This window comes from Mauremys mutica, chromosome 11, assembly GCF_020497125.1.
Source record: "Mauremys mutica isolate MM-2020 ecotype Southern chromosome 11, ASM2049712v1, whole genome shotgun sequence".
In the NCBI taxonomy this organism is placed as follows: Eukaryota; Metazoa; Chordata; order Testudines; family Geoemydidae; genus Mauremys; species Mauremys mutica.
In genome coordinates this window covers 23121219-23265397 of record NC_059082.1, presented here as the reverse complement: position 1 = coordinate 23265397, position 144179 = coordinate 23121219, and the positions used below count along the sequence as shown (strand labels likewise).

The 144179-nt window shown below is 42.4% G+C and overlaps 1 protein-coding gene and 1 long non-coding RNA gene across 4 annotated transcripts; both read left to right on the top strand.

The window, feature by feature from the left end:
• Positions 1–86283: 86283 nt before the first annotated feature.
• LOC123344484 lies at positions 86284–90181 on the top strand. The gene is made up of 3 exons (XR_006572566.1): positions 86284–86381; positions 87355–87429; positions 89343–90181. It is a non-coding gene; the product is annotated as an uncharacterized LOC123344484 (long non-coding RNA).
• A 13980-nt stretch (positions 90182–104161) lies between these two features.
• Positions 104162–139573, top strand: ONECUT1 (one cut homeobox 1). Of its 3 annotated transcripts, XR_006572504.1 has the most exons (3): positions 112039–112497; positions 128225–128316; positions 131018–131152. XR_006572504.1 is itself a non-coding variant. In XM_044980358.1 (2 exons), exons 1-2 carry the CDS (start codon positions 104820–104822, stop codon positions 131308–131310), a joined length of 1371 nt encoding a protein of 456 aa, XP_044836293.1. In that variant the 5' UTR covers positions 104162–104819; the 3' UTR covers positions 131311–139573. The 3 variants fall into 3 exon arrangements, 2 of the variants coding, with proteins under 2 accessions (XP_044836293.1, XP_044836294.1); XM_044980358.1 differs by lacking the exons at positions 112039–112497; positions 128225–128316 and adding an exon at positions 104162–105897 and having other exon boundaries at positions 131018–139573; XM_044980359.1 differs by lacking the exons at positions 112039–112497; positions 128225–128316; positions 131018–131152 and adding exons at positions 104162–105897; positions 106058–106946.
• The last annotated feature ends 4606 nt before the right edge of the window (positions 139574–144179 follow it).

Here is a 144179-nt window from a genome sequence, read left to right as displayed (position 1 = left end):
TCAGGTCCTGCAGGGAGCAGATGCAGCTGGACAGAGGCAGCCTGCTAGTGCAGGTTGATTGCATGACTGTCCAGAAGAGGCTCATGGGACCTGCCATATTCTGCAAATTAGTGTTGCCCTGGCCTGAAGGTCAACAGCCATCTCCCTGCAGTCACTCTGACTGTCCTATCCCACTGCCTTTGGGAAAGTCATTGTTGTGAAAAGGGGATTCTTTAGCTAATTAGACCAGAATATTTATTTTTCTGTTTATTTTCAGGCATGGAGAAAGTACTGATTCTTTCTAAAAGTTTTAATGGTTATCTTCATTTAAAAATTAAAATGTTTGATGTTGCAACTCATAGTGTTTACATAATTCTGTACCTTTGTGTCCCTCAATACTGCTGTGCTTCAGATAAAATATTCTTTCAGGCGGAGTGATTTTTCTTTTAATTTTATTTACTATATTTTGGAATCACCATTCTTGTTTATATTTAATATGAATAGCTGTAGTGTCCAAAAATCGTCCAAAATTCAACTGAAGCTATTTTTATCCATTATTTATTTTGATTTTATATAGGGCCTGGAAAATGCCTCTAGGTGTTTTACATAACAATAAAAAACAAACACTGCAGAAACTATTACAGTACTGGTATAAATCAGACATGGCTTAATTGGGGCTTCGCCAGGTGAGGGGCAGCACATTGTTGTGCTGCCACAGGAGCAGCTTGGGAAGCAGATCCTGATTGACTCACCGCCTGCGTCCCAGTTCCCCCGTGCTCTTGAGCGAGACGGGAAGTATCCTGTGATAGCTTTGTACCTGACACACCTTACATCCACCCCACCACTCCCAGCACAACTGTGCTGGCAGGCATGCTGGGGCGTGGGGCCATTCCCTGCCCCTTCCCATCCAAGTGTGTTGGGGGAAGAAGATGTAGAAGCCCCATGGAGAGTGGTCCCACCCCTGCACAGCTACCCATAGTATATGTAGCTGATGCAGGGGAGTAAGAGGACACTTTATACCCTGTTATTCCCTTGCATGAGCCCTGGGAATGGGTCATGTCCTGACCCATAGAATTATATTAAAAACAAAGATTTAGTCATGCGCGTTTAACCATCTGAGCTGGCCGTGCCTATCCAGTCAGCCCATTCATTAAGTGCCCACCACTGTTCACTTCAAAGAGAGGGCAGGCTACACTAAGCTGCAGGCTGAGCCCTGAGCCGCAGGTGTGTGCAGCTATATCACCCCAAGAAGCAGCTGCTCGTGCAGGCATAGAAGTTACTATCAGCCTAGCACAACTGCAATTTACTTCTCCTCTCACACCTTGGGAGAGACGGGGAACCAAGGCTCCATCTACTCTTCCCCCCTCCCTTCAGCCATCTTCCCCACAGAGGAGGAGTATCCGGGTCACGAGGGCTGAATTCTACACTAAACCCAGAACTGGGAGCCAGGTAGGCTGAGCAAAGAAGGTGGGATGGGGGCCTTACTCCTCCATTCAGCCAAGTAAGACAAGGGGACAGTCTAGTTCAGTGAGAACAGGGTGCTAAGCTTCTATTAGGAAGAATGCAAATTATCACACAAGTCAATTAATTTCTGCTTTCTTTCTACACTGGAAATTCAGCCCAGATCCATTGTAAGGTTTGCTAAGATTCATGCATCCGAATCCAGAGCAATTTGTGGCTTCATGTCCAAACCATGCAATGCTCACAGAGCCAGTTTCTGATGGATCCGCCTTTTGTAACAGGAGTTTTGAGGGCCTTTTACACTCCTGTCAGCAGCTGTCCCCTCCTCACATTACTATTCATTTTTTTCCTTCTCTCAGTCTCACTCCCTTCAACTCTGAAACTGATTCTCTTTCTAAAATGGGGGGAAAGTTGGTCTGAACTAGGATGAAGGAAAAAAGAGCAAATGGATCAATTCTGAGGTAAATTTTTTTAGTATTTCTTTTGACTTCCTCATCTCTTACCTGGAGCTATTCCCCTTTCCGAGCTCTCCTCGTTTGTTTCAGTGTGAGGGCTGCTAGCCACATGATTAAGATTCAGCTTGCAAAAATGTGTGTTCGCAGCAAGTGAGGTTTACTCTCTGACCTTTAGCAGCCCTTTCCTCTGGAAAGCACAACTGCACAAGTTTAATTTTCACTTAGGGTGAAAAATGTGTAGTGGGGAGATGGGGCAGGGCTCATCTTTTCGTAAAACCGTCAAAAGCTCCATTTCGTCCTTCGCATCAAACTTTTCACACAGTTTATGTTGCATTATGCAGTGCTCCCTTGGGAAAGAGTTCTGGCAGCAGAAGCAAATGCAAACACTCTTGTTAGTCTTTGCTGTATAAAACCTGTTCTTGAGCATTTGGGGGGTCAATCCCCTTCAACAGGTTCACTGTTCCTCATTGCAGTTTCATGAAATCAGCCATGAGCATAAAAGCTGGCATTTGTTTTAAATGAATACCTGGCTATTTGCTAAGCAAAACTGGATGTTTTGTGTGACACAGAGAAGTTGGAAGAAATCAGAACTTGAAATTCATGTCATTGCAACATGTTCTGAGTGTTCTCCAAAAATTTTGTGCCATCAGTGAAGAGATTAACATTTTGGGCCTGATTCTCAGCTGATGTAAATTGACATAGCTCGATTGCTGTCAATGGATTTGTGCCAATGTACACCATCTGAGAAACTGGCCCATTATATTGTGGATGATTTGTTGTTTTTTTTTTGCCAGCTCTCAAACAGCAAAAAAGGGACATTTTTGTGGCTTCATGTCCAAACCATGCAATGCTCACAAGCTTTCTCAAGTGTTTTGGGGAGGGAGAGTGTTGCTATGGAAAAGAGTAGATTTTTGCAGGTACTGAGATAATTTGGGAGATTGCTAATGGTATGCAGAACATTTTATCTATACTGCAAGTCATGGATTTGAATTCAACTCCCCTGTCATCTACACTTTATTACCAACAGAGAGCTGCTTGGTGGCATATATGAAATAAGCTGTCGATCTCAGTCTAGTTCCTAGGAAAGAGTTTAAGACTGAATACATCATGGCTATTGAACTACCTTCTCAGTCCTTGAAATGGTTCCTCCAGGCCAAGCATTATGCATATTGGCAGCGCAAACAGAGAGAGACTTTGCATTGCTGCTGTCTCTGGTCTAGCCCTTCTGTGATAAAGAGTGCTCTAATTTCTAGGGCTGTTGGTTGGGCAATCATCAAATCCATTAAAATAAAATGCTGCTTTTTGTCTTAGAAAATGTTCCACTTCCATTCACCCTGGCACAAAAATCTGTTTACGGAAGCACAGAATTTTTTATGATGCTTTCATGTTCCTTGATAGCATGAAGAGAGAAGGCTAAAGGAGAGCACAACTGTTAATGCATAAAAGGACAGAAATGACACATGTACCTTAATCAAAATATACTTTTTTCTGTTTCCTAGAAGCACTCTGCTGATGGGCTGGCCAAATCACTTGGATCTGGCAATAACCAGTAGATTCTAGACCAGAGACAGCATCAGACTGCAACAAAAACATTGATCAGTATGTGAAAGTGAACGTGCTGTTGAAATTGCAATCTTAAATCTCAAAATACTAATTTCAATTAGCACTTTAAAAATATCAGGGTGCCAGAGAGTATCCCTAGGACACAGTCCTTAGTACGGGGTGCTGCCTTGCTTTTTCTGAACTCTTGGACATATTGATCTTATCTTGCAGTGAGTTCCACAGGTTAGTTATGCATAGTGTAAATTAGTTTTAAGCACTTGAAATATCCTTGTACTAAGTAAATATTCTTGAACTAAGTAAGAGGGTAAAGGGGAGGGTCCAGTAATTTGCCTTTTCCATAATATTTATTATTTCTATATCTCCATTATGCCTCCTCCTCTTTGTCTACTCACTAAATTTAATAGTTCTAATCTTTTTAGTCCCTCCTTTGCCTCTAATCAGTTTCTCTATATGTCTCTGGAGCCCTTCAAAGAATTTCTTCCATATCTTTTTTAAAAATGGGTGACTAGGACTGAACATAATATTTCTGTTATTTCTCTCAGTGGTTATAATTGACTTAAAATCTAGAAAGGTGCATGAGTTCAAATTACTCCTAATGGGCATTATCTTTCATTTGTCAACACTGAATTAATCTGCTGTGCATTCACCTAGCTTGGGTAGGTCCCTCTGAAATTCTTCAGTCTTCTCTAGTGTTGATTTTCCTAAATAATTTTGTGTCACATCCATATTTGGCCACCTCATTATTCACCCCTTTTCCCCCATCATTAATAAATATATTAAATGAAACCTGTCCTAGCAAGGAGCCTTAGGGAACCCCCTGTTAACACTTAGCCATGCTGCAAATTGACCATTTATTTCTCCTCTTCGTCAGTTTCTTGTCCATGAAAGTCGTTTGCTTCTCACTGTGTAACTGATTCGGCCACCCTCATTGCATGGCACTGCTTGTACAATAAGGTTACTCCTCATGAGAAAGGGCTCCAAATGACTACTTCCAGGCCTCTCATATTTCACATGTTTGTGTTTTTTCTCTTGCCACCTCCCCAGTTATACTGCACAGGGAGAGAACCTTAGGATCCCAGAACCTACGGCCATCCCAGAGGGAGAGAATACTGCCTGCAAGCTCCTGCTGGGATACTGAAGCTCCATCTTGCCCCCAACCCAGAGCTATACATCAGACGTAGTACTCAGGAAATAGTGTTCTCTCAGGCTTCTGCATTCGTTCACCCAACTCCTTCCCCCCAGATACTTTCAAAACCCTCATTAGTTTGTAAAATAAGTTACAGGGAGCCCAGCCCCCTTTGAAGGTTTTTTTTTCCAGGTTTCACATCTAGCCCACAAAGTGAAATTCCATAATTTTTGTGGGAAATTTCATTTTCTTCACCAAAACTTTTTCTCTAAGTGAATATCAGCCTTCCTCATCCACTTCTGATGATGAGCTGAACTGCGCTACTTTAAACCATTCCAATCGCCCACCTCCTGTCAGGGCCGGCTCCAGGGGTTTTGCCAAAAAAAAAAAGTCGCGATTGCAAGCTGTGTCAATTCAGAGGGAGGTCCTTCGCTCCGAGCAGGAGTGAGGGACCCTCCGCCGAATTGCTGCCAAATACCTGAAAGTGCCGCCCCGCTCCGGAGTTGCCACCCCAAGCACCTGCTTGATAAGCTGGTGCCTGGAGTCGGCCCTGCCTCCCGCACACATTTTAGGAGCAGCAGTAGTTCTCTTATCCATTTGACCTTTCCCATCAGCCTCTAACCAGTACTACACTTTACTTTGCCTCTTGATGGTGTGAAAACAAGGACGCTTGCTCTGTCAACACAGGATGCTGAAAACAATGCATTTTCCATGCTTGAGCACCAGGTCAGCTATGGGCACCACAACATCAAAAGAAATCATGGGATAGCAAATGTTGACAGAAGGAGACTTGGTTAAGAATGCAACCTGCTTTATTCCTCTAGCATAATTCTTTTAAACAAGGAGATTGCCTGGATTTATAGAAAACTGAAAGACAAGTATTAACTCTGACAATGATTTCTGAAACACCGGGAGGGACGGAAATGGTTAATTCATGGAATGAGACAAACATAAATGATGCCATTGTATGGGATAAAGGTGTAAAAGAGGAAGTAGGATGCATTAGAACAGAGAGTGCATAATGTATTATCATCAGCTATGCAGCTCTGATGGGTGAAGGCTTTTATACGAACACTATATTGATAGGTATTTCAACCAGCAGTAAAAAACTGCACTTGACACTCCTCTGTAGGGAAAAATATCCATGTAGTCTTTGCTGTAGGACCAATTAGCCTGTGAAAGCAGTTGGAGAAGGGGGAGAAACAGAATATAAATGCAGGATGCATCCACACTTGATTACTCTAATGAAATGTCCATTGATTCCTATAGATTAATGTGAGAAGAACGGCAGCTGTGGAGTGGCTAACACCTCTAGGTCAGCAGCTGTGTGTGGGGGGGGGGGTCAAGAAAGACCAAGGTGGAAAAAGGAACTGGCAAGTCCAGCTCAAGAGGAAAAGGGTGGGCAAGGTGCTTGGATGTGGCAATAGACAATAGGGCTCTGTACTAGGCCACCACAAAGGACTGCAGGGAGCATGTGTTGGGTTTTTTTTCTCTGCTTGTCTCTCCTCTTCATCTCTGCCTCTCGCTCTTATTTGACTTTGCTGTAAGGCAGACAGAGCTCACAGGTCATCTGTTTTTGTTAGATTAATTTGATTCAGCATGTAGAAATAGGGGCTGGATGCTGAGCAGGCTAATGGCTCTCCACAGGTGACATTGCAGTTGGTCAGCATTCACCTCCCCCCTTCCCCCCCACTCCAATCCTTGTGCTTAAAAAAGAAAAAGTCATGGGAGAGAGATTCCCTTCTTCTGCCAGTCTTGTAAATACTGTTATGCTAACTAGAGATCCCTTGCGCAAGTTCCATCCCCACGTCAGTGTTTGCTTCCACACAGAACGCCGTGCCACTGTAACACTGTTCACTGAGCCCAATAACAGTACATACAATTCTATTGTCTCTTGTGCAGTATCCTATAAGGAGCAGGGATCTGACTTAATTTAGGACAATAGTGGTTTTCTTAATTGTGTAACAGTGGTAATTGCAATATGTCTTCTTCCCCAGGGAAATATCTGTTAGAGGGGACCCTATCAGTAGGTCCTGAGGAAAGACGCATTAAATTCTATCTGCTTATCCTGTCATTCTTTCATTATTCTCTTAGGGCCCTGATCCCACAACCTGGCACCCATCCAGAGCCCCTTGGACTCTTCACATGCATACGAGTCAAGCCACATTGAACAGGGCCATAAATTGCAGGATCAGGGCCATACATTGTACTGAGAAAATAGGTTATGGTACAAAACTTTAAATGGACAAAATATTAGTTAATTATTATTTAAAAGCAGGATTTTATTGAAAAAAACTCTGGGCCAGATCTTCACCAGTGTATTTAACAAGTAGTTATGTTGATTTGGATCGTGTGCTTTGTATAAAGACTGGGACCTTTGTGGTCTTGCTATATTTACCCAATTTCTTCATAAGAATGGTCCAGTATAGTTCTTTGAGCAATTAATACCATCTAGTAACATAGACACACCATTATTTCAATATTTTCAAACACATACATTCTTACAGGACAATAGTACTTTAATGATCAGACGTGTCATGCTATCATCTCTCTTACATAATAGACTAACAATAGATGCCTATTATGTAAAATCAGCATAATAATTTTAAAAGATCAGGATCCTCCGCATTAAAAAAATCAAAGAAACTGAACATTAAAATTCCTGTTGAACTTTACTCTAAATTTTGGGGAAAGATTGGAAAACATAATATTAAATGGTGTCTGTGGCGCAACCTTCTAAATAGTCAGTATCTGCTACTGCCCTGATTTACTTGATTCAGCATAAATGATGTAAAATGGGGCAAATTTATCAGAACAGTTGTTGGTGCTGAAATTCTGCTGTAGGCTCTTTCAAACATGTGTAATGTGATTGTGCATTTATACAAATGCTTGGGGCGAAGGGCCACAAAGCAAGCTAATATGAGTTGGGGTTTTCTCATATAGCTATCTATGCACACACGCCTTCTGGATGTTGATAATGAGGTTCCCACTAGAATAATTGATTCCTTCCTCCATTTTCTTTTGATAGCTGCAGGACTTTCTATTATTGGTCAATGGCATATTCTGTATGTTCCCCCTGTAAGCAGCAGGATCAATAAAGGGTGGGAACCTCCTTCCCACTTATTGCAGCAGGAGCTGATCCCACTCCCATGCAATTCAATGGCAAAACTCCCATTGACATTAGTGGATCGGGATCAAGCCCCTACAGATTAAAAAAAATTATGTTGCTACCTGGACACTGTTTATTATATTTACTGAGTCTACTCCAGAATCATTTACATCCAACAAAGAGGGCTAATTCCTGCTCTAACTGCAAAATTCAATTCAACCTTAACAGTGGAGTCATGGCCAGCACCCCCATAATGCTTTGAAACCAGAAAATATATTGTCCTTTGACCATTATTAAGAACTAACGGTTAGTTACAACTTTCATTTTTGTCTGTGCATGAATGGTTATTGGGTGCCATTTCCTTGCATTTCAGGGTTTCTAAATTTTAACTTTTTATTTTCTTCTGCATTATGTACTTTTTGCCATCCTCAATAGTCAAATAAGTTTCACCCCACAACTTCACTAAATTATGTTTTCCAGAATATGATATTTTGGGTTTGAGGAATCATAAAGCTGCGTGGCAATTTCAATGACCTTCTGTCTTCTAATCTCAACCTGACTACAATACCCAATGTAAGAACTTGCTACTTTCTTTTATATGTTAAAAAGAGGTCGTGAAGCATGACTGATTCTTGCAAATGTTTCAGAGGCTGTTTACTCCTTTTTCTGTGAAAGCCTATGCAACAGTTCTTCCCCTACAGACCAACAGGTAGAACTGTGAGTGTCTTCAAGACATTAGGTTCCTCCACACAATAGCTTATAAAAGAGAGAAGGGGGGGTCTGATGAAATCTCTTTACACCCTGAGGTGAAAGGCTTTATTTTACAGCACATTGCTTCAGCTAGTAATGAGTTCAGTACATGACAAACTTTAACACAGTGAAAACCAAAAGAGAGGGGGAAATGGCAGTCTTGGAAGTCCTTTTCCACCTTAAAATTGGATGGGAGTGCATTGATTGCCATCAATTCTGTTCCTTTCATTTCTTTTTACATTTTCATTAATGTTACTTATTACGCTTTAAAACATAGTTCAAAAGGGCTCTTTTAAATTAAGGATTATGACAAGGTATGAAACGCTTAAATATACTGTAAATGCATATGAGAGTGTCTGTAACATATGGACCAGAACTAGAATAGTGTAAACAGAACAGCACTAGAATACAGTAGACTGGTCTATTTCTCTGCACTTCTGTACTGAGTGTATGAGCGCAGAGATTTAAAAATGGAGCTTAGATATTGACAGCACCAAAACTGGCTTTCCCTTTAAGAGATCCTGGTGTATTTTTAGAAAGCATAAATAGGCTGCATTCTCCCACTCGCAGACTACCCAAGACATAAAAAAGGAAGGGCTTTCTGCTTTCTCCAAGTCTCCTTCACCTGCTAGCACCATATAAGTCTGTCTTTTAAGCAGTACAGGTCCACCGCTCTTTTTTTTTTTTTTTTTTATTGAGAAGCTGCAGAACTCTAACCAGTGGTTCAATAAATTGTATTACATCCCCTTCGTACTGAATGCCCTACAAGCTTTGGCTTTCCATGTGTAATTGCAAGCTGTTATTAGCCCAGAGCTGTGTCCGTTACTGTGCTACACTATTGCTGAGCGGTCAATTTTTTTCCCCTGCCATTTCCTTTGCTCACACCATGCTGACCACGTTGGCCAGAGGCTGCCCGAGGTTTATAGTGCAGCATTGATTTTTCTTTTCTCTCAATACTGACAGAATCATAGATCCAAGGCAAATAAAGAAATGCATTCGGTGGTGATGAAATGTCTTTCATTCAGCCTGGATTGAATCAAAGACCATCAGAGAAATGTTCTACTCTAAAATGCTAGTGAATCTCACATTGTTTTGAAAATGAATTTTCCATTTTCTTAGCTGTAACTTTGATTCTTAAATCACTCTGCTAAAAAAATAATCAGATAAAATTGAGGACAGAATACAAGCCTATGTAAAATGTTATTTGTTAGGTTTTGTAAGCTGCTGTTGCTGATGCAAAAGGAATCAAGTCATAGATCAGAAATTTGATCACTTATGTGTCTCTCTAGTAAGTATGCTGCATTTCCATGAATACAAAGGTATAACATGATTGCTGTATAATTCCTATAAGCCAGGATAATATTGGAAATTGAAAATATTATGCACATCTGTTGGACCTTTAGATTTGTTGTAAATAATATATACCTCGCCTCACATCTTAATAATAATTTGCACTTCCCATCTGAGGATGTCCAAGGACTTTGTAAAGGTGAGTGACTCTTATTATCACCATGTTACAGGTAGAGGAACTGAAGCACAGAGAGTTTAAGCCACTAGTCCAAGGTCATACAGTGAATTACTGGCAGTGCCAGGAATAGAACCTAGGTCTCCTGACTCCTATCCTTCTACTCTAAAGGCTAAGTAAAATTTACAAGGCAGAAATGAAAACTTCCTCATTGTTCATGGCCAATGGGATGCTTCTTAGTCATTATATACTGCCCCAGCTCTATATGCCATTCACCTATAGCCTGTAACTTTCTCCTATGTCAGAACATGTTCAAGTAATGCCGCTAAGGTTTTAGTATAGAACAGACATCTCTGTTTCTTATTTCATCCATGGGAATCTTGAACATGAAGCTTTCTTGTGTCCCTGGTCCATTCCTCACGTCAGCCACAGTTAGATGTATAGTCTGAACATTTACTTCTACTTTCTGTGATACTAGGGGTCTCTTCTAGTACACTTCCAGGTAAGCATCATTTGTGCAACAACAGAGGACAAATTTAGTAACCCAAAATTCCCATCATGAAAAGTGTAGCAGACAGTCAGACATGACAGATGGAACTTCCATTCTTTACCTTCTGCTTTCTGGTTTGTTTATCATGACCTGGTGGTGTTTGTTTAAAACATAACATGGGAGTTCTGTGCACATTACTTAGCCTGGCCAGACATGAAGGGCATCAGTATTTTCTTGCCCAAGAAAAACTTTCTTTAAATTTTAAACTTCTTCCGAAAGTGAATATAAAGTTTGTGATTACAGGACTCTTCCTCACCCTTACTCTTAATACGTGCCATGAGTCCATATTATACATCAAATTTTGCCCTTGATATTATTGTGTGCAGGGCTGCCACTAACATCAACTGGATCCCTGGGGCAAATTTTCACTTTAAACATCTTATTTAAAACAGCACATAACTGGAATCCTCCTGTCAATGAAATCCTGCATAACTTAGGGATATGTCAGACAAAGTGGGCTTGAGGTAGTACTGATCCCCTGTAATAAAGACCAGCAACAAGTAAGGATAAAATCTGCAGAAAAGAGTATTTTCTTTGGATTCTACTATGTTAAAACTTTGCAAATTTTAAAAATCAATTAATGTAATTTGTTGTGGACCCTCGGCAGCTTTGCATTTATGTGCCAGACTTGGACCTTCCTTTATTCTCTTTGTTTTATATGATCACACATCCAATAAGAAAAGGCTTAATCATTTTACATACATTCTTTCAATGGTACCATTCCTAGCTGTCATAAACAGATAGTTAAGGGTTAAAGTCTCTTTTACCTGTAAAGGGTTAACAAGCAGTACCTGATGACCACCTGACCAGAGGACCAATCAGGGACAGTATAATTTCAAATCTCTGTGGAGGGAAGGCTTTGTCTGTGTTCTTTTTTGAGTTGTGTTCTCTCTTTGGATCTAAGAGAGGCCAGACATGTCTCCAAGTTCTCCTGGAGTAGTTCCTACTATCCAATAGTGAGTATTAATTAGAAAGGTGGATTAGTCTTATAATTTGATTTCTACATTTGCAACTGTATGTTTGCTGAAGGAAATTCTTTATTTCTGTTGCTGTTACTGATTATGCTGAGAAGGAGGGAGGGGGAAGTCTCTCCAGTTTTTATAAGTTAGACCCTGTATTTTTGCATCCTGGTAATACAGAGAGAGTGTACTTTTTTTTCTTTCTTTAATAAAATCTTTTCTTTTTAGAACTTGATTGATTCTTCTCTTGTTTGCATTTTCAAGGGAAGGGGAGGGGGAGGGGAGTCCCTCTTTGTGTTGAGTCAAGGATTTGACTCGGTGTGTATCTCTCCGGAGCAGGCTGGAGAGAGGGAAGGGGGGGGAGGGGAACTGGCTGTTTCTCTCTCTCTGGTGAGATTCAAGGGGTTTGAATCTGTGTTCCCAGGGGAAGTTTTTGGGGGGACAGGCAGTGTGTTATCCACTTTAAACGTAACTGGTGGCAGCGAAAACCAGATCTAAACTAGGATTTTAGTTTAGAGGAGTCCATGCAGGTCCCCATCTTGGAACCCAACAGCTCCAAGTGGGAGAGAAGACCTATGACACTAGCAATGCACAATGTGTTACTTTCATTGTATAATTTAAGGAAGACTTTCCACACTGGGACAAGGGATGAGGCAAGCTCAGAGCTGACCAAAGCCCTAGCCTGTATCCCTAAACTGATTCTCTTTTGAGGCTCAGAAAGCTTTGGGAAGCTCTTTCATGTCCTTCTCCCCCTTCTTTCAGTTCTCTGGGCTCTGGCCTCAGCTGTGACCAAGTCAAGTTCAGCTTGAAGTGAGAATGTGTGGCAAAGGACACTCGAAGCCACCTTTTGGGCTTCTTGATCCTGACACCAGCAGCAGACCAGTTCAGCACTTTACAAAATTTAGACCTGCCTCAGGGCTGCTCTAAGTTGTATCACCTGCAATGACCTTCTAGGGGCCATTTCACCAGCTTGGGATCAGCGGAGTACAGCAGGTCTCCAGACATGCCCTCTCCCTAGCCACTTTTCCTATGCTGGGGAAATCCTTCGCTAGCTAGTTTAAACCAGGTTTACTGCTCTTTTGCGCCACCTGAGCAGCACAAAGAAACCATAGCCATGACCAGGGTTGGTGCCTCTCAGATATTGGACACGTTCAGATATTTATCCATATTATACCTTTTGAGGTTTGCCTATTGGTATTTTTTTACACTGACAAATCCAGGACCTGTACTCAGGAAATGAACTCTAAGTGGGAAGTTTGCCTGAGTCAGAACTTCAGGATTCAGACCCTTAATTAATAAGATGCATACTCAGAACAGGCAATGAGATTCTGAGCAAACATACTTCAGCCGCTGTTCGAAGGCATGAAGATGAAATCGGAATTTGTATGTAAAATTTAGAATTGCAGCTAGGCTTGTGTCTTCATCTAGCATTATAGAGGTATAATATCACCCACAGCTAAAATCCAACCAATTGTACCAAATGTGCTAAAGCCATTTCACTATACACATTATATTCCTGAGTCAACATTTAAATCCCAGGAAGTGGAAGGTGAGGAGAATATACAAACAGAATTGATATCATGGAATGCAAGTGTGATAAAAACTACAAAATATTGCCACATTGTATTTAATAACCTAAATATTTAGGAATTTGTTGTTAAAGAAAAACCTGTTAATTGGATCATATGTGAAATACGATGTTTTCTGAGTGTCACCAGTGGTGAATAAATGCTTGTGTAGTGGTGTACCACATCTGGTTTTCTATCACAAGATCCCACAGCAGCAGCAGGCTATGCTAATTAATTTTTAAGATGGATGAAAGAGCTCAGATGTTCTGGTAGTGGCAGTCCCATGTGGCTTCTCTATTGTCCGATGCAGTGGGTTCACAATTTTAAGTGTAACAAGCGAGAAATGTTGGGAAAGCAAAGAATAGAAAAACTGTAATGGCATCAAATCATAAAATATCTCATTTGTACTAGCCAGCTCCTTACTTAAATGTCATTATCCACACCTCTTTTCCCTTCCAAATAGAACAAAGAATGTACCTTTGGTTTCAAATAAAACCCCAGGGCTAAGTAATAATAATACATGAATATCAGTGAAAATGATGCTTGCGTCATTGTCCAAACAGGGAACATTTTATAGATGAAAGCATGTAAACAAAAGACCCCATCTTCAGCTCTGCGTATCCTTAATCCAAAATGTGTAACTGAATTCGGAAGTGAGATCCGCAGGAGGGGAAGAACCAGAACCATTGGACAAACATTTTTCATGGGACAGAGAAGCCAGTTTCAGTGACCTGATTGAGATTCTGATTCATATTCCAAATCAATGTGTGAATTAGGCCCTTCTTTTGAGAGCCCAAATGTCAGTATAGACACTGCTATTGAAGTGTGTACTAACACTGATACTTGTAGGTATTAGAATCTTTCAAATGGCCTTGCAGCCATCAGTGCCACAAAACTCTATGGAAGCATAGCTGCAAGCTCGTGGAATCTCGTTTCTCTCAGTATATTGCTTCCGTCATGGATGCTGTGCTCTGCACCATGGCATCTGTGCATCTAATGTGTGCAGTTGATGCTCTATTTGAAAATTAGGTACATGACATTTTTTCTAGCAGGCTGTTTTTTCTTTACATGGATGGTAAAATGAAAAGTTAGTTAAGTATTTCCACTGGGTGGGGGGAGAGAGCTTTTTTAGATCTCAGTTCACTTCTAAAGATCTATTAATCTTCCTCAAACTCCAAATGTCAATTTTCAATGAATGATCAATGAGGATTCCTTAGTAGCGTCACGTTATGTAATAAACTTCACCCTACAAACACTGAACCTGCCCACAGACCTGATCCTGCTAGATGCTGAGGTCCTCCTGAGAGATGCTCTGTGCCTTCAACTCCAATTTCCTGCTCTATACCTTTCAGGATCTTGCCCAGTACAAGAAGTGTCTACTTCTGAGTGGTCACAAATTAGCATCCATTCACAGAAAACGACTTGGATATTATGTTCATTGGGATGTTCTGTCTAAATTGAGACTTTTAGGCACTAATAATAATTAACTACTTTCTTAGTAACGAAAAAGTCTTAGATGCCTGTTTACTTAATGGTCCCCTAGGGTGTCTTTGTTCTGAATGGGCTAAAAAATCTTAGCTGCAAAATAAGCAGGCGATTCCAATCAATAGAGCCAGAGGACTATATTGATTACAAGAACTCTATTCTTTAGTCATTAACCCTGTGCATTCTTTACAAAAGCCGTACAGGACCATTCTTAACCACTATAGCAAGGAGGACTCATTCAGAGATTTGAATTTCATTAAACTTTCATAGCCTGTTTACAGTGGCTTCAATTTAACCTGAAGGATTTTGTTCTCGAGATCCAAAGCCAGAACAACTGCATTGTATTCTAACCAGGTGAACTCTCAGTGTGACAAACAGTATTAATCAAGCTTGGAAATTTTGTCTACAGATTTATTTCTTGTTGGCTATTGCTGTATATCAGGGACAGGTCACATGAGAAGCAGTGAAATAAAAATCTATATTATTAGCAGTGCCCAAAATCAGGCCATTTGAATGGTAAGAAACACACTTCTTATGGGAAAGCCTCACAGTAATTTAATTGGGCTTGAGATCAGATGCTTAGAGAGCCTGTTTCTTCTCACTGATACTGGTGTAAATCAGGAATAATTTCAATGAAATCAGTGGATTTACATGTGCTCCTGCTCAGGTACCTCTCTCTATTGGCAACATAGCTGGCTCAGTGACTATGCAGCCATTGGTGCCTCTGCTCTAGGCCCCCTCTCATAGGGCATATGGAGCAGAAGTTGATGCTCCAAGTAGCAATTACTAGTAGAAAATCAGAGTTGTTTGGGTGTTCCCTAGCCTCCCCTCTACCTCTGCAGAGCCCGAGCTGCATACTGTCTGCAGAGAGGGGAGCATGCTACATAGGCACACTCCCCAACATGCTGGTTGGCAGCATATGCAACTGGCATTATTGCATGTTTGCTCTCCAATTCACTTGACAGTATAGGGGCACCTCTTTAAGGGAAGAGTCTCACATTTCACATTAAGAAGGTTCCTGACACACAGTAATGGCTGTAAATGCACAACAATTGAATAGAAGCTGCACAAATAAGCCAAAAGCCAGCTATTTACAGAGATGCTGAAGGAACTCCTAATAATCATGGATCAGTTGCAAAGACAACCTGTCTCGTCACCAACTCAATAAAGTTCATTGTTCTAATGGAATAAATTATGCAACAAGTTTAGTCCTTTTTTTCTGTCTGGAAACACTTTATGAACTGACCTGAATTCTTGTGAATGTGTTCATTATTCCTACGTATTTGCTTAATGGTTTATTTAAAGAAATTTCAGCCATGGTTTGTTCCTGGACACCTATCTTTAGTCATTATGGGTCTAACCCAAAGCCCACTAAAATCAATTGCTGTCTTCAATGACAATACATCACAAATAGGGCCTAATCTGAAGCTCTTTGGTCACATAAATCACACTGTATTATTTCTGTTCTCTGATTGGATGATAAACTTTTTAAATAGAATGTTGATGATTAGTGAATAATTATTTGTGCTTAATTTAGAAATCCTGGGAGTTACATAAGCATTTCAAGAAACATGGAAGGAGATGTCAAAATATACAGTTAATGACTTCACAATTACTTCTGAGCAAACTCCCCTTATTTATTCACAAAAATATTCCCAAATCACATCTTATTAGTTGATCCACTCTGGTTTTAACTATTACAAAATTCTTCAAAAAGGCTTTAATGAACAGGGCCATTTTCATGACCATTCAGCTCTTTAAATTCAAATCCAGTCATTTTAACCCTTTGTCCCAATTCAGATTTAAAAAATTATTTCATTGGTAAATTTATGAAGTGAGGAAGTGTAAAAACTATAATCATAATAATGTTCTGTGTTTCACAAAAATTGCATCATTATTCCTATTTTATAGATGGGAAAACACTATGAATTGTTGCAGGCCCTGGGATAGATTTTTGGTCACCTAGCTCCTAGCAAATTGCCCTCTCCGTTGGCCTATACTGTCCTATATAAGAACTACTCAGAAGAGCTTACAAAGATGCTCATAATCAGCAAAGATCATTGTTTTGACGAGAATTCATCAAATGCTTGAACTTTGTATAAACCAGATCCAAATAAACATGCACTATATAACAACTTACGATTTTTTGAAACAACGTGTGTTTGAAAATGTTGCTAAATACATTGCAGCTACCTTCTATAGAAGGCTAGCTTTCCACAGAATGAACTGGTATTAATCAGTAGTGGGATCTAGTTAAATCCAGAGAGGTCATTAAAGTAGTTCCCCAACTACTGTAATAACCCCAAATATCATTCCAAGCAGTGATAGGTCTGAAGAGTATGGGCTGTGTCATGTGGCCAGGAAGACTTTTTTGAGGAGACTTCTTGACATTTTGGTACTTTTTGGGGGGTGGGAGACAACCTAGCCCACCATCCCCTCTTTCATGCCCAGAAAGATAAAGTCCTTGGCTTTCAGCAAAATTTTAGATTTCAGCAGAAGACTGCAAACCAGGAAGTACCAAGCAAGCAGAGCATACAGCAGGAGTTCAGCTAACTGTTTCATAATCCCAGAAACTACATGCAGTTGAAAATGCCAAAATTTGCCAGGTTTCTGTCCATGCAGATGAAACTATGATTTTGGGGGGTCAAAAATCAAGGGGCTCATTCAGGGGTCCAGGTTTATCAAAAGTTTTGCAAACATTTCCCATGTCTTCATATGCAAATACCTACACATTTATGGGGAATCCACAGATACTGTGTAACAAAACAGCCACATAGTGTTGATATGTAATCTTTGGAGAGGAAGGGGTGAAATTAAGTGTTAATGTTTATTTAGATTTAGCTCTCTGGGGCATATTTTTGTGCTCAGTGCCAAGCACCATGGGGCTCTGATTCTTGACTGGAGGCACACTGCAATAAAAGAATAAGTAATAATAAGTGATAAAGCTAAAAAAGGCACCAGCTGGTATTTTCTATGTTGTGTTTTTCATGTGCCAAGTAACAATTTGCAGGGGGGAAAAGAGAGAGAAATTCAAATTATGTATATACATTAAAAATTGTCTTCATTGAATAATACAGGATGTTCTAGATTTCCTATTTTGGCTTCCCCTGGAGTGAGTCTGGTTTTGAATTTACTTGAGCAATTTCTCCTGCCTCTCTCCCCACCCCATCCCCATCCCCATCCCCATCCTGCCTTCTATCATTGCCAGTTTGGAAGCTTGAAATAAATTAAATGGATATTTCTGCGTGTTTCTATGACAGCCATTGCACTGACACTACACAGATGAGTCTGAAGCCAAATGTGTACTGTGGATTTTTCCCAATGTAACGCAATTACCAAAACACCTGTGCTAAATAACTTTGTGCTGATCCACTGTGAAAATTTACAGGGTTCAATAGCCCTCGAAATTTCTCATTTATTACCTGTGGTGCAGTGGTCTAGTGGTTGAAGACTGAGCTACCGAACAACAATATAAAGGACCAGACACAGATTGACAACCTATTTAAAGCCTTTTCCTGGCATTCCATCTACGTTATACCTACAGTACTCTTTCTCTTTCCGTGACTACATCTTTAATTCTATGTTACTTCAACATGTCGAGGTCACAACAGGTTTTAATGATGCTACTGAGGTAACTGTAAGATCACTCATATACCATGTGAAAACTGGAAGTGACACTCAGAATGGAACACATACATGAAACTAGCAGTTTTTCACTTTAGAACTAAGGGCAAAATTTTCAAAAACAGCTAAGTCCCATGTTCAGAAATGACCTAGGAGTTGAAGGCTCATTAAAAATCAGTGGGATTTGTTCCTAAGTGCCTAAGTCATTTTGAAAATGGAACTTAGGCCCGTAAGTCATTTAAGCACTGTGAAAATGTTTCCCGAAGTTCCTAGCTAACATGTCATGGGTGCACACCTCTGCAATACCTAAGAAAGATGTGATTGGTTCAAAGTCCTGACCTTGGAGTGCATTTGTTAAACTGATACATTAGTTATTTGTTTCTGTATTTGCAACAAGTACTGAGATATTTAGGCAGATGAAGGTTTATCCCTAAAATGCTGTACCTGGGGCTGTACTATGAGGCAACTCCAAAAGGTGAGCAGTGCTGAGTAAAGGTGGTGGACATTGCCAGATGTATAACAGTGTAGACTGAAATCTATTTAAAAGTCCCTTTCTCTGTTTCATTAAAGTGGTGACTATGCTGCAGCCATCTGAAATCTCTCAAACTTTGAAATTTGTAATATGGGAAATAGAATTGATCAACAGATGCAGGCAGCACACATGCTTACAAGAAACATTTAGCGATGGTGGAGGTTCAGTATAACCTTCTCTCCCTGAAAGCTGGCAGGCAATTTTTGTTTAACACTCTCCAGATCTGTCTCGGTTACCTCAGCTCCTCTCTAGTGAAACTCCAGCTCTGTGCATGGAGCAGTGAACCACAGTGCAAGGAATGGCAAGTCACTGACGTTTTCTATCTGCAAGTATAAAAATCAAGGAGGGAAAATGTATGGAACATTCATAATAAGAAGTGAATTTGAACCTTTGACTCCAGGAGCTGCTGCTGCCAACGTGTCTGGAGCAGGTACATTCAGACATTCAAGATTACTTGAGCTGATTCATAGACCAAAAGTAACCAGCACCTTTATCCAACTGTGAACAATGCATTTCCTTCATTTGGGAGATCAGTGAATCTTATTTTTATCAACAACAAAAAATGTGTGGACTGCTCTTCCAACATCTCTGCAGAGCCAAGTGACAACCAACACCTGGAAAACTACATGTATTGTCTTCATGTTCCATCAAGACCCAGAAACACTTAAACTTTGAGGAAGTTCAGAGCAGGTTCTAGATGCAAATTTTGTAACTCAAGCCCAGCTCTAATCTTAAACATCTTCATCTATTAAAACTTCAATTTTACCACAATTTTTTCTAACCTCCTAGGCCCAAATTCAGACTTTAGGCTTTACTTAGTCACATAGCCAAGAAGCTGAGGCTCAGAGAATTGCAGATCATCATATCTGAACCTGGCTACTGACTCTTTGTAGTTCATACTCCTCAGATCCTTCTCAGATGGAGGCTTGGAAGGCAGCTTCCATTGCATTTCTTCAAATTTACTTTCCCTCTCTAATGCAGATTTAGTTCTGCCCTTGTCAAGGGGGCTCTTATAATTGTAGGACCATAATAATCCTGGTTCTGTTCCTTCTAAAAGTATTTCAAGTCTAAGGGCACGTCTACACTACGGGACTATTCCGAATTTGCATAAACCGGTTTTGTAAAACAGATTGTATAAAATCAAGTGCGCGCGGCCACACTAAACACATTAAATCGGTGGTGTGCGTCCACGGTCCGAGGCTAGCATCGACTTCTGGAGCGTTGCACTGTGGGTAGCTATTCCGTAGCTATCCCATAGTTCCCGCAGCCTCCCCCGCCCCTTGGAATTTCCGGGTTGAGATCCCAGTGCCTGATGGGGCAAAAATCATTGTCGCGGGTGGTTCTGGGTAAATGTCGTCAGTCACTCCTTCCTCTGGGAAAGCAACGGCAGACAAGCATTTCGCGGCTTTTTTCCCTGGATTGCCCTGGCAGATGCCATAGCATGGCAATCATGGAGCCTGTTTTGCCTTTTGTGACTGTCACCGTATGTGTACTAGATGCCGCTGACACAGGCAATTCAGCAGCGCTACACAGCAGCATGCTTTTGCTTTTGCATGACAGCAGAGATGGTTACCAACCATACTGTACCATCTACCAATCCATAAATTGGTAAAAAGATGATCATGGTTACCAGTCCTTTTGCACTGCACCATCTGTTGCTGTCATAAGTGCCCCTGGCTGCTCTTAGCCAGGGGCGCAAAAGCCAAAATTGGGAATGACTCCCTGAGTCAATCCCTCCTTTTTGGTATCTAAAAATAGAATCAGTCCTGTCTAGAATTTGGGCAAGTGTACTAGAGAACCACTGTATCATAGAACCAGAGAGCACAGCTGCTCTGTGTCAGATCCAGCAGAAATTATGAGCTGTATGCTATTCACAGGGGGTGCTCCTGCAACAACTCCACCTGTTGATTCCGTTCTTCCCCCAGCCTTCCTGGGCTACCGTAGCATTGTCCCCCCCACTTGTGTGATGAAGTAATAAAGAATGCAGGAATAAGACACAGTGACTTGTTAGTGAGAAATGAGTGGAAGGCAGCCTCCAGCTGCTATGATAGTCCAGACAGGACATTAAGAAGTGTGGAGGAGAGGAGCCCAGCATCGCGCTGCTAGTCCAGGGGCAATTGAATCTTTTCTTTACACATGAAGGGTGGGGGCTGATGGAGCTCAGCCCCCTGTTGCTATGATGAGGACGGTTACCAGCCATACTGCACCATCTACCAGGAAAAATTAGGGCCAGCCACCCTTGATAGACCTAACGGATGCTAGTCGGCATGGTTACCAGTCCTTTTGCACTGCCCCATGTGCCAATAGGCTGATGATGACAATGGATATCAGTCTTACTGCACCATCAGCCACCCATGGCGGGAGGGGGAGCAAGGATGTTGGTGTTGAGTGCTGCAGCATCGCGTCTATCTGCAGCATTCAGTAAAGATAGGGTGACATGTAAAAGAGTCAAGAGAGGATTGTTTTCCCTTTCACTTCTGGGGGGGGGGGGTGCGTAAATTGCCGAGCTATGCCCTGACCCACCGCGGACACTGTTTTTGACCCTAGAAGCATTTGGAGCTCAGCCAAGAATGCAAATGCTTTTCGGATACTGCAGGAACTGTGGGATAGCTTGAGTCCTCCAGTCCATGAGCGTCCATTTGATTCTTTGGCTTTCCGTTACGCTTGTCATGCAGCAGTGCGCTGAGTCCCTGCTATGGCGTCTGTCTGGAGATTTTTTTTAAATGATTTTGAATTTCGTCTTCTGTAACGGAGCGCTGATAGAACAGATTTGCCTGCCCTTACTGCAATCACATCCGCATGGTCCATGCTGGAGCTCTTTTTTTATTTTGATTTCAGACTGCATCGCCACCCGTGCTGATCGGAGCTCCATGCAGGGCAAACAGGAAATATTCAAAAGTTCGCGGGGCTTTTCCTGTCTACCTGGCCATTGCATCTGAGTTCAGATTGCTGTCCAGAGCGGTCAGTGGTGCACTGTGGGATACCACCCGGAGACCAATACTGTCGATTTGCGGCCACACTAAACCTAATCCGATATGGTAATACCAATACTAGCGCTACTCCTCTCTTTAGGGAGGAGTACAGAAACCGGTTTAAAAAGCCCTTTATATCGATATAAAGGGCCTCTCAGTGTGGATGGGTGTGGCGTTAAATCGGTTTTACGCTCCTAAAACCAGTTTAAACGCCTAGTGTAGACCAGGCTTCTATGAGGCCATTAGTGCAAGAGAATTGTTTTCTTTGGTGCTATATTTTTCTGCCTTATAAAAAAGTAGTGAAATGAATAGCTACTAAACCATATTAGATTAACATCTTGTGCAAATCTAGCAATTAGCTATGTGGCTAGTCTGGTTTGCACTCAACATATTATTGCGAGGGCCCAGCACTTCAAAAGAGCTTAGGCCCAGATTTTCAAGGGCTCAGCTTCCACAAAAGAGGCCAGATTTTCAAAAGAGCTCAGAACCCACTTAGGCACCTACATTTCAGATGAGTTCAATGAACATATAACATGCTGAGCTCTTCGAAAAATCTCACCAACTGTGGGAGCTGAGTCCTATTGGAAATTCCAGCCCTAGTGTACATACCAGTTGAAGATACTGGGTGCCAGATAGGGTGAAAACATTAATGCATGTGAAGCCTGACCCAATATAAAAAAATGTAGAATTAATGCAACATAGCCAGCCCTGATATGTTTTTCATCAATAAGGTTTCAAATTACAGCAAGAGTTTGGTGCCATTTTCTTTCCGTATTACAATCTTTTTCATTAACTGTTAAAGACTTTTAATGCTTCATATCTTTTCATCCTCAATATATTGTCACTCTCATTTCCATTCCTTTGATTACCGCCGCAAGGTGAATGCAGTCCTAGTTTCATGGGCACTGTTTAGAGTAAAAGGAAATATTGATGTTTGGAGCTGCACATCAAGATACAATACACAGACAATCATCATTTCTTACCCTGTTCATTTGTTCTTGAGATGTAAGCAGGCCAATAAGGAATCCATGCCCAATATTATAGACCCAGTGAAGTACTTTTACACCTCCTCAAACATTATGATCTTCACAGGGGAAAATTTCTATTGTCCTATTTTTCTTGCACTAATTATAACCCGTTGTTTCCTTTTATAATTCATACTTACTCTCTAAGGCAGGAAGTATGAAACAGAATAAATGTCAAATCTCCTTCACCTCATACACTAAGCCACTGTAGTTGTGTATGGAAAGCAAGCAAGATTTGGCCCAAATTCACTTGTTGCCCTAATACCTCTCATACTCTTGCCTTCATAGGAATTTTTACTATATATATATATTTTGTATACCCTCACTATAGCACACAGCTGAATTATAAGGGGAGTTGATAGCAATTTCTACATTTAAAATGCCTAACACTTTCCATTATAAAAGACCTTTCTTTGAGAAGATCTGATACTTCTTTTATTTTCAGCAGGCCTAGGAAATTTGGCAGAGGAAAAGCCCTTGAGTTAGAGAACTGTCTTTTCTTTATCCCATGAAATTCCATTCACATTTAGCTGAGTTACAAACTGTTAAAATCACCATTTCTCTTCTCTCACTTGTCTCTCAGGAAGGTGATGGCAGCCTGCCAAAATAACTGAACATGAACATTCTAAGACCAGGCCCACACGGCCACCAACGCAACAGCGGCGCATGCTGCACTGGGAATGCCTGGCAGCGGCCCTACTCCCATATCTGACCACAACCCCAGGCCCAGCATAAGGCCCCAGTGTCCCATCCTCTTATGCAGGGGCATTATATAGGGCAGGAACTCCCCCAGCTCAGGCCAGGCTCCCCTATAAATCCATCCCACGCGCAGCACATGGGCCCCAGGAGCCCATGCTGCCCTCTGGGGGTACCAAATGGGGCAGGAGACCCCAACCTCCCAGGCTGACAGAGGAAAGAGAACTTGGCCAAGCTGGGCTTCTTGTTAGCAGCCCCTGGATCTAGCGCATAGCCCCAAGTGTCCATACTGTAGGCAGGGCCGGCTCTAGACCCCAGCGCGCCAAGCAGGCGCGTGGGGCGGCCCTTTCCCTGGGGGGCGGCATTTGGCTCCGGTGGACCTGCCACAGGCATGTCTGCGGGAGGTCCACCAGAGCCCGGGACGAGCGGACCTGCCACAGGCATGACTGCGGCGGGTCCCCTCTTCCCGCGGCTCCAGTTGAGCTCCCGCAGGCATGCCTGCGGGAGCTCAGCCGGAGCCGCGCGAAGAGGGGACTGGCCGCGGGACCGGGGAAGGGGCGGCGCTGCGCACGGTTGCTTGGGGCAGCCTATTTTCTAGAGCCGCCCCTGACTGTAGGATAACAGCCTTCTCCAGCTGCTAGTTCTGTAGCTCAGGGGTTGCATGTGGTGCTGCAATGCTGACGGGTCATAGTTAGAGCCCTGATGATGATGCAAGGAGGAAGAGTTTTTTACAGTAGTGTATAATAGTCTTTTTTAAATCTTTTTTGGGGAAAAAACCCACGTAGGAAATTATATATTTTAAAAGGCATTAAAAAGTTTGTTACAAAGTCAAGTACTGGAAATTTAGGAAATGTCACATGTAAACCACCTTCATTTGCCCCTCTTGTGCATATGAATAGTGATACGGTCTTATCGCACACTATTTTTTCTGTAGCCCACTGCCTCATTCATTGCACTGGTTGGATACACCAGGGGCCAGAATTAAGGTTGCACAACGACCATAAACCTGGAATTTCCCTAATTTTGGATGCCTGACTTTGCAACCTAAATAACTTTGTTTTAACTTAGTATTTTTGTATGTAATACATACATACAGAGGGGAATGTAGACTGTACTGTAAAATGACAGGAATGTTCATGTTCCATTCAGGCACAAAAGGAATGGAACAAGAGCTGGCCTTTTATTTCAGTTTTGAAAGTCTACAATGTTGCAGCCTGCTGTGCCCTGCTTCTAAAAAGTCAGACACCAAAGTGTGCTACACTGCTCACGAGTCACATCACTAACCAGCCTGCTACATCCACCCTCTCCCAGGTTTTACATAATCAGTTTCCATTCTGTTATGCTGTCCTGCCTGGTGTTCTGAAACAGTTCTCCTATATCACTTATGTGTATTGCATCATCCTTAAATCATTAACAACTAGGCTGAGGCTCAGACAGTCAGTTCTTTCCCTGCTGCCCCTTGTTTCCCTGAGGGAAGTAATATACACCAAACAGCATCCTGGGGCAGATAACTTTCCACCTGCCAGTGCACTGGAGGGCAGAGTTCTCTGCCCTCTCTCTACCCCCTGCTTGCAGGAGGAGTAGCACCTCCCACCAGTGCCCAGGCAGGCTACACAAGGGTAGGAAGGTTTTACAGCCCAGTAGGTCTGCACACACCCATATTAGGATGGGCCACAAAGAATGACATTAGCTATATTATATCTAGCTCTGTGCAAAAGTAGTTATCCTTGTATTCATTTCCAGGTACTTATTCTATGACTGTCACAAATTTACATGATATCCCTGGGTACAGCAGTTAGACTTTGGAACTCTTGATTCAGCTGAAAGAGGTACAAAATCACCTGTCTTCACTGGCTCCCAATTGACTTCTCACCAAACAACGCCTGTGGGTATGACTGTCACTGGTCTTTGCATAGGTGTACATTGCCGGGTGGGGGAGGGGTGATGAGAGGAAAATACAAGGAGCCTCCCTGCATAAAATCCACTCATCATAATTCCTGCACTCAGGGAAGACGCACACTGCCCCAAAGGAGGCAGTACGAAAGTAAGGACTTCACCCTCCAGGATGGTCAGATGTTGCTACTTGGATCTCCTGGTAAAGTGGAGTCAGTTAAAGAGGGAGTTCTGTCCTCTCCCTTACCTGCCTCCCTAGTCCCCATGTATCATTTCCATGACAAGTCAAGTATTGGCTTAGGGCCAAATTCTGTCCTTGGATGCATTCAGGAAGTTCCCAGTGATTTGAATGTGATCCACACATGTGGAGAAATTGGCTCTTAGGATCTCATTCTGATCTCCCTGCTGCCCCTTGTTCCCCTGAGGGAAGTAATACACACCAGTCAGCATCCTGGGGCAGAGAACTTCCCACCTGCCAGTGCACTGGAGGGTAGAGTTGATGTAAATCTAGAGTAAGTTCAAGCCAATAGCTTTACACTGCTATAAAATTAGGTCAAGAAATATCAGACTTGGGCCTTTGATCTTCATGTTATTCCTAAACATTGGTTTCCTACATGGCAGCAGTGTCTAACCGTGGCCCAAATCCTGCCTGCCGTACTCACATTGGCTTCAACAGTAAGCAGGATTTGGCCCCATTGTAGGTTTCAATTATTTAGTTTCTGCATCATACATATAAGGGGCCCATTTCCCCTTATATAGGAGGTTTGGGTTGGACATTAGGAAAAACTTCCTAGCTGTCAGGGTGGTTAAGCACTGGAATAAATTGCCTTGGGAGGTTGTGGAGTCTCCATCATTGGAGATTTTTAAGAGCAGGTTAGACAAACACTTGTCAGGAATGGCCTAGATAATACTTAGTCCTGCCATGAGTTCAGGGGACTGGACTAGATGACCATTCGAGGTCCCTTCCAGTTCTGTGATTCTATTTCACTAACTTCAATGGGAGCGGGACTGGGTGCAAGCCAAATGCTAGCTGACAATTAAACTGTTAGCTTTACCTAGAAAGAAGCTGGTATGGGATAATTTACTACCCACTGATCTTTAATGTGTTCTATTTCATAACATCCTCTAGTTTAATAAACGTATTCTTAAAAACTCCCATCTGAAATGCATGGCCATGTCTACTCTGAATAAAATGAGAGCAAGAGTCAAATGAGTCTCCTAGAAATGGCTGCTCTGTAAGTCCGCTTTCTCTATCATTGTCACACACATCTCTGATAATATTTACTTACTGTTTGAAAGGAAAATGGCTTTCTGAAACCATTAGTTTTTTTCACCCAGTTGCTGTCATAAAGGTCTTTATGATGGAATGATGGAAGACATGTCCACAAAATTGGATAGAGTAGAAAAATATACCAAAATATAATTGTATTTCTATGTAGGACAATTTAAAGACACTGTATCTGTCAGTGATAGTAGCCCTGTTTTTGTACAGAAGGACAGAGAATATGAACTAAGACTAAATATTTAAGACAATACTGGTATCTGGAGGAGCTGAAACTGGATTTTAAGCTGAAAGGCTTTTTAAGGTCACATTTTATCCAGTATTTTCCTATATTCCTTTCCGTTCTGGCCTTTTGAACCTTGGACTAGGCATACTACAGTATGTTTATCATTATTAAGCTGTAGTGTATATTAAAGCAGCAATAACACTACGTCATTTAGCGTACATCATAAGCTATAGAGAAAACAGGGATCCTGTTTTATTATGCTGAAGCTGTAAAGCTTACACTAATACAAAATATGGCTGGCAGTCACCTTGTTTTATTCTTCTTTTAACAACTTACTAACAGTGTATAAATATAAAAGCAAACTTTGATTTTTTTTCATCAGGCACACTAGAAACACTTTCAATAAAAATACTAGGATGCATTTAACACTGTGACCGGAAATATTGAAATTTGACAGTTAAAAGGTTAAAGGTTTCAAATTTATACACAGAGGTGTTTTGCTCCTGTCATAGTCACAGTAGCTTGCTCAGGATAACCCCTTTTGCTTACTGAACCTTTGAAAAGCAGAGAACATTAAGCAATACATCTTGGCAGATGCCCTGGGATTTCATACCACCAGCAGAAGCAAACATCAACACAAAAGTGAACATCTTAGGTTAAAACGGGTCCAAGCCATTCTTTCTGCCAACTCCCATCCAGCATGTCGAAAAGCAGCTTTCTGTCACTGCTACCAAGACACTCGTTTCCATTGGAATTGAGACAGAATTTCTTTACATTTTCAACTCTAAGGTGCTATTGTTTTTAATTCCTACGGAGAGATTGATTGAAAGGGTGATATCAACAAAGCCTGTACAGAAGCAGAGACTGTGAAAAGTTGGCTTCAAATAGGATATTTTATGTTCCTGCCATGAAACACTTGCATAAAAGATAAAATAAAACAATCTATTTTACACCCAAAAATCTAAAGATTTTACATTCCTTTCCAGTTTTTATATTAGAGTTTCACTCCATGGTTTATATGTGTAGTGCGGTGTCCTGATCTTTATTGATGTCTGATAGAATAAGTGCAGTTGAGGGGGATGAAGAAGGGACCGTTATACCTCTACATTTTGCTTTAATTTTTTTTCCAAGCTCTCAGACAATCACCATGTACATGATTTGCTGGGAAGTCATCACTGCACATGACTACTTGTAAATATTACAACCTTGGTAAACCAGCCACTAAAATGATCAACTCTCCTTTGTTTGGTCTTAATATTGTAACATAGGACTTAGCCTTAAATAAGATTTTTTTTAAATCTTCATATTTCACTATAAAGTTGTTCTGACAAATACTAGTAATACGTAGCACCCTTTTTATCTGAGAATCTCCAAACAATTAAAACAAGACATACATTTTAAGCTGTAGCATCTCTGAAACATCAGTAAATATTATACCCGTCTTAGAGATGGGCAACTGAGGCACAGAGAAGTCAATATACGCTTTATTTGCAAGACATATTGACCAAATGTGAAAAGTTGAAAGCTAGTCTAAGTCTTTGCCCATTAAGCATGACGGCGGGAGTTCTAGATGTGCAAGGAATTTAGGACTAGGCCTAAAATCAAAATCTAAATCTTGAGTTAAATCAGCTAATGATGACTTGAGTCTGAGCTCTCTGCCTTTGCTAGTTCAGAAAGCCCATGTTAGTTGATCTACATGGCACAGAGTAAGGACTATCTGTTCGGTCAGGCCTTTGCCAGAGGTGGGATGATATGAAAGGAACATTGTACAAGGGTTGCCTGGGCAGCTGGTAGGAGATGCTGCTTTGAGTTTACTCTCTTTATGATGAAATGGCAGCAGCGGGGCTTGGGGGCTCATCTGACAGCCCATTGTTGACAAGATGTTAATTTATTGCTGCTAATTGTGTGCCTACCCTAGGCCGGTGCTTAAACGGATATAGCATGGTGGGGAGACTGCACAGCCTTTGTAAGGGGCAGGCACATTTGAGGAGTAGGAACTCCTTCCCCATACTGCCCAGACCCACAAAATGCCCCAAAGAGGCAGGGAGAAGGGGAGGCTATGCCCCGACGCTTTCTCTGCAGCAGGCCACAGAGCAAGAACATCACACAGGAGGCAATATGATGTCCCCCTAAAGGAGTGTATCAGCAGACATGTCCCCCACCACGTGCACCAGGAAGCTCACGATGGGCACAGTCCTTCCTAATACTCCCCCTGTGAAACTATGCAACTCTGAAACCTACGCAACTCTACTCTGCCCCCAACAAAGGGGAAGGCCTTAGGCTCAAAATGTGCCTTCATTTTTTTTATAGATGTAAATGCATCAGAGGCTGAGGCATAGGGGACTCTGTTTTTGTATACAAATTAAATAAATTAATTTCTTCTATGCGCACAGATCACCGCTGCCTGCAGGCCCCCATTTGCTATCATGACGGTGATAAGGCTGTAAAATTTCACACAGGATTACTTCCTTATTTATTTTTGTTTTCCTTTCAGGCACTAGTGAACTGCACAACCTAGAGTCTTTCTGGGATCCACTTTCACCTATGGTACAATCATGCAAAAGAAGCAATTTTTCATTATTGATAAAATGTAATGTCATAATGTCATGGCCTTTCAGGTCATCATCTTTGTACGTCAGCCATGACATTATCACAATTTATAATGATAACAAATGATCATAATGTTTGCATGCAATTTTCATTGGTTATTGCAGAACTCTAAAACGACCCTTTCTAAGGCTGGATTTCATTAACTAGTGATTGCTATTTCAATGTATTAACTGCTTATACTGGCTCAGTGCTAACAGTGAGGACTATTCTATTTAGTATACTAGAGTTGTGTGTTTTGTAAGAACTTAAATGAGGGGTTTTTTCATTTAATTAAATGCCTTTAACAAAAATAAATTTTCAGAATATATTAGGTTCTTTCATTTTTTTTATTTCAATGCTTTAAAACACACCTAAAGTACTATTAATTTCTGACCACTAATGTACTTACATAAACTCTACATATTTCCATTTCTTTACTCGTTAGATGTGTATGGCCAGTCTGTTAGATTTTCCTTTGACTGTTGTGCTGGCTTTACTTATTTAATATTTCATGAAAACCATACACAACCTAAAGCTTTGGGAGCTGAGGGGACTCACAGAGAATGGTAAAGATCCATTAGGTATTGTTTTCATGTGAATATTTACAGTTTTGGGGCCCAGTCCCGTAAACACCTAAGCATGTGCTTAGCTTTAAGCATGAGTAGTCTGAATGAAATAAACTACTCATGCACTTTGCAGGATCAGGGTCTTAGTGTTTAACTAGAGTAAGTGCACTGAGTTCAGTGGAGTTACACCTGGAGAATATTTGTGGGGGGAGGGGGACGACTTTCTATCAATCTAATAAATCTACAAATAAATATGGTGATCTCCTTCTGAAGCCCCTACACTTGATGCATAACAGGCCTTTCCAAATGCCATAATCCAAGACCTAAACAAACACTGTCAAAAAATATTCATGTTCATGTCACACTGCTTCAACATTATTAATCTTAGAGGTCTCCTTAGTACTGTCTTTGGAATCTCTACCATGAAGAGTCGTTTCATCCTTTATAAAACTACTGCTCTATATATGACCCAATAAGGCCACTCTTGACAGTTCTATCTCCATACTGCATTCACTCCAATAAACCGCTAGTCAAATGATCTGTATGTAGGTATTTTTTTCAATACTACTAATACTGCTTAAAAGAGTTTCTTTATCTCAGTAGCCATGACAAAGGGGACTGAATTATCCATTGCAATACACAGGCACAACTAACAGCACCCATGCAAAATCCTTTAAACCACTTAGAGAGATAGGTCAGCGTAAAAGAAGAGCTGGCCTTACCATGAGGCGAACCTCAGGTGCCAGACTGTGTGTGGGCGCCACTAGGACCCATTGTGTAGAAAATTGTGTCTGCTGCTGGTGCATATGTATTCTCTCTGCTCTAGATGCACAGAGATGGTGGAGTGCTGTGCTGGAGGAAGGAGGGCACAAGAGACATAACAGGCAGGCAGGAGAAAAGGTGAGAGGGAATAACAGAAAGCAGCAGGAGCTGCAGGGAGAGAGAGGAGGCGGAGCCTCTTATGTACCTCTCTAGCACCCCCAGGAGCCTGGACTAATGAACACGAGCTTCTCAGGGAGCTTCCTGTTTCCTGCTGCTTCCCTGAACCCACTTGAGGAGAACAGGCAGTCAACTGAAGAAGTAGTAGGAGCCAGTAAGGCCCTTAAGACGCTGATATCTTCCCTCACTCAGGCCCTGCTACCAGCCTGCTTATTTGTCCCCTTGGACTGAGTGTTGAGAGCCACTATAGCTGGCACAGAACAGCAGTCATGAGTAAAAGAAGAAAATGCCCCTCTGAGGCAGCATTCAGAAAAAGAAAGAAAGCAAAGGAAACTTTTCTATCTAAGCTCTCCTGAGATACTCAGACACAAATGTTCATGGTGAGCCTTCCAGCCCCAGGATATGAGTGGTGAGGAGATGCCCGATCTTCCAGTTAGTCAGAGTGCAGGTGACCTGGCAGCTACTGCAGCATCCATATCTCCATCTCAAATGGATGTAACCACGCACATTCTTGAAGAAGAGTGTAGATCAGAGAAGAGTGTGGTGGAGGTGCAAGAAACAGCTGCTGCTGAGTTAAGTCTAGATGATCCAGGACTGTGGACCCACTGGAGCAGTAGCCTGAGGGACATCCTTGTACTGCATGGGCCACATCAAGTGAAAAACTTCATGTTCCCCAAAGACAATGAAAATAGAAGCTTCCATCCAACACATTACTGGCATGAAATCCCCAATGGTGACAAAGTGGAGAGGGCATGGCTTATGTACTCAAAAACCCAGAATGCTGCATACTGTTTTTGTTGCAAACTCTTCCAGTCTAATGTTCCAGCCACATTGGGTTCTACAGGAACAAAGGACTGGAAAAATCTGGCTAGAAATCTGTCATGCCATGAGAAGGCAGCAAATCACCAGAGAGCATTCCATAGGTGGAAAGAGCTTGAGAGGAGACTAAGGTGAAAGGCCACCATAGATGATCAGCATCAAGAGAAGATTGCATCAGAGTCTCTTTACTGGCAAAATGTTCTGAAAAGGCTCATTGCCATTATAAGAATGATTGCTACCCAAAACCTAGCACTGCGTGGCACTTCGGATCAGCTGTATGTGCCAAACAATGGAAACTTCCTTAAAAGTGTGGAGTTGATGGCTGAGTTTGATGCTGTACTCCAGGAGCATCTAAGAAGAGTCACCACCCAAGAAATGTACACACACCACTACCTTGGAAAAACAATTCAAAATGAGATCATACAGTTACTGGCAACAAAAGTCAAACAGAAGTAGGGTGACCAGATCACCCAGGTCAAATATCGGGACGCGGGGGGGGCGGGGCAGGGGCAGAGGGGGAAAAAATGGCGGCAGAGCAAAAAAAAAAAAAAAAAACCCCACCCCCAATTCCTCCTCCCTCCACAAGCGCTGGAGGGAGGCCCGGGAGACTCAGGGGAGCACGGGGCCGGGGTGAGTGTGAGTCCAGCCTGGCCCCGAGCAGGCAGGACTCAGGCGCGGTATATGGAGGGAGAGTACGGGGTGGCCTGCGGGGCCAGGCAGCGGCTGTTCTCCCCACCTGGGCAGCAGGACTCGGGAGCAGCCGCTGCTGCAGCTCCCACTGCTGCGGGGGGAGGAAGCGGCCGCTGGCCAAGCTCGGCAGCTGCGGCTCTGGCGCCCACGAACCCCCCGAGCCCGGGCCTGCTGCGGGGACCCAGCGCGCACGCTGTGCATACCCAGCCCCTGGCCAATCGCGTCTGGGCTGGCTGCCCAGCTGGTGCAATCCTGCGGGCGGCCTCGGAGTGGGGGCAGCAGGCCCCAGCCCCCCGCATCCCCCTCGGGTCCTGCAGGGGAACGAACGGGACTGGGCTGCCGATGCCTCCGCCATGGGATTGCACCAGCTGGGCAGCCAGCCCAGACGCGATTGGCCAGGAGCTGAGCGCAGTGTGCGCGCTGCTGGGTCCCCGCAGCAGGCCCGGGCTCGGGGGGTTCGGGCCCGGGCACCAAAGCCGCAGCCGCCGAGTGCCACGTGCTTGGCCACTTCCTCCCCCCGCAGCAGTGGGAGCTGCAGCAGCGGCTGCTCCCGAGTCCCCTGCCCAGGTGGGGAGAACAGCCGCCACCTAGCCCCACGGGCCGCCCCCCTACTCTCCCTCCAGGTACCGCGCCCGAGTCCTGCCTGCTCGGGGCCAGGCCAGACTCACACTCACCCCGGCCCCGCACTCCCCTGAGTCTCCTGGGCATGGCATGCTTGGAAAGAGGCGGGGATTTGGGGAGGGAGACAATGGGGCAGTGAGGGGGCGGGGATGGGGGCAAGGATTTGGGGAAGGATCCAATGGGGGAAGGAGGGGGTGGAGTCGGGGCAGGGGAGGGCGCGAGCCCTTCGGGCTCCGGAGCCTTTGCTTGTTTGTCCAGTGTCCCGACCTAACTTTGGTCGGGACGCGGGACAAACAAGCAAATATCGGGACAGTCCCGATAAAATCGGGACGTCTGGTCACCCTAAACAGAAGATTGTGGCAGATCTGAAGTCAGCAAGATATTACTCTCTTATTCTGGACTACACACCTGACATCAGCCATATGGAACAAATGACTTTAATGGTGCTTTTTGTAACAACAGAACCTAGTGAAAATGTCCCTGCAATGGTGACGGTCAGAGAGCATTTTCTAGAATGTATTGACATTGATGATACTACAGGAGCTGGTATGACAAATGTGCTTCTTAAAAAACTGGAAGATACGGGAATTGTGATAGCTGACATGAGAGGTCAGAGCTACGATAATGGTGCCAATATGAGAGGAAAGAACAGAGGAGTGCAGGCGTGGATCTGAGAGTTAAACCCTTGAGCTTTTTTTGTCCCATGAAGTTTTCATTCATTGAACTTGGTGGTCAGTTATGCAGCATCAGCTTCTAGAGAGGCTGCTTAATTTTTTTATGTAATTCAGAGCATCTATGTATTTTTCTCTGCATCAACTCATCGATGGCAAATTTTGAAGCAACATCTGGGAACATCCTCTCTGAAACTGAAACCACTGAGTGCCACATGATGGGAAAGTCGAATGGAGGCGATAAAGCCTATCAAACACCAAATTGGGAAGATAGATGATGTCATAGTTGTCATTATGGAGGATAATGCTATGACAGGAACTGTTTGTGGGAGAACAGTGGCAAAGGGAAATAGAATCACCAGAAACATACATAACTTCAAATTTATGTGTGGCTTAGTATTGTGGCATGACATGCTATTTGAAATAAATGTTGTAAGCAAGAGACTCCAAGGTGTTGACCTTGATATATCTGGAGAAATGGAACAACTGGACAAAGCAAAGTCATACCTACAGTCTTACTGGTCAGATGAGGGATTTCAAAACGTTCTGAAGAGTGCACAGAAGTTGGCAGAGGAACTTCACACTGAAGCTATTTTCCCACCCATTCAAGAATACAAGAGTCACCGAAGAAGATGACATTTTGATTACGAGGCACAGGATAATCCCATAAGAGACCCCAAACAACAATTCAAAGTTGAATTCTTTAACCAGGTGCTAGATTGTGCAATACAGTCAGTTGAAGAAGGTTTCATGCAGCTCAAGGAACACAGCAGTATATTTGGGATGTTGTATGATATTCCAAAACTTCTCACTATACCTGAAGAAGACCTACATCAGCAACGCAGGGCACTAGAGACAGTGTTGACACATGATGACATGTGCAATATTGATGCGAGTGATTTTGGTGATGATATGAAAGCCCTTTCAAGATACATTTCAGCATGATCAACTCCAAAGGCTGTTCTGGAATATATATGCACAAATAAATGACCACCCTCTTTCCAAATGCTTTTGTTGCTCTGCACATATTTCTAACACTTCCTGTAACAGTCGCCAGGGGAGAACGCAATGACACAGGAGAGGATGGTTGGCCTTGCAACCATCTCAGTAGAGCATGAGCTGGCCCAGACTGTGGACCTTCAGCAGGAAACAGTTCAAATCTTTGCAACCAAGAAGGCATGAAAAGCACCACTTTGATTATTCAAACAGATAAAAATGCCAATGTTTACTATGCAGACAAGAAAAGTTACATTTGCTGTTCAGGCATCTGAAAGTTAAGTGTTACTTAAAATTTTTGAACAAGACATTTTAAGTTGTTAGTTCTCCTTCCTTGGGGTAAGTAGCAGACCAGTACCATGAGAGGAGTAGAACAGGAAGAAGGAAGAATTGAGACCTTTCAAAGTTTTGGCCCAAGTGAAGAGGTATGGGGGGGGGAGTCATTTGCGTTCCCTGCCTCAGATGCCAAAATGTTGTGGGCTGGGCCTGGGTCAGCTGCACAATTTAAGTCAGGAGGAAGATCCAAACTTTTCCAAAGCTCAGGGGCATTCACATTGGAGGATTTGGGTCAGAATTGCCTGTACCTGCTACTGCTGTTTCTTAAATTACTTCACCACTTAAAAATAATCTTCCCTAAATGTAAAAGTCACTAAATATCTTGCCATTTGAGATGAACTGCTTAATTGGTTGAATTTTAGGCATGGGATTTTCAAAAGTCTTAAGTGACTTAGAAGCACAAGTCCTATTGACTTTCAATTGATCTTGTGCTCCTAAATCACTTAGGCACTTCTGAAAATCCCATCCTATGTCAGTACCTGCCACTTAAGCAACTTCACTTCTGAAATGAAATTTTCTACTTGAACTGAATAAATATACTTGAGAAAAACACACAACCCTTCCCATAAACAAACCTGAAGTATCTAAAATATTGAAAATGCCATAAAGAAATGGCTCCTTTACATTTTAGTAGCTACCATAATTGTGAGCCCCTTTAAATTATAGTTTGTGGAGGCACTTCAATCCCTTGGTTTCTACTCTAACTACTCTGCTTTAACTATTTCATATAGACTTCCTCTCACAAGATGTTCATTCTGATGTCCAAGTTCAATAACAAGCTGTTATCCAGCTGTGAGCTCTGATCTGCTTTGTTACAAATTGCCAGGTTGTGCCCCATAACCTGAAAAATATTCAAGGAAAGAAAGGGAGGACAGCATTGCTTGGCATGGCCTGGTTCAGGTACATTTGTTCTCATCAGACATCAACTACATGAGCTTGACCTCCGGGTGAGATTAAAGTTTACAGAGTAAAGAGAACAGTTACATATCAATTAAAAAATGACAGGTATGGATAATATCGCCTACAAAGAGCCAGAGCCAAACGATTCTTCTAACGTATAACATTCTATTGCTCTTTTCCAAATAACAAGTAACAGTGTAGAGTACTCATACAAAATACTGTGTTGACATTAAGTGTAGGACTGCTTCCAACACAGAAGCTTTACTGTGTGTGGGGATTGCTCCTCTAGTAGACAGTGTCCCTGAAACTAATAGATGCTGGTATAAAACAACCTAAAGAGGAATATCATATTGAATTTGGACCTGCCTCTAAATGCATTAAAAACATAACTTATTGTCTTTTGGCATTTCCTAAAAAGTCTCTTGAGTTTTTGTTGGCAACAACTGATATTGAGAGTACTTTTAGCTGTTTAAGTCTTCTTGTTCTAACAGGGGTCAAAGGGCTGTAAAGATCTTCTCAAAAGGATATAGAAGGAATCATTAAAAGGGAGGAGGAAGAAAGTGACAGAAGGTCAGACTTTTTTTTTTAATGGGTGCATCCCCGAGGGGGTCAGACACAGTTGTGCATTATACTCCAGCTCTAGTACCTGACTTTTAGAAACCTACAACAAATCTTATTAGCACTTCCATGAGCAGAAAATACAAGCCAGACTAGTCCACTCTTCAAAGCAAAGACAGAAAAGAAAACTTATGAAATAAATATATTTAGTCTGTCAAATACATTTAAATGAAAGTAGCACAAGGATGTGGCCAAGAGAAGGCCAAATTATTAGAATGTGTATGAAGCATTTTATTGTCCCTAACAATTTTTTTTTCTTTTTCTAATTCTCTTGTTGATCTTATTTTCCTTAAAGACCAATTTGCTATGGTATATCATGTAGCTTTTTGTAGGTCAAAAATTTACCTTTTTATGTGACACAGCCAAACAGAATTGTGAAGGTTTTCAGTGATTTCTAGACAGAAAGCAATAAACTGCGTTTGCACCCACACACATACTGCCTAACACCCCATCTGGTAACATTTCCACGTCTCCAGGAAAGAAATCAATAGCAATAATCTGTGAGGGCCTCATAGGGTGTATATTTTTTTATCGTGCTGCTATTTGGAATTTTTTTCTCCTATCTGCTTACAGCAATAGACTGTTCTTTTTTGTTGGCTAACATTGAAATCCTGGAGCCATTTTTTTTAAAGCAGTAACTAACACTGGGAGTCAAAATAATATATTCTAAGCACTCCTATTCAGTAACACCATGATGTTTATCCTATTCGGAAAACCAAAGTATTAGCTAGTGGCGACCCTGAAAAATCTGATACAGTAAGTACCTGTGCATTTAAAACTATATGCTATTGCACTTCAAAGGCTAGGATCTCTAAAATTCACAGTTATCTAAAGATATTTTGTATGAAAAGGGAAAATACATCCAGCTTTCATCTTGCTGTAGTGCAGAGAAGAAATTGTCCCTATATTCTGAAATTTAGAGCTGTGTCACTGTTGGTTTTCTGTGTAGGGAGGAAATATGATGCTTTGTTACTGGTCTTATTTATTGCAGACCTTGTCTGGAATCTAGTATTGAAGCTGTGCTTGATGAGTTGCTGCCTTGAACTTTTCCACTGATCAATGCTGGTGCTATGGCTGCATGAAAGAATAGCTTTCCTGAGGAGAAGCTATCACATGGGAAACACACTACACTGTAAACTAAAAAAATCTGCTATAATCTTGTATGCTTAAGCTTAGAAACGTGTTTCCCCAAAAGAAATGGTGATAGGGAATGACCATTTAAAAACTGAGATGTTACATGAGCAAGAGGTCAAGAACAGTGAGATATTTAAAAAAAATAAAAAGAAGAAACCCTGCTTTCAGTAACATAACAGACAACTGGACACAAATGAGCATCTGAAGGAGAGGACATTACAAAGCAAGAAGACAGGAATCATATTTCTTCTTCTCCCACGATGACAAATAAAAGGTTGTTTTGATTTTTTGCTGTACAAATAATAAACTTTACTTTAGGAATTGTGGCTACTGGAATATTTGTTCTCCCACAAAATATTTGTTCTCTCTCTGCTATGGTGACAGCATATGGCAGTGGGAGAATGGAGGAAGGACTGAGGCTCTGTAATGGGGAAATCTTGTATTCACTTTTTTTTTCAGTATTTGTTGTTTGGGTGCAACTAGCAGTTTGCACTAGAAGAATGCTGCTTAGAAATATTATTAAATCCATTTTTAGCAGCTCAGATGGAAAGCTAGGATTGAATGCCCAGAACCCGCTGGTCTTTTCCCCTAAAATGCCTAAGCTACTTTACCAGAGAACCCAGCCAAGCCAGGAGTGGCTGCTGTACCTTTATGTATCAGTTATGCACCCTAGCATTTTCAGGAATGAGGTCGCGCTGGGAAACCCAAGAGCAAGTACAAGCATCCCACACTGGATCGCCAATTTGCCTCAAACCAGACTGGCATTCAGTTTGTAAGGGTATGTCTTCACTGCAATTAAAAACCCGCAGCTGGCCCATGCCAGCTGACTCGGGCTCGCAGGGCTGTCTAATTGTTGTGTACAGATTCGGGTTTGGGCTGCAGCCCAAACTCTGAGACCCTCCCATCTTGAAGGATCGTACAGCCCAGGCTCCAGCCTTAGCCCAAACATCTACACTGCAATTAAACAGCAGTGTAGACATACCCTAAGAGTAACCTTGTCTCCATGCCTACAAATACATTTGCTCTCTGCTGAGACTGCCAACAAAGATACCAGTTATGTGATGTTAGTTTCCATTTGTCTGCTTTAAAATGGACTGAGACCATTCAAACTTATTCCATGTAAGACACCAATAGCCATCGCATTTGATTAACTGGAGGGTCAACTGTCATCCTGGGTCTGACTCAGTGCACTAATCTGTACTCACTCATCTAAATAAACCACCTTAGACAATGTAAACAAAATTTAACCTGATATCTATTGAGCGGTCTCGTGGTAAAAGTCCCTGTTCAGAGTATTTGCTGCACATGTGCACTGCGCCCTTACAGTGTTATGTATCAGATCCTGGTTTTTATTGTCTAAAATTGATTCTCTTTGGATGAAATTGAAACCCTTCCAGCCTCATTACACCTTCCTACATGAGCAGTGTCTTATATACCACCTAAACATGAGGATACAATTATCTAATTAGCATATCTTTATCTGTAATGGCATCACCCATGGCTTTTATTACCTAGCACAAGACACATTACCTTGGGGCAGAGACTGTCTTTATTTGCATCTTGTACAACATCGGCACTTAACCAATAAGAGGAAAGGATGGTCTTGTGTTAAAGGCACTGGACTGGGACTCAGTAGATCTGGATTCAAAATCTTGGCTGTGCCACCCACTTCTTGAAAGGGAGCTGCTGGATGCTCAGCACTTTGAAAATCAGGCAAGCTTTAAGTATGGACTTAGAAATCTACCTCGAAGCCCTTGTTTCTTTCTTTTAATCTGGCCTTAATCTCTGTGCTTCAATTCCCAATCTGTAAAATGTGAAAGATAGTGTATTTGTGATAATAAACCCATTAATGACTGGGAGGTTCTCAGATATAAATACCTGGATATCCAGTCAGGGGCTTGGTAGCCAAATGAAAATGATGTATTGGGATTGGGACCATTCATTATTTCATCTGACCATTTTAAGTCTGTTTTTTCATAACTAGTCTAAACACATTTAAACACATTTTAATGTTTTCTGTAAAGTTACAGTCAATGTTGTTCTTTGATAATAAAGTAATCTGCTCCCTTCTGTGCATCTGTCAGCATGGATATAGTAAGTATTTGGCTTACATGAGTTGTGACCTCATGAGACAATCTGTTGTTTGGAGACTTGTCTGCTGGATTTTGAGTCTTGACCTTTCTCATTTCTGTTCATATGAATACTTTTATCTTTCCCTTTAGAGAACAAGGCTGTCAATGTTCATACTGATCTTAATGTCTGTCCAACATGGGATGTTGGTGGATCTTACTCCTAGCAAACAATGACTAAAATTAACTAATCCAAACTGTTATGCTAAATTGAGTTGGAGAGTGTTTATTTCAGATTCTTCATGGAAGCACATGTGTGATCAATAAATAGAGGTAAATACTTTCCCTAAATAGTAAAACCTGCAGAAGAAAAAAAAACTCTGACACATCATTTGTAATGTTCTAGAGTTTGTGGAGCTTCTGTTTAGCTGATTCTTATTTCTCTACACTAGAAATGGGAGAAAAGGTTCTGATTTTAAATGGGGGCAGAGAAAAGGCTTTAAGCTCCTGTCCCAGTCCCCATCCCGCAATTCATCACTCTTCTATTTTGATTCCCACATCAAATCCTGATCCCCTTCCAAGGCTGACTCTGCCTACACAATACCTGACCTCCTCCCCAAGCTCCAAGACTTGTCCACCTCCCTCACTGCCATTTTCATCCCAACCGTAGTGCTTCACTGCCAGAAGTCCCCTTTATCTCCAGCCTTCAAACAATCGTCTTATATATTGTCCTCCTGCCTTCTTTCCTTTAGGGTGGGAGTAGACCTTGGCCGGCAAGGATCTCCTTTTCTCTCCCCACTGGCTAGCCTAATGCCTTGTAGGGATGGGGAGATTGGCCACGGTTCCTTTTTTCTGGGGTTGCCCTCTGATGGCTGTGCTGTTCATGTCGTCTCCTCCCCTCCCAAATCTGCTTTACCTTCTCATTTCCTCTGCCTTGGTTCCTTCTCCTGGGACACCCCGGCCCTTCACCACAAAAAGGACTCAAGTGGTGCAAAGAGCAGTGGAACCAACAAAAGACAAGGTAAAATAAGTCAGCTAGTAAACACTTGGGAGAGTGCCCATTCAGTGTGGCCAGGGGACATGTGAACTTGAGTCTTTCCCTCTGTAGTCCAGATACAAGTGTTGTGGAGGTTTAAGCCCCTGATCTCTGATTGGTCAGTGCTGCCTTCCAGTGAGAGGGGAGATATAAGTTACAATTTACTATTATGGTGTACCCATTTTGCAAGGCACCACCAGCATCATATGGCCCTAAAACAGGTTTAATCTACCCCAGGGAAGATCATCCCATTGTAAATGACATCCTTTGGTGCACAACCAATGTGAGGGCTTTGAAAGCATTCACCCTCCTTGCTGCTGGTGAGGCAGGGAAAGGGGAGCATGGCTGGAGGAAATGGGAACAGGCAGGTTATTCTTCTGCCATGACAGTCTTCAGCTGCATTTTTATTCTTCTTCTTCTGTGGTCACTGCAGCCTGGTTTAAGTTACAGCAAACCCTGAGGCAGCTCCATTACAGCCCAAGGAGGCTGATCTTCAGCAGGCGTAGGAGAGTTTAAAGGCCACCGGTACAGCTTAGCCACAGCCTAGGATTTGGTCCAAAGTTCAAATGATCTGGCTTTAACAAAAAATACCCTCAAATTCAGATGCTTACCTGAACTAAGCAAATATCTTTGGTCTGAAAATTTCACCTGGGAGTCTCATGCAAAAAGTTATTTTTTATTTCTAATCAGGAGGCAATAAAAAAAGAATCTTTCTATCAGTGCTTCAGCTCTTCTGCTACTGGATCCTAAGTCATGGCGAGAGATTCACAAAGTTCGATACACCGGCAGGCAAAGTGAACCAGATCTTGGACTCTTTTGAGATTTACTGAGCTCTGATTCCAGCACTGCTGTGGTTTCAGGCTAGCATCTTCTTGCCACTCTCCAGAATGCTTGTTGCTTCTGTTCCATCACGGAGCTCTTATGTTGCATCTCGTCCTCCCAAAATCTTCTACTTGCAGACTACATTTTTGTGTACAATGCATGTCTGCACCATTTTTGTGGCGATTGCTACTGCCAACATAGCTCTTCCAAAGAGCATCAAAGTTTCTGTTGGCTCCCAGTTTACCACGAGCCCAGTTCAGACCTAGCGCAGGATAAGCAAGGCATTTTTCATGCAAATGTTACAAGGGCTTTTTCACCATAGTCCAAAGACATATTGGCTTAGAAGGACTACAGCCCTACTGATATTTGCTTCTTTCTCCCAGAATCACACAAATCAATACAAGCTATATTGCTCCCTTATATGCTAGTCCAACTAAACTTTTATTGCTTGCTATGTCGCTGCCAGAGTCAATGTGACTCTATTCAGCATCAAAAATTTCTCCCCACTGTCATGACCATTTTTCTGGACTGTATGTTCTGTACACACACTGTATAAGAAAAATACCACTGTACAGGCATCTTCGTAACTACTTCACTTGTTTAGCTTAGCCTGGATCTCTGTCCTTGTTTGTTTTACCTTTATGAACAAATGTAAAAGGGTAAATTAAATTATAAGAAAATGTCTTCCTAAGTATGCTTCCTCTCTGCTCCTTCATGTACACAAACACTGCACACATCGCAATCCCAATGGAATGTGGGGCAATATTTTGTAAATGTGATTGAAATGTGTGCTGTCTGGTCCCCATAGTTTAATTTAGAACAATTAAGGTTGAGTACATGAGCTTGCAAAGCACCTTACAAACAATGGCTGCAGAATAAACTGCAAATCAATCCATGCTAAATCCCCCGGAAAAGCTCTGCTAACACAACAAAGAAGCCTAGAGTCACAGTCCTTTAAAACAATCTCCTCTCAGTCTTCACAGCCATAAGGTGTTCCCCATTGTTCACTTAAGAATTTGGGGAAATTGTTTTATCCTTTCAAACGTCAAATAAAACTTTGCTGTCAATTGAAGGGATAATTTCCCCATTTGTGTATAGATACATACGTAGCAAATCAAGTTGCAGGAGAGCAACTTAGCTTCTGAGTTCTTCTGTTCCACCTTACCACACTTGTTTCTAATCATTCCCTTGTGTTTGTATATAGGACTGTAGGTGAGCTGTAGGTACTAACACAATTAATCATGATTGCTGTACTTGATCTTATGCATGCTCACGCCTGGCCAGGATAACGAGTACATGGCAAATATCAATTTTCTATTGTTTTTACATTGCTTTTAATGCACTGGCTGTCTTACACACACCCTGCTTTTATGGCAATAACTTTTTAGCAAAGCCAGGCCTAAAACATTATTCTAAACAGTTTGGGATCAGGTTCAGGATTTTAAAGTCATTCATGATCTCTGCGGATCTGAAGATTTTCTGTGTATGAAAAGAGACTCTTAGCCCCCAAGTACAGAGTGTTTTCAATAGAAAGGCTGACACAAGTTTATTCCTGGATTCTGATTAATAGGGGAAAGGTATGCACAAATAAATTTACATCAAAGTCATATGTGGCCATTTGGAGTTGATGCCTTTTATTTTAACTATAAAATGAGCCTGGCATATTGATCTCATAAGGATTTGTGCAAAGCCTCCTTTTCAAACATATGACAATAACCTATTCCTCACAATCAAAATTCACTCAAAGGAAATGGCTTCTAGGAGAGCTAGGTAACCCAGCCAGCCCCAGAGCAATCTAGCCGTGTGACAGAAGGAGAAGCATGAACTATCAGTATAATTGCCTGTGGAACTGACCAAAGCCTCTGGGTCTGATCCAAAACCCGTTGTAGTCAATGGAAGTCTTTCCACTGACTTCAATGAACTTTGGATCATACGTTCAGTTGCGATTCTTGAAAGCATTTCTTCTACAACTGAGCTTCTGGGTTGAATGCTATCCATCCTCTCCCATGCATAGCAAGTTCTGCTGCGGCCCTATTGCCTGAAGAGGTGGAAAAACAGATAAAGATTGGTTTAATCAGGGGTAAGACTAAACTGGTACCCAGTAGCATATTACATCAGCACTTCTTTAGGGACTAAGTTAGTTTCTGCAGAATTTAAAACTTCTTACAGTTACATAACACCTAAGATTACTGAAACATAAAAAAATTAGCAGAAAAAAGATGTATTTTTCCAGTTTGCTATTTTCTGTATTTGGCAGCATTTTGTGTACTTTCAGCTTCACTGTCTCCAATATATAGTCAGTTAAGACATGAACGTACAAGCTGTCCACATGGGTAGACCCCTGCATTAGCACAAGCCCCATGGAAGTAAGGTCATTTACATATGCAGAGCAGGGTTGCAGGATCAGGGACCTAGTGAGTTTCTCCTTTGCCTTGTGTATACAGCATTTTGTGCAGGTCTGGCATTGTTCCTCACACTTCCCATCATTACAAAAACACTGGTAAGTCCAGCAGCAAACCTAAGCTCACGCCAAACTGTATCACTTTTTTATTCAGTCTACTACAGTTTGGTGTTTACATTTTCCAGTTATAGTGATGCATGAACCTTAAGACAATCAATTATATTTATGTCAATTACCCTACAGATTGTCCATTTATTTAAAAAACAACAGGGAAAACCAGAACTTAAGGTCTGATTTTGCTCCCATTAAAGGAAATGTCAAAATTCCAGTTGACTTCAATAGGCAGGGAATTGGCCCTTAGCCAAAATATTAAATCAACAAGGATGAAAACAACAATAAACACAAAATGATAGAAGCAGCATCCTTAATTCTACATTTCAGATATTACATTTTATTTGACACTTCCATCCTAATTAAAAATTAACAACCAGCAGCATTAAAAAAAAAAAGCACATAGGAAATTGCACATCACAGAATCTGTCCACTGTCCTAATAGTAGAGGCAATGACTGTGAGAGCAAGGCTTGAAAACTGATAGGTGTTTTATTTGCATGTTCTCACACTGATTTCTGAACCACTTTTCTCTTCCCCCTAGCTAGCATTCTGCTGATACTCTCAGTGGTGCTCATTAGTATTGTTAAGCTGCACTGCAGGGTTCAGGCTGTTATTTTAAGTGAAAGTAAAATAATTCCATTTATTTTTTAATAATTCCTACTTTCTGGAAATAAAAATATGAAATCTGTGCATATAAGGGCTGACTTTTAACATGAACTCTCTTGATCTTATATTTGATCCAATTCACAATAAGTGATTTTTAGACCAGAGTTAGTATTGCATTTCTGTTTGCAGAGCTATCTGTATCATGCCCACTAATCCTTTGCTGCCATCATGATGAAACAACAGGGGTGTTTCTACATTCTAAAAACATTTAGAAGTTAGGTATGTTTCCTCAGGGTATGGAGAGCCTACACCAAAGGTGTTTAGTATCCAGGGGATACGGTGCAGTTGGAAGGGTTAGCGGATTTTCATTGTCCCTTGGCCACTGGTGTAGGGAAAGATGATAAAAGAAGCATCTAATGAAAATTCCCCCTCAGTTCCACTTGGAACAAAGATACTGGAACTTGCACTGTTAGTCTTTCAGGAAATTGGAGCCCTGTGAATGAAAAAAGGAGCTTGAACATTTTCTTTGGTAGAGGCAAGATAGCGGTTGTTGGTTACCAGACAGTTTTCTGACAAATATCAGTTCTTTTTAGAACAGCTTACTGGCTGCAGGAGTTCCAGCTAGGTGTCACTTTCCTGTGGGGATAGATCCCACAGAGTATCCTCCACATGCTTGTATTGATCTGCTAATGGAGGATGTCAGATATTTATTGTGAAACAATAATGGGGCTATGTAAGTACCATGCATAGATTTCCACCCTTCACCTTGGAGCAGCTTTTAAAATTGGAACAAAGAGGAATCAGGCACCCAACTGTCACTCTGAGCCTCTGCTGTGTGTGTCACCGTTCAGCTAGAGGAGTCCATATTTTGATTCCCGGAAGAACAATGAGTCTGCCCTCTTCTCCTATCTGCTCTTATAACTCCAGCAAAGAAGAGCTATGGTAGAAGATGCATTTTTATTCTAAGATCCTGAAATCTTCAAGGTTTATAATATTCTGGAGAAAATTGCCCTTTCGGCTGAAATGTTTCATCCCTGTTCTCAATCCAAGAGAGGATTTTTTTTCTCCTTCTTAAGCTTTGTGAAATTGTTCTTCTTGGCCACATATGAGGGAAGGGGGGGAGCCCTCTGCTTTCCTCGTGTCAACAATATTTCAGATGCTTTTAAATAATCTCATAATTATACAAATGTGTTGTGATAATTTTTCATTTACTTGTTTGTCTTCTTTTTACCTTTGAAAGGCTTTGAATGATTAAATTTTGATAACCATGTCTTAAAAGGCATTTCTTTCAGATCTAGGCTGGGTGTTATCAGCCCTTGTGATCTTTGTTTATTGCTCATTGTTTGATGTGAGTTATTCTAATTATGTCAGACAATCTGTTTTTTATACATTCTATTTAGGTTCTTATATTATGCCCATCACCATGGTATTTGGGTCCCTGGTACCTAGAATAAGCAGTTTTACATGTATGTGACTGGGATTACCATCTTTTACAATTAAAGCCCTGACTCAGCAAATCACTTCAGCACATGCTTTAACATGTAGAGGCAAATTTTCAAAAGTGCTCAACTGCTCATTTGAAATCAATGGGAGTTATTCACATAGCTTCCTTTGAAAATCCAACGGGGGGCCTATCTGCAGGTATTTAGGTACCTGAACACCTTTAAAAATCTGGTCATAAATGCTCAAGTCTCTTTTGAAAGTGGAACTTAGGTTCCTAAGTCACTTAGGCATCTTTGGAAGGTATTACCTGTAACTAAGTTCCATTGACTTGAATGGGATTTAAGCATATGTTTTGAATTAGGCAAGTGATTAAGTGCATTGCTGAAAAGGGATGGATTTATGTATGTGCTTAAAGTTAAGCATGGGGTTACTCATTGTTTCCACCAGGGAAAAGGAGAGCAAAATCAGAGCCATCCTGGCAAACCATACAGTATTGCAGCTTTGTTAATGTTTGCCTTCTACCTTACGGCTGCATTGTAACTGACTTGAGTCGTTTCCCACCCATTAGCTTATCCCCAGCAAGGAAACTATGATGAAGGAGAGCTAGAAAACAGAATAATAAAGTATGCTTACAGTGCGTAGAAAAATTCCCTGCTAATGACCCTTCAGATTCTTTACTTTTGAAAAGTTATAATTATGTGTAAACAATGGTAGGCCCAGGCAGTGTGATTACATCACTCTTTCGGTGCTGGGCTGTCACGAATGTCAGCTCCATGTATTGCTGCTGAACGTAATACTAATTTTGTGTGGGATTTATTGGAAACAAGACTTCAGATTGAATTATGGTGTAATTATGAACTGTTTTTGTGTGTGCTACAAGACTGGGCAGCTTGCCACTGGGCACAATCCACATCATATCAAACAACCACTGTAAGATCTGACTGCACTGCCAACCCTCCGCTCTCTCTCAATTAACCATTCCTTTCAACTGCCAGTTACACAAATTAAACCATTTTCATCTCATTTACGATATAAATGAAGAGTGGAGGATTGAAACAATCAAACACCCCTGGCTTTAGGAAGACTTATTTCTTCATTGACCATATGCTTGTGCACTGTTGACTCTCAACTGATCTTATACCAAGTTAATTGACACTTAGATCTTAGCCTTAAACTACTGGCTGTTAGCTGTAAAACAACAATTATAGCAGCTCACGTTTTATCAGAAAATGTGCAGGGTGTTTTAGGGATAGAAATTCTTTCAAGGTTAATTATTTATAATTGCTCATGCCAGAGTTGTGTAGCTACAATTTTAGACAGACACGTATCACACACTATAAATCCAAGAATTACTGGCTTTTAAACAAATTGTTTTATCCTCATGTGGTGAAGTTTAGCAATTGGCAGAGGGATAGATGCCTTTACATATGTGGCACCAGAAAATAAGTTGTTATTTTGCAGAAAGACACAGGGCCAAGTTCTCAGCTGATGCAAATCAGCATAGCTCCATGGCCTGCCATGCTAATGGGTACAGATGGTAGCCATTGAGACAAGTCTGTATTTCTGTGACTGTTTGGGGAAACTATGGAAAACCTCCTGGGCCAGATCCACACATGGTGTAATGGATCTATGATTATTTGCTCCACTTGCGGATCTGGCCTGAGTTTAGCAAAATGTGTTTAACAAGGAATTGATCACAAAAGGTAACCAAATGGCAGGCAATTGTACCAATGGACTAACTAAGCCACAAAGGCATAAATCTGCCAGCAAGACCAATTTTTACAGTACTTGGGCCTCTCAGATGGGTATTTGAATCCTAAATTTGGGCACTTAAATCTGAATTTAACCTATTTAGAAATATTATCTTTCTTTTCTCCTTTGGTTCTTGCTGATTTTTCAGCCTGCTCAGAATTATATATATTTTTGCTTGACTTCTAATAAAATGAGTTAAATAATTAATGCCACAATCCGATATCTGATTAGAGACTTTTCTTTAAAATATATCGAATGTGGTACTGTTCACACACTAAATTTTGTAATTAATAATTTTAAAGAAGGCTTGTTACATTCATAGTTACATTCAAAATATAGTACAGACATATGAGCAGTTGAAATAAAATTCTGTTTTTTATTAGCTGTATTTATTTCATCAACACAGGTTTTGATGTGCATGGGAAACATTATCAAAGAAATATATACCCGTAAAGAAACTGCAAATAGAAAGGCACCACCACCCTGCCTCCCCCTCCTCACTCTCTTTCCCCTTCCCCCCCCCCCACTCGCCCCCCAATCTAGTTTATGTCCAGAGGTGAATTGCTGCTGTGAAGCCAGTGCAATTTGACTTTGTACAAAAAGGGTCATTGAACAGAAGGTCAGGCAGCTGGCCATTTCCATTTCAAAGATGCTATCAAAAGGCCAAGAGGCAGTTCATCCAGCAGCCCTTTAGCAAACAAGATTTTCTCCTTTCTCATTTATGATATTTTTTATGCTAAAATAGTTTATAGGCTAGCAAGAGAAGGTCCTTGATTCATTTTCCTCAGAACAAAAGTGGACTAAGTGGAGCTTGGAAAGGACTTTGGTTCAAGAGATCGGAGGAGATTTTGAGTAATGAGGGGCCATTTGGTGTCCACTTATCAACAGCCTGGCAGTAAGGCAATAAATCATTGCAGGGACTCTGCACTTCAGCTGAAGACAATTGGAAAAGGTAGCTCTTTTGTTACAAATTATTGTTTATCACATCTTTAATGGCAGATCTCAGCTTTTATGAATACTTGAACTTATTAATCAAGCTAGACCAGATTAGTTTAGAAGAGTTTGGGTATTTCCGCATGCCAATATGTACAGACTGTGGAAAGTCCCTCAGTAGATTTGAGTATTGACTGACAGCTAGATCTACAGTACATCCAATGCAGTGGCTGCTGACAGCTTAAATGACACTGGTGCTTCTGGGATGGGAGAATTACATCTCACCATTGAACATCAAAGATTTGCCCATCAGAATGGTTTAAAAACAGGGTGCTCCTCCCCTAGCATTGGGCATAGGCTTTCCATAGATAACTAGTAATTCAAGTAATTCCCTTGAAAGTATCACAGCTTAGTAAGGAACTGGTAGCATGGCTAGCCAGACTAAGAAAAACAAATTAGTTCAAGATTGCCTGAAAGGCCTTCATTGTTCCTTAGTTTTACTGAGAGGAAAATCCGTTAAATATTTTTGCAGGGCACACTGCTATGCATGTCATCCCAAACAAGGGCCAGTAAAACCTTTATGCCATGCCCGTATTTATGTCACATACTTAACAGAAAAAAACACTTAGGAATATGTTAAGGCGCTTTAAAAAAACTTCATCACTATTATTTTCCTTATATTAATATACCTGTAAAGCCAGGCAACAGTATTCTCATGAATCCAATCATACAAGCTTTGGAAGGAGAGAAAAATTATAAATTTTTAAAACCTCTAAAAAGCATCCAAAATAACTTTTCTGTGCAAATGAACATCACAATTTTACGCTTCAGTACCTCATTAATGACTAGTGAGTAGCGTGGCTTATAAAGCAAATTGGAAACTAGGGATAACAGCTCTCCCTAATAGCATAAACACCTTTCTGCATCCAATTTGGGCTTGCATGCATAAAATTATTGAAGAGAGCCCTAAATATTAGTGAACCTTCAATGTCCACTGCACAGATGACTCAATAAGCAGATGTCTTTCTCCTTTGACATTGGTATTTTCAATGATATGTCAACAGAACTTTAAAATGTCAGAGTAAAATGTCTCTACAACTTAAGGTTGAAAATATTAGTTATATAAATACAGCCCAATAATATGAATGCTTTGTCACAGCAGGTCAATATTTATTGGTATAAATCAACCTCCGTCCATAGCAGAGGCACATTTGTGCACTTCGTCAGCATACATGACTCCAGTGTTTAATTGAAATAGTTGCATATCTGATTACATAAATTAATATATTAAAAAGTAAATCCTCAGCTGGTGTAAACTGGCATAGCTCCATTGAACTCAGTGGAGCTGCATCAATATACACCACCAGCTGAGAGTCTGAGCCTAAAAGTCTGACAAAAAATAAATGTACAATGGCGCAAGTCTTGCAAACTATATGATTAAATGATACATGGAACATGCAGCAAAGCAGAATCAGATCAGCTGCTGCAATCAAAAGAGAAATCTGCTGGCATGTTACAAAAGAGTCCCCATATCTGAAGTAAATAAATCTTCACTGGTGTTTATTTTAAAAATTTTTCTTGGTGGCTGTGTTTATAGGACTGTTTTAAATTAGTGTCCCTACCCATGGTTTGTGTGCAGAGCAATGAAGCAAGGAATCAAAGGGATGAATCCTCCCTCCTCAAGCCATTTCCAGAGCGAGTAACTCCCACTCCACCTTTTCCTGGCTGCTGCTGCAGCCTCAGGGCTGTGATAGCATCAATGGCCTGTTAAATATGCCTAGCATACATTTTGGATAGTAGAACCAGAAAATTATGGACCAATTGGCCATGCCCCATACATTTAGCATGCCCAAATCTATTCCCTATTCCCCCTACTTGGCAGCTCTGTGCTCTGTTCCTCCCTCTGCAGCAGGACTGTCTTATTCCCATGTTTGGGGTGCCCTGTGGCACAGCCAGACCTAGGAATATTTGGCCATTATTTAGCCTATGTTTACTCGACAAATTACTTGGGTATAATTTATGTCGCTCTGGGATGTGAATAATCCACACCCCCGAGTGACGTAAGTTACATCGACCTAAGCCCCAGTGTAGACCACGCTATGTCAGTGGGTGAGTTTCTTCACCAGATGATGATGTCGTGTAGACATAGCCTTAGAATGAGGATTAAAATATAGGAAGAGAGTTTATCATAATTCCCTAAGATTCATAAACATAAATATCCATTCTATTATTAAAGAGCCATGAAATACTGTACCAGCCTGTCCCACCTTAAAAACAGATGCTGAGTGTTCAGTATCCAACCCTAAGAGCAAAAACAAAGCCCTTTGAGACTAGATGGATGGAGAAAGACTTATGAACTAATAAGACTCACAAGGCCACATTTTCACACTGACCTGTGCTTATGCTTGCACTAGCACTTGTCTTTGTGGGGGTTTTTTGTTTGTTTTTTGCCCGTGTTCACTGCTTGATCCACCACCGCAAAGCCTCTTGTTAAGGATTTCCTTTCTAATGATGAATGCAATGCTTCTGTCATTTTTTATATATATTTATATATATAGTTGGATCCAAAGCCCCTAGAAAGATTTCCATTGACTTCAATCGGCTTTGGACCAGACCCAAGGAGAATTTTATGTAGGACATAAAATCAATCCATTATCTAAAGAGAGGATAGTGGTATAACATGGAGAAAGGAGAATATGACAGCCATTTCAGGAGAGTTTCTTCCACCTCTCTTGACACCTATGTGCATCTCCATTGTTCCCACAACCCAAAAATCATAATATTGTCATTATTGTGTTGGTTTTTGAGACTAAACAAATAATTTCAATTCCAGGTTGTGGCTAAAATTCACAGCAATATGAATGTCGTTGTAGTAGATGGTAAATGAGATTTGAGCTTTGAGAACAGTGTGTGGTGAAAGACTACACAGAAGGGAAGGAGTAAATATTTTGTATCATAGGTCTGAACATGATCCTTGTTAGCAATGTTGATTATGAAAGGAGCAGGATGGGATTGTAAACCCATCTGCTGTGAGTCTTGATTCAAATTAATAAAATTCAAGCATATCTAAAGTGTGTCAGCAGCAATCTACAGCTAGGGCCTGACTGGAAATATGGTTGGTTAGAAGTTGTTTGAAAAGTGTTCAAATGGCCCAGCTAAATAAGATCTCAGACAGCTTCATGGTCCATGAAAAATTCCCATTTTCCCTATACGCTCTGTTTTCCTTCATGGAATTGAATGAATTTTGCAGCATGCCCTTCAGTGAAGGAAAGGCATACCACGCATGCTGGCTTCTTTTAAGTGGAAAGTTATTGCCACCACAAGCCATGCTGCTGCTGCTACAGATTTTGTCTCCAAAGGCTCCTATATCTCGTTGTTCTTGGAGTCACATGAAAAAAGTAGTTGGCGCATGAGATGGAGGATAGTTCCATCCCGGGAGGTAACCCTGACCTATGCTGCTAATGATGTCTGCTCTTCCTGTACAGTTAGACAGTAGGAACAGCTGATGCTGCTATTGTTCCTTTGACAATAATACAGATTTTAGACTTCCTAGCCCCTGCTGCATTTTTCTTCCTCTCTTCCTAATGCAGTGTAAGCTACTTTGAAGCCTTAGGGACAGACTCGGACATAACTCTCCAATGGGTTTTGTAACTGAGTTTATGAACTGTGACCCTGGGTGCTGTTGCAAACACTCAAGTAAATTCAGAGAGGTCTTAGAGATTGAAGGTAATATTGCAGCTCTGTCTTTTCCGCTCATTGTCTGCTGCATTGTCACTGCTAGACCTTGTGCCTTTAGACTTAGCTCATGTTTCCACTTGCCAGGAGAGACTAAAGAAAAAATGTCAAGATCCACAAATCTAGGTAGGCCTCAGGGTGCTATTTTCTCTTTGGAGGTGAGATATTTCTCCAATGGGATTGCTTCCATAGCAATTATAAAGAGAGCCATGTGAAAAAAGCTCTCAAGTAATTCAGCTGCCTGCCTTAGACTTTGAACCATGGTTTGTAAGTGTTGAAAATTGTTCTTAGATACTTTGAGACCAGAGCAGATCATCCGCTAGACCTCAAGCTTTGACTCCCTAGAGGGCATATGTGAATCTCTCCACTAGGTATGCATATAATCCAAATGTGTATCTCCAGCAGGTTTCGCAGTCACTAAGATCATCTAACTGTCATTTCAATAAGGCTAAGACAGGGTTAGGTCTTTGAAAACTGGCTCTAAAGTACAGACATGTGGCCTGCTCCTGCCCCCATTGAAATCAATAGGAGTTTTGTTATGGACTTCAATGTGAGCTGCATTAGGACAATGTTTACATCAAATTATTACTGGCCTGTAAAGAGAATTACTGTGAGTTCCTGTGAAAAACCCAAGCAAAAAGGGACCTTCCTTTTGCAGGGCAGTAACACATTTAGGTAACCACGAGCATAAATGATGATCTATACTATAAAGCCTGTTGAAAGGAAAGGCTAAGAAGAGGCTGGTAGAAGGGGTCAAGGAGGCTGTATAAAGGGTAAATATTCTGATAGTTTCCTCTCTCAAACATGTTGCTATTAGGTTCCAAAGAATCTTCTCTGAGCATAACCTCCTGTTCACAGCGTTCCAGACAAATGTTGCTCGCCTCTGCTATTAACCTAACATAACACCATTGACTAGAACTGTGAGAAATTCATGAAATTTCACCAGAAAATGTCAGCCTTTTAATTTTGAGCAAATTAATGCCCCTGAAATTTCATTTTTTTAATGAAATTTTGGAACAGTTATTACTTTTCGATATCAAAATGGGAAAATGGAAAAAAACAAACATTTTTTGTTTGAAATTTCATGAGCCTAAAATTTTAAGTGAGGCTGCAGGTGGTAAGGCAGCCATTTCTGTGGCAGCTATTTTGTGCATTGAATGAGTACACGGGGTGTACCTGAGACAGAGAAAAGTATCACTCTTCTGGGTGCTGGTGCTGCTGGTTCTAACCTTGCTCTCTCCTTGTCAGATTTTCTCTTCCAACACTGCCAATGAGAGTGGTTAACACATATAATGAGTGGTGTGACCGCTGGTCTGTTGTGATGTGAATAGTTTTAAACACAGCTGCCCAGGCCAACCAAGAAGAATGGCAGCAAACTGGGTGCCAATAATTTTGTTGTCTTCACATGAAATCAGAAGGTTATGGGAGATATATAGTGGAACTGAGGCCAGCCAGGACAAAGGGAAACAGGAGGATTGAAAGAAGAGGCAGAGTTTAGGGATAAGAAAGAATAGGCACAATTCCACAGAAAGGAATCTTTGCTCCACACAGGCAAAGCTTTTTTCTTCAGAGAATCATACAAAGGTACCCAAGGCATGAGCCAACACCCCGTAAAGTCAATGGATAGACTCTCATTGACTTCAATGGGCTTGAGATCAAGCCCCGAGCCATTATTGATTCTTATGACCTGTTCACTGCTTGCAGATACAGTCACAACAGTAATGGAGATGATCCATAAAAAGTACAATATAATAAAATAAGGCTCCAGCTGGCGCAGACTGAAACAGACCCCGCAGCCTAGTCCCAAACCAGGAGCACTCAGATGTAAGCAGTTTATATACTCAAAGCAGCTGTTTTTCTGTCAGTAGTATGTATAGTACAAGTGGAACCGGAGAAAAAGAGTCAGGTGTCGAGAAAGGCCTAGTTCAGTGTGTTACCAGAGGGCTCAGGGATGCGGGCAGAGGCCAAGCCACTATCTCACAAACCGTAGTGCCTCAGTATGTGATACTGGCCACTCAGCCTACTTTAGTCTCTTCCCTACAACTGGGCCTGCCTGCCACATTACGTATTACTAATGAAACACCAGCAGCCATTTCCCCTGATTCGTCTGTTAATCCCTAAGGAAGGGATAAGCACCTTTCCCCTTTAAATAAAGGTTTGAGGTGCTTCTAGTACCATGAAGGGAATAAAATACAATATGCAAGGTGGGATGAACTAGGGCAGGTGACCATGGCACCATGCTACCTGGGTGGCAGGTGGAAAAGCCCCAGGAAGCCAGTTAAACTGGATTTAAAGCTGATCTAGGTCACTGGAGATAACTTTGTGGGGACCAGAATCTCAACCTGTACCTTCATGGACACTCCATGAACGCAAAAAAAAAAAAAAAAAGCAACCTTTAAGCATTTTTCATTTTTTCATCAAATATTTCACACAGTTCTAATGGCAAAAATGTGGTATCACAATTAAAATAAATAATTGGCACTTTAGAAGCATTACATTATTCCAACCATGTTCTCAGAGTTTGAATATTTCTGTGGAATGCTCATATTTTCTTCTGACACATTTACAAGTGAGTTCAAAATGTATCATTATGGAATATGGTCAGATGCATTAAACTTATAATTAAAAACTTGCTTTTCAACCTGACATTAAAAATGTTAAGCTGGTACCAAGGAACAAAGTACTTTAACCTATGGAATAAAAGGAGAGCAATGTTTTATTTTTAAAATTAATTATTTTTCTAGGACTTATTTTATTATGGTAAAATGACATTTGTGGACACTATAATAGAAATTATTCAGCCTTACATTCAATTAGCCCTTAGAGGATTTTTCATGCTCACGTGCATTGAAAGTCGTACGTATCTATGCTTCTGGGTTCTTCATGATAATGTTTAAATGGATCCAGGGGAACCAACACACAATACAATGATCATGAAGGGACTACAGCTCCTACTCCAGCCCATCTCCTTAGTGTTGTGGGTTTCCTATAGCCTGGCCCCAGGCTCGGACACTGAATTTCATGTCCCCAATCCATCCGCACTTTCTTTGCCAAGGCCCCTTTCTCAGTCTTCAGTTGTTTTTGCGAAGCCTAGCTAGGTTTTTATAAAACGGGAAGTGTATTTTTTCCAGCCTCCCCAAACAAAAATGGGAAGAGGGATTTTACTCAAACCTTCTGGCAAACAAGTTCAATTTGGGCAAAGACCAACCACTGAACAATTTTTTATTTTTGAGAGACAGCGAGAGAGATGAGCCTGTAGGGGGAATAAAGGGTCACAACTGAAACTTCTTTGCTTCCTTAACTAGAGCACATGTTCCCAATTGCTCACCTTAATAAGCCAAATCCATAACACAAACTGGGGTAAATAACTACCATAAATGCAGAGAATGCCAAAAGCCAGAAGAGGGTGCTACAGTATTTAATTATCAAGAGGTATTTTAATGCCTTTCTTTTAAATAAATATTTGTTTGAGGGAGGAACAGAACACTGAAAAGCCCTCCATTCATCACTCCAATGACACCCGGACAGCCAGTGATCTAAATCTAGCTACTAAGAGGATACTTAGTCTATAGGTTTGTGATACATATTAGTGCTTCAGCTCAGTTCATGGTCTGTTCATTGGGAAGAATGGGTACTTTATTAAGATACCCTCCCCCATACACTAAATTGAGACTATTAGGGTGCACATAAAGTGCATTCCCCAAAGCTAGCATCTTATTCACTTAGTCATCAAGCTTCTAAATCTACACATGTTTTAGTAATATGCACCTCATTATTTATTTCATTCATGATTTCAGTGTTTTAAGGCAAAGTGTCTGGGGAAGGAAGGCAGTCATTATTTGGTGTCTTCAGTGTTGCTTGTCATACAGCATAATCTCTGGGTAATTATTCCTCTTGTAGTACAGTTCAAGAAATAGTGTGGCATATTGGCAGTAGTCCAGCAGATAATAGTAATGGCTGCTTTGTGTCTTATGATCCATTTTAACTGATCTAATTGAAAATTTACCTGACCAAGAGTGCCATAAAATGTACTCATAAGGCTTATATTGTTAATTACTACATTAGGAAGGTGCCAAATACAAGAGGGTGGAATGATCCTCTTTACAGCTCAGAAATAATTTTTCCCCTATAGCAAAACAAGAGGCAATGTGAGGAGGGCAAATGAGACAGATCCAGGACTCGGTGAGATACAGCAACTAGAGGAAGATGTGTTTACAATTAGTTTGTAAGTTTGCCAATTTCATAGTTCTTCTGTCTTCAGAATGTTTCAGGAGAGGTTCTAATCCTTTGCGCATCTCTGCAATATATATGTTAACTCAATAGTACATTTAAAAGGGATACTGAAAAACTAAATAAGTAATAAATTAGCTCAAACTATTTATTAATAATCAGTAAACTGCTGATAGTGTGAAACACAAGTAGAAGCCATGGTGCCCTGTCCCCAAGAAAGCTTTGCAACAGAGCAAATCAGACACAAGATATAGTACAATATGGTTTGCATGCCAGAAGCCTCTGTATAGTAATTACAGAGATGCCTAAAAGTGTCATAATTATTATTAACAGCTGTCAGTGTTTCCATTACACTCCCCATTGTGCAGGGAGTAAGTCTCAGATGCTTCAAGTAACATAGAGGCTGACACTTAACATGCAAGTTGCCAACTGGGTGCATTTTAGTTTCATTGATTCAGCCATTTTCTCTTCCCTCTGTGTATGGAGGTATTTCTAATGCAACCATTACTGTTCTGCTGAGAGACTGGGAAAAATAATCATAGAATCATAGGACTGGAAGGGACTTCAAAAGGTCATCTAGTCCAGTCTCCTGCACTCATGGCAGGACTAAGTATTATCGAGTGTTCGTCTAACCTGCTCTTAAAAACCTCCAATGACAGAGATTCCACAACCTCCTAGGCAATTTATTCCAGTGCTTAACCACCCTGACAGTTAGGAAGTTTTTCCTAATGTCCAACCTAAACTTCCCTGGCTGCAATTTAAGTCCATTGCTCCTTGTCCTATCCTCAGAGGTTAAGGAGAACAATTTTTCTCCCTCCTCCTTGTAACAACCTTTTATGTACTTGAAAACTGTTATCATGTCCCCAGCCCTGGCTCCCCAGCCCTCGCACTCAGTCTTTTCCTCTCAAGACTAAACAAACCAAGTTTTTTCAATCTTCCCTCATAGGTCATGTTTTCTAGACCTTTAATCATTTTTGTTGCTCTTCTCTGGACTTTCTCCAATTTGTCCACATCTTTCCTGAAATGTGGTGCCCAGAACTAGACACAATACTCCAGCTGAGGCTTAATCAGCGCGGAGTAGAGCAGAAGAATTACTTCTCATGTCTTGCTTATAACACTCCTGCTAATACATCCCAGAATGATGTTTGCTTTTTTTGCAACAGCGTTACACTATTGACTCATATTTAGCTTTTGATCTATTATGACCCCAAGATCCCTTTCTGCAGTACTCCTTCCTAGGCAGTCATTTCCCATTTCGTACATGTGCACCTGATTGTTCCTTCCAAAATGGAGTACTTTGCATTTGTCCATATTGAATTTCATCCTGTTTATTTCAGACTATTTCTCCAGTTTGTCCAGATCATTTTGAATTTTAATCCTGTCCTCCAAAGCATTTGCGACCCTTCCCAGCTTGGTATCATCTGCAAACTTTACAAGTGTATAGAACCGGACCCAGAACTGAGCCATGTGGGACCTCACTTGATATGCCCTTCCAGCATGACTGTGAAGGATCTGCTCCAATGATCTGTTCCAAATTATATTTTTAGTGTCATTCTGAGTTGTTACCCCAAAGCTAATTGTATCAAGGTAATTAGTGGATATTTAGAGGGCAACAATGAATTTGTTCCTCCTTTGTTTCTAGAAAGTGCTAGGGCCACAGGCTGTCTCTGCTCCCTCTATGAAGATGTAATAGTACTGTATCTCAAGAGTGGTCAAATGCAGCCAGTCAAAACATCACAATTATTTTTCATGGGAAATTTTGGAAAAAAAAATTCTTCCTCCTACCCACAACTATCCTGCATTTTTTTTCAGTTTTTGTTTGTTATTGAGCAAACGGAAAATTCCACCCAAAGCAAATTGTTTCTATTGAATGTTTCATTTTGGAAAAAAGAGTCATATTTTGTCAAAAATAGGCTCAAAACTGGTCAATTTTATTTTTTTGATGAAACATAACTGTCAAGTTAGACTATCTGTAATGTGAATAACCCTCTCCATTCACTAACATCAGCACATTTACATTTCACAATATTCTTTAAATAGAAAAGTCTCATTAAAATTCATGCAGCGCCTGCTCTGCTGATTTTAGTGGTTCCCTGAGTGTGGGAATACTGGGCAGCAATATTATGAGACTATTTTTACAATCAGGCGATTTGGTGATGAACAGGGCAAAACGTCTACTTTTACTATGTGTACGTACAGCTAAACAGATGTAGATGGGGAGAGAGAGAAATCTAATTTCTGACCCATGTAGATATGCTAGTTATTCCAATGGTCAGTTGAATTCTTATTTTTATCCAGATTCGACAAATAAATCACATTGAAAGACACTGAACAAAAAGATTAAAGTTAGATTAAGTTGTCTTTAAGATTGAATTATATTTTGATATCATTAATTACGCTGCCCTCTCTGTGACAATAATTAAGACAGTAAATGTCCATTGCAGGGGTTTGTGTCTTATTTTGGATAAAATCAATGATGTGTTCCCAAGAGTCCCTTGTCCAACTGAAGTGGGGGTTTGGCTGAGTCACCCAGACTCTGATGGAGCTGATTGCTTCTTATGGTAGATACTGTTAAAATATGTTTCCAAAGATGACCTAACCCTGCAGTTCATAAAATACTTTCGACGAGTAGATTTTTAGTCTTTGAGATCAGAGTTCAGAGTTAAAAAAATAAAAACTGAGAAATATACCCCAGCTGCCCCTAAAAAATCTTCACATACAGTCACATGCATGCACACATCAGATTGCACACATTAAACTTTGAGGTCTGCCATCACTATATTTAGTATACTCTCCAGGAACAGCATGCCAGCACTTCCAAGGTACTACTGAACATGAGTAAGAGTGGCAGAATCTGGTCCAATGTCTATAAAAGGTTTTGAGTCCAACCTATTTGAATTATGTTCCAGCATCTTGCATGGTTCCACTTTGGAACCTTTGTTTTTTAGCATGTATATCATGTGACTTTTAGGGGCCAATTATGCACCAGTATGATTTAGAGATTTATTGCTAGGAGATCTGTACTTTAGATGTATTTGGCACTTCAGTCTAATTATGACATAACTCTTTGACAATTTCTGGGATATTTGGGCCTGTGTAGATGGCACAGAGCTTCATGGAGTTGAATCATAAGAACATAAGAACATAAGAACGGCCGTACCGGGTCAGACCAAAGGTCCATCTAGCCCAGTATCTGTCTACCGACAGCAAGACCAAGGCTCAAGATATTTGTTGCCCCTGAGACTTACTTTGGGGAATTACTTTTAATAATGTGATTTTTTGCAAACTTCATATTTAAAACCTCGGGTCTGATATAATCATCTGACTTCCTGTTTGAGAAGCAAATAGGGATTAAATAGAACTGAAATGTTATATAAGCGCTGAAGTGACCTTGTGCTGACCTGTTGCACAGGGGTCAACTTCTCCCTCAGAAAGGTGTGTAGATATATTAAAATGCTTCCATCACCTCAGTGGTTGAATACCGCAGCTCACTTACCTCAAGTCTTCCAACTTGTGCTACTAAAGGTCTGCAGCTTATTCCAAACATGGCTGAGAGATTTCTCACCAGAATGAATTTGCTTGAGCATATTTTGAAATCCTTTCATTGGTTGCTGGCAAAACCCCATATTGATTTTTAAAAACTCTTCCTGATCTACAAGATTATTAATCATATAGGGCTGAAATACCTTTTCTGAGTTATCTTTTTATTTTCCTAGTTACAATATGAGATTGAAGTCACACGACCTATTGGTTTGTCCTTGATACAATTTGGAATCATTTTGGAGGAAAGGGTTTTTAGGAAGTAAGCACCACATTTGTGAAATCAATTACCTATGGCTATTTGGAATGTTGAATCTGTCTCTGTACTTAAAACTACACTTCAGAGGCTCAAGTTTAATACTGTTTTTAGGGCCTACTCCAGGTTCCAGTAAAGTCAGTGGAAGCTTTGCCATTGATATTAGAAGGAGCAGGACCTGATGTTATGTTATAAAGTGCCCTGGCACAGCTTTATAGAATGGCACTATATAAATGCATGTCATTTATACTGTGGAAAGGGATCTGAGGGCCATAGTAGATCACAAGCTAAATATGAGTCAACAGTGTAATGCAGTTGCAAAAAAAGCAAACATCATTCTGGGATGTATTAGCAGGAGTGTTGTAAGCAAGACATGAGAAGTAATTCTTCTGCTCTACTCTGCGCTGATTAGGCCTCAACTGGAGTATTGTGTCCAGTTCTGGGCACCACATTTCAGGAAAGATGTGGACAAAACATGACCTATGAGGGAAAATGAAAAACATGACCTATGAAAAAAATGGGTTTGTTTAGTCTAGAGAAGAGAAGACTGAGAAGCGACATAGTTTTCAAGAGAGAAAAATTGTTCTCCTTAACCTCTGAGGATAGGACAAGAAACAATGGGCTTAAATTTCAGCAAGGGCAGTTTAGGTTGGACATTAGGAAAAACTTCCTAACTGTCAGGGTGGTTAAGCACTGGAATAAATTGCCTAGGGAGGTTGTGGAATCTCCATCATTGGGGATTTTTAAGAGCAAGTTGGACAGGGATGGTCTAGATAATACTTAGTCCTGCCTTGAATGCAGGGGACTGGACTAGATGACCTCACAAGGTCCCTTCCAGTTCTATGATTAATTATTAGTATTATTGGAATAATATAGTTGCTGGTTAGCTTGAGTAATAAAAACCTTGTTTTTAAGTAGTGTCATAACACAATGGGCTAGATACACAATAGTGTAAATTGGCATCGCTCCAGTTACATCAGCTGAGGATATGGTCTATTACTTTTACTATAAATTAGTACATCTATTCATAGCCTTATTAATGTTGTTTATAGTTCACTAAAGCTTTAATCCTTAACAGGGTGTTCTCTAGCTGGTTATCAGATGCCCCATATGCACTGCAAGAAATTGGGCTGAAGGCCAAAGGACTTGAATAACCAAGTCATGCACTGATAAGTAAGTAATATATGTCTGGATGTGGCTTATTGCTACTGAAACATGCTAAAAACTTACAATAGTGCGAAGCATTAGCAATAGCAGGCCAAACTGACTTCAATGGAGCCAGGTTGACCTCAGCTGAAAGTCTGGAGTGTGTTTTGAAAAACACTAAAATAAATTCCATTCATCACTAACCAGAAATAATAACTTTTAGGGGAAGAACACTGGCCAATCAAGATATAACTTTGGACTAACCCCTGTTCAAAATTGTACTATGATTATTAGTTTTTCTTTATGAAGTTCGGTCTTATCCTGCAAAGTGCTCATCATCCCTTGAGATGGGCTGAGGACCCTTAGCAACTTGTGGGACTAGACCCATCCATTGCAATGAACAGGATCGTTGCATCTATGATTTCAGTGCGACTGGGCATAGTAAAATAACCGGCAAATGGAATGCATAATATTAGGTGGAAAAATGTTGAAATACTCTATGCAGCAATAATACTAGTGGGTTGGTCATGTGATCAGAGCATTATGTTGCGAGTAGATTGGTTCCAGTTTCACTACTTATTTTTATAAACACATAGCCTGTTGGGAGGAGTATGACACTTGCACCACTGATATAATGGGACTTTGCATTGTAAGAGAAACACAGGGTAATACGAGTACTGCCAGAGAGTGCATAGTAGAATGAATATGATTTGATGCATGTTATCTGATAACGCTACTTTTTTTAAAGCCTACATTAAAAATAATCTTATAGGGCTGAGTTAAATCCATAAAAGTAAAGAAATTCTGATTTAAAGCAGCTGGTCCACGTTTGTTCACCCTGTTGCACCTACATATACACTTTTTTCCATAGTAATTTGCACTGACAGCAAAGCTTATCAGTGGAGGAGAAAGATAATGCATTATATATTTTGGAACAACATCTGGCCAGCAAGCTGTTCTTGAAACTGGTCATATATTAAATACCATAGACAAATAAGTAAGAACTGTACTTTTCTCTCTGTTCCATGTAAAACATACCAGCAAGGCTGAGATCTAGAGATTCTCTCTTCAGTGTTGCTCACGGAATCACATCAACTTCAGCACTGACACAAATAGCACCACCAGTTATTTGCTATCTTCTAGAGAGAGCCAACAGAAACAAACATGTTAGTTCATTAAACCAAAAATTAACTAGTTAGAATTAAGAACAAATGATGGAAAGGGACCAGTTTACAAAAAATCCATTTGATCAGTTTGAAATTTGAAAATCTTGAAAAAATATCAATACCATAAATCATTATTGTGTTACTAAAGGGAAAATCTAGCCTGCTATCAGTCCTGTTATTTACATAGGATTATATAATGTACAGAATTGTATTGGGGTAGAGTTAACCCCATGTTACACCAGTGTTAACTTTGGTCAGTATCCGGCCCCTTGTACTTATCTAGGATCCAATCCTGAATTCAGTGGGAATATTAGGTGCACAAGGAATTTGGGATCAGACCTTAAAGAAGTCAGGAATTGGCTGAAATATTGTGTCTCCAATTTAAGATCAATGCTGCATTAGTTCAATGAGATTTAAATGGTTATTTATGTGTTTATTGAGTGTTCTCACTGTGCACTATATTGTGAATTTGGGGACTCAAAAATCAAAGTAATCCTGCAAATGTTCATTTTGCCTCAGCCTGACCACAGATAGCCTTTCGAAAAAAAACTTCAGAGAGGAGCTCCAGAGTATGTATGCTGTTCTCTGACATGGGCAAACTGAAAATGCTTTGAGTTCCTGGTTAAGTAGGGAAGGTTCACAATACCGCCATAATCAACCTTCATCAGTCACTATATAGAACATGGATACAGAAAAGCTGAAGGGAAGCTAACAAGCCTTTGTCAGTTAAAAGGTAGAACTGAGGGTGTCACAAGTGGTTAAACACTCAGTTTACTATATATGAAGGTAGAGCAATCTATATCCCAATCACTGAAGTCGTTCGAGGCTTGCGTGTTGCTGACAAATGAGGATGGACAGATATGTAAAGATGATGCGTCATGAGCTGCAGCAATGAGCTTACTGCAGAAGCCCCTGTATTCACATCAAATGTGTCAAAGAGTGACAGAAGTACATCACACAAAGTCTGGCAGTTTAATTTGGTGTCAGCTATTAGTGTTGACTTTCAGCACTATTGCTGTTCAGTGTTTCTGCCAGCAAGGTGACATAGCCTCACAGATTGCTAAACTTCTTTGTTGTAAGAAATAGGGTTTCCTCTCTGCACGGCAGCCCTCTAATAGAGAAAATCCAGAAGGTCAGAAAACTCTTTTTTTCAGGTTGCAAGGCTCTGCTTCATAACCTAGACTTTTCAGTACATAAGTTTTTGGTTTCGTATTTGATTATATCAGTGTTTCTCAAACTGGGGTCGCCATTTGTGTACGGAAAGCCCCTAGCAGGCCAGGCCGGTTTGTTTACCTGCCCCGTCCGCAGGTCCGACCGATTGCAGCAGCAGCCAGTATACGTCCCTCGGCCCGCGCCGCTTCCAACAACTCCCATTGGCCTGCAGCGGCAAACCGCAGCCAGTGGGAGCCGCTATCGGCCAGACCTGCGGACGAGGCAGGTAAACAAACTGGCCTGGCTCGCCAGGGGCTTTCCCTGCACAAGCGGCGATCCCTGTTTGAGAAACGCTGGATTATGTCTCTACACAGAAAAAGAATGGTATGGACGTTTGGTGGTGGTTGGGGGTTCTTTTGTTTGTTTGTGATTGTTTTAATTACTCCCTCGTGTATTTAAAAAGCTTTATTAATGTTAAAGGTTAAGTTTACCTTTAAGAATATAAATGTCAATACTGGGTCAGACTAGTGGGCATCTAGCCCAGTATCCTGTCTTCCAGCAGTGCCATATGCTTCAGAGGGAATGAACGGAACAGGGCAATTACTCTGTCCTTCAGTCCCGGCTTCTGGCAGTCAGAGGCATAGGGACAGCCAGAGGATGGGGTTGCATCGCTGACCATCTTGGCTCATAGCCAATGATGGGCCTATCCTCCATGAATATATCTGATTCTGTTTTTTAACCCAGTTATACTTTTGGCCTTCACAACATCTCCTGGCAACAAGTTCCAGAGACTGACTGTGCATTGTGTGAAGAAATATTTCCTTATGTTTGTTTTAAACCTTCTGCCTATTAACTTCATAGCGTGACTCCTGGTTCTTGTGTTCTGTGAAGGAGTAAATAACACTTCCTTATTCACATTCTCCACATCATTCATAACTTAATAGACCTCTCACATTTCCCCCCTTAGTCATCTCTTTTCTAAGCAATATTTCCAAGAATCTACTAAATTCATTGAAGAATAGCCAGGCCATTATAAGTCTAGAGCTGATTGAGAATTTTCCACTGAAAACACCTTTTAAGGGGAAAAGACGTTTTATTTCCAAATGAAATTTTTCACTGAAACTTTGCTTGTTAACTTATTCAGTTATTAGACAAAAGAACAAAAACATTTTCAGACCCCCTCCCTCCTCTATATTTTTATTAATTTCCACTTTTCTATTGGAAAAGGGAGAGTGAAAGAGAGAGAAGGGAGTAAATTGAAAATCAAAACAAATGCAGTTTTTGAAAACTGAACATTTTGGGGGGGGAAATGTTGAAAAACAAAAAATTTCAAAATTCCCTATGAAAAACAACTGGCATTTTTTGACCAACTGTTCCTAAATCATTCACCATCCTCCTCCATGGAACTGAAGAATAGTGAATTATGAAAGACACTTTCACAAGTTTTAATTTTGTTTAGAATTTAATTTTAGTGCAACCAGGCATATGGAAAATAGTATCTAGATGTGTCACTATTGTAGAGAGATAGTTGAGAGGCTGCTGCATATGTGAGAGAAACTTTGCCAAACAAATATTTCTTTTTAGACCTTCTTAAAACAAACTTTCCCCCAAAAAAATCAATACATGCCATACAGTTTGTATCTATCTTTGTTTTTAATACCAGGCCCGTCACCATGATATCTAGGCTCCTACTTTCCTAATTGTCATAGGCTAACTGGCAGGCTAGATATTTTGCCAAATTTTCAAAAAAACAAACAGTAGACCCAAATTAGAGCATGTTCAAATCAGAATATGAACAGAATCAGATTGCAAAGCCAAACCGATTCCACCATAAAAACTACAGCAGGCCTGGAGCTGGCTGGCAATGAAGAAAAGTAAATGTATAAAGGGAATCCATTGGAGCAGGAAGATAGGCTCAGCCTTTGGGTATTCCCTTTCCTTAATCCATATGCTTTTATCTAATTCTTCACCCTCACCCTCTTTGGATCTGAAAAGGGCTGGACAAGTTTGTTGAAACAGACTCTCACTACAAGTCTGATCTGAAAAATATCCGCAAACGACCCAGCCAGAGCCTACAGGGGTTCAGTAATGTTGCGACATCAAAGGATGTCAGATTGCTAAAGGCATTCACACTACAGAATACACACATGCGTACACACATGTACTTGCATTTCTTCACCCAGACGAGCTCAACATATGCAGTTCAGTAAGTTAGTTACCAGCCATGTGCTTTCACGCAATGCACACTCGCATCAGACTGGCCATCCATTCAGAGCACTACTAAGTGTGTGCTCATCTAATGTCACTTTACACACAGCTAATGAACACAAGTTCCAAACAAGCCACTAAACAAGTCAGTAAAGAGTGGGCATTCTTATCTGACTTTGCCTGCAAATAGCCTGTAGGTCCAAATTCAGAGAGCATCTTCTCATGCACTTTAGGAATCCATTTCCCAAAGCTGCTCTTCTCCAGGTCCAGACTGGGCCCCAGTGGACTGTAGGATCACTCCACTTCCTGTAGCACAAGCACTGCCTGCCCATATTAACCATCTCCCCAGCAGCAGTGTCCAGAAGTTGTCAGGCAGCTCAGCAGCTGTCTGGGGACAGGCAAAAAAAACCTTGTTATTCCTGTATGAAATGTAGAGCTTGAACTTCCCCATTGCACTCTTGGGAGCAGCACTGGTTGGCCTCCTCCCCTTGCACTTCCCTAACCATCATCTGTATCCAAATTATGTCTGTGTCCAGCACGGCGATGCTAAGTGTGGCCCATGGCTCTTTGCACCCACTCCCCGTGGAGTGCACCAAAAACAGCGACAAACAGAACTTGCCCCAGTAACTTTGCAGGTTGTTCAAAATATATTTCCCAGGCTGCTTGCACCTGCCAGTCTGACCTTGCTGTTCTCCTTCCCTGCAAGTATCTTTGCCTCTTTCGCCTTCACACACACGTAATCTTGGTGGGAGACAAATAAAATTACCTGAATAGATAACCATTTTTTTTATTTGTCCAGAAAGGAATGTGTTATATCAGCATCACCAGAAGACCAATGCCAACACATCATGGCCCAGACACTTCATCCATCTTTAGTACTCAGATGGCTCCAATGACCATAGTATCTGAGCAGTCACAGTCTTCTAATACATTTGTGTCCCACCCACCTGTGAAGTAGGGCAGTATTATCCCCATGCTACAGATGGGAACTGAGGCACAGAAAGGCTAAATCACTAGTTCAAGGTCACACAGGAAGTCCGAGGGGAGAGAAAGGAACTGAACCTGATTGACTGAAGTTCTAGGTTAGCACCTTAACCACTGAAACATCATTCCTGTGCTTGGCCATGCTCCACCGCCTTTGTGCCACCCTTAGCCTCCCATTGCAGTGGGCTGTCCAGTGGCTGGAGGGTGGCTGGAGCATGCTGCACTTAGGCAATCCTAGGCCAGCAGAACGGTTACTTTGGGGCCATTACTTCTTCTTCAAGTTAAATCTGCTCTTATGCTGCTTTTACTTGTGTTGAACAGGCTTCCCCCATCCCCACAATTTAGGGGGAGATTGGCGGCTGAAAGTCACCTATGTGCCCCTCTGCTCAGTTGCACCAAGCCCAGCTGTCATATACCTGAGGAGCTGATAACCTATACTGAGAGAGAGACAGAAACAAGGATTGTGACCAAGGTGACATGAATTAGTGGTCTGGGTCCAAGTCCTAGTGGAGAGATGTCACAACACCAAGCCCAGCAATCAAACTAGCACTAGTTGCACAGACTTTTGAGGACATGACCCTTGTTTCCCCTGTTAACCTCAAACTGAGCCGCTGAGTCTCCACGTTAACATCAACTCCAGTACCATATTTTAACAATATGACATTTATCCAGAGTCCAAGATCTGAGGATGTTGCCATCACACATGAGACAAGAGCCCACATAGAACCCTTTCAGGAAAGAAGGGAAGAATTCAAGCCCATATAATGCAGTTTGACAGGAGCCATGGAATATCTATGCACAATTTTCATTTGGGTTTCTTTAACTGATGCTGAAACTGAACATCTTGAGGAATGAGACCAAATATAATTCCAGTCCACATCAGTCAAGTTCAGACTCAGACTCCTTCTCTCATACTCAGGAGGATTTTACCTTAAAATAAAATCAAGAGTCTCTCTTAAAGAATTCCTCAACGGTTGTCTCGAAACCAGTCGCTTATTCAACCAAAAGGGCCTAAAAGAGAAAAGCTGAAAGTAGCCATTTGTGTGTTCAATACAGCTAATGTCACAAATCCCACCCGTACTTTTTGCAGCACCCTCTGACCTTCGCACATTTAAAAGCTTGATCCTGCAAGATGCTGAGTGGCTTCAACTCTCATTGCTTTTATGGAAGTTACAGATGCTCATGCACCTCCCAGAATCAGGTCCTTAAAACCTAATCTGTGGAACTCTTCGTCAACTTTCTTCTAACTTAGTTTAGGGCTTTATTCTGCTACCCATCACAGTAGTATCTGAGCACCTTCCACATAGAATTCAGAGCAATAGTGAAGTCACTAGTGGACTTCATGGAGTTTCTGGAATGTCTCTCTTTTTGGAAAGGCCTTTTCGAAGAGGAAGTTTTTTCAACGTTTCTTAAAGTCAGTCAGACAGTGGATTTGCCAACTCTCCTCCGCAATCATGTTCCGTAGTCAAATCCCTTTGACCATGCTGTACACAATTCATTATTCTAAGGATTCCATTTTTCTTTTTAAAGTTCATTTTATTTAATATTTGGTTTTTAATATTCTTATTATTTAAATTGTCCACTACTTTTGATTATTTAGCTGGTTTTTGTTTCATTGGTTGGTTGGTTGGTTGGTTGAAATAATGTAAGTTTCCCCAAATCAATTGACTGTTCTTAATTTGATAGTTTATAATGTGGCCTTTTAAAGCTATTGGTTGTTTTGGTTTTTTTAATTAAAACAAAGAGTGTTGATAATCCTATAGCTCTGAATGTAAGCTACCTGAAGTACAGGGCAGCACAGAATCAGTCCCCATGTGTTTTTGCTATGATTTTTATCAAGTTGAACTGTTAGAAAAATACAGCCCTGATTGGAATGATATTATTTAATATGTGTTTTCTCTCCTTTGGCAACGTAAGTTTAAGCAGCACATGAGCTGCTTTGACATTGAATTATACATTTGAAAACAAAAACTGTGCACTCTGCAAAGCATGGGTGGATGGATGCAGAGGCGGCTCTAGGCATTTTGCCGCCCCAAGCACGGCAGGCAGGCTGCCTTCGGCGGCTTGCCTGCGGAGGGTCCGCTGGTCCCGCAGCTTCGGCGGTCCTCCGAAGCCGTGGGACCAGCGGACCCTCCACAGGCAAGCCACCGAAGGCAGCCTGCCTGCCGCCCTCACGGCGCCAGCAGAACGCCCCCCGCGGCTTGACGCCCGAAGCACGCGCTTGGGGTGCTAGGGCCTGGAGCCGCCCCTGGATGGATGGATGATTAGATGGATAGAAAACTATGGACTTCGTCAGCTGCCTTTCAGTGATTGCAATAATAATTTTAAATATAAAGTACAGTTTAGAGCAAGGAAGGCAATATAACATATATTTTAATATATAATATTTTTAAGCCCCGAGGACACTTTTCAAGATTCTTAGTTTCAACACATAAAGAGGGTGGGAGTTATTTTATAAAAAGGACAATGGTGAGCAAGAGAGACTGTGGCAGAAGGGATGTTTTGTGCCACGTGCATCTCAAACACTGGTAGTAACAGATTCACCACCACACAAGTAAAATCATCTGTACAAGAGCTATTAAATTTTACCACTTTTAGGGCCTGATCCAAAGCCCATTGAATTGAACTCAGAGTGCCAATTATTTCAATAACCTCTGGCTTGGGCCCTAATAGCATGTCATGATTACCCAAATAAATGCTGCACTTAATAAAAATACCCAGCTCTTCTATAGCATTTTTCATCAGCAGATCTCTAAGTGCTTTACAAAGAAGACCGGTATCATCATCCCCATTTTACAGATAAGGTCTTTTTGGGAGGGGAGCTCTTGTCTATAGGGGGACAGTCAGGAAAGTGAATCTAAAGGTGAATACCTGTATCCAGAAATAACAAGGCCTTAATTTGGGTTAGTTTAATTGACTTTAAGTAAGTTACTAAAAACTACACTGAATTAAAGCCACTTTAATTCAAATAAGGGTGTTCACCCAGGGGTTTAGCCACTTTTTATTCACACCCTTCGTTAGTTTGGATTAGTTTCTCGAGAGTCTTTATGTAGACAAGCCCAAAGTGACTTGCCCAAGGTCATCGGCAGGCCAGTGACAGAGCTGGGAATAGAAATCATGTCTCCTGAGTCCCAGTCCAGTGCCCTGTTCACTGCATTGACTTTGTGTTGATCCACTCTGTGGACTATCCAAGCGTTCAGTAACTGTTCACAATTTCTCATTTGGTTCTGGTGGTCGTATTGTCACCACCTGCATCCAGACTGAGCCTGTCCCATAATCAGGTGCACCAGAGCAGGGCACAAGGAGCCTCCTCCCATTTTGTGGAGTTGTTTGTAAGGGCCAGGTACAATTGCAGTCTACAGCTCAGGGACAGTCCCCTCCATACTCCTCTCAGAGAAAAAGCACCCCAGTGGGGTGGGGAGGAGGTAAGGGCATGGCCCACTTCCTGTACCAGACAGGGGAGCAGAACTGGCACAGTGGGGAAATAAGTTGTTATGAAGGGGTATATGGGCATGTGCTCTGGAGAGTGCTGGGAGGAATTAAACCCATTGCCTACAACTGGATGGAATGTCTGATCTGCTCAAGTGAATATGTTCACTCACCATATAAGAGCCCAATCAATCTCAGGAGGCTCTGACAACTTCTTAGCTGCCAGGACCTCATTCCCTCCCCTGCGGGACCTGAATAACTTCCAAGGAGATCAGTTTGAATTACTTGTGCCTTGCAAGGTGAGATGGGTAAAATCTGGACTCCTGTTGCCCTCAGTGAAAGTTGAGGATGCTCAGCAGCTCTCAGGATCAGGCCCGAACCAGGTAGAAACACTGGCTCCAGACTTCTGTAAGGATTTCTTTATAGCACGGCCCATGTAATGGACCCATTCTCTATTTATCGGCAAGGGGTTTTCGGTTTCGGTATTTATCTCTGAGCCCTTATTAAAAAAAAAAACAAGAGCTGGAGTGAGTGTTTAAATATGCCAGCGTGATAAGAGCGCAATAGCTGTGCACTGGGTGAGAGGTATAATAAACAAGCTGAAATGAGGAACCAAGCTATCTGCCAGCCTGGGAGTTCCATGCAGCACATTCCTAGCAAGGCTCTGGATCAAAAAGTGGTTCATCCACCAGCCAAACGTAGCCTTGAGAGTAACAATAGACAAAATCCCCTAGACAAAGGGGCAGTGTTACACTTCCTGTTTCTGAGGCTTCATTTGGGGGATTCCATTTCATTATGGCCTTTCCCATTATGTCTCTGATGCAACAATAAGCTCCGTCCTCATCAGCAGCACATTCTTGAATGTCAGAAAACTGCTGCTGTCAATACCGGACTGTGTCCACCCCAGCTTTCAACACATCTTTAAATGACATTTTACCTTTACCGCTGCAGGAATTAGCTCCTTTCACTTCTAGCTGCCAAAGCGTAAAGATAAACACAACACACCAGCAGTAATGGGTACGTTACCATTGACATTCACCCCACCTTCACTGTGCACTGTTGGCCTGTGAGCTGCAGTCTCCTGGTAGCCAGTCATATTACGCTGGCACTGTGAACCTGCACTCTATTGATTGGCTCTGCGATTAATGCTGAGTAATAGTATTCCTTATCTCCTTTCAGGTGGAAAAGTAAAAGGGTGTGTAGGCATGTATGTATAATATGGCCATCCACTCATGCGTAATGCAAAGAAACAGGACTCAGAGGCCCATCTTCAAGTTGTGAGCACAAATGTGAAAAAGTTCACTTGTTTTCATATAAAAATTGAGATTTTTGTGTGTCCGTCTCTTGGGACAGGGGGCTATACATGAATAGGAGCCTATAATTGAGACCGCTTCTTGTTCAGTTTTTAGGTTTCTTTCAAAGAAAACCCCATATAGAAATGATGAAAAAACAGCAAACTTCATATGTCTGTGTAAAAAAAGATCAGCATTCTACGTTTTAAAGATAACTATAGGGTGGCACCCTTTATGCTGATTCAGGCCAAGCTAACAGGTGGTGGTGAAGGATCTGGCTCACAGAGGTTAAGTGAATTCACCACGGTCACAGAGAATGGCAGTTGCAGAACGAGGAACAAAGCAGATGTCTCAGGGGTTCCAGCATTGTGCTGTAAACACTAGACCACACTGCCTCCCTCTGAATGCGCTACCCATTATGGACTAATGATGCTGGACATTTTTGCTTGTAGAAATGGAGCTCAGCACTAACGATATAGAGCTGTTTAGCATGAAATGGAACCAGAGAGCTACCAGATAACTGTTGTGAAACATCCTGATGCAGTTAACAAGTGTTTTTACGATGTTTGTATAATATAAGCATGCATATAATTTTAATTAAAGAGAGTGTAACATTACAAGGTTACTTACACTCCCCACAAAAATGGTGCTGTTACCTTTGAAACCAAATTATTTGACTGTACACCTGACTGTGATAATCGACTATATAATATTAAGGTACTATGAAATACATGTGATGCACAATATTGTAGCCTAGCAAATAAATGGTTAATTGTCTCTGTGTTTTCCACCTGGTTCACTTAGAACACTATCTGCTGTGTAACTAGCAAACAGTGTCTGGAATAGACAATATCTAAAAGATATTTTTGCAATTAATGTTCTGACTTGTACCCTATGCCTGACGAAGAGCTGTGTTGATTATGTGCTAAAAGAAAATTCAGCTGACTTTGGAGTTGGTGATAGCTGGTCAGGAATTTCTTTTTCCCTGTGAAATATGTTGATGAAAATGTTTCATATTCATTTACATTTTTCTTTGTGTGTCTGTGTGTGTGTCCAGAAAAAATGAAAAACCCCAGAACCTCAGTTTTTGGAAACTGAACACCTTAAATTTTCAGTTTAAAACCAACATTCAGATTTTGGTTGCTGAAGGTCTCACACAGCCAATCTGAAAATCTAAACATTTTTGATAAAAGCAATTTTTTTTTTCAAAAAATGACTAATGAAAAGGCCATTTTCCATCTAAAAAAGGTTTGATGGGAAAGTTTTGACCAGCTCTATTAGACAATTGTTTCTCTTTCACTTAATGCATCTCTTTTCTAGTTTAATAAATTTAAGCATTGTGTTAAGTGGTTGCTTTTTGATTCTTCAGTACACCACTGGTGCCCTGTACTAAAAGGCTTTATAAACCACATTATGCTAAAAGTATGTGAGCTAAAGTACTCTCGACACTATACAGTGAAATACTAAAACACTAAACTAAAAGTCTTTATAAAATAGACTTCAGTTAAATAAGATACAAATAGAGGCTGTTCACTTGCTAAATCTTGGCCTTCTCACTTCTGGCTTTGCCATTTGTGTGAAAGCTTGTTATATCAATATAACTGATGTGTAAAACTCAGCTCAGCTTTAACTATAGACTTGAAACCAGTGATTCCATGATAGATAAACATACAGGGGCATATGTGTATGTATTCTTGCCCCTTTTCAACCTAAGCAGCTAGTCAAAGTTCAGGGCCTGGGGAATGTTCCAGTGTGGGGTAGAAATTGACGCTGGAGTCTGGTGTTTTCTTTGATATAATCTTGTTTATTTACAAGGAATGTACAAGTTCCTGCTTTTCTGAACACAGGAGGAATCAGACACAAAAGAAGAGTTTCTTGACTTATCACCCCAACCCTCTTGAGCCCACACTAGGCCCAGAATACACTCCCTCTGGCTTTTTCCAGGATCATACACTGTGCTCATAGGCCGCTGCTTGACTTTCTTGCTTTTTGCCTTAGGGCTTGTCTACACTTGAAATGCTACAAGCGATACAGCTGCAGTGCTCTAGCACATCAGTGTCAACACGACCTATGCCAATGAGAGGGGTTCTCCCATTGGCATAGGTAATCCACCTCCCTGAGAGCCTGTAGCTAGGTCGACGGAAGAATTCTTCTGTCAAGCTGTGGGTTAGGTTGGTTTAATTACATCGCTATGGGGTATGGGATTTTTCACACTCCTGAGTGACACAGCTGGGTCAACTTAACTTTTTTTTAGTATAGACCAGGATCTAGTCTCTCTGTTTCTGTTCTCTGATCTCCCTTCCCTCGCGCACACACACTGCACCCCAAAACAATTCTCAGCAAAAGCCCCTCCTGCCACCCTGTCCAAGACTCCTGGACAGGTTCACAGCCCCGTTTTTCTGAAGTGGGGGACTTATGATTAATTTATCCTGACAGTTATGTTAATTAAATCACACCCAATCTCGAAGAGGTTTGTGACCCATGCAGTCACCAGCACCTCTCAGCATAACAGTATATAAAACTATACCAGTCAGAATATAAGCCATCAATAAACCATAGCATATCTATAACAGCATAAACTGCCACCAGACAGATTCCACAGAACAGTTCTACGTATGGCTACCTATGGGCGACAGCATCCTCCACACTGCTGAATTGTGCTCATTTCTAACTCATGAAAATGAAATGAATACAACTGCCTCAGTCACATTTGTAGTCTAGCAGTAATGGCTGTTAGGGCCAGCATTTCCCGGCAGATAATAAACAACTGGAGCTGTTGACTAGATTCTTTGGCTTTTGCTCACACTCTTATACTTACCAGTCATTGACTGACAGGAGAGGCTCGAAATAGCAGTCGCAGTTGCAATTATAATCCGTGGCCATATTTAAATGTAAAAAAAAAAAGAAAACTGTGTCCTCGTGTGTTGCAAAGTTAAAATGTGAGTGGGACATTGCTGTGATTACAGTGCTTTCCCTATGATACTTTTCTTGTTATGTTTTCAGGCCTGATCCAATGCTCATCAGAGATTATGAGAATCTTTCACTTGACTTCAGCGACCACTGGAGTGAGTTTTTAGTAATCAATATGAAATCAAGGCATTGTTCTGAATGCTCTACTCTATTTACCAGCTAAATACAGAATTTGCCTGCTTAGCAGCTCATATCATTGGTCCATTTAGTCTAATATCCGGCATTTGACTAGTATGACTTGCTACTTCAAATCCAAAACACCAATAATCTACTAACCAACTGGAAAAGACTCTGGTTCCCAGGAGAGGAGGGCAGGGAGTGAATACCTTCCTGACCCCTATAGTTGCTCATTTTATGCTGTGAAACATGGAATTTGATTACCCTTATCATTATCTTACCTCACATAGCTACAAATGTTATTAGTGGCCATAAAATTACCCAGCCCCTCTTCAAATCCATTTTTCAAGAGTGTGTGTGTGATGTATTAGCAGATCTGAAATCCTGATTTCAAATACCCACATATGACCATCAGAAGCAAAATGTAGATCTAAGCAGCGGCAGCAAAGCTTGAGAAGTGCTAATGAAGAGTGGTGTCATTGCCTAAGAGAAACATTACACATTATTAACACATTAGCCCACTAAGGCATGGTGCCAACTATAATAAGCAACCAATTTGGCATGCTAACTCAGATAAGCAGGATCATTCAGAAAATCTTCCCCCATTTTTTCTCCCCAGTGGACAAATACATGATGCAATGTGTTCTTGTCTAGCTAATGCCTAGAAAATCACTGCCTATACAAGGTTGCTAACTCCTAAGCACAGCTGGCCACGGTGCATATTAATATTTTGACACCAATAATTCTGATGTGAGGTCCAGTTCACAAAACTGCTACATATATTATATGTGGGGGAGGGGATAAATAAATCATATTCACTAGCCACATTCAAGAAATTCCAAACACATGGGAAGTACTGATGGCTTCCTTAGGGAACTAGAAACAGCTTGTCAGAGATATACAAGTAAAAGGGGTGCAAAATCAATTATGAAAGGAGATGTTTCCTGTTCTAACAACCTAATTCCTGTACATCTAGTCACAAAGGGGAAACTGATGCTTTTTATTTTTTAATGGAGATGCTGTCAAATTAAATCAGCTTGGAAGGAGCAGAGGGTTTAATGTATTCCCCCAGCCAATCTTCACTTTAACACATTTACATATGCAAACATGCTAACGTTTTCCATCTGAGCAAGAGATATGAAACTGACAGAAAGTAAGTCAATAATAGACAAGGCAGGTCATAGCAAAACTGCCTGACTCTTCATCTCATTTACACCAGTAATGACTTCAAAACAGAGAGAGAGCGCGTGCAGAATCTGTCCCTATGGGAAAATTAGACTTTCCTAAACCCTGCCATAAGTGGAATGCATTTCAGTAAGAAAACTAAATCTATAAATTGGTCATAACATATAATCAGATGGCTACATGCTTTTCTACTGCATAACCCTTGGATTATAGTGTACTTCCAGCTGCTTCTCACAGAAAAATACCCCTTCTTCGCACATTAGCTGCCCAAGCACTGGAAAGCACTTGTTTGACTTCCACAAATCCTACTTATCTCAAGTGCCAGCCATTTTCCTATCCTGCTCCAGTGAATATTGAAAGCTGAGCTATGCCAGTGGCAACTCATTCTGAAAAGAATGTATCAAGAAAAGTTCACATCACCCCACATGCCCATAGGATAGATGTCCAATGCTGATCTTGCATCTCACCGACTCAGCTGAGAATGCTCAGAAGAAACAATGTTAATTCAGAGGTGGGGCTGACCGACAACCCCCTGCAGCCAAGCAACTTTAAAGGGAAATGCACAGGCCTCTGCTTTATGTCTGCCAGAGCCCTCCTAACATGTATTTCCAAGCTCGATCATCATGGTTGCATCCAGCTGTGTCAATCTATTTGCATCCATGAGCTGACTGTGGCTAGAAGGCAGATGATCTGTTATGGGTTCTCTTACCTTTAACTATTCCTACATGATCAGGGGTGTTTCTGGGGTACAGATAATAGGCCAAATCCTGAAGTTCTTATCAGAGCTAAATTGTCCCTGCTCCTTGCAGTGTCAGGTGTGTAGGGAGAGATTACAAGGAGCTTCCCTATCCTTGCTCATTCAGCACAATGGTCAGGAGAAATATCAGTGCTGCACTTGGAGGAGTTTATAAGCTACTCTCTGTTGTATCTCAGGGCAAAACTTTGCCTTAAAGGGCATGGGGTGGAAGCTGGGCCATTCCCCACTGTCCTGCACCAGCCCGCACTACCACTCTGTGCCCTGCTAAGCAGCTTAGAAAGGAATTGTGGCCCAATCTAGTTCTCAGTCCTCGCAAGCAAAACTCCCAATGTAGCTATTCCTGAGTAAGACCTGAGTAAGGACTCCAGGATTTGAGCCCATTTTTTGCCAGATATTTTGTTCCTTTGTTTGCTTTCCTTTGTCCAACTGAGAAGGCTTTGGCAACACTCAAAAACCATGTTCATGAAACTGATGCGTGTCCCTGCAGGTTCAGCTGCATCTTGAGGGAAATGCACAATATGTCCTACAGGTAGATGGACTCACTCATTTGTGGAGTTTATCCCTTGGTCCCATTGTCTGACACAGGCTTTCCTTCACACACACGTCTGCAGATGACAATTTCCTATTACATATGCTGCCCATCACCTCCATTTCCTCAGTGCTTCCCCCTCCAAGTATGCAGTTTTAGGTACTTAAGACTAAACAGGAGTGTTCAAGTATGACTAGACATGGGGTGTAAGTAAGTTAGCACAAACTTAGAGGAAAGACATCACATCATTGAGTCCAGCCATCTTATTGCAACAGATTGGACAATTTCCTGCAATAGCCCTGAAAAAACCTGATTGGATTGAATTTAGGTAATGCTGAAGTCCATTTATTGACTGCAAAGTATTATTGTGGAATTGGATGTAACTTCTCTAGGGGAAGACATGACGAATGTAAGCCTTGAGGGAAATGTTATGATCTTCAAAGGATTATTTTAAACCATATGCCAGACAAGCAGCAACTTTTCGCACACAGTAAAGTGCGTTTCCTATGAAATTCCCTGGGGCAGGTGAATTCCCACCTCAGGACCCAGCCTTCTGAAGAGAATATTGTCTACTGATTACCTGTTCTGTGTATATGAAGATCAAAGGCCCAGGCTATATAAAGGAGATTCTGACTTATTCATGGCTGCTTGTTCTGAGCTAAAGCTGTTATGAACTTGTAAGCACAGAAAAACCCCTGTGTGGGGTTTGGAGGACAGACTCCTACCAGATCCCTGGCTGAGGTGGGAGGGTGGTCACGGGGAAGGTTTTAGTATGTTCATAGGAGCGCTTATCATGTTTAACATGGTTTCTCTGTAATGCTTTTACCTTAAGAATAAATGTGCTTGCTTAGAAAGATCAGTGTGGTGCCTTATCACTGTGGGCAATTAACCTGTTCACAGCCTCAGAAGAGAAAGCAAAGCACAAACACAGTTTTATGCAGTCTGGCTGGCTGGGGAACTCAGTGTAGGTAAGGAACTGTGCAATCTGGAAAAACACTGCTCAGGAGGAAGAGCGATCAGGTCTCAGCCCAACAGATATAAAGGATGAAGAGCTGGGAACCTAAAGTGGATGCCCTTGCTGGATGATGGAGGAAGGTACAGGTGCAGTTGCCCTGAACTGAGACCTTGATCACACAAGGTTAGGTCTGAATGATGCATAGTGAATCAGACTAAAGTCCCCAGTCTTTGTGGGAAACAGACAAACGAAGAGTGTGGTGTTGTAATAATATTTAGTTTGCAGGGGTGGGGCCAGCTTCAGAGGATACAGAGAGGTGGAGCAACTGAAAACCTAGCTAAGTACATCCCAACACAAAGTCCTTGACACTCTATCCAAATGAAAGAAAGCCCTGGCCTGATTAACTGTAGAGCGCAAAGCAGAAGAATAAGGAACATAATGGAAAATTCACTTGCTCAAACTTTCAAAGCAGGGGTTCCTGGGCAGCTGTGGGAGCACACCAGCACTATTTTTTGTCCTCCAAAAAACTAGCTGAAAGAATTAGGTGCCTCTGGAAATTCTCTTTAAATTATGTTGGTCCCACACACACTAAAGACTTATTTACATGTGGACACTTGGGAAAGGTAACGCAGATTAAATTTTAAAGTAGAAAGATTAAACTCACTGAAGCACCTGTATGGATGCTTTTATTCAGAATTAAAGTTGCCCTATTGTGGTTTAGTTTAACATGCTCATGGGTTAAAATGACCTTTCTGCCACTTTGCACTCACATGGACAATTGAAGCCTTCAGACAAGGGTACGATTTAGTTTAATAATCATCAGTGCAAATTTGGAAGGCACAAGGAATACAAGATCAAAGCCTACAGTCAATATAACAAAAGAAAGATTAGTATGACTTTATGAATCATGTCAATATTAATATTTAGCTTAGCTTTTATATGCAGCAGTTTTCATCCATAGATTTTATCCCCATTTTACAGATAGGAATATTGAAAGACTGATTAAGCACTATCAGTAATTGTGAAAATGTTGTGGGGGGTGTTTTTTTAAAGCTCGTGTGGGAATTTTGGGCATTTGTAAATGAGAAATAAAATGAAAACAAATAAGTTCTTAATTGCTTTTTAGTTAATTAGAAAATCTGAAATAAGAAATGGGTTAAAAACCTGATCCTGCAAACAGTTTCTACCAGGCATAGAGACTTGCCAATGCCCTCTGAAGTCAATGGCGAGACTCCCATTAACTTAAAATGGCATTAGATCAAGCCCGTTATGCTACTGAAATGAACGAGATAAACCTAGTCCAGTAGTATTTCCAGAAGCAGGCCCTCATGCTGTGTCAAAAACTGGTATTTTTTATAACAAATCATCTGTTTAATATATATGCTCAAGATGTGTACATGTGGGTGTATACCCAGATATTCATATATGTTCATATGTATGTTTCTCTCTCTCTCAATATATACACACAAAATATATGACATATTTTCTTTCACTGTTTATCTTTGAAAAACAATAAATACTCTTTAAAATATAAAAAAACAAAAAACTACCTGAAAAGTTGTTTGTGTTTTTCCCTTTTGAAAGGTGGACGTAGCAAAGCCAGCACCCACTTCATGTTCACAAACATTTATCTGCAGGGTCTCAAAAATAATGATCAATATCCTGTCTGTTGTGGTAAACAGAAATTGTTTAAAAGATTCCTGCTCCATAGTCCACAGAAGTGAGTAGAATTTGATTTCCATGCCTATTGAATAATGATGGATTTTATGACAACAAATTTAAGATATATCACGTGACTGGGATTAACTTTTGCTGATAGTCCAATATCTGATCATATTGCTAACTAGCTAATGTTTTACATCTCCTTTGCAGTATTTGTTCTCTTTGTGCTCTGCGTTCTAAGGTAATACAAAGGGCCTGATTCTTCTCTCACACACATTCGTGTGACTCCATTGACCATAGTGGAGTTACCGGTACTCCTCATTTACAGTAATGCAAAGGAGAACAGAATCAGGCCCAAGAGTAAGTAACCCGTAATATATCTTCCATTTCTAAATCCCTGGGAAAAAATGCATTGATTTTCCCTGTTTGATTACAGTACTTAAATTCTGTTTGTTAATTTACTTTAAACATAGGGTTTGGTTTGTGTGTGTTTGCATCTTCAGATAATGGCCACCCCTATCTCCATACTTTCCTGACATACCTCTCATACTATGATTCTATATATGCCTGTGTCCCTGGACCTTCTGAACAACTGAATGGTGGTTCTGCCTTAGGGCCTCTTAGAATCAGGCTGTTGGCACAGGCACCAAGTAAACAAATAATCCTGTGTTGATGTTTTATTGCAGGGGCTCTCTACCCTTCCAGACTACTGTACCCCTTTCAGATGTCTGATTTATCTTGCGTACCCACAGTTTCACCTCACTTAAAAACTACCTGCTTACAAAATCAGACAGAAAAATACAAAAGTGTCACAGCACACTATTGCTGCAAAATTGCTTCCTTTCTCATTTTACCTTATAAATTATAAAATAAATCAATTGGAATATAAATACTGGACTTACATTTCAGTGTAACGTATATAGAGCAGTATAAACAAGCCATTGTCCATATGAAATTTCAGTTTGTACTGACTTGGCTAGGGCTTTTTAAGTAGCCTATTATGAAACTAGGCAAATATCTAGATGAGTTGATGTACCCCATGGAAGACCTCTGAGTACCCCCAGGGGAACACATACCCCTGGTTCAGAACCATATATCATGCCTCTGTGTCCCTGTCCATATGACAGATTCAGAAGCCATCCTGTTTTGAGGGGAAATTTGGAAAGAGATAGATAAGCCACCATCAGGTATTTACCTAGCGGGTTGGAGATAGCAGTGTAAGAATAAATAGTAGATACTGTAATCTTCACATTAATGAATTAACAGGGCTAGTAAACTGAATGGCAGTTTTCTGTGAATAGCTGCTTAGTGTGAGTGGCACTGCTGCCATATGAATTCTTTAAAAATCACAGGTCACATACATAAACCAGCTGAGTAGCTTAATGCACCATGATAATTCACACAGTAGGCAAGTAACATTTTAGGTTGTTTCAACAGGCTTCTAAGGTGTCTCTTATGAGAGTGTAGCAACCAAACTCCCTGCTTTCCACACCGATCAAGCCCTTTAAAATACTAAAACTACATAACAGCAAAGAATGGTGTGATCCATTATATGCTGCAGCTCTAACGTCTAAAACTAACCAAAAAAAATAAAAATAAATAAAATGCATCAGAACTTTTTATTTGTGTGATCGTCACTTAATAATAGTAATCTGTCCTCCTAAAATAGTGTATGCAGTGTTGTTATCACTATGTTGGTCCCAGGATATTAGAGCTCTGTGTAAGCTTGAAAGCTTGTCTCTGTCACCAACAGCAGTTGGTCCAATAAACCTCATTCATCTTGTCTCCTAAAATGGTGGTAGTTTTATTGTCCTCCTAATTTACAGTCATGCTGTCATTGAAAAGATAAGTGCCAAATTCCTGCATATGGCAGACACCCACTCTGCAAAGCCTGGGGAAACAGGGTTTGCCTGGAGAATTTATGTAAGGGGTTGGGTGGAACCAAATCTTTCCTACCACCCAGAACAGCTGTGCAGCTGCTCCAGGGTCTCTACTGCAGTTTCCAGGCTCTAGCAGCTGCTATGTCCCTCTAAGGGCATTATGCACCTAACTCCCATTGAAAGCCAGTGAGAACTGGGTTCCCAACTTTCTAAAATCTCACCGTGTTAACACTTATGTTGCACAATACAGAGTGTGAACAACTGGGCAAGGCTTTAAAGCAAGATTTGAGGACGTCAGTAACTGAGCCAGAGGTTATGAGCCTATTACACGAGTGGGTGGGTGAGGTTCAGTGGCCTGACAGGTGCAGGAGGTCAGACTGGATGATCAGGATGGTTCATTCTGTCCTTAAAGTGCCTGAGTCTATGAGACTGACAACATTTGTACCTTTTAAGTCCAGGTTAACTTTTAGATCTCCTGCCTTTCTCTGATTGTTAACATTATGACTTTAGTGTTACTTTAAGCTATCCTTTGCCCTTAATTTAGGGTAGGCTGTTAGCATCTCAGGATTGGGGAGTCTTGGTGTAACCTCTTAGTCCAGGCAAACAGGACAGTGCTCCCACCCTTTGGAGCAGTCAGGGCTCTGTTAGCCAAGGAAATGCTAGTGTCACCCTAGCCTGTTCTGGAGAAAGCATTTACTTTAGATTAGGAGAAGTGCCAAGGGGAAAGGAGGCCGTCTCCGGCTGGCTATTAGGCATGTTAGTTAAATATTTATAATGTCTAAATTAGCATAGTGAACGCTCAATTCATCAATTTGTTCTGGTCTGGTTGTAAATCACAAAAAAAAAACAAATAGCGGGACGTGCCTGTAGAAAACACAGGGCGGGGTCACTAGCCGGGTGACTGGATGTCTTAGGAACCTGTGGTCAAGTTTTTATTTGGATCCTCTTTAAAGATCCTGCTTTCTCCTGCAGGCCATTTGCCAGGCCTCCAGCTGGGGCCTGGGCTGGCCCCGCGCAGAGAGCGGGAGGAGCCCTGGCTGGTCTGGGTCACAGGGCCGCTGTGCCCAGCTGGGGCCGGGGCGGCGGCTCCGTGCGTGGCGAGAAGAGCAGGGGGCGCAGCTCCCCCGCTTGTCCCGGGGAGGCTCCGTGCCCGGCTCTGGCGGCGGCTCCCCTCTCCCTGCTGGGCTCCGGGGCGTTGCGGGTGGAATCCCCCCGGGCCGGCAGCAGGCGGGGCCGGCCCCGGAGCGGAAACCCGAGCGCTAATGACCGGTGCCCTTCGCCCTGCTGCGCCGGCAGCCGCCCCAGCTGAACCGCTCCCCCTCCCCCGGCAGCAGGACGTTTTGTCCTGGGGTCACTGACCCCCGGCTCCCCCGTCAGCTGCCTGCGAGCCTTAATTGAATGACAGATGGTCAGCTCGGGGCCGCGGCGCCGGAGCCGGGGGTGGGCCCCGCTCCCCGCACACCCACGCGTGTCCCTCCCTCTGCCCGGCTCACGGGGCGCCGCCGGCCATCCCCCACCGGCCCCTGACTCGGGCAGTGCCCTGCCGACCGCCCCACTCCTTTGTGCTGCACCCCAGCGGCCGTGCCCGGGGGCGAATCGGGCCCAGCGGAGGCACCTGCAAACGATCCCTTTGTCCGCTCTCCCCCGCCCATGATGAGCTGCCCTCCCCCCTCATTATTATCCCCTCCCCCCCTTGCTGCCCTCCGCTGTTCCCCCGCCCCCCAAAAACCCCATCACTCGTCTGAAGCTGGGGGACTTGTCATGGAAGAATCCAGAGGCCACCCTCTCCTCTGTGCAGCGAGGAGGCTGGCTGCCGCTGGACGATGGCTGGCTGGGGGGGGGGGGGGTTGTAACAGACTAGAGGAGCTGGTTCTTGCTAAGCTAACCCCTCTCCAGTTTCCCAGCACACCAGCCCAGTGTGGGTAAAAACTCACTGGTCCCAGAACACCGCAGAGCAACCACGCCCTGCGGTCTCCAGAGGCGCACGGCCTGGCCATGCCAATGTTGTGAGATGTTCAATTTTCTCCAGCGTTTTTTTTCCTCTCTCTCTCTCTTCTCTCCCCCTCCCCCAAATTGAGTAGGTGTGTGGCTGTTGGCCTACCTACTACGTTGGCTTTTTATCTGTGCTCTTGCATCATTTCAGCTATTTCCCTTGTGGCGAGCAGAGACTCTTGGGAAATCAGCTCTCCGATGAATTGGGGGATAAGGGCAGAATGTTGCGGGGTGAACGTGTTCTGGGCTAGCTTTAGCTTGCACTCTTTCTGGTAGCTACGCCAAGTTGGGAGCATAAAAAGCCCCTTGGAGCTGGCTTTGTTGGACTTTGGGTGACACCACTGCTCTATACCGAGGAACCTTCTAATGGCAAGTGAATAGGGAAACCCATGTGCTATAAACACCCTTCCCCATAGGCGCCTGCATCTATTGGGCATCTTCCCGCTGCACTGAAACCTGAGGTCTGGTTTTGCTAGAGGGAGCTGGCAGGGATCAAGTCCCCGGGAGCAGCAGGTAACAGCATTAGGAATCCATTTCAGGCCCACGCTCTGGGCTTTGCGGATGAAGAATGAAACCCCGTTGGGTGGCAAGAAGCAGGGGGATTGAGTTGAATAATTACAATGACCTGCAGTAGGGTTCTCGCCTTCCCAAAGTAGTAGTTTGTAGCAATGTCCATCCGCTGGCAGAGAGCCTGCCCCAGAGTCCATTGGAAAGGCTTGGCCGGGCTGCACTAGAGAGAAGTGAAAGGGTTCAGGCCCTGACAAAGACACATATGCCATGAGGGCTGTAGTTACAAGGGGGGGCGAGAGTTCCCTTCATAGGAGTTGAGCGATATGCAAAAACATGTAACTAGCATATTAGAGATACAGTAAATGTTTCCTTACCAGAAATCTATATATTTCTATGCAAAACTCGCCTTCACCACCATGTTACAGACTCCTATCCCTTTAAAATAAAAACGGTGAGTCCTACAATTACTGGGATTACTGTGAAAGGGGTATTGATTTGCAGCCTGCATTGTATGATCAGCACTAGGCAACCTCCCACCCCCAACGTCTTATACTGTAAGCACTAAACCATTCATAAATGTTTTATTTCACTGCTCCACTAACACCTGCTGCATAATAATCACCCGACCAGAATGGCGATACATTCCCGCAGCCAGCGAAAGGCAGCGATGTGATATGCAGTAGACACTGATTTGTGTGTGTGTTTTAATTACTGACCGAGAAACCAGTACACAAGCACAACGAGAGGGAGAGAGGGAAGGCCCACACGAAGGAGGCAAATGCAGCCTAATGCACAGATAGCTGACATCAACTTCCGTTAGGCAGCTACTTCAGATCGAACCTTTCGATTGTAACTGAAACAATTTGCATACTGATTCCCTTTCATAGCCTCCCAGATCCATAACAAGCCAGCCAGCTATTCAAATGCAAGTAGCATCCCTAAATGCAAGGCTAGACTGACCAAAAAGCGCTGTCCAACAAGCAAAGACGAAGAAAAGCCTTTGATGATGATTATTTTTTTAACCTTTAAAGATTTAGCTGAAAGCTGCTTGTTTATGACTGGGAACGTAAGGGAGAGAATTGATCCTTGCCTGGACTTAAAGATGGAGCAAAGGGCGCTGGAGAGATTTTTGACCTAGACCACAAACTGAGGCTCTTTTGAGGCGGGGGAATGGGACTTTGTCCCCCCCGTATACACAAAAAAATCTGCTTGCAACTCAGCTCCTGCAGACCTAGGAAATAAACAAATTGCTGCCTGTGTGTCTCGTGTATATTGGGCTGATGAAGAACGTGTAACTCTGGCTGTAATTTTTGCTTTTAAATTGGTCCAATAAAAGGTCTCAACCACCTCTTGTGGGGGTTTTGTGCTGTATGTTTTTTGAACGGGACTGGCGTGGCAACCACGGTGGTTTTTTGTTGTTGTTTTTTTTTCTTCTCGTTCTCATTTGAAATTATGCAGATAGGTTTTTTTTTCCTCCTAGGGGGCAAATCTAGGATGCGAACCTGCCTCGGATGTCAAAAAGGCAACTTGCCATGAAATCTGCTAATGTGCCACGGATCACGGGGGTAAGCATATCTAACCAGAGCATGGAGGGGGAGAGGGAAAAGACTTTGGGGAAAGCTGCAGCCTGTGGCGATCAGGAGGGTTAGTGAAAGGGGGCTGGTGACATTTGGCACCCAGCTGAGTTTAGTGGACATGCAAACAAGGTTTAAAGCTCTGTAGAGGTCAGCAGCAGCGTCATGAGCTCAGAGAGCCTGCAAGCTCTAGTACTGCAGCGCGCAGGCAGCCAGCATCCTTTCCCTCTTTCCCTGCAACTCGCGTTTCTCTCGTGACGGTCGAAATTAGCAAGAGGTAGAGAATAGATCACATATACTGCACTGTACCAGTCTCCTATGGAGAGCAGTAATGCTGGGTGGGTGCGCGCGCAATATATACAGAGGGCGAGATCCGGTCTGGAGAAAAATTTCTTTCCTATGTTTTTTGAAGTTCAGTTCTGTCTCTTCTAATGGATCCCCGAATGAATCCGCTGGCTACAAACCTGGGTTTCTCAAATTCTCCTCATATATATCTCTAGATAGCTCTATCTAGATAGAAAAGAAGTGGGATTTGACTAGACTATCAGGAACGGCGGATTTATTAGCTATTTTCAGATGCCGCCATGTGTCATTTTAAAGGTCCTTTCTTTTTTTTTAGGTATGAACAATTCCCTCTTGTCAAATATTATTAATGCGGCAGCATTTTGCAGTTAGGAAAGAAAAAGGTCTTGATCTTAGAAAAAAAAACACCACCGGGTTTGTTTAATCTTTTGGAGCATTCAGAATCCCTATTTGTGTTTTGTTCTTTGCTAAATTTTAAACTCGATCCAGATAATTTTCTGCTAATAATGAGCACGTCTTTATTTTATTTGGACAAAAATAACAATAATACTATAGACCAAGGCAAATCGATTCTTAAATAGTTTCAGGATAAGATAATATATTATATAAACTAGCTATGCAAATCCTAAGCATATGTTTGCTATGAACATGTATGCATAAATAAATATCCAGGAGAGATGGATATTTGATTTATCAGCTACCGTTAAGGAAAGGCGTTAAAGATGGTACGAAGATATTTACCTGTTTTCAGTCCTTATAAAATCCTCTTTTACCTTTAGACATCACCGAAAATAACATATAGTTCTCCTCTTTTGAAAAAAAAAAAAGACAAACCAAACTGACAGAATTATTCCCTTTGAGAGCAGTATTTTTCTGTCGAATTATTTTATTAATAGAATTCGGGTGAAATCAAATTAGTCCTCAAATTATTCTATGAAAAAGGCAAGTACTGGGTACGATAAGAAATGATCCCAGTGTGACAGATTTTCATTTTGATTTTATTTGAAGACACTTGATGGTTGTAGATCTTTCTCTGGTTTGTTGAGTCACCACAGCTGACTTCTTAAAACAGTAACTCAAGATGTAAGTAAAAGTGTTTTCATTTTTATTGATCCTGCTAACATCTTTCATTACCCAACATGTAACCACAACAAATTATTGCTCATTTGATACAGAGAGTTTTATTGACAATCTTACTACTTCTGATCTCGTTATATTAAGACAGACTTATACACGTATTAAATAAAGTTACTGTATATAAAATATCAGACACAAACATGCATATTTTACACATTTTTTTAAATTTCCCTTATTGATGAGCTAGCTAAATTTTATCGAAGAAAGGTGATTTTATTGGAAGCTGCTCTTAACTTCTTTGCTAAACTTTTAGACGGGTTACCAGAGCGGAAATGACGTGTGAAATAATTTGTCCTACAGTACTTCATAAGAGATTTCCCCAAACGTAAAAGCCCAGTCAGGAGTGAAAGGTCTGGCAGGCTAGTCGGTAAAGCAGCGCAGGATGTGTGTCTGGGGCAGGGTCTGATGTGTCCAGAGGCAGGGCTCTGAATTTAAGACCTGCATATCCAGAAAATCAGTGGCTCTGGCCGAGTGCAGAGCAGACACTGTGACTGTGGTGCTCAACCTGAGGCCAGATCCATTATCCCTCACTCAGGCAAAACTCTCGTTGAAGTCAGGACGTTTGACGATATCTTTCCTGGGTAAGGAATGTAGGGCTGGACCCCGAAGTCAAGGGGTGCTTTCTTGAGTACAGACCACAGGATGGCTCCGTGGGGTACATAATTCCCAAGCACCTTCTATGCAAATGAACTTGCCTAAGCAGCCTCCGGTAGGCGCTTATGTGCCCTGCAATGGGCTTTGCAAATACAAACAAACACTCAGGCTTCCCAGGAAGGACACTGTGAGGATTTAGGATGAGCTCTGGGAAAGTGATCAATGGTAAAGCGCTGAGTTGCAGGGATGCTGATGCTGCTTCTGCCTAGGGAGAGAGCAGCACGTGAGATGTAAGAAGCCCCCTCTCCTCTTACCCCCGCTCCCTTGTTATAAATCCCTCCAGAAAACAGTAGCGCACTTTGCAGGGCGTCAGCAGAGACCGCGCGACCCCAGGACAGGGCTTGTGGGGGGAGAGGGCTCTGTGCTCAGAGACAGCTGATTGACCAATATCTGCCTTTTCATTAATAAAGGCACCTCACCAACCGTTACTTCCTTGTTTAGTGGAGGATTTCAAGGGCCTGGATTTTGCTACCCATCATTGGTATGTAATGGGAAAGCTGATAGGAGAAATGGTATGCAGACATACACCCACACAGTATCTATTTTACACATACCCGCTGTATAGATATATTACACATACAGCAAGGCATCAAAACATATACACATTGTAAATAGTCTAATAGGATTTTGGGCTTCATTACAATTACGTCTAATGTAATTACAATATTTTTGTTTTCTTAATTGTCCTCGAAATGGGATAAAGACATTATTATTCAGAGTAATTAGTTAATATATTGAAAGCGTAAAACTGGTTTCTATTGGGTTTTTTTTAAATGTAAACTCAAATGTGTCTTATGGAGAAGAAGAGACAAATAAAAGAAAACCTACCAACATTTATCTTATACTTATATAAAGATTCTCTATAGATATATGAGTAAATGTGTGAGTGTATACAGTTCACATCTACACACACATTAATTGCAAATACGTGTCTATATTAGGTATCCCACATAGCACACATCTTATATCATGAGTACACGTGCATACCCAATATGTGTGCATAGACACACATTTTACTGCTCGCACACACAGTGAAAGGTTGATTACGATTTGTCTTGGTACATATATATGTATACGTGTAAATGTAACTAGGTTTGAAATCATATTATCTTATAAACTTCCATTGAAAATGATCGCAGCTTCCTAAATACTGTGCGTTGATTACCCTCATTGTTGTTAAAGCCATTCTCCATGTGCATATACAGATCCTTGGTACAATCGCTGCTACCAGTGCAGAATGCATCGCCTGTTTTACTGAGACGTCCGAACGTCCATTAGGAAAACACAAATATTCATGTCAAGCCTGCTTGCCAGAAGTATGGTGCCATTACTCTAATGAATTGATCGTGTTTGTAGATGGGCCTCGAGGATATCGTTTCTGAGGCAAATAGTTTGTTTCTCATCTGTTCCATACCGTTGAACCCAATACCAAGAAATACGATGAAATCAAATGTTTGAATGACAGGGTACACACTTCCTAGGCATCGCTCTCCAGTTTCTCAGTTGAAATGTTAGACCTTCCTGCCATCTTACTTAAAGAGAATTTAAGATCTAATGTCGATTCATTTGATGTAATATGTTTGAATATTTCTTTAAAAATAAAACAAAAGCATTTTACTGTGGGGAAGAACTATGAGGAGTCCTATTTGTTATTATGCGCGGTGCGATGTTCTATGTTTCCAAATGTTTACAAAAGTGAAAATCAGGCTCTTTTATTTACATACATTAGTGAACAAGGATTTTGGACTCCTAAAGCAAACCCTAATATGTTAATTTTCTTTAAAAACATTGTTTGTATTCTTATTACGAAAATACAATGTAGTATTTTCTCATAAAAGTTGATGGCTTTTTGATGCATGGGACATACGGTCAAATTAAAGTAGCTGGATTCTATAGTAAATGATTTTTAATCTTCTGCGTTTTTATGAAAATAAAAGGCAGCACTTTGTCATTTTAGCAATGTATGTAGCCAATAAATCTAATTTCAACATTGATTTTTGTAGGAATTAAGCGATCTCTGCATTATCTGTTGTGATTTGTTTTTGGAAAGAAGCCTGCTTTCTCCTAGATTATGTAGTTTTTATAAATTGCTAATTACCAAAGGATTTGTCATTAATATTGCTTACATTTGGCAGCTTTTTTCATAGAATATATATATATATATTTGACCGTGCAAGTATATCATACCATCTATAATGGAGTTTTATGGACCGCGTTAGGAAAGGCATGGAACGTAACATGTTCAGTGAATGATTCCTATTCCTATAATTAGTTCTCAGAACAGTTTAGGAAGTTGTCAGTCTCCTAATATAAACGGGGGAAAGTGAGTGATCACATTCGCTCATACATGTAACTAACAAGAATCTCATCAACACAGAAATTTATTATAATCAAATGCAGCTACTGTGCAGCCTCCAACTGATTAAAATGCACCTATGCCCAAATTGATTAATGGAGGTTCTAAAACGGCACGTGTTTCTCTTTGCTTTCTTGTACAATTCAGTCTTTCTTTCGTTCCTTTTTTGGGGGACAGGGTTTTGTTATTTCTTTAAGGATCTGAGGGAACATCACCTTTTAACAAGCAAAGGATTTTTAACGCCCTCCTTCCCTAACTGATCAAACAGATTAACAGTATTCATTAAAGTGATATTGATCTCTATTGTATGACAGTCCAGGAGTGTATGTATATTTGCATACATACATCTATATTCACTCAGCGATGGCCTTTAATGTAATATTTGAAGAAAGATACATTTCATGTCATGTGATAGAAACGTGTGTGTGTGAGAGAGAAATCAGTGAAGCAGGGTTAGATCTAGATCACATTTCCGGGTTAGATTCTGTGTAACAGAGTCCTGGGCATTCTTATAATATTTTAAATAGATATGAGTGAATTTACTTTCCTTCCTGGACGTGGTAATGTAGATGGTGATTGAAGAAAACCGTGATGCCGCAAGTTGCTGAGTTCCCTCAATTGCCATTCAGTTCGATGGGAAAAGGTGTTCAGCTCTGCGAGGATCTGGTCCTAACTCATATTTAGGGCGTATCAAAAATAGGGGAATGTGGCTTAGCTACAGAAGATCTGAATGTGCCCAGGGATGTTTTTTCCATATGATTTTTCTCAATGGGAATGCTACTTCGGGCCAGATCGTGCTGCCGGATTAGTCGAACCGATCTGACTCCCCCAAATATCTCCGACTTTTCATCTTTGAACGCTTCAAATTTGACCTCGTCCACTAAACAATTAGCAACGCAGCTACGAGGGTGCAGGGCTGCTCCGGAGAATTAAACACACTCGCTCTGTCAATGGACGGCGGAAGCCGCAACATTAAACTTTAGTCTCAGGGTTGTTGTTTTTTCCCCCTCCCTTTTCAGACTTGGAAATAGGCTGGCGTCTGAATTTATTTTGGCTCAAGGAGCTCCGACATCTCTTCCATTGCAATGCTCACGAAACAAAATGTAAAACGGTGTTTTCAGCCAAACGAGATTATTCGCTGCACGCGGCTGACTCTTGTCATTGGCATATCAAACAGCAAATAAACCAAGTACAGAGTTCAAAAGGCTGGTGCCAGACAGGTTGCTTCGGTCCCCACCCACCAGCCCTCCCCAAAAGAAAGACCTAATATGTCTTTTACTTCATGGGCCTTAACTTGCAGCCCCTCCACAGCCAAACCTCCGAATGAAACCCGTCGGCAAGGAGCGCAGGATGGAGCCCAGCACTGAAAATTATTGTAATTAATATTTGCCCTTGTGACTTTAAAGCTTTAATACGTTAACATGAAAGATCTGTGCAAAGTGGGCAGCACTTTTGTACAAGTCACCCTTGCGTGGGCCTCATTTCCAGTCTTTTCCTGACTTTCAGTTGTGGGGGGGGGGGATACATTAACCTGAGAAATGTATTCGGTTATTAGCAAACCTAGCTCTCTTCCATTGGGGGAAGGGACTATTTCAACACAAATGCAGAATCAGAACCAGACAGCGGTAGCTTAATGGCAGCTAATTTGAACGACTCAGTTCTTTAGCCTTGGCTTTAACCCTTTATTGCCTGGATGCCACAAGTTCAAACTTTTCCTTTATATGAAGGAGTTTGGAACGATCTGTCACGAGTTAAAGTTAATTTCAGTAACTCTACTATTATTAGCTAATATTAATAGTAAGGTAATATTAATAGTATTCATAGCACTGATAACAAATAATAAAGAACGAACAAAAAAGCTGCATAAGAGAAGTAAGAAATCAGTCCAACCAGAAATTTCAAAAGCACGATAGACAATGTATTTTGCTGTACAAGCACTCATCACCGTATTTACTTGTTATGCTCTTCCCACCGTAGGAATAAGCGCATAGTTATTGCAATATCATTCCTTTGATCGGAGACAAGGGGATAATTTGTTTCGAACACACAAGCTTGGAGGTGAAACTTAGTGATGGTGAACTGTGGTTTCAGAGGCAGTCTCTCTTATCGGGGATCTTTTGCTTTGTTTAAAGAAGGCTACTTGTTTACCAGGTAAACCTTCTTTGTGTCGCTGGGCAACATTCTTTCTTGCTGAATCCAACTCCTATGAGAATTAACTTTTTTCGGGAAAATACGTGTATGCTGGTAGCTTCCGACCCAATTCTATTAGTAATTTAGAATTTTCCAACTTGCGGATAAAATGGTTGGCTCTGACCCCCGGGCACTCTGTCTTCCGTTACGTGGGAGCACATAGTGTGTGCCCGTTGCTGCTTCTGTGAAGTTAAAATAACTTTTAAAAGAGTCTTTTCAAATAAAAAACGCCACGTCTTGTTTGGAAACAAAAACCAAACACGTTTTCAGCAAGTATTATTCGTAAAGAACTGGCAGCATAAACCGGAATTTACTAATGAAAGCCTAATGCAACCGGACAGGATTCGGAATGAAATTAACGTTTGATTTGCATATGGGTCGATTTTTGTTGAGTGAATAATCTGCCAATAAACTACACTCAGTGTGAGACAGTTTAGACGTTTCTACAGTCTGTGAATTTGTATTTTCACTTCTAAACACCCAGGGTCTGTTTAACTGTTCATTCTCCAACCGAGGATCATCAAACCACATTGTAGAATTTAAACAAACAGCCCAACCCTCTAGCTTCCCTTTAAAACATTTTTTTTAATTAACGTTAGAGTAGATGTAAGATCAGCTTTTATTCAGAAAACGTCCACCTTGTGCTTAGGCCTATGGTAACAAAGTTCAACTGATTTTGCTCGCTGGATTAATGCTTTCATTCTCCACTCCTAGAGATAACCCTAGATGTTTACCATATCATTAGTTTCCATTGATAGATCACGGGTTTCTTTTAAAATATAGAAATATTCTAAGTGACTATCGAGTCACGTTGCTTTGAAACCTTCGATTTTCTAGTTCTTGTCTCGATGGGGCTGAGAACAAAGAAGCCCCAGACTTTTTCCTGAGTACCAGCAATGGCAATAAAGCTGTGATATTATTTTAGTGGTGGCTCTAAGCCCTAACAGTGAAGAGTCGAGAGTAGAGTTCAAATGCATCAAACTATCAGAAGTAATTTATCCGGATTCATAAATAATGGCCTTATTACACTCAGCCCCCTTAATTCATGCTCCTGTCCGCTTGCTTGCGGGGTTTCAACAGATAAAAAGTTTATAAGTTGGTTGGGTTTTTGTTTTCCTTTTTCCATCATTAACATCATTAATATAAGCTATCAATAACCCTGTCGTTTGGAGCATAGCTTCACAGTATTGATCCGCGTAGCTATTCATCTCTGCCATAGAAGACACGGAATAATTTTCGCATTACAGCAGCTTGGATTTGCTTTTAATTCATATTTAAAGCTGCAACTGGCTCTGTGGAGCTCTCTGCGAAAGACTAGAGGCGCCTAATTAATAATAAGTTAGAAACGAAGGAAGGCACCAGCGGATAAATAATTAATACAGACATCTATGTCTCTTTGAATATTGCTACTTTAAAAATTTAGACTTACCAGGGCCATACTGTAAGTCTGCAATTTATATTGAGGAGATGATTTAAGAAAGCTATTTTTTTCCCTGAAATACAATGCTAAATTATTTACAGTGTTTTGCAAGCCTCCATAAGTTCCTTCATTATCAAACACTGCGGTTTGCTCATTCTGGGGGGGGGGGGGGAGCACGAATCTAAAGACAAATCCGAAGTAGCAGCTGGAACTCCGCTTATATTTGTGTATATATGGGAATAAAGCAGGCAAAGTCGTCCAAAGAGAACGTTAAGAGAGCAGCCGGGGAGGAGCGCGTCTCTCTGACAACTTTTTTTAAGAGACGTGTCGTATTGTTACCAAGGCTCTGCTGCATTTACAAAGTGATCTCCAGGAAAATAAACATCGGGTTCGTATACCGAATGGCTCCTGGGCTGAGAAACTGGACTCAAGGAAAATCAAAACAATAATCAACAACTTCCCTCCCCTTCCCCCCGCTTTGGGCCAGTGTCTAAACTCAATGAACTCTTACTTTTAAGTAAAACGATTTGGAATGAAAAGAATGGAGGAGAAAAATAATTTGTTTAGCTGGGGGAATGGGGCGTGGGCTGGGACGAATTGATAGAGATACAAATCTCGCTTCACCTGTTGTTGAGGGGGGAATAGAGTGATCCTACATTAAACCCAAAATGGGTGAAGTGATTCGAGAGCCCCCATGCCCATCATCTAAGGAACTAGATTCACCCTCTTGGGTGAAATACAGCGATGACTTGGTGGGATGGGTGAAGGCTGCGCTGCGGGTCTCTCGGTGTGAATACTGCGGGAGAAAGCAATTAACTTTTAGCACAGTATCTCCCCACCCAGCTTCTCCTTCACTTGCGGGTTTGACTGCGCATACTTTGCGCTAAGCGCGCACGGCGCTTTAAGGCCATTTGCTCCTGAACTCCGACAGGCCAAGGGGAGCTTTGCGACCCGCATCAAGGCCGCTTGAGTGCCTCCCAACAAAAAGAGTCCTTCCCCCCCTTGCAAGCCCGGCAGCCAGGAGCGTGCAGGACAAATATCGACCACTCTGAGAATGGGAACAGATGTAGCGTGCGCTGCCAGCCCCACCACGCTTTCATTCGGGTTCCCAGGATGTCTTTTTAAATGTTCATTAATGCCACTTCAGAATATTGACACTGTTTGGGCGGGGGGGGGGGGAAGCCTAGTGCATTAATGGGAGAAAACCAATGGCCAAAGTGGCTTTCCCCTCCTCCCCGCGTTTGGGATGGTTTAATGTACAACTGCACCGAGAAGAAGGGGGGTGGAGAGGGCCGGGGGAGGTCAAAAAAGTGTGTGCGCTTTTCAAAGCTGCTCAAATGCCTGATCAACAACCCCGGTGGGGAGGGGGGGTTTGTGTCTATGGGTGGGCATGGGTGTGTGGGCGCGAGAGAGAATGGGTCTGTGTGCGCGGCCACCCGTGGGGAAGAGAGAACCTCTGAGCCTGGGATCTTCCCGGCGCTCCCTAGCTGTAGCTGCCACTCTGCCCATTTCCATCCCTTCCTGCCTGAGAATGCTCTCGGTAGGAGATTTTAAAGTCCGGAGAGAAATTATCTCCCCTAACTACGCCCCCCGGGTTAACACAACCCCTTCGCGTTTTGCGGCGCCGATAAACTAGCTCCACGAAGTTGTGTGTCGCGGAACTCCTCGCTACTCTGTGTACATCGGGGGAGTTTCGTGACGGTGCCACCCGTTGTCCCAGCCTTTTAAGCCCCCTTTCTCTGAGCTGCCTATGACAGATGTGTCTGTTTTCGTCACCGGGCAAGTTTCCAAGAAGCTCAACAGGGGAAAGTCTAGAAAAGTTAATCTCCTCCTGGCAGCTGTTGGCTTTTGGAGTCTTCAAGCGTCACCTTTGACATGTTCCCCTTTGGAACGGGGCGAGATCTCCATCCACTGACCACTGCAAGCTGTCACCAACACAAGGGGAGCAAAGGGGCCTTTTTATCATCGGACCGCGACAGAGAATAAACATCGCTTACAAGGGAGAGAAGCAGAAAAGCCGGCCTCGTTTCAGAAACCTTCACCAAACCCAGGCCTCTGTCAAATCCGCCCCAACATATTGTAATGGATTCCGCCCCCCGCCGCCCCCTCCTCCCTGCTGTGCTTCAGCTTCCCGGGTTGTTTGCAATTTGTTTGCGCCGTCCTTAGCTTCGCTGCATTTGCACACACAGCCCCTCCTCTTCTGCTGCGGGTAGGCCCGGCCCCAGGCTCAGACCTGGCTCGCCCACGGAGGCCGCGTAACTGCCTTTTCGCCCTCTTTTCTCCCTCTCTTTTTTTTCCCTTCTTAATTGCTACAGTTGGGGGAGAGATGATGGCTGCTTCATGGCGTCCTTCTCTTGGATTTAAACCACACACACACACTCACACCAGAATTCAAACAAGCAAAGTTGGGTTTTAAGTCCTCTCTGCTGATCAAATAAAGACTTAACGATTATTCCGTTAAATAGATGGCACTTGGCTACACGAAGTGTAATTGATTAGAGCGCCAAAATGATTTGTTTCGAGGGTTCTCTTTCACTCTTCGGCAAGATCCACTTGGGTTGAGGCTCCCTTAAACGTCACAAACTTTAAGCATTTCAAAGGTGAAACCCCACAGAGCAGGACTCCCTCAGGATCAGATTCTGTGGTTTTCATTTAAACCTCCTAAAGCCGGGAAATGTATTCTACAATGTCTAACCCCCGGCAGGTCAGCCAGGGAGTGGTAGGTTAGGATCTCCCATACCCAGGCTTTGCAGACCGCTGTAAAACAGGCCTCTGTCAAAGGAGCTGCGGCAGGTGTAGGCCCAGGAAATACTCTGTTGTTGGTTTGTATGCTAGTCGATGGATTTTTGTGTTCAGTTTCCTTTTCACTTCGGGGGGAGGGGAGCGGAGAAATCGATCTCTGAGATTAATTTATATCACTTTATGATCCTTCCATGAAGAAGGGGACCTCAATAGACCCCCACCCAGCACTACCCGGACCCTAATCCATAGAGAGCTGACACCATGCACTGCTGTGTATTACTGAGAATTCTGATCCTGTGGATTACTGAGACCAGAGTGGCTGTGTGACTAGGTTGTTGTGATCTATGGATTATTGACACGCTAGATCCTGGGAGCTGTTTACACTCTCCCATGTTAACAGCACAGATACATGGGACGTAAACTGTGTCCTATATTTCTCCGGCACAGAAATCTTCATAGAAAAATACTGACTGTACCCATGCAGTACCAACCCTTCACAACTTTTAAAAAATCGGGGCCATTTTGTTGCATTTTTTTCACGAGCAAAAGAACAAATGTAGACTATGAATTAATGTAAATGTTCATATTTTAAATGTCAGTCATGTTAAGGTATTAGAGTGTCAAACAGTTCTTGAAACCTTCTCACAAAAACATTCTCTCTTTTTTAAGACAAATTTGATCCAACAATTGGCTGCAGGCAGGACAGAGTTTCATTATAAAACAGAAAAGTTGGGATTCAGTTAGACTGGTAACATGGCTATAGTGCTGCTCCTGTGAAACACCAGATTCTGCATTTTTCATTTATTTCGGCTCTGATTTTTTCCTATTTATTTTTAATTAAACCTAAAAACTTTCTGAAATCATTAATTGAGCTTCAGATCCATTGTTTCCGCAACCTGCAGCTTGGATGGTTCTTGTTCTCTGTCCATCAATATTAGAAATGGAGATAGCTTTTATCTTAACATTACAGGTATTACGAGAGGTTTAGCAGGGCTTTTTTAGCATAGAGTGGTTTTTTGGGGGGGGAAGGATAGCAAAATATTAAAGATTAAGATTAAGATATTAAAATTATGTAGGACTGAGGTGTAGGTACTAGCACAATTTACAAGTGTACGGAGTTTCAGACGGGAAGGGAAAATAAAACTGTCAGCGTAACTGATGGCTTTCCGCCATCTGTTGAGGTAGGACTGAATTCTGACAAATACAATCTTGTAATCAGTTTTCCAGAGAATTAATAAAGCAGCCCCAATCACTTTGGAAATGTTGACTTTTTCAAATAGCTCTAATATTTGCCTTTGAGAGATGACTATTAAACATGTGTATCAGCTACTTGTCATTAGGAAAAGTTTTCCTCTACGCTTACTCTGCATTTTATCCTCTCCTTAGTCGTATTCAGAATCACGCTGTTCTCTCTTTGGGAGTCTGTGCGTTGTAACCGCTCTGCTCATTTGGTGTCCGGCTCAGAGGGCCTCACGTCTCCCCTTTTGAACATCCCTACATGGAACCTCAATGTATCGATAGATCTATGAGCGTGATCAAGGCAGAGGTCAATGTCGCCCGCTCCACCCTTTGATTTCCATGGATCACGGTCTGCGGATCTGGATATGGCCGGTATTATCAGACAGACACTTATGACAAATACAGTCAGTGCTGCGCTCGCATGTGTCTCTGTGTAGATATAGATGTAGGCGTTTCCCACTGTAATGGGTCTAACTTAGCCATCAGATAGGATCCTTAGCCATTCCTGTGCTCGACATAACTTAGACCAGCGTATGGGGAGTGTAGATTGCTTTATCCGAAGTGCTCCAAGGCTCATCCCGTTCAGAGGGGCTCCTCTAGGCAATGAGCTGGCTAAGGGATGGATCGGTTTTCTTGTACTGACGGCCTAGCACACACAGACAACGGGAGGCCTGTTACAAAGCAGCGTTTGCAACCATGCTGCCCCCCTTGCCCCTAATCCATGTTGCCAGCCCCCTGCTATACCATAGGACACCCCATGGGGTCTCAGGCAGCAGACCATGGCCTCCACCTTTCGCACTGGGATGGGTGTCTGCTGACAGATTCCTCCCCTTTGTGGACATTTCTCTGGCGCAGCTATTCCTACCCTCCACGGGAAGCGCCCGGGTACTTCGGTGATGGGCGGATAGAGAAGCATGTGTCTGTGTTGTGCAGAGCTAGGGATCCGAGCAATACTCCAGAGCAAGGAGAAGTGGAGGCTAATCTCTCTGGAGGAGAAGAGAGATGTGGGAACCAGAGGGGGGGGGGGACATGAAAGAGGACGAGATTAGCACGAAGAGGAGAGGGAAGGAAGTAAAACAGGGCGCAGGTGAGAGGGAGGGAGTGTGACCAGAGGAGATGGTGGGAGAGGAGGGTTGTGGAAGGAGAGGGGAGAAGACCAGAGCGGGGAGTAGCAAGGGACGGAGCAGCGCAGGGGGCTGCAGGAAGGAGAACGAGACCAGGCAGGCTAGAGGAGCAGGGCGAAGGGCGAGGGGTCACGGGGAGCGGGGCAGGGAAGAGGAGCAAGGCGGGAGGATGGGACGGGGTCGTTTCCACTCCGGCAAACAGGGAGATGGCGCCAAGGAACGGGCGGCCCTAGGGGAGAGCGGGAGGAAATACACCGCAGCGGGCAAACTCCGGGCAGCTAGACCAGGAGGAGAGGATAAAAGAGGGAGATGAAGGAAGGAGCCTGCACGCCGGAAAACGCCCTTCATCCCTTCCCCAGCGCGTGTTTCCAGCCGCCCTCTCTCCCAGTCCCGGGAGAATAAAGCCCGTCCCCTGCAGGGCCCCAGGGATCGGGCGCGGGCCTGCTGCTGCTGCTGCTGCTGCAGGACTTTGAGGCGGTGCTCGGCTCTGGAGTGCCCCAGCTGGGAGGGCAGTTTTACCCCTTCATGCCACCAGTGTGGCGGGTAAATCACCTGCGGGCCAAGGTCTGAGTCTGAGCACCAGCTTCTGCACCCTGCGGCGCAGAGCAGGGAGCTGTTCCAGTCCACGCCTTTGGGTGAAACACCGGCCCCACCGCAGCCCGGGGCCAGGATTTCACCCTCACTCCACTGCTGCAGCGGAGCCACTTAGGTGGCTTGTGTTAAAGTAACGGTGCTGGCTATGTCCACTAGATCAGTTCAGTATTGCTGGCTTTATTTGATTACGGTTAAATTAGGGGTCAGCTTTGGGGGACAGTCTTGGGCCTGCGGTGGGGGTCCCAGACTGGGAGTGCGGAGGCCTGGTTTCTAGTCTCAGCTCTGCCTGTGCTTTGGGGATTAGTTCCTCCTTTGTAAAATGGGATAATGAAGCTTGCTCACCTTTGTAAAGCCCTTTGAGCTGTACAGAGGAACAGCTCTATGTCCGTGCAGAACATGGTCCTATATGTGTTTCTAGCTACTTTGTTTTATTATCGTCTTGTGCTTTATTCTTGCTTGAAAATGTTGACGTGCCTGCGGGATTGAGCGATTTACCTTATTGTAGCATCACCCCGCTTTATTTTCGAGGCACCCTCTTTTCCACCGGCTTCGGACAGTACTTTCAGAATAGCAAATGAAAGGTCAGACCATTTTCCTTTGTTTTGGCCAAGGATTTGGTCTAAAGATCAAACACAACAAACCTAAGGTAGCTCCCTGTTCACAAAATATGCACCATAAATGTAGTAGAAGGTTCTTTTCTAGGAATACCGTATGAAAGATTTTATCAAATGTGCTTAATATTTGTTTAGCAAGTGGGTTTTGTTTTCATCTTGATTAATATGGTCCGCATTTGAGTCTAAATACACTATTTTGCACAGTTGTTTACAAAATGTTTGCAGAGAAAATGTCCACAAAACCCTTGTGATAAAGTTCTAGCAGGAGACATTTTCCAAATGATCCTATGATTTACTTTTCAAGTCGCTTCAAAAGAGGGGTGGCTTATTTTGTTCTGGATTCACCCCTATTTCTGTCTCCACATGACCTCAGAAAAATTGTGAGACTGACTTGATTGCATTGATATTGGTAGCCAAAGACTGGCTGTTTATAACTGAGAGGTAACGTCAAGATTTCACAATATAAAACAGCCTTTGATCTGATGCATTTTCCAGCGAGACGGGTGGATAGGAAAGGATGATGGCAAATTTCAGTCATTGCTGCTATTACAAACCTATGTACACAGTGAAGTGTACTTTGAACAAGAGAAGGACCAACAATTTGCCCAACAATTCTATCTAGACAGCTTCGTTTTGCCAGGTTAGAACACATCTATCCATCATAGATACATTATAACAGAGCCTCCTGTTTCAGATGAAACCATTTGAGTAATTGATGCATCCAGCTAAATCTGCCTCGTTTGGGTCAACCACACTCCTTTCATGATATCGCCATAAGAAAGCCTGTGGTCCTGGTGGTGTGCAGTTTCTGAAGGATGAATAAACTGGAAGCGCTAGTAAACTCAATCAGGGATAAATCTGCATTGACAGGGAGACTGTCTAAGCAACCCACTGGGGTTGGGGGGGCGGTGTTTTCTCAAAATTACATATGTGACTCCAAGGGTCTAAGAATTCATACAGAGCAGTGGTTTAACACAGAAATTGCTAGATGACCCTTCGACACATTATTCCAAATTTGTTAGATTAGCCCTGGAAATCTGAGGAAGCAACATGTTATTACCACATGTTCTGGCTACACAAAATCGCATCCAAGGGTTGATATACATCGTATATTTATTTTTGCTGTACAAACGCTCACTGATTTCATGGTAAGATCTGTATTGTAATGGTTCTATTGACATCATGTCAGATCAAAAGATCTGTTTTGAAGATAATAGAAGTATCGTATTCATGTACATTACTCCTGCGACCAAAATGCTGGGAACGACTTGACACTGAATACATTTTAGATCATCAGCCTTCTCGTTACATAACAATCTCGTAGCTTTGAAGGGACTTGATACAAACAAATTTGCACGGCGAGAGACCTTCTGATCTTCCATGGGATCTGCAGGTGCTCAAGCACCTCTAATGATTGGCCTATTGGCTCTAGCCCAGCGATGGGCACCTCTGATAGGATAGAAATGTCTCCCGAGAAGACACACTCTGCAATGGGCCATACACATTTACCTCGGCATCACAACCGGGGCCAGTCATGTTAGTGACACAATATGCCCAGCTAGGAGTAGAGTTTTGTTTAGTTTGAGAACGGCTATTAAACTACATTAATTCAGTGTCCCAAGCCGGTATCGCTGAATTCACAAGTGAAAAGCCATTCCCAGTTGAGGTTGCTGCTCCTGCTTTAATTAACCAGACGTGGGTTGGGATTGCACTACAGACGATACGGAGGAGCACCCATTAGTCTGGGGCGGGCTGACCAGAATGCACTCTCCCTCTTAGCCTTAGCATCGCTCTAATCTGCATGTATTTGTAAATAACCCCTGTGCTGTCAGCAGTTCAGGCGTGAAGCTGCTGCGTGCACCATTATAAAACACCCTTCTCCCCAGGTCTCCGTCTCACTCGGCCATTACACCCGTTAACGTCAGCGGGCTCAAGACATGTTTAAATACATTATTTTTACGTGCAGTGAATAAATATAAAAAGTTCCATTTAAAAAAAAACCCCATGCACCACGCGAGGGTGCCTTTGTCAGCTAAGCAGGGCTGGGAGCTAATCTGATAGCATGGAAGGAAATCACTTTAATTTCCTTCCCTTTTATTTTCTTCCACCCCAGCACAGTTATGTAGATACTATTGCGAAGCCGAGCCTGGCTTCTCCTAATCAGTTGTGTTATTTCCCCGTAGATCGGTTCAGAAATAATGTGGAGTGTCATAATTCCACCCTCCCGCGGCTCGGTTTGGGGAGAGAGAAGCCACATTTTGACTGGCTTGGTTCGTTATTGTTAATGGACGAACAATAGGCACATCTGTCCTTTCTTCCGCTAGAAAAGCACCTTAGCTAACAAGTTTTTCTTTCTTTCTTTCCCTTTGGAAAAAACAGCGGCATGTGGTAGCTGGAGCGTCCTTACAAATGCTCGGTTTTCACAAGCCGGACAGTTGACATTTTTTTCCGCCCTGCCCCCCACCCAAACTTGCTCTGAGCTCATTCCTTGGAAGGGGGAGGGATTGGGGATGGGCGGGGTGCCCGGGAGTGCGGATCCCATTTAATCCCAGCAGGTCGCAAGGACTGGAAAAGCTGCCAACTTGAGCTACTCCTGGAGAGCTGCAGTCTGCTTGTCTAGCGGGGTTTCGGAGGGATGGGGGGAGAAAAGGTGGGAAGGGGAGAGCGGAGGAGGGGAGCTGGGGATCGGGGAGTGAAAGTAGATAATATGAAACACGGTCCCCAGATGTTTACAATGAGGATGTGTCTTCCCGGCTACTTAAAATAAGTTTCCCTAGCGAGAAGCAAAGAGCAGCGGGCAACAGGGAGCGAGGCGCGCAGAGACGCCCCACACGGGGTCGCCTTGAGCCCCACCCCCCACCCCCCAGTTGCGATTTCCCCCCCCCCCCCCATTCCCTCTCCCATTGTATTTCCCTTGGGGGAGAGCGGCGGGGACACGTGTGAACAGCCCAGCTCTCCAGGCTGCGGCCCCATCCCGGGGGCGGCTCACACTCCCGGAGCCCCTGGGAGCGCGGGGCGGCTGTGCCGGTGCGTCCCGCAGCTGCCTGCCTTTTGTTGGTTGGCTGGCTGGCCGGGACGCTGCGATTTTTCACCTTGATGTGTTGACTGGAGGAAACCCGGAAGTTAATATTAAAATTCAATTTAAGGAGGCTCGCTCACTAAAAATGCTAAGTCACCAAAGGGGAGGGACCGGCCGCTTTAATTACACAGGGAAGCTCGCGCGCGTCTCCCGCACCTAGAGGGAAGGGCGCCGGGGAGAGGCAGGGAGACCCACCGCTCTGCAGCTCGGACCCTGAGCAGCCTCCCTCCCTCCCGAGCCCAGCTGAGGTTGCCGTGTGGGTGGAGGTGACGGGTTATTGGGGGCGGGGTGAGGGTGAGGGGCTCGCCTGCAGCGCACCGAACAAGCTGGGGCGCTACAGTCCCGTGTACATCCCGGGTTAAAGCGCTGTGGGTGCTGTCCCCGGCCGGGGAGCAGCACATCTGCCTCCAGCCCCTGGGGGGGGGGGCAACCAGCAGTCCTGGTACCTGCCTGGGGGTGGGAGACCAGAGCCAAGCTGCAGCTCGCCCTGCTCCTCACCTCCGGCTTCTCCTGGGGGCTGGGGCGCTTAGGGTCAGATCGCTGGAGGGAGGGGTGCGATCGATGAGAAGGGCCACACAAAACAGCTGGGTGGGCGGGGGGGCGCACAGCCTACAGCGCCCAGGGGCGCGTGTGCCAGGCCAGGGTCTGTTTCTGACAGGCACAAGGGCCCCCGCTCCAGAACAGCTCCTTTGTGCTCCGCGCAGCCGAGGGGTTGTTCTTGTTTTCCCGTACGCAGCCATCTAATCTGCTGACGGGGCCATGCAGACTTCTGCAGCTCGCTGCCCGTGGGCTGAGTGCAGGCTTTTCCCCCTCTCTCTCCTTCCCGGGAGGGGCTTCTCCGGAGCTTGGGAGCGGAGAGAGCCGGGCTTGGATAGGAAGGAGAGACGGTCCTGCTTCCTTAATATGTACGGTGATGTCACGGGCAGGAGTGTGTGTGAATGCAAGGAGGGGGAGGGGGTGTGCATGGGGCCCCCAGCGCGCATGCCCGCTCTCTACCAGCAGCAGCAGCTGCAGCAGCAGGAGCTGTGGCCAAAGACATTGAAACAGTAAGAGACATGGCTAGAGATGGCGAGGGACGCGACCAGACACCTACTGGGGCTGCTGAGGCTGTTTTAAAAGAACGGGGGCCTTAAAATTGATCAACCATCACGAAAAAAAATATATAAATCACACAAAAGAGAAAGCCCAACCAACCCCCCCGCCCCAAGCGCCTGATCCTTTCCATAGGGGGTGGAATCCTGCATGCCTCCAACGTGAAGACCTCCTAGGACTTTCCAACCACAGACCAGATAGATGTGGTGTCCACAAGCCTGCACGAATAACAATGAACGCGCAGCTGACGATGGAGAACATTGGCGATCTGCACGGGGTGAGCCATGAGCCGGTGCCAACCACGGCCGATCTGATGAGCAGCAGCCCCCATCACAGGAGCTCGGTGGCCCATCGCAGCAATCATTTGCCAGCCCATCCTCGCTCCATGGGCATGGCTTCCATCCTGGACGGTGGCGACTACCACCACCACCACCGGCCTCCTGACCACGCTCTGACAGGACCTCTGCATCCCACCATGACCATGGCCTGCGAGACACCCCCCGGCATGAGCATGAGCAGCACCTACACCACATTAACCCCTCTGCAACCGCTACCTCCCATCTCCACCGTCTCGGACAAGTTCCCTCACCATCACCACCACCACCACCACCACCATCACCACCAGCGGATCCCTGGGAATGTGAGTGGCAGCTTCACCCTCATGAGGGACGAGCGGGGTCTGGCTTCTATGAACAATCTCTACACCCCCTACCATAAGGATGTTACCGGCATGGGGCAGAGCCTCTCCCCTTTGTCTGGATCAGGCCTGGGGGGCATCCACAACTCCCAGCAAGGGCTGCCTCATTACGCTCACCCCAGTGCCCCCATGCCTGCCGAGAAAATGCTCACCCCGAACGGATTCGAAGCCCACCACCCTGCCATGCTGGGCAGGCATGGGGACCAACATCTTACCCCTACATCCGCTGGCATGGTGCCTATCAATGGGATCCCGCATCACCCTCATGCCCACCTGAATGCCCAGAGTCACGGGCAGATTCTGGGCTCTGCCAGGGAACAAAACCCTTCTGTCACTGGTTCGCAGGTCAACAGTGGAAGTAATTCAGGGCAAATGGAAGAAATCAATACCAAAGAAGTAGCTCAGAGGATCACCACCGAGCTCAAACGGTACAGCATCCCCCAGGCTATCTTCGCCCAGAGGGTGCTGTGCCGGTCTCAAGGGACCCTCTCAGACCTACTGAGGAACCCCAAGCCCTGGAGCAAACTCAAATCCGGCCGGGAGACCTTTCGGAGGATGTGGAAGTGGCTTCAGGAGCCAGAATTCCAGAGAATGTCTGCTCTCAGGCTAGCAGGTGAGCCTCAGCGATTACTGCTGGCGGGGGGGAGGTGTAGACAGACAGAGATCTCAGAGCTGTGTAGCTGCTTGCCCAGGAAAAGCCCATTCCAATACGTATGTGCAGATAAATAATATCACAGGTCACATCACACCTTGTATTTTTTGTTTCTTTCCAGTGCAATATGTCTCTCCCTTTCAAGTCTGACATTCCCACTGGATTTCCCTTCTAGCTCCTTCATATGAAAAGGGAGCGTTTGATTTATTCGCACCGTCGTCCCGGTCCCTAAACAATGGTATGCTAGGATGGTGAGGCGCTGTGATGCCCGTGTGCGTGTCTGGAGTTAGGGGAGAGAAAGAGAGGTGTGGGGGGTCATGCTGTGTACTGTGACACCCACAGGATCAAAATCTATCCAGTCAAGTCTTACTATACAGACATGTAACGCCTATATGTTTATACCTGTGAACTGTACACAACATTGCATGTATATGTACATGAACTAGCAGGTGCACAGAGGAGCAAAAGCTAGTGGACATTTTGGAGTGCCCATGAAATACGGATCAGGCCCCGTATTAGATAGATATTTCCTGTTATTGTCTATTTCCATATTAGTATATTTGCAAATACTTTCTGGTGTGAGGTACAGCCAGCTGACCAGCACACAGAACTGGACTCAGCTGTTGTATATAAAATTGCTTTCAAACTTAACATTCTGTGTGTGTGTGTGTGTGTGTGTGTGTGTACTGTCTCTGCCTCTGCCTCTTACACACACACACACTCTTGAAGTGTTGGAAAACCCTTTGGTGGAGACTTAGGGGAGGCTTCACAATTTTTCAAGGACCTCTCTGTTAAATGATGTTACCCATATGTTTGCATCTACGTTTTCGTCGCGTTTCTTTGGGTTTATTTGCTTGTACAAGAAATAAGAGCATCATAAAAGGCTGCCCAGAGCGAAATATTCATGTTTGTTTGTGTGATCGTGTTGTAACTGTGTTTATTACCTGGGAATTGTGAGGTTTGTTAACCCGGACTTTGTAGATATTAAAAAGAAAGAATCAATTTAAATGTTTCGGTGAAGTGTTGGGGAAATTGAAGCTAAGACCTCATAATAAATCGTTTTATACACTTCGGTGGATCTACTTTGTAGCAAAAGTAGCCTTGTGACAAGGGTGAATAGATAATAGCTAAGTTGAAAAGGGAGCAGATGCTAGTTTCCTATTCTGCTTATTTCGGATCGGGCATTTTAGAACTTTGCTTTTTGACACAAATGATACAATTATGGAATGTAACTTGTGGCTAAAGAGAAGGACTGGAACTGGTCAAAATTTGCAAATGATCACAAGTCTCATTAGTCCGCAGAGTTTTAATTTACATAGTTCCAGTCTGTATATACATGTGAGAGTAAGTATGCGTTATGCACAATTTATGCACTGGCTCAGTAACTTGTGGCGAACAGAGATAGCACCTGGGATTAACGTGGCCATAATTCGCTAGTTCAGTTTCTTCCTAGGGAATGGCTGGCTGTATTGTCTGCTGTGACCCGAACGAGCGGAGTAAGAATATTTCAATCCATTTCGTTTGTCTCTCTCTCTATTTTGTCCCCCAGCCCCAGCTTGTACTCAGTCATAGTACCGAGCCCGCGTTTAATATGATGGTGGTGCCTTGAGTGAAGGTTTGTTAATTAACTGATAGGTCTCCATTAATTTGTCCCTGGAGAACGCGAGACAGTCAATCCGAGTTGGAGTCAGGGTCACTGATCCGTTTCACAGGCAAAAATAAAGGGAAGGGCCAAATCTCTTTCCAGTGCACAAATGGGTCTGCGCCTCTGCCTCAACAGTAGAATGAATACGGTAATAGATGCTCCCTGGCTCTTCGGAGACTCCAAACGGGCTACACATTTGATTCCTCGCCTCCTTTTCCCATGCTCGTGCTCGCTTGGCTTTGAATTATTAGAAAGTGGGTCTAGCAGTGATCTTTTATCTCTTATACTGGAGATGGTCCCTCTACATAAAGAGGGGCGAATGAGGCGGGCTTTGCTGGATATTTTCTTGTTTTCTCACTCCCCCAGAGTCATGTAGGTTTCACAGGTCTGATCTGCCAGAAAATCCCATTCTCTCTCTCTCTCTCTCTCTCTCTCTCTCTCAATAACAAACCCCCTGAACGGTAAATCCCAGTCCTGCTGCGGCTGTCCAGGCGGGAGGCGGGGGGAGGGAGGGAGTTGGTGCCTGAGATCTCCCCTTAACGATTGACAGGGCGAACTTCGATTTGGAGCGTATTTTTAGGACAATTTGGACGACCTGAATTTCCACTTATTTACATAGATCGATACTGGAAACAACCACTCGAATTAGAATATGTTGGAGCCCCCTTCTTGGCATGAGCTGGAAGGAAATTATGCCAAGCCAGGCTGGGCTGCTGAAAAGAAGATAGATGGGAGCGGGGAGCGTACAGCAGGGCCGATTTCTGCAGTGTCGGATTGACACGCTATTCCCCGCACTTCCAGGGATTCAGAAAAACAGGCTGCATTGTTCGGTACTGCCCCCAAATCAACCCCCCTCCCCACCCAATTCCTCCTCCGGCCCGCCCCGTCAGGACAGCGCTGGGTATAAGTGGATCTCCATAATCTCTTTAGGAAGACAAAGACTCATTATTCCGCCCTCTCATTCAAATCCAACCTGAATGCTGGATATTTGCACATGAGGGAAACAGAGCCCCATCCCTAAGGGTCATTTAAGCAAACATGGACATGGAGACACAGCATCTATTCTGACCTGGGGCGGGGGGGACGGGGCTCTGGCTGTACTGTTTATTTTTTAATCCTTCCGGCTTTGTAACAAGTTCCTGCGTCTCCCCTATAAATATTGTAGGACCGTTAGGATCCGAAAAACAGATCCGGATCCTCTCCTGACCAGTCACCGGGCCTTTTCTGTCTAGCGTGTGGCCCTTCAGGGGCTGGCGATTGGAAGCGGCTGATCCTCCTAATTATCCGGGGCTCTGTTGTGTGCTTGTTGCCACTGCTCGAGCTCCTGTCCCTTATGCAGGCTGCTCTGCCGGACACCCACCCTCTGGCTCCAGGCTTGTGGCCTCTCTTGTGACCCCGGGCTACAGCTCCTTAATGGGGGGGTCTGCTCAGCGCCTAGCCCTGGCATTGACCTCCGGGGCCCCAGGCCGGGCCACTCCTTGTCTCCAGCACAGCAGCCACCGAGTGGGATGGGGAAGGGGGCGCAGGGCGGATTCACACGGACCCAGGGCTGCAGCCGATCCCGGGCACTGGGGGGGTGTGCACTGCCCGAGGGGAGGGGAGAATCCTTAGCAAGGACTCGGAGCCTGGAGGGGGGGAGCAGGGGGAGATAGGGAGGGAGAGACCTGGGGCCCTGGGCCATGAGAGACCCCCGGGTTATCCTGCCACCTGGGGGAAGCAATAATCGCCGCGGACTCAGGACAGAGCAAAGCGGCAGCAGCCTGGAGGAGCTCGGGCAGTGGGGGTCGCTCGCTCCCATTACGGCCAGGGGCCGGAGTGGTGGGGAACCCCAGGGGAGCAGGAAACGGTGCGATGCGGCACGGCCCTGGGGCCTGCCCCGAACAGAGGAGGGTCCTGGGCAGGTGAAAGCCGCCGGAGATCCCCGCACCTGCCTGACTGGAGGCGAAGCCCAGCGCCGGCTCGGGCCTGCGAAGGGGCAGCTCGGGAACACGTGTCTGTTTACATGGAGCTGATTCCCGATCGATGGGGCCCTGCTGGCGCGCACACGCACCGGGCCGGGGCCTTCTCCACGGCGGACGCCTGCCACTCCCATCCCCCGCTGTGGGCTCCCGGCACAGCCCCCGCCGGCGGCCCGTGGGCGTTGGGGGGAGGGCGCTGGGCGGTTCTCGGGCTGGCCCCCAGTGATGCGAAGTGCCCGCGCCCGGGGCAGGCTGCCATGCGCTGGGAGGGATGCAGGCGTTGCTAGAAAGGCAATCTGCTGTAAATGCATAAACTATCGATTTTATTTTGTGCAGGTTTTAAATGTGTGATGATCTTACTAAGTGGTAAAAATCTGCCCCGATTGATATTGATGTATGAACATCAATTCGAAATATCATAAATTACTCCAGCCAACGCAAATTAAATTTCACGTCCAAATTATAACTCACTCTCGGGCATTTAGAGAATTATCAGGCAGATTAATATCCCGAGCAGGCTGTCAGGCTCTTTATTTATTTTCTACGCGTTTCTTAAAGCCAACATCAAGAAGGCGACAAGGAGGAAAACAAAACCCTGGTTATTTTAGGCTTCACAGTCTTGTCCAGCACTTTATCTTGAGAATTTGCTCCTTCCAGCGATCCCTGGGGGTTTCTTACCTCCCCGATTACACCGAAGCTCCGACAAATAAAGGAAAAATTGGTAGTTACATGGATGCTGTATTGAGGTCTTGACACTTCCTGGGCTGTCTCTCGAAATGTAAGCAGAGCTGCTAATTGCAAAGCTGACCTCTTCCAGCCTCCATTTTATTCACCCCATCTTCCTTCTCCTCTCTAGCCTCCTTTCCTTTGTCTGTCCCCCCCTCTCTGCCCTTCAGCTTTGCATATTTATCAATTTACCCGTTTTTCTCCTTCCCTCTTCGAAACATTCTCTCAGGGATGATTTCTTTTTTACCTTCGTGATGTTTAAAAGGGAAAGTTAAGGATTAATTATTATTATTAATATGAATAAAAGGCTAGAGCCCATCTACAATCTGTTGGGATCGGAATGTCGATTTATTTTAGCGTGCAAGGTAGATTTGAAAAAAATAGTTTTGAGACGAGTGAAGGCTTGAAAGGACAGAGCTAGCCCAGAAAAAAAAAAGTGCCTACTTCGCTTTGAGCTGGATCTAGGATCTGAAATGAATCTGGCCAAATGATGCTTTCAGAAAGGTGTGTTTTGAAAAGATCATCATAGTCACACACACATATACACTTGCCCAGCCAAGGTAGACTCATTCCAGGGAGCTAAGAAGGTAAAACGTTAAGGTGAGATCAGATTTCGAAATAACTGAACAATACAAGAGAAAGCTACAAATATACAGGACTGGACCGGAGTTTCTCTTTGATACAAAACTCCCCAAATCTATTGCATAACGGGGCGGTCCGAAGAGCAGAGAATTTATCAAACGGCCGCTTCCCAGCAGCCTGTCCTCAAATAGACTCTTTCACGGATGCATTTTATTTCCAATTGCTAGAGAAAACAAAGTCCAGTTCTCCTCTGAAGGCAGCAGGTCCCCAGTGCTACAGGGCCCAAGGAGGGAAGCTGGGCGCTTTCGGATATAGGCAACATTTCCTCTGCAAATGGCTCACCCTAAATTGCAGACTTAGGGTTTGCCCGCGGGCGCTGCCCGCTGCTGCATGGCACGGGGTGACTTTGCTTCCTATATCAGGAATCAGTCAATATCTTCCGGAAACCTAATTTAAAAAAAAAATCGTTGCTTTGCCTCCCTTCCCCCCCCCGCCCACCCCTCGCACTTGTTTTCCTCCATAAGAAATTAAATCTCAACTCAGCTGAAGCCTGGGAAACCGGAGAGAAATTCTCACCAATTTAACTGTAAAGAAATCAATACTGTAATCAGGGCAGTTTTCCCATTAAATATAAAATCTAATGAACGCCGTTTGCAACACTTACCCTGAAGACTACTGTGTGCAAACTCACCGCGTGCAAGGAAAGGTCGATGCATTTTTGATATTAGCAGATCGTCACACGAGCAGGCAATTAGTTCATCATTATAGATCTGTTTAATAGTTACACAGTGGAGATTATGCATAAATATATTTGCATCAGAAACGATACATTAATCGATTTTCGGTTTAACATCAATGTCTTGCTGCTTGTTTTAGTTATGGAGAGCCCATCATTGTAGGGTTTTTAAAAGACTGCAAATCTCCCTTCACGGAAACTGAAAAGCGACGCACCTGCAGTCTGATCATTAAACAATCCATCCCACGCCCATAGGCCTGTGCCTTGCGAAGTGGACATCTATTTACACATCTCTGTGGCTTGTACAAGTGCTGCTTGTTGGAGAGAGAGCTTTGGGGAAAGGTTTCTCCTCCTGTGTGTTTGTTTTATGAATTAATTGCTAAAGGGAATCAAGTGCATTAGGACCCTCCAAGCCTAAAACAAGCAATGAGGCTAGGCGATTTTTTTTTAAGTTCACGTTTCTTTTCTGATCTTGAGGGGAGGGTAAAGTTCCCACCTGTGCATTTCAGAGGATGCCTCTGCTTCCCACCAGTACAACTCATTAGCTGCTATTTACCTACAGGTCACGTGTTGTATCAGTTAGCAACCAGCTTTGTGGTTTCGCTGGGATTGCTGTGAAGTAGCCTTTTAAATAAGATAAAGTTAACTGCATTCGCCCTAGCTGGGTTGGCAGATAGCAGCAGCCGGTGACTCAAAATGATAAGGGCAGAACCAGAAATCCCATTCCCCTGGCAGCTAGTAACAAGTGCTCTGAGAAAGTTCTCTAGTGAAGAATCTGCGCTTGTTTGTTGTCGGTGTCCTTGTAGCCTGATTGATTTATAACCAGCTAATACACAGCCTCATTTGCTTTTTGTTAATATTTATCCAAAGGCGGGACTGAAGGACTGCTCGGCTCTCTGGTAGCGTGTCAACAGGTAACCGCGTTCCTCTGGGTCGGGCTTGCAGAGGATTCTGCAGTCAGAAGCAGGGGTGGCTACAATGAGATTAGAAACATACGCAGGGCTCAGGGCATGGATGGACGGGCTCGTGGCTATCTGGGCCACGCTGCCTCTCTGGTGGGCGAGCAGCCCATGGCATTTACACAGCAACGCCAGCATGGCTCCCCGAAATGACCTATACCAAGGCATCAGCGCGGTGGGTTTGATTAGTTACCCCGTTGTATTACTGTCAGGAAATGCAGAGAGCTCGAAGGGGTGCAGTTGAAGGGGGTCTCTTCCAATTCCGAAGTTTGATGGATGTGATTGATTCTTGTGACGTGAGCTGGGTCCAGTTAAGGGCCTGACTTTCGCTGGGTTTTCATGCACTTTCCCCTGGCAAAGTACCTGCTTCTGTGGTGCATTGTCTGTTTCTTATGAGCAATTCTGGCTTGTCTGTCACCCGAAAGGGGCAGGGCCAGCAGAGAAAGGGACTTGCCTGGTTCCAATGTGCAAAAGCGATGTAAGCAGGAAGAAAGATAACGTGCAATGAGTGGCAAAAAGGGAGGGGTTCAACATGGGTTAACCTGGCTATAGCCACAGCCTAATGCGCTGGAGCTCTTCCATTTGAAACTGGTCTTCCCTGTTTCTTTTTAAGATGCTGCCATAATGTAAATGTTTCACATCTCTGGTTATTTATTTGGCTTGGCAGAACTCCTCTGCAATCACAGCGTGCTGGGAGTGAAGCGCCTTGGGATGCGGGGCCCGGAAGCTGTGGGAGAGGGGGTAGTAAACGGATAAGGGAGGATTTGGGGATTACCTTGCTGGTTAGTAACAGGTCCTTAATTGTCACCACAGGTGTTTAAAGATATTTAAACATTACTTTTCCCCAAATGACATTTTCCCACGGTTTCCTAGTCATTATTCAGCTCTGATTTTTGTTTGTTTGTAATTAATCACGTGTTATTTGAAAGACACGCTGGGACCGGGCAGGGAATGATATTTTAGACAGAAACTGGAAGAGGAAGAGAGATATTAAGGGGATGTGATTGTCCCTGGTGGGTCTCTTCTGGACTGCCATTTTGATGATGATGAGAGAGTGCATCAAAATGGGAGTTGCGCCTGGCCTTTTGGGGGAGGCCTCTTGTCTAATGTGAATCCGGGATTGTTTCCTTCCGCTAAAGAAATGGGATTTGACGAGGAAATGTGAGCTCAGGTAAATCCCAGCCGCATGCAATGCAAGGAGAGTCAGCTGCAACTATTCTAAAAAGAGGTGTCACCGATTCACATGCAATTGGAGGGGCTGGGGCCCTGGCCTGGTTGGGACCCCAGTTTATAGACGCAGCCTCCGTACATACACAGCGAGTGGTTGCGTAGCCTCACCGTTCCCGAGGCCTCTGTTGGACTTTGCTGCTTGTAATTTCTTCTACAAACTAATCCCCAATAGTTATGTTGTCATACATGTGGAGTGCTCATTTGAAGTGTGTGCAAGACTATCCGCTAATCTGAATGGAAACAAATCAGTTAATTTCATCGTACTGTCCGCAGATTTCTCACATCTCCTCTCAACAAATTAAAGAACTATTGTATGCATAATATTGACATGCTGCCCTACATTTCAATGGCCATTTTACTTCCTTGTTTGAGCCGTGCTTGTTATTCAGAAGCCATGCGCCATCTACTGTCCAACAGGAGCTAGTGCGAGAAACTGTAAAGTACCAACTGGCCTTTGTACTAGTTGCGAGTCTCTAATTGATGGGTGCGGGGTATTTTGGAGAAGCCTCTCGTAGAGAGGCATCTGTTGTTCCTGCAGCATGTGTCATCGCCTCTGAAATTATCAAGTCCTAATTACGATACAAAAATACAAAGAACTTTCCCGAAACTTTGCAAACATCTGGTTGCCAACAAGTTGCTAATGAGAGGACATGTTCATTTCAGTCGCTTGAAAGGAAAGTTTTTCTGTCTTTTCTTTAGGGAATGAGAATCTGTGAGATGAAGACTAATTTTTCAAGCAAAACAAACGCTGCGCCTTCGGTTATATGTGGCGGAGGAGCCTATTGCCTTCTTTGTTCTAAATTGGGTTTTGATTGATAAGCTCATCTGACCAGAATTCGTGCACAGGTGGGGTTCTGAATTTCAGCACTTCGGACAGTTACCTGCCTGCTCCCTCGCTGCGATTTCTATTCGCAGATCTTTGTTTCCTTCCTACTCTGCAGGCTGCATTAAAGGTTGTGGGTGACATTGTAAGCAAGATGGGAAACTACTAATTTCTTACAATAAAGTCAAAAGAGGGAAAGAACAGGAGGGGTGAGCTCACGACCTGCCCTGCAGCTTGTTGGCCTCATGCTTCCAATGAATCATACAAGTCCAGTGAACTTTTATTCGGAAATCTGATGTTCGCCTCTTTAATGCAGGAGCAACAATAACATCGGTTATGTATAATCCCAGCGCGCAACTACCCGGCTGCGAGGATGTCGCACGCGCAAACTCCTCCCGCATCTTTCCCTCCCTTACCGCCCACATTAGACCTGGCGGCTTTAGCCATGATCACTCCGGAGCAGGTAGAGCGTGTCCATTGCTGTGACACCTGCAGGAGCATGACACCGCAATGCTTGGCGAATGCCTGTGGCTGGTGGGGGCAGGGACATGCTGAAGAACCAGTGGCTAGGAAGCGGTGCTGGTACCGTGCGAATTTGATCATGAGTTCGGGGGTGAGGATAATAGGAGACTGATTAGGAAGGGGAAAGAGAGAGAGAATTCTCTCGCTAGAAGGTGGTGTTTCCGGTCCCAATTGGTGCATGGGGCTGTGGGAAAATGTGTCACAATACTGCAATGGAGCGCTGGACACTTGCAAACCACGGCTGTCAGATAACGGAGAGGGAATCTCTCAATACTCGCAAAGAATTATCCTAAAAAGGCACAGATAGTGAATCCTTTCCTATATGTTCCTTTATTAGTTCCTATTGGAATGACCCCGCGTGTTTTGGCCTGGGCAGAGCTGTCAGGTGCCCTCTGGTGGATCCCCAAGGTAGCACATCACAAAAGCAACTCATACTTTGGGACAATTAGTGGGCTTAGGACTGAAGAGGCCTTATTGCTGAGGTGCACTAGGGGCTTCATCAGAAGCCTACTGGAGTCTTCAATGGGCTTGGGATTGGGGCCTACCCAAGCTGTGTGTAGCAGGTTGCACAAAGGCCTGGTAGCATCATGCCCAGGGCCACATCATCACAAAACCTGTCATTTTCATGACCACTAGATTTATTTATGAGCAAATCAACACGTCAATGTGACAGAGAGGGCAACTTCCTGCAGTATCTTGGCGAGATCATTTTGTATTACATGTGTGAATGGTTTGTGTATAATTGTGTGCCAGGGATTGTGTGTACTCCATGGGGGCAGGGCTACCACAGCTCCTCCAGGAAGGGAAAGTAGTAGGGGATGATCAAGGCAAATCAAGGGGATGATCAAGGCAAATAAGACCTCCAGGGAGGCACCATCTCCTGGGGAGGCTCGCCTATTCTGGTTCTGACTGGAGTCTCCAGAGACCAACAGACAAAGACAGGACTTTTGGATAAACAGCCTGAGCTTAAACTTACTTGGGGCCTTAGTTCTGGTTCTTGATCTAAAAATGATTTGAACTTGTAACCAGAGGAAAACCCAGTTGTGAGGTTGGAAGGGCTGACACCTACCTACCAGAGCCCAATATTGGAGTTGGGGGTGCTCTGGTAAGCTGGTTAGCATGTGGATAGGTTGTTTTATTGTTTCTATGTTTTTGTTGTAATGCTTTTACTTTAAGAATAAATGTGCTTGCTGAGAAGGAGCTGTGATATAACCACAGGAAATACACTGGTCGTAGCCCTTGAAGTAAAAGCAAAGCACAGGCATTGGGCTTTTAGACAAACTGGCTTGCTAGGGCTATCCCAGTGTGGATCATGGAGGTGTGCAGCCTTTAACACCCCTCTCAGAAGGGAATGAGATGTAGGTTTCCACCCATTGGAGGTGATGGCCAGGAGCCAGGAATCTTTTAGTGGATGCTCTTAAGGGACCATGGAGGAGAACTACAGTGCAGTTACCCTACAACTATGACAGTCAACTCTTACTTTAAATGAATATAAACTTATTTTCAAATATCATATCTTGATAAAACAAAAATGATGCTTCCTGGATTTGTTCCAAGATGCATCATCTTTTGGCCAATAAGAAACCTGATTTTGGTTGTGTAATGGCAAAATAATCATTTGTGGGAGAATTTTGTAGGAACAAGAATAGTTTTGATTGTATCCCATTTTAGAGTGATAAAAATCTTCAGTGCTAAAATTGGATATGTTCCACAATGTTAAATTAAGGGTACATTGATTATTGTTCAGTAACTTTTACACACAGCATTACTGGCTAATTCGTAATGCTAAGGCCTACGGATTGTTGTATTTAACTTTTTTAATGACTTTTTTCTGTTGGGCCATCAACCTGCTGCCACTTCAAACTGAACTTCAAATATTAGTGCACCATGTGTAATTCCAGCAAATTTTAAATAAGAAGACACAAACTTCCATTCTTTAGTGATTTTGCTACAAAAAATTGCAGAGAACCTTAAGGTCGTAGACAGTTTTAAAGTACAGTGATATTAACATGAAATACTATGAGGGTTAGTCCGAAATGATAGTCAGAAAAGATTACTGACTTTTAAAAATTCTAGCTGCTGATTTGAATGTTCTTGGCAAACATTTTGAAATACTTTCATGAATATTTATTTGTGCAACAATGAAACTGTTGAGAAAATGCATTTTCACCACAGTTTCAACAGAAATCCTATATCAATGTTTCTATAATTTCTATAAGAGAGAGCTCTTTTGTATATACTGAATGAAATCTGTGATGTTTTAAAAGCAAAACAGATACTTCATAGAGCTTTAAAATTAATGTAGACTGAAATAGCTACATTTTATCGAGTCTTGATTGTCTTGTTTAATCTTGAAACTTGTTAGCCACCCACTTTTTAAAATAATAATAAAATCAAAATTAAGTCTCTTTGAAACTGAGACGTTCATTTATCCATATTATGAATATATTCAATTTTATTAACCAATAAGAAATATTTGCCCTATGTGATGCTCAGAAGGAGCTAAATATTTCAATACTTCACTCTCGAGGTCACAAAGGCATGAATAACTGGGGCCAGGCCCACATCAGAGAGAAATGGTTACAACAGTCAGACATCGTCTTATTAAATATCCAATTTTTGCTCAAGCTAAGGCAGAGATTGAGTTGAGTATTTGTATCTTTGCCTTCTTTCGACGTCACAAATGAGGAAGAGGCGCCACCTAGCTCCCACCAGCGCTAACAGCTACCTAAGCTGGTTAGTGCGATAGGAATGGCGAGCATGATTCAAATATTGATGTAGTCACAAGAACCGTTCATTAAGGCAATTTAATCTTTGCTATTAATGTCCCTTCAATTCATTTGGGGTAATTAAGATGCAGTTAAAGTGATTACATTCTAATTACTTATGCTAGACTAAGGAGCGTTTGTCACGCTAATGCGGTTAACTAAGGACTCGGCTAAAGAAAGTTAACATTTGCTTTAGATGATGTAACTGGAAAAGCAGGTCCTTTCCCTGTATTAATTCAGTTAGCAGCATATTCCGTAAGGGTGACATCAGCTCATTGGAGCAGTTAAGGATCTCTCAACATTGCAACGTGGGGTAAGCCCCTGAATCCCAGCTCTGTTGAGTCAGCACTACTCGGCCTGGATCACTTTGTTATTGCAGTGGAAGCAAATTAAGGTCACTAATTTTCATACAGTGCCTATAACTGGGATGCTTACAATTAAGATTCTCCTTTGGAATCTCCCTGGACAATCTGTGGACATTCTGCCTTGTTTCTCACAGAAAGATGCTTTACTTTCAAACTGTTCTTTTATTTGGATATTAAATAGCAACAAAGTTAGCAGAACTGGAATCCAATTTGAGTCACGTGAGAGATGAACTAGGAGGATATATCCTAGCACTCACTTTCCAAACATCTAGAGTGGACTAGGTTGACAGTGAAATACTGCACTCTAAAGAAGCGTAAACCTGAACAATCATTGAGGTTTTTATAGGCAAACAGGATTGATCTATGTCAAGAGTGGAAAGAAATAACATGATGTAGTTTAGGATGTACCTGATGATTTTAAAACCATTAATATACTCTTCTGCTGATGTGGGAGAGAAAGAGACATTCCTTAGTGAACAGTGCTGAGCGGCACTAATGTTTTACTGGGCTGGGGAGGTTTTGGTTTGCTAAGCTGGCAATGAGTCCTGGTGTGTTTGTGCAGGCCTAGCCCAAGTGCAGGCCTGACGTTGCTTGCTTGGTACGTCTAGGCACTACCATAGCACTCCTTTTGCACAAGGCTAGGTGGGGCTGCACAGTAGAGCATTGACAGAGACAGCCCCATGAGGGCCTCCCATGTCCTCGTGAACACCACTGAGGGCAGTGTGAATGAGATAGGGCAAGCCAAGGACAGGGACCACATGGACCCCGTGGCCCTAATACTATGTGTAATGGCACAGAGGGACTGGGGCTGTCGCTTCAGGCCAAACAGGAATGTTTGGCTTTGTGAATGAATCGCATTAAATGAACATGATTCGTATAAGCCCCTAATTACATTCTTATACACACTATATTTTAAGAGTTCTGTGAGAATGTCATGTATTTCTATCACTATTCCTATCTCTTCACACTCCATATTTGTGTGGAGATGATATCCATGTGATAAATTAATTTACCATACACCTTTGGCCATTTTGCCAGCAGTATGCCCACTGATTCATATTCGCTGGGACTATTTTTAACACCCCAACCTCCTAAGCAGCTTAAAATAGATGCAATTTAAATAAATCAATCTGTTAGTGAAATGTTTCCTCCTTCTCTGTCCAAATGTGGAATTTCTCCAAGAAATCTTCCCCCAGGATGGGTGAGATACAGTCCTGCTCCACTGATGGGTTTTCTATACATGAAGATGTCACTGCATATTTTATGATGCTAAAAGCAGGATCTTTGGAAAGAGATTGTTCCCAGCTTCACAATGTGGCTCAATCCCTTCTAGTGCTGGATGGTCCCAAGATAATGGGCTTTTTAATCGTGACATGTTTAAGTTTAGAAAAGACATTTAAGGTAAATCTAAAGGGGTTTGTGGTTCCATCTATGACCTGGAGATTTGGACTTGGGGCTAGATTCACAAAAGTATTTAGGCCCCCATATCCCAGACTTAGGCACCTAAGTATTGGGTTTAGGTGCTTAAATCCCCATTTTAGACTCTATTGCAATTCACAGAACCACCTTTGAGCCCTGTAGATACCTAAACTCACTCAGCACTTGCATTTTTGCAGTAAAAAGATGCGTATGTTTCTGCTCTCCACATGCTCACTGCTGCCTCATTCTAGGTGTCTGGTGCTTATCTCCCACCCATGCACCAGAGTGATTCACAAACTGGGGAAAACAGGCATTTGCCTGCCTAACTCACGTGTGGCCCAATCCAGCAGGTGGCTAAACTGTGTCTATGGATCAGGCCTCTCAGGCAAATTCAGACAAAATAGAGGAGATCCTCCCTAATAACTTTTAGCCCCGTGGTTAGAGTACTTACCTGGGAGATGGGCACTGTGGGAAAATAATCAAACAGTCATTGGGCCAGAGAGCAAGCATGAGAAAGTGCAAGCATGAGAATGACTCAATAACCTGGTAGTTAGTGCACTTACCCAGCATGTGGGAGTCACAGGAACCAGTCCCCAGGAGCTAGTGACTCTTCAATTATTTATCCACCGTGGAAAAGTTTCAACTGGAGAGACTGAAGGAGCCCCACATCAGAATGTCCCAAAGCCCAGTGGATACGGCATGCACTTGAGCAGTGAGGAATCCCTGTTCAATTCCCTTCTTCTCATCAGGTGGAGTGGAGAACAGAGCCCAGGGTCTCCCACATCCCAGAGAGTGATCTAACCACTAGGATAAAGGTTATGAGGAACCTCTCCCCCGCCCCCCTTCCACCAGCTTCTTGCAACAACACACCTTAGGCACCTAACTCCAAGAGATGGGTTCACAGCTCAAAATCACTAGCAGAGAGAGGTGCCTCCCTGGACTTAGATGCCTATCTCTGTGAGGGGGTGGGGCGTAGCACACATCTCTCTCATTGGCATCTCCCATTGGCTAACTTAGGCGGCTCTCCACCTAGCATGCTGGCTTTTGTGACTTGCAGTCTGAGAAGCCTGTTCATCATACAGGGAATCTCAGCACCTGACTCAGGCTTTGTGAGTTGCAGTGTTGTTCCTGTGATTTTCTAAGCATCTAGGTATTGTGATGTGGAGTGCCTTCATGAACATAAGCCAGGGTAACTAAAGGATCTGGCTTTACAAGCGGACGAATATGAAAAATTAATTCCAACAAAACATTTGAAAACTCTCTAAAACATTCCTAAAATATTTTTTCCATAGGATATGCAGATAATGTGAGATAAGGGGTTTATTGGCATTAGCCCTGAATGTCACGCAGAATTCCACACTCCTGGGTAATGTGCATAGAAAAGCACATAGATACAGTTTGTAAAAGTATCTCTGGAATCTTCAGGATCAAAGGCACCATGTACCAGCACATTATTTATCCCAAAGTAGAGAGAGCTTGCAAGACTTCCCAGTTTTGCTCCACTAAGGTATTTCAGGAAGATTATCTAGAGTTGATAGGGAAGTTTCAGTTTCCATGCGTGTTCAATCCGTAGCATACTGTTGAAACTTCCAGCCATGCTGCTAATTGGTATTAAGTGAAACCACATGACAAATGCAATGGAAATTAGTGTGGTGTGAACCTCCCCACCAGGAACTGAACTGAGGCCACTACCTTATTTAATATAGGACACAAACAACTATCAAACAATAATGATCTGTGGTCACCATTGACGTGGGCCAGGTTTGAAAACATGTCCTATCACCTTGAGGTGAAAGACACTATATCCCACCACCAGTCCACTTCTACTTTTTAACAAAATTACAAATTTTTCAATATATGAAATCACCATATTTGGAGCTGTATATCTGCATACATCTATCTACAGTTGCATTGATACATACATCTCAGAAAGTAAGCAGACAAATAAATAAATCCACCAAAGCATAAACCAACAATGTGTCTTGGTTTTTCTATTTGCTATGTGCTAGAATCAGGCTATGATATTGATGGTATCACTGCAAGAGTTTTTCGAAGAGAAACAGCTGAGCAATAGAATTCCATTTGCTGCCATGTTGTGTTGCACTCAGATGGAAGAATTACCCTCAGTGCTACATCCATCAGGGCACAGCTCCGTAGGAAAATATTTCCAGAATCCTTCCATTCATTGAGTTGTTGAGAACGTGACACTTTTCCATTTTATATCTGAAAGAGTGTGGTCACTGCCGTTAACGTTTTTAGCCATTGACTGATAAACTTTTCTTTCAGTGGCAGCTCACCTGTGATTTCAAAATCTTTCACAGAAGTCAGTGCAAGTTTTGTCCATATAGTTTCTTCTGTTCTCCATTTTGATCCTGAGTACCAAATCTTCAAAAGGAGAAGCTGTGATGGAGTGGAAGTCATGGTGTTGTCTCTTTATAACATGTCTGAAGCAGAGGGCATATTCCTTATGATATTATCTGTCTTTATGTGTTGTGTTTCTGTGTGTTTAGGAGTTGAAAATCCAGAAGGAAAGAAAAATTGTCACTTTTGTTTATATATTTTAGGTATGAGAGAGAGAGAAAATGAATGAATGAATTGTACTGCTCCTGAAAGTGGGCAGTGACTAAATAGTTCTGTTTTGTTTTTTCTTAGACTTTAAAAAGGCAAATTTCCCCTTACGGATGATCTTCTGAGTGAGGCAGTGCAGTCAGCACAACATGTGCCTACTGCAGTTTTGGCTTTTGGACCCACAGAAAAGTTTAGTTCCCAGTGGAAAAAAAATCTACTTCTCTACCCCTAATCCCATGAACTGAGAGAGATCAATCTCATTACTGAGTTTTCATATGGGGCTTGATTCTTCTCCCACTGAAATCAATAGGCGCTTTGCCATTTACCTCAATGGGACCAGGGTTGATCCCACTGTGTTGGGTACAATCAGCCCAACTCCTTGTTTAAAAGGGAGCTTAAAAGAGCACTGACAAATGGTGTGATGCTCCCATTCTAGTGAGCAGTAGGTACAGCAGGAAGTTCTGTACCACTCACAGGCAACTGGGCCTTAAGAAGTACCAAACTTGGCAAGTTAAGTCAGCCAAATCCCCAAGGCAACTTAGAAGGAACAAAGGAGACAAAAATAGATGGATGGACTGAATCAGGAGAATTGCAAATGTCAAAATATCTGTTGCTCAGGGCAGAGAAAGATGGAAGTGACTAGAAGAGGCCACAGTTCAGCCATGGATTTATAAGTCTCCTTGTGACGCTGATAATATTACATTGTCCTAGCTACACACACAGAGTTTGGAGTCAAAGTGACTTTCTTTCTATATTCTGCTTTGTCTTTTTCTTAAACAGGCTTTTTTCAGAATCTTTCAAATGGCAGCTCAAGGGGTATCACTCAGCTGCAGGCAATACTAGAAACAAAAGGCGCTGTTCTTTTTATTGGTTGACATGGGGAAATGGCCAGCTATGTTACACATGCTAACATTGTGATAGAGAGATACAATCGTAGCGTGATCATCTACAAAAGTGCAACATCCCAGTGGTTTTAAATTGAAAGCATTTTTGTGAATTCAGGATCTGTCTGGTTGAGTCTATTGAGTCAGACAACTCAATAACTTAAGCTGCTTCTGGGTAGGTGTATGTTAAAGACATGAATCCAAATTATTTCTAGTGTCATTCTCTGCTACTTAAAAAAAAATAGTGCTCATAAAGATACAGGATTAACTATCCAGGAGACTAAGGCCTGGTGGTTGTCCAGAAAGGGCCTAATGTATCAGTCTTTAAGCAAGTCCTGACTTCAGCAATTAGCTTTGCCTACTTAAAGAAAAAGGACTCTGGCCCAGAAGAGAGCGATGCAGCTGTTTCCTCTTCCCACTGTCACTGGTTCAATTCCAGTCCAGAGTAGACAGGTAAAAGATTCCATTTACCATCACTCATGTTAGGAAACAACCATCCTCCACTCCTCCTTTTGACAGACTCTCATTTCGGAGCATTTGTTTCATCCCTTGTCTACATTTGTGCTTTGGCAACTTGAGAGCTACAATTTATTATTAAAATTGATTGATTGGCTATAGAACAGAGAAAATGGTCTTAAGGAAAACCTATTATTGTTTTTCATTATCGCTGTTATTTATTGTTAGTGCTAGCAGTGTTCTTGGTGCTGTATAAAGCACAGAAAATAAGAGTAGTGTCTGCCCCAAAGAGCTTACAAACTAAGTGGGTACAATTTTCAAAGGTGTCTAAATCACTTAGGTGCTTTCAATGGAATCTAGGCTCTTAAGTCCCTTAAGCACTTCTGAAAATTTCAACCTGATCTGTTTTCCACAGAAGTCAATAACAGTCTTTCCTCTGACTGCCATGGGAGTTGGATCGATCCCTAGGAGACCAAGAAGACCATGTTAGGTTGTTTAAATGTTTGTGAAGTTATAGTTTTAAAGTATATGCTTGTCTGAATAGGTGGAAGTAGCACACATGTTTAAAATTAGCTGAATTGGAGACCTAAATGCATTTGTTCTCTACTGTGCTTGTTAGGTCAATCAGTTTGCAAGTTTAGACACATTATTGACAAACATGGCATATTGCATTTCTGAAAAAGAAGGCCTATGTATTTTTGTCTTTAGAAGAAGGTCATAGCAATGTCACCAGCAGGGCAAAGTGTCAGCATGTAAGTGCTTTGCTGAATAAAATTGGGATTACTCACATGCTTAAAGTTAAGCACAAGCTGAAGTGCATTGCTATATCAGGACCTTTGTTAGTACAGCTAATGAAACTTCCCTGCTGTAGTTTTCTAGCTATACCAAGAATTTACAAGGTATTGCACAGACATGAGAGTTCAGATTTTTACAGTAAACATTGGAGACTTCTTTTCAGTACAGTTAAGGTATACAGTCATTCTTTTGCACCAAAAGATACAGAAGAAAAGAATTTTTTTTAAAAGTAATGACAAAAAATGTCCACTCACCTTTTAAAATTGTCTTATGATTTAGGATATTTCCACTGATGTCAGTGGGGCTAAGATTTCATCCTGCATTTCTGAAGTGGAAAGAAGTAACACCTGGTGATTAAGGCACTGGAATAGGACTCAGGAGTTCTGAGTTCAGCTTCTGGCCCTGCTACAGATTCAGTATGTGACCTTAGGCAAGTCATCTAATCTATATGCCACCTCAGTTCCTATTCTGTAAAATGGGGATAACAATGTTCTCTTTTGTTTCACCCTTTGCCTGCTTGGTCTAGTTAGAGTGCAAACTCGTTGGGACACATCCTGTCTTACTCTGTGTTTGTATGGGGCCCTGATCTTGGTTAGGCTCTCTATGTGCTACTGTAATACAAATAATAAAATAATAATTAATAACATGAGAGAGCCATCCCCAGCAGCACTGAGAGGTGTCCTGTGGTAGGCTGGGGAGGTATGGGACATAGCTGGTGTATCTGCAATTACAAGGGCTTGTCCTTACTACCGGGAGATTGACTCTGCTGCAATCCATGCAGCAGGGATTGATTTAGCGGGTCTAGTGAAGACCTGCTAAATCGATGGCAGAGCGCTCTCTGGTGGACCCCACTACTCCAGCTCTCAGAAAAGAGTAAGGTAAGACACCGCAGTAAGTCGATCTAAGCTACGTTGACTCCAGCTATGTTATTCATGACTTAGGTCGACTTACCTTGGAAGTGTAAACAAGCCCCTAGGTTCAACTGGACAAAATAGTTAAGGAGATGACTGTAAGAATATTTACTGAGAGTTTTCCTTTCATATGGACTGCAGAATACACAATACTGGGGAACAACTTGCCTCAGCAGTCTGTGACATGCTAATGTATCATTTTCAGTAACATATTGATAGGGAAAAAGGGAGACTCTGCTTAAAGGCCTGGAAATAAGTATGCATGCTTGTTTGGCTCATAGGCCCAAGGCTTGCAGCTAACACAGTTTGCTATATAAGGGCAAAGGTTTAACTTCTGCTAAATTTGTTTATTTGTGCAAAGGGCCTGGAGAGCAAGAAACCAGGAACAGGGAAACAATTGAGAAAGATAAGGAAGGCCCACGTGTGCCAATGCAGCTTGTGACAGTTAGAGTGTGGCAAGAGCTTTTGCAAAATGTAACCGCAGAGTAGGGGTCGTCAGGACAGTCAGACCACCAACTCGACTGCCAAAGGACAATAACAGGAAAAACCTAAAATGGGAAAATAGTGAGATAGCTTGCTTGTTGGCAAATACTGTATCCCAAATAAGGCAATAACAGTGTGTGATATGCGTGCTACGTTTTGCGGTTTTAACCTTTAAAAGCTTGGGAAAATCTGTAACAGGCGGAGCAGTTAACCCCTTGCATGGGGACATGCTGTCTCTCCCTGCATGCATGCTTGTATGAAAATAAAGGTGCCTCAGGCTGTCTGATCTAAAATCAACCGTGTGGTCACTTTTCCACAACAACAACCTACTACTGCTATCAGTTACTCTGTTAGCTGAAGTAGCAGAGGTCTGTGTTGTAGATCTAAAAGTTCTAACTCTGATGCTGAACCACGTAGGAGTCAATATAATTCAACACAATTCAATTTATGTGTTTTTATTTTGCTTTTTTTAAAACCCTAGGAAATTACACACAAAAATCTACATTTTTAAAGTAAGATTAATGTTGCAAAGTCAAGCACTCAAAAGGTAGGAAATGTCGGAAACCGGATTACCTTTGCAACCTTAATTCGGCCTCCTTGTGCATATGCAATATGATACAGTCCTTAATTACATGATCATATACTATTTTTTCCCCAGGACCCCTGCCTCAATCAGTGCACAGGATGGACTGTGGCCTAGGGATTAATCAGGGATGTGTAGTAAAAGAGGCTGTTATTTCTTGAACACCAGCCTCAATTATTGCAGAAGCTGGAAGGTGTGTAGTGAATGAGGCAAGGAACTGCAGGAAGAGAAAGGACAGTCCATGCTCAAGGCAGTTGAATGCTGCCCTGGAGAACTGGATTCTATCACTGCCTCTGGTACAGAATTCCTAGGTGATTCTGGGCAAGTCACTTAAATCAAACTCATCAGAGATTATTTCTAATTATGTGTTTCTCATTTTCTGGGAACCTGAATTGAGACCCTGGGTTTTGATTTGCAGAAGTGCTGAGCACTGGCAGCTGCAGCTAAGGTCAATGGGAGCTGTGCTTTGAACGTAGTCAGTGCAATACAAATACTACATACTCTGAAAAATCATGTCTCAAAATGGGCACCCAAAATTAGTGGACACCTTTGACCTTAATCTCTGTGTGCCTCAGTACTGCAACTGTAAAAGGGGGATAATACCTCCCTGTCACCTCACACGGGTATTGGGAAAGTAAATTAATATTTGTGAAGCGCTTGGATACTATAGTGATAAGCTCCAGAGAAAAGCCCCTGAGGTAATTAATAATTTAATATCCGGAGAGCGTTTGAATAGCATGCCGTAAATAAAGCATGGGGCCACACATTGAATAATGAGACTAAAACAAGATATCGAACAGCTGCTCATTCAGTAAGTACTATCCAGCCTGTGAGCATTTTAAACTGGCTTATTTTTTGGAGCAGAACCACACTTTACTCAGATAGGAAGAATGTCAGGCTCAAATAGGAAGAATGTCAGAAAAGTTTATATCACATTCCTAAGAGGACTGCAACTGAATGTTGCCTTCTCTGATGAGATCAGTGGAAGCACCAGCAATAGTTGTTTTTTCTCAACTTAAATTAGGAAGTATCTGTCACGTGATTTCTCTGAGAGTTCCTTGGCTCTAGAACAGGGGTAGGCAACCTATGGCACGTGTGCTGATTTTCAGTGGCACTCACACTGCCCAAGTCCTGGCCACTGGTCCGGGGGGCTCTACATTTTAATTTAATTTTAAATGAAGCTTCTTATACATTTTAAAAACCTTATTTACTTTACATACAACAATAGTTTAGTTCTATATTATAGACTTATAGAAACAGACCTTCTAAAAACATTAAAATGTATTACCCGCACGCAAAACCTTAAATTAGAGTGAATAAATGAAGACTCGGCACACCACTTCTGAAAGGTTGCCAACCCCTGTTCTAGAATATGTTCCCTTCCTGATCCATCACACTCTGGATTTCTCAATCATTCTGCAAAGTCTACCATTTTCCTGGACACTTAGATGGGGATTGATCTGAGGGGAGAGGCTGGTAAAATATGGGGTTATTGTTTTGTTGGTTTTGTTGGCAGGTCTGATGGTGTATTATGTGATCAGTCTAATTCAATCTACAATATTGTGCCGCATTAGGCACTTTTTATCATTTTAAGAGGTGTAGAGCCAAGGCGAGGCACTTTCAATTAAACTGAACAAAATTAAATTAATTTTGGAAGCAGTGGTAGCAGCCCCATAGTTAAGGCTGGGTTTTGAATTTGGTTCTAAGCTCTGCTTCCAAAATCCCTTACAACTTTTGAATAGAGTAACCAATTTGTTCGCAGATTGAAATGCTGCCTATACTGGGACATGAGAAGAATGTTCTAACAATTTGGAGAGTGACAGATGTTTGTTTGATCTTTAATCACAATTTTAACATTTTATGTTTTCTCCCCAGTACCTTAAACTTTTTGGATCCCTGTGTTCTCAGCAGCGATAGGTTTTGAGAACCTCAGGCCTTGTGCAGATGCTGAGGTCCTCAGGAACAAGGTATTTTCAAATCATGGGCCATTTTCTAGGGAATTATTTAGGAATCTTAACTTGTATGGGGTGGAGCCACAAAGATCAAGAAGGTGTCAAGCTTTACAAGGCAGATTTGCAATGCATGTTTATTTTCTGCTATTCTTCATGTTTCTGAAGCACCATCCTATATTTGTTTGACCTAGAACTAGGAGGTTTATATATGCAGATAAACCAACTCTGTATTTACTGCTGTGTGTCTGTCTGGTTGTGATTCTAATGCTATTTGTCCAATCGGGACAAATTATAATGAATGATTATTTCATCGGTGAACAGTGCGTCTGTGCACAGGTCAGAATCTGAGCAACCATTGACAGATTAGAGAGGGGGCATTCTGAGGAAATGAAATTGTTTTTAATTTTTTCTCAAAGTTTGTTTCCTTGACTCCCCTCGGGGCATCACTACAAGGGCAAAGGTAAGGATGGATACTGGAGTCATTACAGCAGCAGTTTAGGTTCTTTGGGTGCCTTTACTGTGAATTTTCATACTTTCAAATATTTGAGGTTTTGTTAAAGTTTATTCTTTACTGTGAATTTCCTTGCTTTTTATTGTATTATCTATTAACAAACAACATTCTTGCAAGGGTATTTAAACTCTTAGGTTACCAGTATATATTCCCAGCTTGAACTCCAGCTTTTGTCCAGGAATTAATTAATTAATATACAAAGCATAACTTCACTGAGGGTTTGCTTGAATGAAAAACACAAGGTTTGACATATTAATGGTATATTATCGTAGAGGACAGGGAGTTTGGATTTTAAATGGTTCTTTAGTTCAAAACAACTATAAAAATTTTTGAATCTCTGTCCATTTGATTAGTGTGTCATAACCAAGCAAACATGCTGTAACTGGAATAAATATTGGCAAGTAACTTCTTCAAAAACTTCACTGCTGAGAGAACTGAAATGCCCTTATCCCCTGCCTCATGCACAGGTTGCTGTGAGTGACAATACACGAGATATCTGGGGGCCTAGTGGAATAATTTGATCTCCTCAATCCAATACTAAAGGAATGTGTGGCCATACTGGGACAGCAGAAATGAGGACTGAATGGGCATGGAGGAGGAAATTTAATTTTCTCTTTAGAAGTGGTCCCTCCAGGTCAGCAATGAGACATAATTGCTGGGGAATGAAAGGGAAGCTTGCATTCCCACTGCCCCTTCTGTCTCTGTCCAATGGATAATCTCCAGGTCTTTCAATACAGCATTTTCACAAGTGCTATATGCACTTTAAAAATACAGACCAAAACAACATCAGATAACAAGAACGGAAAGAGAGATGGAATTAAATGGAAATGTTGTAACCAAGATTTACTGTGTCACTGTTCTGGGTGTCACAATGTTGTTTATTTTGTTCAAAATATCTAATTATCTGGCCTCAAGAGTGTAATACAACCCTGTTTCTTCTCAGTTCTTTGTTCCTCTGCCAATTAAAAGATGCTACAGAAAATGGATTGACAACAAAAACAGAAAAATTAAAAAAAAGTGGAAAAGTTTGACTTGAAAAATCAGTAAATTTCCACTTCATCTTACAGGGATGATACAGAGGTATACAGCCAGCATTACTGGGCATTACAAAGGTTAAATGCCTCAACTGTAGCATTTTAACAGACAGTTATAGAGTGCCTCTCCCTCCTCAGATGTTTTCTCTATACAACAAAGTAAAAGAGGACAGTAAGTCTGGGTCAACATGATTACAAGTATATCTATGACCCTTACAGGATGTTATTAGGGTTTACCCCTTCCCTGGGAAAAGTCAAGGGTATGGGGGGATTTCCTCCTGGTGTTTCTTTCTTATGCCAGGGTGATGAGGTTTGCTCCATGGAATGGAGAAGCCACCCTCACACATCATGAAGCCCTAGAGATCTGTAGGATGCCAGGCAACTGTGAGGTGCCTCTGTGCTGGTTCCATACTCCAGCAGCCTCCTCTCAGCTCCCTGGTATCATGGCTCTGGACCCACACTACTGGGGACTACCCCTAGATGTGGCTTCCTCAGGGCCACACCCTTCCCCACTTGGAGGGGGATTCCATGGGTCGAATTCAGAGATGAACCTAAGGGAGACTAAACTAGTGTAATATACTAGGTCCCTCAGTATGTATGGTACACCAACTTTGAGTCCCTCAGAAGTCTCTTAAACTTAATTAGACTCTGACTTCCTGAGACTTACTTTGACTCACATCCACTGACCAACCTGCAAGCTACACTTCACTCCAAACCTTACATATCATCTTTGAATTTGACCCACTGAGTCTGAGTGTAAAGGAGTCTTTGGGAATGTAAATTAATGTAACTCACACTCCAAAGGGCCATAAGAGATGAGTGAAATGAGTTGTAAAAAAAAAATCAACTAGTGGGTGGATGTAAGAATGTACAAATTCATGAAAGAATGCCATACCCTCCTCCATCTTACACCTTCCTGTATTGTCATCTAGCTGTTCAGCATGTAAATTACACCAACACAAACTCACTTATATATAGATAAGTGAATATAGGTAGGTCCAAGAGGGGCTGACTGTAGAAGGATCTGATTTACTCAAGCTTAGACATCATCCCTAAATTTGGAAAATCTAAGGTGAAATGAATCTTATTTCCAACTTGTTTACTGCATTAGCAGCATCTTCTCCAATGCTCTCTCAGTCCAAACTCTAACATCTCCTGTGTTTTATTGCAGCATGCAAGAGGAAAGAACAAGAACATGGGAAAGATAGAGGGAATACACCCAAAAAGCCTCGGTTGGTCTTCACGGATGTCCAGCGTCGAACTCTACATGCAATATTCAAGGAAAATAAGCGTCCATCCAAAGAATTACAAATCACCATTTCCCAGCAGCTAGGGTTGGAGCTGAGCACCGTCAGCAACTTTTTCATGAATGCACGGAGGAGGAGTCTGGATAAGTGGCAAGACGAGGGAAGCTCCAATTCAGGCAATTCATCATCTTCATCAAGCACTTGTACCAAAGCATGAAGGAGTAACCACAAACTAAACCTCGGTGGAAAAGCTTTAAAAATAAATAAATAAATAAATAAAGACCAGGACCTCAAGATAGCAGGTTTATACTTAGAACTATTTGAAAAAAAAAGTTATTTATAAGTCCAAAGAAACCAAAGACTTATTTCACCTGCATTTTGACTTTGTTCTGAGACACACACTTTAGTAGGATGACGACTTGGAAAAAAAACAGAAAAGAAAGAAAAGAAACAAAACAAAAAACAGAGAGAAACGAAAGAAACCACTGGTCTTACACCTTCATCCATGATCATTTTCACCGTATTTGGCTTGTTTAGTGGTTTGGAGCATAGTGATTTCTTGTCATTGAATGGACACCTTTTCAGATATGGCTCTTCATTTCCACAGATATTGCCATGAAGGTGTATGGTGTATCCGTACTGTGTACACACCAGTGGTTAGGGACTTAGTCAGGGCTCGTCTTCAGAAAGGGTTGTGCCATAGCACAACCAACATAGCATGGAGTCGTCTGAATTCATTGAACGGTGGTGTGATTTTTTGCTGTTTTATCGTTTGAACTTCGCCGGTGCGACACCTGGAAACAAGTTCAAACTAGGCAAAGAAATTTTGAATGATACCTAAACCAGTGCATTCTCTTTGTTTGTTAAGGAATGTTCAGATTTTAAACAAGTGAAATAATATTCCATCCATTAAAAAAAATCGACTAGCTACCAAAGAATACATTTAATATTATATTGCAGGTATTTTATTGCAATGATTTTAATATTCCAAAGCTATTTTTACACAAAATACTATGTAGAGTTATAGGTAGAAACTAATCTAACTGTATAACACACAAAACCTGTCATCAAGACTGTTATTTGCAATTACTAAACCACTTTAATATTTGTTTCCAAGACTGGCAAGAAAGAATGTCATTTTAGGAGTCACAGTGTCAGAGCACAGGTGCTGATAGTGGAATCCTGCTTCCACCGAAGTCAGTGAGTTTTGCCATTGGCTTCAATAGGAGCAGGATGTGGCTCTACAGCTGTGTGAATGGCTGATGTGATATTTGCCATGTTTGCATACTTTTATTACACTGTCCCTCCTTGGCTGACATTGCTGAAGGCTCATCTGCTTGAAGGGTGTCAAAAGACCATCTTTCCCTACCAATGTATTTTATATACATCTCCCAGCCAGCAATATCATCTAGACTCCAAACATTATATTCCATTCTATTTAATTCATTTTGTACACAAAAATTAAAAATCTGAATAAATTCACAGTGTCCAATTCTGCCCCATTGACATTGAAGTCTATGGATAAAAAGGCCGTTAATGAGAAAAGGAGTTGAAGGAGACATGTGAAGGAATGTGCTTTTGGGACCAAATTCTTTTTCCAATGAAGATTATGGCAAAACTCCTGCTGACTTCAGGGGGAGCAGCGCCAAGAAGATTACATTTGTGCTTTTTTGCCTTTTTGGGGGGGGGAGTGGGTGAGGGGGCACATCTTGAAGTCAATAGCAAAACTTCTATGGAGCTCTATAAGAGTGGGATATGGCCCTTTGTTTTGTACCTGCTTACCAGGCTACGTTTTTATTTCAGTACATTCTTTCTTGCATGTCTGTTAACCAGGAAAATGCATGAAATAGTTTACAATTTATAGTTGAAAAGCTTTAAGTGCTCTGTTGCTAACAGAACTTTCAGAGGAATGAAACTGTTCCATTCTTATTGTGATAAAATCAGAAAGAAAGCAGTGCAACATCTGCATATAAAATTCTAGCGTAGAGGGGGAAAGATTTTACACGTGCCTGTTAGATCTCTAACTGGTATTTCAAATTACTGTAGCAAATCGCCAAAGCATACCAAATTCTAAAGTGAGCAAATATGCAAGTATATGTCCCATTGCTAGAATAAGAAATCTGTAATCTTTCTTATACCTGTAGCTTAAAAAAAAAATCAAGGTAAACTAGAATCCAACATATGTTATCATGGCAGGTTATATTTTCTTGTGATAAAGTCCAATTAAAATGCTAAAGACTAAGAAATTAAGCAACTTTGCAGCACCATCTATTTCCCAAGTTAACCATGTTTGGTCAAGTTTCAGGCTATCCAGTTATAATTACAAATAGGTATTTTAAAATGCAACTGAAATATCTCCTTATTAAAACAATGTTGAATGAGAACAGGATGTTTGTCACTAAATAGTTCTCAATTTTTTTCCTATGTTAAACTCCTTTTTAAAAAACTGACAATGCAATTGTCTAATGAAATGTGTTCCATGAATATTAGAGTCTCTAGTTTACCTTAAATTCTAGCCCGGTTTCTTTTAAAAAGCTCTGTTCCCAACTAGACATAACTGAAGTGGAAAAGTTAATAGGAAGACATAACCTCACATTTAAGGGATCTTATAAATGCAGTCTCATTAATGTAATATTGAAGAGGACAACCATAATTAACATTTTGCTTTCTCCAGGAAAACACTGCTTTGTAACTTACTTATAGTTTAGAAAGAAAGCCTTATTTATTTAAAACTTGAGAATTTAAAAATGCAGGGAAATTCAAAGTACATTACCACATTTTTTAGTATTTCCATTGTAATGTGTCTTGAGACTACTTGCTGAAACCAAAGATAACTTTCATACCAGCATTGAATTTGCACCCAATATGCAATTTCAGGATCTCTTGCTATGTACACACACACACACACACACACACACACACACAAATTGATGCACAAGTTAAAGCCTAAAAGTGGTTTCCTTACATCTGTTTAAGCATGCTTTAACCTTTTTGTTTTTATAAGCCATTAAGAACAAAGTCACCCTTCCTGTAAGCAATATGCTAATCACACTTTGAATATACCGAGAACACACACTTCTCTTTAGTTGGTTTCTAAATATGAAGCAAAATAAATATGGAAACCTTCATCCTGATTATAACGTTATTTTATCCCTCAGGATACTGCTCCATTGCACTGACTGAAGCATAGACAGTAGATCATTTGATGCACCCAGATTCTTATTATTTCTTGTCTTTAGTAATGGTCATCCATGAAGGTGATTTTTTTCCCCCAAAGTTGCGCTTAAACTTCTACACAAAGGATAAAAGCCTGGCCCCACTGAAGTCAATGGGAGTCTTGCTACTGACTTCAGTGGGGTCAAGAATTCACCCAAAGATTTCCTGGAAGAATGGAAGTTAGTATTAGAATAAAAAATTACCACTGAGCCACTGGCTCAGGACCTAAGAGTGACATGAAACAGTTCTGAAAGGAAGCAAAGTGGGAAAAGTTTGGAAACATCAAGAAATTGGACTTCAGTCAAAGTTTAGTTAAACAGCTATTGCGGGTTAGGAATGTGCACTCAGTTCCTGAAGTGCATCCAAAAATTACCATAATGACCCAAGAGAGGGGGTGTCAAAAAGGTTGAAAGTTTTAATCCATCCACATCATAAACTGCATTATCAGATTTCCAGAAAAAAACAACACTGCTACTTTTTTGGCTCCCATATTGCTGTCCAAGGGCCTCATCCTACAGTCCTTACTCAGGGTAAAAGCAAAAGTAAAATGAAAACACCTACCATGGGGGTTGTTGCCTAGCGTCTCAGTCCTGCTCATTTTGAAGTCAATGGCAAAATTCCAGTTGACCTCAATGCACCAGATTTCACCACGATTACCCATGTTGAGTGGAATCTTATTCCATGAGTAGTCTGTTGAATTCATTGGGATTGCTTCTGGAGTTATGTGCTACTCGGTGTTTGGCTTATTGTGAGCAGGGTCAGGCCCTGAGAAGGACTTCAGAATTAGGCTTCAACATCAGTGGACATTCTGCCCAAAGGGGACTTCCTGTCCTTGGAGGGCAAGAAAACATGGCTGACCTTGTTATACCAAAGAGTCCTAGGACACTTCTCCTCGCCCGAGTTGTAAAAAAGGTATTTTTTCCCAGGAAAGGTGGTACTTCCACCTCCTTCTCTTTCTCCTATTCTCCTCCTCCTCTTCCTCCTCCTTTGTACATAAGGATGAAAACTATGCATTTAGCAAACAAAGAGAAAGCACTTATCCTTTTCCTATCTAGCTGTGTTTAGGGTGCATTCAAAGGCCCAGAGGCTAATTTTGAGACTTTGCTTGGCCTTCTGGTTTATTATTGTGGTGTGGTTAGCTTTACAATACATTTGGTAACTATTTCCTAAAGACAAAGAAGCAAAAGGTAAGGAATAGCTACTTCCATGTGTTTAAAAAAAAAAGTGTGTAAAGATCTACTATTTATAGTGTGAACCAAAGACGCTACCTCACTCGATTTCCATTGGTGATTTTAATCACATTGATGATACCAAAGAATACCAAAGATTTTTCATGCACGGCCTTGGTCTGTAAAGGGAACTCATTCTCCTTCTTAAATACCCTCCACCATTCCCCTTTCTCAATCTTCACTCAGTGTGTAAACTTGTCTGCATTCTTAATAATAATAATAATCTTATGAATACTACTCTTACTACAACTGCTATACTGATGATAATGATAATGATAATAATAATAAAGCTCTAGGCAAACATGTTGCAAACTTTGTAAACTCATAGGACGAGTGCCTTGCTTGAACCAAAGTGTTAAACCGCTGTTGACCTCTTTATCTCTCACCTTATACTCTTTGAATACCTCAGCCTGTTAGAAAGGCCACTAATGAAAAAAAAAAGGAATAATTCTTCACCGTGGTGCTTTTTGCCGTGCAACCATGCAATGAAACTTTCTTTGATACCAAAGGAAAATATTTTTTTCCACTTTCTTGCTGACAAACCAAAGGTTCCTTCTTCTTTCCCCTTGAAAGCAGCTTGAGTCCCTCCACCCAGACAGGCCGTGCATTGCTTTTACCAATTTCTCCAAATACCTCATAGTAATAAATCGTTAGGGTTATGTTGTATAGAGAGTTTATGTGATAAGGCAGAACTTACTAGTTTGATAATTGTTAAGGTTACTTAAAAAAAGTTTTATAACTCTTATTTATTTTGTAGAGGTTGTTTTGTTTGTATTTTTATTATTATTATTAATTATTATTATTATGGTTTGGGTTTCTTTCTTTCTTTCCCTTCATTTTTTTTGGCAGAACTGCTCTGTTATACTCAAGGAAGATCTTATTCCTGGAAATATTTCAAAGGTTGGGTAAAGATTGTTGTTTGCAAAGAATGCAAGAAAGGGAGAAAATATATATATATATATGGCTTTGATTCCTTTTGTTTAAATTAGGAAGCTTTTTGTGTTTGCTAGTCAATGTTCTTTTTACAGGGTAAAAAAATAATCTCTGCTGTGATAAATGGGTTCCTATTTTTTCTCTATAATGTGCTGTGATTTTTAATTTAATTACATTTTGTATATGTTTATTTAATCACTGCTTTAATTTATGACTATGTAGTGAAAAAATTGTATATAGTAGATTCAAAAATGGCCAAAGCTTTGTGTTACAATCTTTTTGTTCCTGATGCTGAGATAAACTGAAGGAGAGTGCTTCTCTTGACTGCAGGGTGTATCTTCAGACTTGTCTTAGCATGCACTTCAATGTGTTACAAACACTGCCAGGTCCCCCACCTCCCAGAAAACAAACAAACAAAACTTGTACATGCCAAAATGAGTGTTTCAAAGTAGTACTTTTGTCACTTAGAAAGCAGAAAGGCAATGTTAGTGTGTTTTTTCCTTTAATTTATTTGTCTTTTTCTAGGAAGGTTATTTTGCGGGTAAGACCTGCATATCCAAAGAACTTAAAAGTTGTTTAATGTTTAAAAGCACTGGCATTTGTGAGAGACTTTGATTTGTTTTTCGTTTGATTTGCCATTCGCACGGGTATAGCAAGTAGAGGGCGTAAAACTTTGGAGAAAAGCTAACTTGAATTTGGAAATGCTCTTCAGTACATGATCCAGTCTTCATCAAGCTTTCCTCCTCTCCCTTCCCCACCAAAACTGCTTCAGCTAGGACAGGGGGAGGATGCTGCAAACATGATAAATACACCAACATGGTGATATACCGAGGGCTGGCTCATGCTGCCATTGAGATCAATGGGAAAAGTTTCACTAAATTCAGCTGGGCAAAATGGAGCTCTGAGAATCCACTATTAAGAACAGCTGGTCTGCCAGACAGTTATTGGGTGTGCATTTAGGAGCAGAACAGGATAGTTTCTCAGTTCCATCAAGCATGGAAATATTTTCATGGGGCATGAATTTTTCTTCCCCCTCAATCCTCAAGAAAACTGGCAGAATAAATTTGTAGGCTCTAATCCAGGCAAGCCCTTGTGCTTTGAACACAAATTTAGCCCCATTAAAGGCAATGGGACTACTCCCACTCTTAAAGTTAAGCATGTGCTCAAGGCCTGGCTTCAGGAAAGCACTTAAACAGAGGTTTAAGAGCTTTCCTAAGAGGGAAGAATTTAAGTGGGTGATTCAATGTTTTTCAAACTTGGGGCTTATGGCCCAGGCCCTCAAAGGTATTTAGGGTCCTAAACAATGGAAGTTAGAAGCCTAAATACCTTTGTGGATCTGGACGTAAGTGCTTTGACAGATCAGGACCTTCAACATTTGAGGAGAAAGTCATCCCCCTGCAGAAGCCCAGCATAAGGCTGATCCAGTCACTAAGTTAGACTTACAGGATGGATAGGCTTTGCCCAAGGTGAATTCAATCCATGGCTATCTATTTGGTCACCTTGCAGAAACAAAACAGAATAGAAATGTATTTCCCCCACACCCGTAGAACTGAAAACATGTACTTTATTCTGTACTTCCCCTACGCCTGGCATCACTTTGTACATCTTTAGAGAACAAAATCAGTTTTAATTGAGAGAGAAAAAGAAATGACAATGATAATTCTGCAAAGCTGATGGTGGCATCATGGCACAGAATATACGATGCCATTTACCTGTATTTTGTTTTGCCTGAGTGATAGATTCTGTTTCACCTAAATGCCATGTACCAACATGATTTGTGATGGGTGTAAATATTTTCTTTTCACGCACAATAGTTAAGCTCAAGGTGTGCACTGTTTTTGTTTTCGGGGATAGTTGAAGGGTTCAGAGAGGGAAGGACAAGGGAGGGTTTGGGCTTTTGGTCAAAAGTTACACTTTCTTAGATAAATTTTTATACTTCAAGTATTGAAATGGGGCAATAAAGATGCTCTGAAATGCAGGATCATTAAATGGTCTATTGGTAAGCATTGGCTAATTGTCTGCTTTTAATACATAAACTAATGCCGTGCAATGAGTTGTGTTTCACATGGGGAAGGAGAGAACATAGTAGTCTATTAATCCAACAGTAGCTATTAAACACTGGATGGAACTGTATTTAGAAAATGTTTTCTGTTTAGTATTTTGATTTTTTTTTGGTATGTTCTGCATTTATTGCATAATCATTGTGGAATCATTTTAGTTTTGCAGTATGACCCAAACAACAGTATTAAAAGAAAATAAAGTTTAAAGCATTGTCTTTTCCTTGCTTCAGTAGTTGTCTTCATAACCCTTGTGTCTACTGTCCAGTCCAAGCTAAACAACCTTCATTCACCTAGATGCTCCCAAATGATCGATTTTTTTTTTATTAACCTCTTCCCACTCTTCCTCTCCTTTTTCTGCTTTTCCATTCTCACAACACCTTTGACCTTTACTATTTTTTTTCAGTGCAAGTCAGTTTCCATGTTCAAGTTAGCTTGATTGTTCATAATGTAAAAAGGGCGCCAAAGACAATCATCAGGTTTAAGATCAGTAGAGATAGGAAATCTTCCAAGAGCGAGAGGGAGTTCTTCCATAGCAATGAAAAAAAAAAATAAAAAAAAATGAAAACTTAAGAGAAGATTTTGATAAAAAGATGACTTTGCTGTCATTTTTGGTTTGCCAATTAGAAAACAGTAGTAGTTTATGCGTTGCATCTGCATTTCATACTAAGTGATTATTGTACCTAATTAGAGCTGATTGCTAATATTTCCTCAATCTCTCTCTCTTAGTCAAGCGCTTCTTCTTCTGTATTTTGTGTATAGCGACAAGTGTAATGCACTAGGCATTATTCTGGTTTGTTTATGGGTATCTCCTGTACTGCGTTAAGATTTCTTTACGTTACTTTTTTTAAGCTTTGCTACTGTTCTCACTTTATGCCGTGCAATATCATCTGCTGTGTTTGCTAAGCAAAAAAAAAAAAAGAAAAGAAAAAAAAAAAGCAAGTGATGATGTCATCATGCTTTTCAGTGTTAAAATGTTTCAGCGTTTATGTAGTCACAAAAGTGTAGTAAATAAAAGGTTGGATTTTCCAGCACTTTAAATTTAGACATTTCTTGCCTTCTTTTGTTTTTCCATCTACAATCACAACATCCTAATCTAATCCTTAGGTTTGCTTTGGGAGAGGAACGCGGTCATTCATGTGCAACAGCGGTTAGAGCGTTCACAGGATAGTATGTGCCAGAAAGACACAGCTCATAGAAAAGAGCAACATATTGTTGTGTCACCTCAGGAGCATCCCAAGGAAGAAATTGTGGCTCCAGGAGACAGTTCTCTCCCTTCTCCCCTCTGGATACATGTTAGGGAGGTTATTGGCCTAGACTAGCAGCAAATAATTACCTCCTGTCCCCCTTCACCATTTCACCTGTGCTGCCTGCACATTTGAGGAGCTGGAGCCAAAGCCCCAGCGGTTTCCTGCCCACTGCAGTTTGGGGATTACCCCAGGCTGCTGGATGTGGCCCTCACAGAGGAGAAAGGAGGGTTAATGCTCCCTCCTGCTTATGCCCCTACAATAGTGTACAATGCTGGGCACAATCTAGACCAGTGGTTCTCAAACTTATTTGATCGGGCCCCCTTCTCTGTGTCTACACAAAGTACTTTATGTCCCCTCACCCCCGCCACACAAGTACATAAACCAATCTATGCAGCGGTGCTGGTTCACTTGAATCTGTTTCAGCTTCTTTGTTTTTCACTTGAGGTTTGGTCTGGGTTTTTTTGAGCAAATGATCCATTGTAATAAGAGCAAAAGCAAAACTGCCATTGCAGTCGATGCTCACAATTAAATGTGCACCCCATGTCGTAACCAACGGATTAACATACCGCTGGCAATGGTTTTGTATAATATTATGCAAGCTTAACAGAAATCCAGCAAAATGCACAGCACCATCAAGAGTCAAATGCACATCACCAGCTGAGGACCTGATAGGTCTGGACTGGAGGAATCTGCTTTGCTAGTTATTCATTGCTGTGGGTAAAATGTGCACAGTAAGGGGTTCCCCACCCCCAAAGGTTCTCATGCCTCCCACCACACCCAGGACAGCCTGCCGCCCCAGTTTGAGAACCTCTGATCTAGACCATAGTGAGAGACAGAACATGAGAAAAATGTCAACGTGGAGAAAAAACACCTTGAAGTACACGTTATTACTCTTACCAAACTGATTATTGGAGGGCCACAGGGCATTTGGAATAATTAATAACTGACTTCATGCTACAGAGAATGTTACATTTCCAGAAAGAATATGAAACCTGGAGAAATGTGGAAAAAAATAGTGACAATCTTTTTTTCTGTGAGAGGTTCACTAATCACCAGCTGAGACATTTTGGGAAACCTTCTGTTCTAGCTGGAGTTCTATGCATGGGTGTAACAGATATATTATAAAGAGCTATACTGCATTAACTCAGCAATGACCTGGATGACTAAATAGCTGTTTTCTCTCCACTCTATGCTGCTATGAATATCTGAGTCAAGATCCACTTGGAGCAGAATTTCACCCTTATAAAATAGGCGGTGTGGGAAAGATCCTGTGTTATTAGGGCAGTAGGAAGGCCAAGCCTTGTACAGTTCTGTAGCAGATGGCATTAAGGGTTCCTAACAGTGATCTCCAATCCTGAGCACAGAGGTTGGAAAGATAGAGTTAGATTGATGAGCAACTCACACATAACAGGAAAGCTTCAGGGAAAGAAGGAGATCTTCAGTGAATTCAAACTAAATGGTCAATCCCCATTCAGGTTTGAGGACAGCAAGAAATATAGGGAAGAAGACCAAGAAGCAAACAAAGGGACAGCTCAAAATTAGTCACCACACGGGCCGGTGCCAGGAAGTCTAAATTGTGGACTTGTTTCTCTCCTAACAGTCCTGCTCAATTCAGTGCACTGCAGCCACTGTCACAAAGAAGTTGGGTGAGGCCTCTGGCTGGCCTTGTTTGTAACAGCACCTAGACGTTACCACCAACAAGGAGACAACATGCTTCTGTTGGCACTTTTTCTTGGAAGTGAAGTGAAAACCTAAAGTTTGATGGAAATTCCTGTTCTAACTCCCCCATCTCTAGACCAATATCCTCTCATTCCAGTTTAGTGTGGCACGCCAAAGACTTTTTGTCATGGCAACGTGGTATGTTACCCCAGCTAGTACAGTGGAAGCTGTACCTCCTGGATCTGTCTCTTTAGGAGGATACTGACTGGGCAGGAGCTAAAGCTACATGCAATGTCCTTCGTTCTAGCTGAACAACTGTTTCACTTTGGGAATGGACGCAATAGGGAGATCACAGCACCTTTCAGGAATCTAGGTCACTTATTCTACTAACTATGAGTACCATTTTACACCTGAAGATGCTATTTGGGGGGGCAGGAACAGTATTCCTAAGGATCTTATTGTTCTTTTTTATATATGTTATCATATTGGAAGGATTATGATCTAGTTAGATTCAACAAGCATTCCATTCCTTATATATCGTACCTGGCTTGAACAACAAAACTAGCTGAAATTTGGGGGGTGTCTTATTCTGCATGGCTTGCCTTATATGATAGTTGCATAAAGATGCATATACTGGGGCTGAAGAAATTCAAAGTGCCACAGTGATGTTAGCCACGGCTTTATGATCCTCAAGAAAATGAGTTCTATGTATCGATCCAGGTTTTTACATTGGTACAGTCAACACAGGGTCTGAGACTAGGGCCAGCTGCTAATCAGAAAAGGAGTAACACCAAAGCAAGGCTCTTCCCTTTAGTTACTACTTAGAAACAAGTGTAACTGGTAAGCTAACCTGACCTGTGCAACTGTGAGAAACTTTCTTCAGCTTCCTTCAGTTGCCCTGATGGCCAGCAAAAAGTCCTACTTTGCTTTCCTTTCTATTCTTTTCTCTTTCTGCAGCATGACCTCTCTTGCCTCCCTGGGCCCCTTTCTCATAAACTAGCGTCATTGTTTGTTTAAGAGAGGGATCCCAGACACAAACTGGCTGGAGCCACACTTTCCCAGAGTCCTGGGGTGTTTGGATCAGAGTTTATTTATTTATTTATTGTAATGAACTGTTTAAAAATTGGGTTGGGGAGAGTTGAGGAAGAAATCAAAATAATAATTCTGTTACTTTTGCAGAGTCATTGCAGCCATAGCAGCCCCAGGATGTTAAAGAGACAAGGTGGATGAGGTAATATATTTTATTGGACCAACTTCTGTGGGGGAGAGAGACAAGCTTTTGAGTTTACATAGAGCTCTTCTTCAGGTCTGGGCACTGTACTCTGAGCATCCCAGCTAAATACAAGGCAGACTAAATTGTTTAGTGTAAGTTACATATTGCAAGAGATCACTCAAGGTGAGGAGGCTGGTGAGCACCTCTCCTGTCATAGGACCAAAAAAAAAGGAGGTGGGGGAGCAATTCTATTATGGGCATTTGGTTGGTGTTCTGCTTCTGTGGGGGCGGGCTTTAGTGACTAGCACAAGTGAGCTGGGCTCTGCGCATAGGACTTGGATCCAGAAATTGGTGACTTCTAATCTCAGTTCTCTGTAACCTTGGGCAAGTCACTTTCTGTTTCAGTCTCCCCCCTCTGTGAAAATGGGACAAAAATATCTTGCCTCAGAGAGGGGTTTGTGAGGCTTAGTCATTGTCTGTAATGCACTTGGAAAATGGACATTGCCATGGGTGTGCCAAACAGGAATAGGTGAATTCATTTGGCCACATTTCAAACTCACTTGAACAATGTGGATGAAGCTGGGAGAATAAAGCAAAAGGGAGATGGGGTGACAAGATTATGATTTCAGGGGTCTGATGGGAATTCAGGGGCCGTGTCTTGAGGAAAAGATGCAGTCTGGGGAAACAGGGCAAGATAAATGCTCATAAAATGAGCAGATGCACAAGGAGCAGGCACAGAAGCACACCTGTGTTCCCGCCTTTATTTATAAAAATAGCACAATATTCCCGAGTTATCGTCTAAAACGCAATAGTGGTATGACAGCATTTGGGCAATCGCTCCAGCATGCTGCATTATTAGTTACATAGCCACCAGCCTCTCCAGTTAGCAAACAGCATGAAATTACCAAACCAAAACGTCATCATGAAGGCACTAGGGTGGTGATGACAGCAGCTCCCCACCTGTATGTGAGAGAGAGAGCGCAGCAATTGCCCCTACTGGCAGGTGTGGGCATATAGCCATACAAGCTACCACCATTTGAACTCTAGCTGCAGCAGGCCAGGGACCCACACCACTGGTCAGATGAACCCCTGCACGCAGCACGGGGGGTGGTAGCAGAAGGTACCTACATTGCTTTGCACACCAAAATCTAATACACTATCAGAGACCACAGCTGTCTGTTGTGCATGTCCGGAAGCACAGGACATGAGTGCCGTCCATGGGGTTGCTGCTGGAAGCCAGTAGCTGTTGGTCCCTCTCCATTTATTCAGGTGATGTTAAAGCCTTGGCAACGCCTGTGAATTCCTTTGTGTGCTGCTCATGTTGTGATTCCAGAGCCTCTTCCCACTCCCCCAACTTTGATGACACCTCCTTACCAATCTGTATGAAAGCTCCATCTACTGACGTACCTAGCACCTTCCATCTTTGCAGTGCATTTCAGAGCAGGTTGCAGCTGCTTTAATTTTCACATGCACCCATAACCAGAATATGCGGTACAGCCAGGAAATCTGTGATTGTATCCTCATTTGCA

Bases quoted from the DNA above. Each gene is read 5' to 3' on its own strand.
- ONECUT1 (XM_044980358.1), top strand. From the start codon at position 104,820: ATGAACGCGCAGCTGACGATGGAGAACATTGGCGATCTGCACGGGGTG. The intron at 105,898-131,017 runs GTGAGCCTCAGC...GTTTTATTGCAG, and splicing joins GTCTGCTCTCAGGCTAGCAG to CATGCAAGAGGAAAGAACAA.